The sequence below is a fragment of the Engystomops pustulosus genome, chromosome 1 (genome assembly GCF_040894005.1).
Source record: "Engystomops pustulosus chromosome 1, aEngPut4.maternal, whole genome shotgun sequence".
Taxonomy (NCBI): domain Eukaryota; kingdom Metazoa; phylum Chordata; class Amphibia; order Anura; family Leptodactylidae; genus Engystomops; species Engystomops pustulosus.
The window spans coordinates 59,576,109-59,720,287 of record NC_092411.1 but is presented as its reverse complement, the minus strand read 5'-3'; the positions used below and the strand labels follow the sequence as shown (position 1 = coordinate 59,720,287).

The window sequence follows — 144,179 nt, the reverse complement described above, 5'->3', positions numbered from 1 at the left end:
TAAAAGGTATAATTTATATAACAGACCAACGATCTTTGATTTTTAAAATGTTGGGGGAGTGTTGTCAACATTTTACTAATATATTTCATAAAAAAATTCTGCTTAGTTTTTAAAGAAACAGGCGATGCTGGGTAATCTATGCGGGCATCACTAACAGTCTACAAGCCAGCAGGGTGGACCACATGTATGCGTGTGACTGGCCCATTAAAATGTGCCCGTTAAGCACCAAGCATCCACCTTCATAAATAGTAGGAAAAGTTGTGAAATTTCTACAATGATTTTAAATCAACGAGATACTGTTTAAATTTTTATTACATGGTGATGAACTTAGGTCCTACCCTTGTTTTATTAATTTTTTTTTTTTAAAAAAAGATTATTTTTACTAAAATAACTAAAATGATAATAACAGACGTCTAATGGATATTGTGGCACAAATGGACAACAAGCAGACTTCGAAAAGGCCAATGAAATCATTTAAATGGATATGTCCAACAAATTCAAACATATTTGGATTCAATTTTATGCCTGAAAATTGACAGATTGATTGTCAGGATCAGGGGTAGTGGACCCACTGTACCACTGCGAGCGGTGACCCAAGCCGGCACCTGGGAGCGTAATCTAAGTGACACCCGGTTTTCACCAGAGCCCACCTCAAAGTGGGTTGGACTTGCTGCGGCAGGATACCACTAGGTCGCTCCAAAGGTGTGACTTGCTTGCGGTGGTGGCCAGGTGAAATACCAAGTCATTGAGCAGAATCGTGGTCGGGAACAGGTAGGAGGTCAAGACAGGCAGCATAAGATTGAGGTCAATGGCAGAGTAGAAGGTCAGGACTGGCAAAAGAGAGGCGAAGTCAGGACCAGAACCGAGGTCACAACAGGAATTCACAATAACAGCATATAGCAGAAGAAGCAAGCAAGCAGGGTATGAGAAGGAAGAAGCCAGATATTTATTCAAAATACAGGGATGGGTAGCGCTGGCCCATTAAGAGACAGGAAGCCAGCTCACATGCGCCGGACTGCCGGAGACATCGAGAATACGCGGATAGGTAAGGAGACCCGCTGCGGCCGCGCTGGAGGGGAGAGGGGTTCACGGGAATGCCTGCAAGCCGGAACCTGGATCAAAGGAGCACCCATGACATTGATGAATAGATTTGCTCACCTGTAATATATATATATATATATATTTATTTCAGTTTTGGTGGTTTTTTTGAGATACTTGTTCCACAAACAAAGAAATAAAAAACATATGCTAGGCTTTATTCCTGCCAAACTAAACATTTTGTAAATTTACAAAAAAAATGCTCTACAATTTGGATAGAACAATACAACAATTTTATTTTCTTTATCATTAGTGACACATTCTCTAAAATTGTTACAATGAAAAGAAAAACAATGTCGCTGTTGTAAGGAAAAGCAGCGTACTATCAGGAAGCTGTCATCTGGTTATTCATGCAGAAAAAGAACAAAACATTTCTGAAAAGTAAACGGTTTGTTTTTCTGTTGATATTTCCCCAAAGTTGTTCCAGCACAGCAGTGTCAAAGTAATTGAGAAAAGATTGATTTGGCTCGCGCACAATTATATTTACATGATGTTTCACATTTAATAAATAGATATGGAAGATGCTGGAAAATGTTATTTTCTTCTCTGCCTGTCAGCATATATGCTTAACAGCTACACGCACAGATCTGAACTGATGGAACATATCCATATATATGTATTTCAGTGCAGCATACTACAGAACTAATACATGGCATGATAACAGACCGTGTGAATACATTTTGCTGAGATTGTGGTATCATATTTCCTTTTATCATATTGCAAGTTCAAACAGAACCCATCTCCAACTAAAACACTAAACCATATTAGACTGAGACTCATACAATGTTGTCAGCACCAATAGCAGATTATGAGTAATCCTGCCTTGTCTTACATTTTTGTTGTATGTCTGACAGCACACAAAGTCATGCGGGAAGAAGTATTACTTCTGCAACAATGTCTATTGTTATTATGTACAACATGTGAAGACAAGCTTTTCTGGTATGAAAATATACATATTTTGCTAGAATTTTTGTTAAAATAGATTTAAAGGAAATCTACTATCAAAATCAAGCATGATATACCAGAGAAACTTATTCATGGATACAGACACTGTGACTGTGAGAATCTTGCGTTAATCATGTAATGCATTCTGGTAAAAGTTGATTTTAGAAGAAAGGAAGCCATGGAGAACTAATATAAGAAGATTAGCACAGTCACAGTGCCTGGATCTATGAGTAACTGTCCCTGGTTTATCATGATGGAATGTGATGGTAGATTTCCTTTTAAAATCACCAGGAACAGAGAGAAATATCTGAGAGAACTGAGAGAAGTAACCAGAGGGAGACACCAAGATGACTCTTTTCCCTGTTCCAGGCTTTAAGATCGCTACAGTAGGGAGACTTCCATGGTTGTCTACAACTCCTGATGGTTTGCCCTTTATTTTCTATTAAGTGGACAGTCCCAAAATATTGGGGTCTAAGTTATATTCCCTCCCCAAAAAAATTTGGAAAGTGGAGATATAATAATTTTCTCTTATGCCTTTATTAAACAAAAAGTAATCTATTTTCTTCTACAGAAGAGTAAAAGAAGAATAAGAAGAATGAAAGGTAGGATATTAGGAAATACTGTTATCAAAAGGTTCTAATAAGGTCACTCAAACGCGCCAATTTCTGTATTATCTTTCAACTTTATAATAGGTCTGACTCTCAAACCTCACAATTTGGTGGATGCCCAAAAGACTGCTATTGGTAAGTTGTATTTTTCCTGGCACCCAGTACTATCTACTAAAGGCTTCAGGCACATGAAAGTGTTTGTGTGCCATGAACCTGTACATGTGTAATAAAATATAATTTGCTATTAGTGTATGTGTTAGTTATGGCATTTGTTGTACTACTAATACATAAAGAAGTTAATCTACAAAATTCTAATGAACCTGTTACATACATGTTTATAATCATAAGTTACATGTACTTGAAAGTCCATAACCTGTGAGAACTGATAAGTGACATAGACAAGTGACTTATAACAAGTGCCATTACATTTGGCAACAGTGTTTACTGATGTATCTTGCCTTAGTCATATAAAATTAAAATAGGCACTTCCCATGGTTTCATTATTGATATGCAATTAAAAGCAAAGAAACGTGTCTGATTTTTCTGTAATAATCAGATATTAATGAATAGTAAAATCAGCCTACTTATAAATCTTGTGGACTGTATTCTCGTAAAACCAGAAGTAAAAATTCCAAACACATAAAGCTGGATTTATCATGTATGGAATGTAGGCTCTAGGCAATTAATGTCATAGGGTGTGATCATAAGGCTATCAGTCAGGCAACAAAGCCACAGCTTGACGTATTCTTACTGTACAGACACAAGGATTTAACAATCACTTAAACAATTTAAAAAAGAATTTGTTTGCAGTTTACACTTTTTCATTCAGTGCAGCTATTCTATTACCATTAAAGTTTCCATCTGTTTTATGTAATGAAATGGTTGTATAATGCCGTCCTTTGTAGTATTGTAATTCTGAGCTTTTACCTAAAGGTCTACAATCAATCCCCCGGTTAAAAACAAGATGACCGGATTACCCCTGCTATGTAACATGTATAAATAAATTTTTTGCTGCCTTTCTTTCTTCTGCTTCTCACCTTGATGGCTCATACCCCTCTGCCCCAGCCTGAAATTATTGCATTTCAGTTGGTAGTGCCTCTTTCTATTTCTTGACTTTGTAAGTGTAGTTCCAGACAAAGCGTTTTTTTTTTTCTCCTTGACAATTGGATTTTCCAAATTTGGTATTGGCATGGGAATAAGGATTAACAAGAAATTGTGACTACTTTGATAACTGTTGCAGTTGACCATTGCAGTCTGGGGGTTAAGTTCAGTAAATTACCAGCATCCAGAGAGCTCACCAGAGGTCAGAGGGCAACAGAGTTCCTTCTGTAAAGAGGAGTCCTTGGTTCTTCTTTAGTCACTTTTTATGAAGTGTATGGATCTTTACCAATTTTGGTGGCATCCTTACCAATATTGATGTAAGGCAACATAACTGTAAGGTTATAGCCACCTTCCCCTTGGTATAATTGCCAGGTTATTATTTCAAATAAATCAGAAGGTATCTGCTTTTGCAAAGATCAGACATCCATTTTCTCCAATGACCCACCATGGATGCAATCACTCACTGACAATATTGTGTGTAAAGGGTAGTCCAACCTCATTCCTGTCAGGAACTTGCCAATCTTTTGCTCTCCCCAGTGCTGCTTGGAAACAGCTTATTACCCTTTCAACTGCAAAACAGAGCAGTCTGAATGACAGCTATTAAAGTTCACTGAATACCTTTGTTTAGGGAAATAAGAAAAACTTATGTTCAGATTTGAGGTGAGACTTGTCTATTGACAAGAGGCTTTTGAGAATAGATTCATTTGTAATGAACCAAAACTGGAAACAGGGAATTACATTTGTTAATAGGCGACTATAAGTCATTGTATAGTCAAATGTAGTAAGCACTTTGTGCAATGTGGGAATATATCCCTTTGACAAGTTAAATGGTAACACCCAGCTGTCATTCATATAACTTAGCAGCACAAAAGACCTTTAAATTATATGGACTTTTTATTCCATAATGAATACAAGTGTCCTAAAATAAACATATCCGTACAGATGACAGGTCCTCTTTAACCTTCATGACATGTCACATTAAGATGATAACGCTTTGTTAAAGTTTGCTCTTTGGCAGTCTTTCTACTGCTTCAGAAAACTATAGATAATATAGTAATGGAACATTTAATTGTCAAACAACAAAAAGTTAAGTAGGTGGATTTGACAGCCAGCACCCCTTCAGATCCAGATGCTGCTGGTGCAGGACTTCATATTATAGCCCAGGAACTAGAGACTCTATCCAATGTGTCCGGATCAAACTACTGTAATTTAGTTCTCAATTCAAGCATCAGTGTAAATTTATCCTTAATATTTTTCTTAGATATTTGCTTTGCTGAAGCTTTTGCCAAATCTATTCGTTAAAAACTGATGTTGTTAAAAACTGTCAGTAAAGATTGAAAGTCATTAGACACTTTATCAGGCTTCTTTAGCACAAGCTGTAAGTGGTGTATTGAGAGAGAAAACTGATTTACATGAAACTGCTCAGATAAGGAAGAAAAGCAGGGGAAAAAAGAAGAACACAGGAACATATTTCTTTAATAAAGTATATTACAAAGTTCATTACTATTGTCTGCCCTATTGATTTACAAAATGTTGTCAAAATTGATTCATGGCTGCCACTTTGACTTTCTATTATGGTTCTCATGTGGATCAAGAGGGTGCTGTCACAAAATGTACCCCTGGTTAATGGCCATGAAAAATTTATATCATCAGATATCCTGTATTTCACAATGAATTCAGCTAAACAGCATTGTAATTCTTATATACTCTATGCTACTATATTCATGGAAAGTTGGTTGCATTTAGTAGATATGTATTTTCAAGGTCAGTACACTAGCTTTCATTTGTACTTGGCTTTGATATCTAACCATTATTACTGCATGAATGGAAACTGAATGGAGAACTCCCAAGTATATCAGTGTGCTAATGTACTTCTAGCTCATAGATCTGTTTGTAGTATTTGTTAAAAAAATTGTATCAACATAACTGATACTTACTGCTTGGAAAATATACAGTTCTGGTCTATATGAATGCTTATCTTGTTCCAGTCTAGTGACAGAGTAAGAGTTATTCAGATATGCCCATTGAATATTCTTTTAAGTCAAGTTCACAATGTTTTATAAATCCATTTCACCTTGCTTTTATGGAGAAAACATACAGTATTCTATAACTCTGTACACAGCAGCCCCAGTCTCCAATGATGCACATTATAAAGCTCTCCCAGACAATTTAGCTCTCAGCTGAATGTATGTTAAGCCAAGAGCTATTCATCTTGGCCTTCATATATAAGTGCCAGCTGAGCATGACTGTATTCTTAATAGCAAATGGGAGCTGAGGAAGCTTAATGTCACCTCGACAACAAAAGCACCCGGCATGTTAAAATCAAACAGCTGATACTTTCTTCTATCAACTCTGCTATAGGGTATCAATTCAATATACATTACACACACACATATATATTTATCTCAATACATTAAATGGACAGTCGTGTTTAAACATCTAATGTTAGGCCTCATGTGAGGATGCAAGCAACAGGACGCTCAACCTGCAGAAGTCTATAGGAATTGACTACCGGTACCTCCTAGACAGCAGTGTGTGGGTTTTTTTTTGTATAAACATCTTTATTTATAACACTATTTTACAAAAATTTCAAAGCAGAAAATATACATTCTCTTCGCAAAAAAAATATATGAACAAAAATACAACCTTCCAAGGACTGCTGTGTGTGTTAAGATTCTGTACAAATCTGCTGATGATTTTTCTGATTCTCTTCAAACAAATTGATGTTGTTCTATTTGGAATTGCTTATATGCCTTCTCCTATGCACCAAGAATGTGTCAGGAAACCAGAAGTACAAGAAAAGTGAAGGAATTCAAAAGCTGAAGTGAAAAAAGTGTTGGAAAAGAAGCTAAACTGTGGTGCCAACAAATAATAAATATGGCGCACAAGGGGCAGAAACACAAAAATAACCTCCACCATACAACAGACAGAAAGCAAATAACTGCCCCCTGAAAACTCAAATTTGGATGAGATCTAGTCAGGAAAACCCAAAAATATGGCCAAAAAGCATATCATTTTACAAACACCAGGCGCAGGCTATCCGGCAGAGCCCCATCCATTTTGCTTCCAAAGGCACAGCAAACTAAATGTGCAGATGCAGGCTCACCCCTAAACAATTCATAAAATCCATTTGGACGAGAGCCAATCAGGAACAATGTAGCATATGGCCAAATAATATACCATTTAAAGTTCAAAACTTTATTCTTCATTTTAAAAACATTGAGACCCCTCAAAAAACAAACAGATACAGAAAAAATCAAAGGAGAGAAGCCATTTTTTTTTAAATAGGTGTACAAAGCGAAGCTTAAGATACATGTGCCCCCCCAATGTGTTTGTTTCTGCATAATAAATTTGTTGCAGGCAATTACTGCTGCTTTACGTACTCTGACAAAATAAACATTGAAACATGATTGTGTTAGTACCAAATCCCTGAAGCATTGCTATGGTGCATTTTGATAGGGCATCACTTTAAGACTTGGGATTATTTTGACAAGTTTTCTGTTTGGGGTCCCCCAGCTTCATGGCATCTCATAATAAAAATGTAAATGCAGTGTATAGTTGTCACATACTTAGCCCCCAGGACTACAAACTGCAGTGTAAAGAGTGTTTGGGGGATATGTATCATACGCCGGCACTCACATTTTTGGGCAGGCTGCTGCGCTGCGTTTATTCTATGCCAGGCAGGTGTAGAATAGACAGGCTGGTGTAGAAATAAACACAGCCATAAACACATGTGAAAAGTCATTGGCAGCAGCGAGCAACTTCCCACCGCGGCCCACTTCCAGCCGGCCCCATCCTCTGCTGGGTGGCCACACCCCCTTCACGCCCCTTCACCCCCATTGGCATGAAGGTTACAAATTAGAGCAAATAATCGCAAATGATAGCAATAAGCTAGCATTCGCGATTATTTCGGTGCGTGGTGCAGAGGCCCTGATAAATATGCCCCTTTGTGTGCATTATTTACACTATGGGGGTCATTTATCTTATCTCTGTTTGTTTTAGCTAGTTTTTAACTGTATATTGGATACTTCTTTTTCCAACATCACCATATTAAGATATTGTTGGACTAAAGTGTGCTAGGATTTTTACTGAATATGGGTGTCAATTGTTTTTGTACTCTTTGCATTTGTTCATGCAATGTTTTAGTGTTATTCTATTACAGAGGAACACCAGTGTATTGGTACACATTTGAGTATCTGCAGACCCTGAGGAGCCGACTGACAAAAAATCAAAACTCCACTTGTGGAATAAGCAGTGTATCTGGCTTAAGAGGCTTCATGTAGTTACCAGGACACAGCATCTCATAGCACAGAGGAGTTATGCAGTCCCTGCTCACACTGTGGAAATTTACACTGAACAGGAGCTAAAACAGCAATAAAACTAGTAAAATTGTAAAGTAAGGCGTTAAAAATTATCTTTATTGTGTAAACATCACTAGTGGATAAAAACTTGAGAACTTCCTTTCATGGGCAAACCCCTTTAAGATAATTTTATCAATATTTTAATAAAATCTAGCAACATAGTAATACATATTATATATTATTGTAAAACAGACTTCTATTTAGCTTTTAGAATCTAAAGAATCCTTGTTTCCTAGATTCAGTTATTATAGTACAGTACGGAGAATCATACCTAGATTCTGAATATCAGATATCAGAAAGCTTTACATGCCAAATTAGACCTGAGGCTCTTTGAATGTGTCAGGATAAAGAAGAAGAAGGCCCAACTGGGAGGAGCACAAGATTAACAGAGTGCAGAGTACTTATACCAACAAGAGGAATTAAAATGCAAACTAGCTTGTGAAAGCAGCTGTTTGAATGGAGTTAATGTGGAATGAGTTGGGTCTGTGCCAGCTACACGGTTCCAGTTGAAAGAGGGTTGTGTCTGAATCAGAGGGAAGGGATACTGAGGTTTTGTGTGAAAGAATTGTATGGTTGTCAACGCTCAGAATATGCTGCTCTGAATAGGTGAATTTTTAGCAGGGTTGAGTGAACTGCTTGAATAGTTCGAAACCGAGCATTGAAAGGCAGACTTGGGTGTTTCCTACCTTGCAACACAGCAACTCGTTTTCTGGATGAAACCTTTGTAGTTGGACAGTATAAGAACACATCAAATGTGTGGAGCAAAAGAAATACACAAAATGTATAGTAGAAAGGGAATTTTAATAATGTTCAATTGGGAGGTACTGAACAAATTAGTCATGGAATACCAAAAGTATGAGAAAGGGATATGTAAAAATTATTAAGAAACTGCATACACTGCAGTTATTTCATGCACTTTTCTAATGATACTTAACCTGCAAAGAACTTGTGATCACTACTATGTATAAAAACATAGAGGGTCATTTATTATCGCCTTTCAAACTGAAAACTGGCAGTAGTTTTTTTTTTTTTATTTCTGAGCCTTAATTTATGAATTGTCGGCACCAAAATATTCATGTTGTCTGACACTCTCGACTTGTTCTATTTTTGGGCGCAAAATTGTGGCGCCACTTGTGAATCCAAGTTTTCTGGCGCTTCTATTTTTCCACTCGCTTTCTGGCAAAATATCTGGCGCAAAAAGACAGCAGCTAAAAGCAAGTCTTGGGAGTTCTAAACCTTTTAGTCCGTGTGCCAATTCACTAACCCCTTCCGCCACAAACTTACATCCCACTGAAAATTGTTCCGGGATTTTCCAGCTCTACCCTGCACATTAATAAATGTAACATACTCTCCAGTGAAAGTAATGTTTCATTCAAGTGTTTTGTATTCAATTAGTCAGACATAGTAGATATAATAATGTGAGTTTCACATTGAGTTTTTGGAGAAAAATTTCAAGGTCTGACCATCTCAAAATCTAGTTTAAAAATATCCGCTATCGCTGCAGATGAGCCATGGGGGATTTATCTGCATGCGGCCATTTCCTGCAGCAAAATAAAGCAACTACCAAGCAAGATAGGTTATGCTAATTTTTTTATGTCTCAGAAATTGAGTGGGATACAGGTTCTCTGTAGGTTTTGCTTTGGGAAGAAAAACCATTAAGGGCTTCATTTACAAATGGCCAACATGTAACAGAATTTAAGGGATTCATATACAATGGTAAATATGTTGCTGAACTATACAACACAGATCTGTTGGACCATTTTTATCAGGGTAGGTTTTTTTTTTTAATTTATTTTCTTTGTGTTCCATGAAGAATAACATTCCACAATTATAGTTGCAAAATCCAGGACCAATGAAGATTGAAATCCAAACATTATTTTAGTAAATTCAATCCGTAATGTGGGCAAATGCAGACTTCATTCAAGCTGGTTCAGTGTTTGGTCATAGCCATGCCCACATGGTAAATTTTGACTTGCTGAAATAAATTTTTAGGTCTTAATTGAAGCTGGTGCAGCCACATTTTCACCTACGTCTTTTGCCTGTGGTGCTACGGGTTTGTTTGGGAACCATTAGTGTTAACACAGATGTGATGCTGGACTAAAGTATTAAGGAGCTGGTAAACTGTGTTGAATTATGATCTACTATATATATAACAGGTTAAATTCATTTGTGTTAATTTATCTAACACCCGCATATTCAGTTGTACATTATGTTACAATGGTATTCATCCCTGATGAGTTCCACGTGCAAAAAGGTATCTTTATCCATGATTTGTCAGATTCTAGTGAATAGAAAATTTATAACCACTTTAGAACAAGTGTTTGTGAAGTTATGAGAAGCATTTTCCTGCTAACTATGCTACTCTACAACACCTCAACCTTTGAACTACGTTCTAAATTCTTCTAGTGTCTGGTAATGAAGTTTCCAGTACTCTGATTCACTAGACATACATATGCCTGCGTGAGAAACATATACTTGAAGAATTTGAAGTCAATTGCCAGCTAGAAACTAAAAACCAGATAACCCCCCTTCTGTGCATGCCTTCCACAGATCTGTTCCAAGAACAATAAAATACCCATGTTACATACAAACAAAAGAGAAGGAAGAAAATAATGAGTCATAAACTTGACATAAGATTCTTACAAAACCTATTTTTCTTTGTTTCTTTTGATCCCCTATGACTGGAGACATACTTTGCAAGTTCACAATGAAGAGTCTGCTGCAGCTTTCAGATTTTGCAAAGGTAAAATGCTCAAAATGTATTTTACGTTGCTGGTTGTTTATGCAGACTGTGGATGGAATTTAACATGCCTGGTCTGCCCTGTTTATGTCAGTTTTCTGGACCTAAAGCCACCTTGCACGTAATAATAATAATAATAATTCCTTTATTTATATAGTGCACACAGATGACGCAGTGCTGCACAGATCTTGTCAAATCAGTCCCTGTCCCCAATGGGGCTCACAGTCAACCTACCAGTATGTTTTTGGAGTGTGGGAGGAAAACGGTCATGCACGGCCGTCTGCTCCATTAATCTCCAGTAGCAACAAGGGGTCCGACTGAGGTATCCAGGACCCCATCAGACTCATTGTTCTCGTGATCTGTTATTGAGACCCCCACCGATTAGCTAGTTAGGCCCTATCCCGTGGAAAGGACCAAACTTGGTTCATGGGATAACCCCTTTAAGCTATGCATCTCATATTATTAAAAACTTGTATCATGAGCCATTTTTTAAAGTAAAATACTCAAATGAATACCTGTCACCTTCTATACTGGCCTCTTTCTATTGACTGAACAGATATGATGAGAGCCATTCCCTTCACATCTTTCTCATTAAATTGTGGGAAAGGAAGAATATGTGGGAAAAAAAAACCATTGGATTGGGTAATCAATGGGAGCCTTCATTAACCTGGATCCAATTGTAAGGGTTGGAAGTGTGTCATTTTCCCCACACTCAGTCTAATGTGTCTAATAATCTTTGAGATGCAGATTTGCAGACAAATTACATAGTAACAGCAATTACCAGATACATTACAAGAATGGTCAGCACTTCAGATGTAATTAGTCCTGGCAGCTGTAGGGTCAAGTAAAGGTAGTTTAGTAACAATAATACGCCGGCGCAAATTACTTACATCTAAACCTAAATTATATTTTACAAACCACCTGATTTGATGCAAAATAAATGCTAATATAAGCCTCATTAGGTTATCAAATAAACAGAACAATTACCTTTCATCCGGAAATGGAGAAATAAAAATTGCACTGTTTGATTGTGAGTATTTTTCATTTGTATTGCTTTATGTTATTGCTTTGTGTTATTTGCAGTTTTATGTCTTTTTTTTTAATGCTGAAGGTTTGTGATCTAATAAAGGAAACAACAATTTGATTCTTGTCACAGTGTTCTGGGATTTGCAGTGTTTAAAAAAATGAACAGATAGGAAATGAACAATAATGAATTTCAGCTTTTTTTTTCTCAGTTTCTCGGTTTGGTCTTCTAAGCCTTTCCTGGAGTCAATGTGAAATGTAATTGCTCTTTTGACCTCTATCTTCTCTCTCCCTGGGTCTAAAGAAGAGCTACATTGGTTGATTATTGCAGGAATGAAAGGCACTCTGACCTTGTCGACCAAATGACTTGGTGCTTTCAATGTTGCCCATTATGTTGAAGGCAAGCGGCTCCTAGAGAAACTGGAATCTACAGGAGCACTGCTGTCTGGGCAACCTGCCAGCAAAGGCTTCATCATCAGCAATTCAGACATAGCCAAACAGCTTGGGCAGTTAAGGAAACAGGGAAAAAAACATATCAAAACACTGTTAGCATAGAATACAAAAAGCTTTCAGATGTTGATCACAGATTGCTGCACAATTTAAGATTGCTGATATACCTGAATAGAATAACGCCTCGCAACCATAAAGAGTAGAAATAGAAATGGAACCAAAAGGGATAAATGACGCAGAAAGACATAAATTATACTAGTTTTCATTTTAATGAATATGCAAAAAATAACAGTAATAGAAATTCAGAACAACTTTTTGCTTGCAAATACAGGTATTTTAGTTTTGTCAAATGTTAGCTTTGTGCAATATTTTGGCTGATTTTTGGCTGATTTTTGGCTAATTTTTTTTTAAAGAATGTTCCTGATTATGGAGGTTTCTTATGGGTTTAAGAATATTCTTTACGTGAACAAAGGTTTCTTATGGGTTTAAGAATATTCTTTACTTGACCAAGGGCAGTTCTTTAGCTTGTTAATTAAGCCCTATATCTATATACTAAGACCAAGGCAGATTGGCTTATCGATACCCCCTTGGCATCCAGGGTCTCATCAGTTTATCTATATACGCGATTGCTAGTATCAATACTATGGCATGGTAAGCATATTGCGAAGGCACTGCACAATCGTCAATTACTAAGCTGTGGGAATTTACACTAACAGAATAATGGATGTTGTTTTACTTATCTCATTCATATGCGGTGAAAAAAAATTGTAGTGGTAAATAAGTTACACTGTGTTTAAATTTTGACACATTTTGCAACTATTGCTGTGGATTCGAATTCTGGAACTCAATCTTTGAAATGCAAAATGGCAGCTATCGAGAAAAGATGCCACTTTCTCCTATGGTCTAATGCTGTTTTGTGCATTCTTGTGAAGGTCTCTTTTGATATCTGGGGGTGACATTTGTAATAGTTACAAGCAAACCAGAAAACCTCTCTTAGATTAGTGTACTTATGAAGCCAACATGTTATGGAAAGTTTTGAGAAAGGAAACTGCCTTTTGTTAGTTTAACATCCTCTAAAAGGGCATATGGAAAAGGACTGTCTAAAACAGCTTTAAATAGTCTTCTATGTGAAACTGAGAAGGTCATTTTTTCAGCTGTGCTTTGCATGTATAGTGAGTTTTCACTTAAATGATTAGCATCTAAATGATGCTGCTCAGAAATCTCAATCCTCAGACAAGAGTAGCTCAACTGTGAGATAAACATTGGCATTAAAAGATTAAAATGTCTTTTCAAAGAATTGCTTATTGTGAATGGTGACAACTGCTGTTATACCAAAATAATTACAACTGAAACTGAATTCTGATAAACAAAATGTTCAGAATATCAGTTTTATTAACGTGTTGACTCCTTCAAAGGAAAACTGTTTGTTATCAACAAACAGTTGACAGTCGTCTGTTAAATGTGTTTTTAAAGAATTTGGTTAATTTTTTTTCTATTTGAGTATTTTATTTCATTCACGGTTTAAATAAAAAAGAGAGAGTAAATATAAAACCTCTATTTAACCCAGGACATTTAGCCTTGTAAAAGCTTGACACTTGTCATAAATTGTTCTAAGAACTTACCACATTATGATGTAGCCACACAAATTCGATATAAATTGATGGTAAATATTTTGGCCAACTGTTGTTGGCTGCAACTGTGATAGGTTCAGGTCAATCTCAGTCACAATTATGGATGTGTCCTATTGTATGTGTATGTTTTTAAAGCTAGAGTTGATAACCCATATTTCAATGTTAATGGTAAAAGTTGCCTACCTCAAAACAACCCCTAAAATAATTACTACAAATCGTACAAAAAGCTAATCTATGTTGTTTCTCATACATTCTCATTCTTCGATACAAATCTCACCTTTTTAAAGGCACTTAATCAAATTTGAATCTTGGATGAATCTGTTACTGCTGTCATTCATCCATTAGCTCATAGGGATGGGGCAAGAACAATCAGGGCAACATTGGTCCAGATCAAATAGATTTGGACCACAACCAAATCTTTTGAAAAAATTGGCAAAGCTTCCACAAAACAAATATTTGATGATTCACTGATCTCTAATAACCACCACACATAATACAGAACACGCCTTGAATATTGTCCCATTTCCAGGCTATGGATTATTGAGATCTTCAAATTGCCTTTTCAGACCAGAACAGTGGCTAAGGCAAGATTACTGAAAATACAGAGTTTTTAAATGTAAACACACACACACATATATATTTATATAGCACCTACAGATTACGCAGTGCTGCACAAAGCATAGCAAATTGCTCCCTTCCCCATTGGGCTCACAACCTAAACAACCTACCTGTATGTTTTGGAGTGTGGGAGGAAACCGGAGTACCCGGATGAAACCCACACAAACACAGAGAGAACAGACGAACTCTTTGTAAATGTTGACCTGGGTGGGACTTGAACCCAGGACTCCAGTGCTGCAAGGTAGAAGTGCTACCCACTCTCCATATATAATGTTAAGATTTAATAAGATTTAAAAAATATATATGAATAGAAAATGTTTGCATTTCTGTATTTGGTTTGGTGACCAGCCCCAGACTGATTACAGGCCGTCCCAGAAATAATAACACTCAGCTTACAGACAACCCCCAGTTACAGAGGGACCTCTCTGCCCATTGTGACCCCTGGGGAAGTTCTCTGAACTTAAGTACAAGATAGTTCTCTACTAGAGATGAGCGAGTATACTCGTCCGAGCTTGATGCTCGTTCGAGTATTAAGGTACTCGAAACGGCTCGTTGCTCGGACGAGTATTTCCCCTGCTCGAGATCGAGCATTTAATTAAACAAACACAGTGAAGAACAATGAAGAATAGAATAAAAACAGTGAACACAGTGAACACAGGATCATTTAAGGGAAAAAGACAGTAAAGAACACAGTGAAGAATAGATTACAGATGTTCTGCACATCTGCTTACTTGTCGGAAGATACGCGCGGAACGGCAGCAGGGAGACATCGCGCACCAGGGAGACATCTGGCGCAGCAGAGACACATCGGGCGCAGCAGAGACACATCGGGCGCAGCAGAGACACATCGTGCGCAGCAGAGACACATCGGGCGCAGCAGGGAGACATCGCGCGCAGCAGGAAGACATCGCGCGCAGCAGGGAGACCGCGTGCAGCAGGGAGACCGCGTGCAGCAGGGAGACATCGGGCAGCAGGGAGACATCATGCAGCAGGCAGACCTCGGGCACCAGAGAGACATCGGGCTGCAGGGAGACATCGGGGAGACTTCAGTGGAAGAAGAGGAGCGGATCCCGGGACAGTGTATCTCCTCTCCCGACAAGTAAGCAGATGTGCCGAACATCTGTAATCTATTCTTCACTGTGTTCTTCACTGTGTTTTTCACTTAAATGATCCTGTGGTCACTGTGTTCACTGTTTTTATTCTATTCTTCACTGTTCTTCACATCTGTAACTTGTCGGGAGATAATATACGTGCGGAACAGTGAAGAATAGATTGCAGATGTTTGCATACATCTGCTAACTTATCAGAAGACATTCTTTTTCAATTAATTAACACATTTTATTCCCGAACCATGGTCCCTTTGAAAAATGCTCGAGTCTCCCATTGACTTCAATGGGGCTCGTTATTCGAGACGAGCACTCGAGCATCGGGAAAAGTTCGTCTCGAATAACGAGCACCCGAGCATTTTAGTGCTCGCTCATCTCTATTCTCTACCTGTACTAATGTATTTCTTTGTTGTTTTTAACTCAACATTTGTCAACATTTCTTAGATATAACATTTGAAAATGTAACCCTTCTGCATTCTATCCTTGAATAAAATATTTCTGTTAACATAAAATTCACATTAAGAGTTGGATTCTATAGAATACAAAATTCACAACAATTTCAATTGGCATCAGTTAAACTTTTCCATTCTCTTTGAGCTCCATTGTGTTTTCTCCCCTTGCACTCATCTTGTTTTGAGTCTTTGATAACAGTTGTAACCTACAAAAAGGAAGTGATTGATGATCACTCTTCTGTTTACAGACTTAGATGAAAAGAGACTCTTTATTTAACCCACTTATTGCCGCTAGCAGTTCAGTGGCAAATGTTACTAGATAAAAGTCTGACACATTTATCACACAAACAGTTCATTTAAACTAGTGGACTATTTTTGAGACATTTACTCATAGCTAACACATGACTCATGTGAGCAAGTACAACAGAGATCACATTGTCTATGGCTATCACCACCCATCCCCCTTTCTCACTGACACATTCTTTTCTAAAGTTATCTTTTCTGCTATGAAGACAAAAACAATAAGCACAAAACCAAGTGCAACATGTCATTGTGTTCTTATGTGGTTAGGATTTCACATAGTACTAGATCCAATGAGAGTGTCATTAGTGTAAGATTTATGACACAATAAAAACAAGAAAATAAACACATACATACATGACAGATCTTCCTTGAGTTTTCTAAAAAAAAAATTTGGTGGGGAAGAATTAAAAAATCCAGTGCAATTCTAATGGCCTACTTTGGAATAAATGGAGGAAGGGAAATAGAAAATAAGCAAAATAAGTCAATATAGCTTTTAATGAAAAAAAGGAAATAGAATCAGCCACATACCCCAGTCATGTGGCTACCATCAGAAATTTTGGGGCCCCTTCCCGGAAGATTTTGTAGTTCCCTGATCCAGACTTACCTAACAATGTCCCATTCAACACCCTATTTTTAAATTGCCTACACATTAATGCATCCATTACATTTTCACACTTCACACTGTTCAAGAAAATACCATAGTATAATATCCTCTGGATAACAATTCTGCCCCCTATTATGTGTGTCTCACAACCTAACTCACTATGAGCCCACATATATAAAAAAATACACCATCATGGCATTTATAAAGTAGAGCACACTGCTGCATATTTCCAGTAATCAATAGTATGTCTTAAAGACGTCAATTACATTGATTACTTAGTCTTAATTACTATACATTGGTACTCCAGTGGCCTCTTTGGCCTGCATTGAGTACTTCTATAGGACTGAATCCCCCCCCCAAAACCGGGCCTGACCAACCATTTACTACCAATGTCATTTCTATGGTAAAAAAATATATAATAATATATCAAGAGTAGAAAATTGAATGAAAATTCATCTAAAAAAGAAAATTACTACTTGTTACTTGCTGATTTAATCATATGGGGATACTTTACCAAATGACACCAGCTAAGTACACAGGGGTAAATTAGGGATCTCTAAATTTAATAGAATTCAAAGAGAATGTACTAACCCTCTATTAATGTATCTGTAATAAACTAAACATGTAAATGAATCTTATATGGTTTAAGACATGGCAGGTAGAGATTTTGGCAATTCACTGCTGTCAAGTAGACACTGGAGATTTCCTGATTTTCTAAGGCTGTTGACAGCAGGTCTGCTTTGATTTTCAAGTACATTAAGGATCATAGTTTAATCAAAGGAGCAACAACGTCAAGGGGTCTTTTTACATTGGCAGATTTTCTGGTCCTAATAAGGGGTTGTGCTGCCAACAAATAATTTTATGCCATGTAAATGATATAATTATCCATATTTATAAAGGGCAAAGTTTGGGAATGAAATTAGTGAAAATGTTGGTCATCGACCCATATCAGCCACATATATTAAATAAATGTTGGCCAAAACTGCTTATTTTGGCTGTGCAGGGAGGGCTTAATTCTCCTTATGTAGATGTCCTCTATATTTCTGGTTAGATAATAGAATGAAAGAACCTTACATATGCCAAAAAGGTAACTTATGACTATCTAACTCATTAATGTTGCCTATTTTAAAGTTCAGATTGCAAAACATTCATACATAAAGGTTTGAAAAAAATCCCAAATTTTGCTAGTATTGCAATAGATAGAGAAGAGCGAAAGAGTGATACAAATCTGCTCTTGTTTTTGGAAAGTGTATTATGTTACCACATTAAATAACTCCTGATAATGAAGCCTCTATAGCCCTTGGTGGTCTCCCCATACATATCAGTAGATAGAGGCCAGACAGCTTTGTGAAGGACAGACAACTGCAGTAGCACGTTCCCCTCCCCCTTAAACCTGTTCAACCACTTTCTGCAAGACTAATAAATGCAGTTGTCAAATAATGACTAACTGTGATGTTCTCAGAGCCGACAACTAGTAATTCATGTTTATGACATATTAAGCAATTATCCAGGTTGTAAACCTAACAAATACAGGTAGAAAAGAAACTCTAGTTGAGATTTCTACTTAACGATGCTAATGGTTCATAAAATAGATAAGACATGATTGATGTAATATTGAATGCAAACTAGAGATGAATCAATCTATTTGTTGTTTTATATATTTGGTACGTATCTGCCATCATTTCGGCACCCAAATTAAATCCTCATCTTTTCTGATTCACTAGATAATACTGTCATTTATCTCAGAGCTCAAGGAGGAAGGAGGGGGGAGGGTTAGAGAAATTAAATTAGAGATATTAAAAATGTTCATAACCTTACATGAAAAATTTTATGAAAACTCTGTGGTTTGGGGGACTAGAAGCAGTTACATGCCTAAACCAAAACATTTAAACAATTCTACAAAGCTTCTATGAATCTAGTTTTGTATGAGTCGCTAATCTCTAATGCAAACTATAGCCCTTCTTAAAACAATGCTAAAGAAAACAACTTCATAAAGTTGTATTTGTATGAAAGCTAGATCTACACACCCTATTCTGGTATCACTCCTGCTATTGCCAGCTCAAAGTGACACCTTCTGCTTTGTCAAATAGGCAAATATTGGAAGATGAGGCACTGATAAACTGAGCTTAATGGCTCTCCAGACTTAAAGGAATATGTTAAAAGATGGGATTGTTCCAAAATTGAAGTTTGAACTTTATCTATGTAGTTCTAGCCATATTTAAGGCAGTGTAGCAGTGTTATAACAAGCACCTACTATGAGGTGGTTGATATCCCAGCAGCTTTAAAAATAGAACATAGATATAAAAGGAAGGATGACATAAAGTATTTATGGGATCAATGGCCCAATAATCTTAAGGGTGACCAATGCCTTTCTTTAAACAGAAACCACAAGCTGTTGGGAGTCCTACAGTTAATGCTCCATGGGAAAAATGAATGATCGTGATCTGGGCAAATTGAGATTTATTGCAACAATTGCAATAAAAGTGGAACAATGAGCTATAGTTGGTTTTAAGCTCTGGTCTTAAGCTCTGGTCCTAAGCAGCTGGTCTAATAACAGAAGAGGTGTTATGTGATTTGGTTTGTTTCACTACCTGCAAAGATTTGAGCCCTACCCCAAAAGTATTTGGGCCATGACCTGAAACAGTCTCTTGAAACAAGTTATAGTGCATCTGTCAGGCTGAAGCAACCCTTTCTCAGCCTACCTCAATCACCACTCCAGTCAGATGTTTCAAAAGTGGGAACAAACCGGGAACCGGTCACAATGGGTGGCAGTTATACCATACGCTTATACCTGCACGGTTTTAAAGGATACTTTGTAAAACTCAAAAGAACACATGAAACATGGTAGCTCTATTACAGATCTCTCTTGGTCGTCAAAGTTTTTTAACATGAACCATTGACCAGATGTCACCTACACTAAATAAAATAACAAAATATTTATTATATAATATATATATAACTGACATCATTCTAATACATTGTCTAGAACTCAGAAAGAGGGGAATACACTTTTATGTCTTGGAATTGTTTTACTATGTGTGTACATGGCATAAACCCAGATTCTGCAGATGTCTATCACTGTTTGTCTAACCACAAAGCTTTTGTCTTTTGTTCTAGGCAATGGCATTCACCACTGAAATCCGTCTTTGTTGCTGAAATAAGCAATCCTTTTTAATGAACAATACTTCATGGGCGCTGCAGGGGAGTTGTTATAAGAAGTTTCCATTTGACATCAGTGACTGTGGGTCGTATACCATTTCTCATCCAAGTTATGTCTGGGTCATGTCTTACTAGTTGGGCCTTGTATTTCTCATCTTGTCACCGAGTATTTTATAAGTGTTTCTAAGACAACATCTTGCACTTGATTTAAAAACTAATGGCTAAAGCAGATGTCAAGATGCATTATCTTTATTATCGGCCAGATTGTTATTGTTTTTTCCTTCCGGCTTCCTTCCTTAAATGCAAAGATCAAGAGTCACTAGCCTTCCTACAACGGATCGTTCTGTCATGTTTTGACTTTCTCCAAGATTGCTTGTTTCCAGAGCTGAACCATCATTCAATATAAATATGAACACAAGCACTCAGCATGTTACATTGTATCAGAGTTATAAGACAATGATTGGTCCCAGGGAATCATCACTGGTATCTATCATCTCTATCTATCATATATTTATCTATTCCTGCCCATATAACATGATTTGGCACATGATTGTTTTTATAGACTAGATTCCTATAGTAAGTCTTTTGGATATTTCTGATAATTGGTCACATTTGAGTGAAATTTGTTTGGGTTGCCCTTAGACAGAGCAAATATTCTGTATCATCCAATAGCAAGGGAACGTAAGTTACTCTACTGAATGGATTGTTGAAACACTCTCAACACCACTTAGAAATTTTTTTTACCGCATATAGCTGAAATCTATTTATAAACTGTTTCCACTCCATAAGAAAACTCACTCTTTAGATGCCACTCACCAAATATAGGGATTAAAAAAGCACATCGGTATATATTTTACTCTAAAACATATACAAAAGACAATACAGTTGCCTTGACTTCCAGACAGAGACAACCCATAAAAATGTATCCAGCATAGCATATGTTACAATGAATTTATATCTTTCAAATACTTTGTTATCATGTCATGATATGATGTTGAGTTGGTTTCATGAAAAACTGCACTTTCTAAACATACTGGATATCAGTTTTGACACATCTATGTGCTATTGTATGTCTATACAGCGACATATGTCTAAACCTTCTGTCAGAGATTTATATTAGGAAGTCCTCCTGCTGAATCCCTCTGATAAAAGGTCTAAACACAATAGGAAACAGTGCCTCCAAGGGAGAAGATTTTGGTTCCAAGCTAGTTCACCATAAGGTCATGTCCAAATGGGATTGTCTTTGACTTTTGAAAAGCATGATGTTAGAGCCCCTGGACTGGTCATCTGCTGGTCTAGTCAGAACTGGTCTTGATGAGTTATATTCTACACATTAGTGAATCATAGCAATCAAGAAATGCAATGCATTGTTATATAGATAACACATCAAGGGAGATTTATTAATGTTATTATGCCTGAAAACTGGAGCGCAGTTTTGACCACTGTGCACTAAAAATGCACCATTTTTTCTTTTTTATACCCTTCTCAACATTTTCAAAGAAAGTGGGAGGAGTGGGGTTGGGATCAAGGTTGCCAGAATGTGCATCAATCTCGAAGATTTAATATATCTTGCACCAGAAAACTGCAGGTTCAGACAATTTTAATCATTCTGATGCATTTCCCACTAGTGGGAATGTAATAAAATTATTATTGTGCCTTTATGGGGGCCATCCAGTAGGGCCACTTGTATTTCATTCTAAAAGCCTTACTATAAAATACCTTACTTGCTATTAAAATTACCAATATAGAATGAAATCATGTGAAATATAGTCCAACCTAAGAATTAATTAAATCCATTTAACCTTATAATAGATTAAATGGGAAGTAGGAAACGACAACGCATTTGTGTCTCTGAATGGATCAAGTTCTATCCACAGTTTATCCAGGCGGCCTCGGCATTTCATGTTCATCTAGTTTTATATAGCCGATCTGGCAGCCATAGACATAGCCTGGGTTTGACCTGGCTAAGTTCCCTAAGAACTTGTTCACATAATGACTCAGATAAGTATCTGCCAGTTTATCTCTAAACCTCACTAATCTGATCTTGTGGATGGTAGTAAACATTACTATATTGCCATGTGGGTAATTGAGGATTAGGTCACAATTACGGTGTCACTATGGAAACTAGTTTTATATACTCCTCGGTGTGTTTTTTTTTCTGGTATATGTGATGTATTGTTGTGTGTTTTTAAAATCTCTGTTTTCTTATATCCAAATGTATAACTAAAGAGAGACAGCAGTTAGGTTGGAAATTGACCTGCCTTGCTTCTGTTTCATTCTGTTTATTGCATCATCTATCTTTTATGATCACTGGGACTTTAGACTGAAACAGCATTTTCTTTAACGAGACAAACTGTGTTTCCACCAAGATTGTTTATTGCATTGGAAACATTACTCTTTGCAACCATGGTGCATTTTCAATCGAGCAAAGGTCTGAAACAGAACACTGCTTGTCTGTGTTTATTCAGGATCCAGGGTAAAAAGTATCCCAGTTCATGTAACATTAATCACTTTGCCAGTGTTCAGCTGAGGTCATTGCCACATTCCTAACAGTATTAAGTAAAGTCAAGATTAATCACGTACTTTAAACCCTGCAAAGAAAGCATGTGAGGCGGATCTGAAATTAGACATTTGCTAAAAGACAGCACTGTAACAAAATATGTTAACGTTGTTAAAGAAAGCTATCACTGAGGTATTGTTTCCTTTGTACCGAGCCCAGCTAAGCAACTGAATGCTACTGCTTGAGGCATATCAGTCAAGCATTTCTCAATGTGAGATTATTAAAAAGCATGTGCCTGGAAATGTGACTAAAGAGTATTACTATGTTAAGCCTCTCTACAGACAGCAATAGGCTGCCACAGATCCTATTATGAGAAAGAAAAATAGCTAATAAAATAACAATAAGGGCAAACAGCTAAGAAAAGTAAACTTTCCAGTTTAAGGCTTGCACAATAAAAAGTAATGGAGTGGTAACCGTGACAAATATCAATGAGTAAATAATAGAAATATAAATGTGACTTAAGTGTTTAGGTGAGTCAATATAAAACACTCAACAAGATAATAGCATGAGTGCTGAGTACAAGAAAGAAATATGGGGAAGGTAAAGACAATATTATAACCCACATGGACACAATCAACGAAGGTTGACTGGAGGTTGTTAGGTTCTTTTACCCATTTCAGTACTGACCGTTTCTTCATAACCATCTCCCGGAAGTCCCAACGTATTATTGGTCAACCTTCAGGTAAACACTGATACCAAACAACATATTGGGGCACATTTACTTACAAACGCAATAGAGTTAACTAAACATGCTATTTTAGTGTATAATGCTTACTAAGATCGTGCGCCAGAAATCATGAATGTGTCACTTCCCCGCACTGGTCCGTCAGAGTTCACCATCTTTTTCGTGGATTACCTTTAACATAGGGCGTGCAACTCAATTTGCAAGTTAAATATGGCGCTCAGTCCAAATAAGTTGGACCATCCAACAGCACGCTCCCTAATTTGTATCTCATGGAAGCCAGTGCAGCTGCACCACTAAAGGGTCGCGTGAGATACAATCCTGTGCAAGCCGTTTTAGCGATGAAGAACGTGCACGGTACGACAAAAGTGCAGTGCACAACCCTTAATAAATGAGCCCCATTGTTTACCACACCTCTAGAAACAAAACACACATATGTAGATATGACTTTTAGACTAAGCTGCAGACTCGCCAACATTATAAGATGATGCAGCCAAGAAACTGTTGAATTAGCTCTCGTTGCTAATATTTGGCAATTTTTTTTACATTTTCATCCTTGATTTATAAATAAACGTGTATTACGGATTAGGTAGACATAAACCATTTAACTCATTGGGATAAATTCATCAAGTGCTGATTCATTGCACCCCATAGGATGTGCTGAAAATGCTAAGGATCCATCTCAGCACAGCATCGTACAGCCAGAACGGTGTACGACAGGCCCTGCCTGGCATAGAATTATACTATAACTTGCATAAGGAACTGGGCTAGGTTATAGCTTATGCAACCTTCCCTGTTCTGCTTGGAGTGGAGTTGGTGTAAGGGGGAGAAAAGTAGAAATGCTTGGCTTTGGGCCAGAAATTGTGACTGTACACCAGCACAAGCCCTGATTAACCCCCCCCCCCTAATGAGATATTCAAATAAACTCGCTCACCCAAGGAATTTTGGTCAATCACTAAATGAAGTTCTGATTGGTTGCACAAGAGGACAAAAACCCTCCAACATTGACTACAACTATGTGAACTATAATTAAAGGATCGCCATCTAATACACTATGATTAGTACCTTTTGTCACCTGAAGCTGGGATCATACAGGTGATCATCTTGCTTCAGGCTTCTTCAGTCCTTTAAATGTACTGTCATGGACTGTAACAGACTCAGTGATGGCCCCTGATAACAGGCTGTGTATTTTTGTAGATAAAGGTGGACATACACATTAGATAAGACAAGTAGACAAGTAGATGAACAACTGTACTTCCAGTAAAAAATAGTTTTGCAGGTGCAGCCATTTTATTGGACAAATTAAAGACAAGTGGCTAATAACAAATAACTTTACTGTAAATATGGCACTCTGAGCAAATTGTTTCAACAAAGATTTTATAGATAAAATATCTTTCATCCCACCATTGTTCTTTTTGTAGAGCCTTAGTCTAATTTATACTGACCACCTTACATTTTTTACACAGTTTTTATAGGTCCCTTAGGGTATTTGAACCCTAGTGGGTATAATCATTCATAGCATGTACAGCATAACTACTGTATTGCAATTTCTGGTGAGTTTACTGCTTGGAGTCTCTGAGAGACAATCTGACCCAATATACTGAAACTCTTTGAATGGTGTGGACAGCTTTGTCTGCAGCATTTTAATGGTTGACACCATAGAATTGTGCCAGCATAATGAAGCAAACAACCACCATGTATGAAGAGAGCTCTGCCGGTGTGGCCTCTTCATACATGATTAACAACACCATAACGTATAGATCCGTCACATGTCTTTATGGTTTTTTAAACATTGCTTGAAGTTTCACTACGCTCTGTCTATATTTGGTGTCCTCAAAACCACACACATCATATAAACAACAGTGAAAATAAACAAAAGGCACATTAGGAGGAAACATTATCATCTTCTCTCCCAGGAGTAACGCTTTGTGTAGGAAATCTAAAAATCAATCTGATCAGTTACTAAAGCTACAATAACATAGCATAAAAGAGGACAAAGCACAAGTAAAGGGGGTCAAGTTTCCTATACTGTATGTGTGATCCAATTAAAAGCTAAACACATTATTTCTAAACCATGTGAGAAAATTTTTATTCCTGTGACAGCGTATAAAATTTTCTCAAAATTATTTTTTGTCTAAGGTTTGTGCTTTTACCAGATGTAACGTGTTATGTGCCACCATGCTCACATATCCTGCCTGTGGCTATAATATGCTCATATCAAGGTTGTCTGTTGTAATCTACACATGTACACTATCTAATATTTGTTCTTATATGATCCAGTTGAGTTATATATAGAATTATCTACTGGATATTATCATAGTCTAGGATCTTGAGAAAATTTGACAAGTTTGTGACATGGGAGCTTAGGCCAAGGATTCATACACTACCATAAAATGTGCCTATGTCTTTTAATGGAAAGGTTACCTAACCACATATTGGTTAGTTTATGTGTATTGATGGACATTCCCCAAATATATTTCATCTCCCCATCAGTATATGTATGGATTTTCCTACATGATATACAGTTCTACATGGATATAGCAAAGTATTTTCACTTTATTTGTAAAAGAAATAAGTCAAGAAGCAGCTATGTTTTCCTTGATAAGACTTTATCTCTGCACAATATAACAGCATGCTGCCCACCAGCATTGAAAGGGAAAAAATTACAGTTTATGAATAACTAGGAAAAATTCACAAAAAAAAACTCAGTTCTTCTCCGATGTTTCTGCAATACTCACAGATAATTAAAAACATGTGCACATCTGTATTTAATAGGTGTAGAAAAACATATAAGGTAGAAATGTTTTATATAATTGTTAAGACATTATGTGATTCATGAAGTGATAAGTGCTGTATCCAGAATGTGACATTCAATAAATACCAAAGGAGTCCTAGAAACTGGTTTGGTGATTAAGGTGTGTTTACACAGTGCTCTTTAGCTGACTTCAAGCAGATGCATTAGCAGAAATAACCTTTGACAGTAAACTAAAGTGGCACATTCATAATTCATTTAGTTACACGGTGCATGTGAGGCGGTATAAACTGCCAGGATTTCTCATCTCTGCCGCTTAGTTATATGGTGACTGCTTATTTTCTCTCTAACAGGACTGTATTTATGAATCCTAAAGGAAACATTTTCAGCCTTCTGGTAATATACTACATACTGGCAGAACTGAAGATATTTGATATAGACTTTACTGTACATGCTATTTCTATACTAACAGCATGGAACTGATCACTTGGGAGACTTACAAAAGGTAATTGTTAGCCCTGTATTCCATACAAAGGCTTAAGTTTCATTTTTTCTTCATAAGAAGGAATCACTTTCTCTACGAATTAAAGCCCATACACAGGTACTTAAATGTGAGAGTTGACATCTGGGACTTAACTATTAGAGAAGTAGGTATAGTGGTAGGTGGTGTGACCTATACTTTTGATGTAACCAATTACACTAATACTGGAAGTGACCCTTCAAAATTGGCTAAACTTAGGTGCAAAGTCTGAGGGACTCTCTGGTATTCACCCTTTAGCCCCATGTAAAGAGATCCAATTAGTTATCTATGGTTATAAATGATGGTCTTGGATAACTATAATCATATTGAGAGAACCAATGGTAGATCCAAGGAAACAAGATACCGTAAGCTAAATATAAATATAAGTTGAGGTCAAGACCTGGGGCTGAAACATAAAAGTTTCATAAATGAAACAAATGGGTGACAAGATCTGCAAGGAATTTCCGATTTGACCATATAATCCAAAATAGTTGAATCGGAGCATAGGGAATTCAAAAATATATGTAGCACTGGGAAAGGGGTGTATATTCCATACATTTTTATGTACATCATCAAAACATACAAGAAATGATGACAGAACAGATCACTTATAATAGTTGTTTTCTTTTTGAAGAAGCATTAGCTGCTTGTGATAGGTATGTATAAGGTGGCCTGCTTGTGATAGGTATGTATACCGTGGCCATGAAAGACAGATAGATTTCAGTTGAACAGGAATTAATGTAAGTGGCCTTCCAATGTTAAGCTGTTGCCAGATTTTGTGAAAAACAGGCATTAAGTCTTTTGACTATAGCACAAATTTGTGATGTATATGACAAGTGCATATGATACACTTGAAGACCCCATTGATCAGCTGATCTATACAGCCTTTTGGTGCCAGAGTCAACACAGAGAATATTGGGCTAAAAGCCTAGTGAACTACATATGTTTTTAAGTAAATTGGGGATCTTCAGTTCCTGGAGCCACCAACTACATAAAGATGGTTGCTAGCACCAAAGGGGGTGCCAAGTTTTGAAACCCCAACACATCGATCTCCATAATCATCACCTTTTCCATAAAGAGATCAAACTTGTCAATATCTTGGAAAACACCTTTAAATGAACCCTACCATCAGGAATCTACATATAGAAGCAGATCTGATGAGGATGTGCAAGAAGGTGGCACTGCATTGGCTAGTACACACCCCAGTATCCCCTCATTGTTATTTGCATAGCACAAAGTTTCTAATAAAATCAGCTACTTATAGGGACTAGCCAAATACAGTTTAAGAATGAGTCTGGCAGGAGAAATCTACCATACAATCTACTTCTATATGTAGATTCCTGATGGTAAGTTTCCATTAATTGTCTTATTTTTGTCATTTATGGAAAAGTTCTCAGTTGTGTTTCCCATTGGGCTCATACATTCCTGAGTAATAGTGCACATGTATTACTGTTTTTATTTGCTTCATTACTATACGTATTATTACATGACACATAACAGCCTACTGCACAAAAGCCATTAATATGTATTATTGACATTACTTAGATAATAGTAAGGATTCAGCCTATTGTATTGCACTTATGTTGTTTACCTTTTATACATCGATCCGGGCACCATATGATATCTAAGAAATCTATTGCTACATGTCATGTTGAGCTTTTACTGAACATACATTATCTCCAAGTTTTTACTATGCATGAAAACAACTTGCTTAATCTGATGAGGTTGAGTAATTCCCGGCATGAATTATTGGAGGAGGAAAAATCCTAAGTAGATGAAAAGCCATCATATTTATAAAGTCCAGAGATTACAAATAAAGATAAAACTAGATAAGCAGTAAACTCAGCATTGCAACATCTTTGTAGAATGAAACCTTACATATTTCATTATAAAGTAAAATTAAAGGAATGTGCCAATGGCTATGTCTACAATCTTTCAAATCTCATGCTGATTTTACTGCAATCCTATCTATGCCCAAGGATACATTTATATTAATGTACTGATTCACTTTAATGTATTCATTGAACTCTGTAATGTGTATGAATTTATGAAACACTACACTTATACACTCAGAGTAAGCACACCCTCAAATATTCAGAAATCTTCAGGCATTGCAAATATTTGAAGACTTCTAACCTAGCCAAAGTTTGATCACTTCATATGCTTCAACATGTCACACATCTATATCTGCATCATTATAAAATTGTTGGTAAAAATAAAAAGTATGGTTTGTAGTTCTACGCTGCCTTCTATCCTTGATAGAATTTGTTGACCAAATGCAAACATAGTGGTAAAGAAGGTTTTTTTCCTTTAAAATATAACATATTTAGCCCTGTGGGTTTTATCTCTGTATTTGTAACCACTTCCTCAACATTTTATAAGCATAGGGAACTCAAGTGAAGCACACAGTTCGGTGGAGAATGGGAAGGGAGGTGAATGTTGGACACTTCTTTGGCCACTCTGCAAATCTGGCCAAAAATAGGATTAAGATCTACAGTGGTGCGGCTGCCTGGCTCAATCATGGTTTGGTGAGACATGTTGTGCTGAGTGCACCATGACCAGATTTAATAAACCTCAATGGGGTCTGTGATTTTCCCACAATTTGTGCACCCAGATCCCAATACTGTGCATGGGGTCTAAGATGGTCAAATCTTTCTTAGCAGCTTATGCTCTTAGCCTTTTCAATGAGAGATAGCCACTTTTGAAGAAAGGCACCAATACACCTTCAATAGCTGTCAACATGGTTGCCTGACAGCTTTTCTTCCCAGCATCCTTGTACACATATACATTCAATTTGACTAATTTCCCCTTAACCACAATTGGCCGAATTGGCTGAACAGCAGGATATTTACAAAGGACATTAAATACTATGGCCTTAAAATGCCCTAATAATGGGTTTAGGCTGCTTACAAACACCTATGGTGGGAATGTAGCTCCTGGGTGACAATAATGGGAGTTGAAATTCAACATGAAATCTGACAGAGGACAACCAGGAGGCCACATACACATAATAATTATTTGGCCAGTCCCACCAGTATTGACAGGTTTGGATGCTTTCTCTTCAATGTTTATGATAGCATTCTTGTAAACCAACCCAAGACAAAATTGAAAATAACATTACATAATTGAAACCTATGAAAAAGAGGAAGATATTGGTTCAGTTGCTTAGACATACTGAATACGCAACACTTTGTACAAATTGCACACATAAATGTCAAACAAAGCAAAGAATGTTAAAGATTTGGCAATTTTCTTTAGTCAAACAAATCTCAAAGTAGTCATATACTGAACATTGCCAAACACTTATAACTTATGAAGTAACAACAGTATTTTCATGTCAAACATTTTAAAGCTTTAATTTTTAAAGTTTTATCAACACTGCAGCATAAAATGTACCTGGGTGCGTGTGTTACCTTTTTTAGCTTTCATAGCAGACATTGTTTTCTATTAGATTTAATTTGGTACCAAAAGTCAATGATTGTCACAAGAAAGATAAAATAAAAACATAAGTTACAGCATTCTCCATCATATTTAAAATTAAAAAGAAGCCAAAGATATTTTTGTGATTATTTTACTGTGTATATTCCTTTACAATGTTATGCCCCTTTCACATTAATGTATATGGCAACCATATGCTAGCCATATGGACGGCAGATAGTATATACAAGTTCATTGTGCATGGCACTGTACAGTGAGCAAACACATGTGCCATCATACCATGCTGCCGCCAAAAAGAGGAAATAAAATATACTTTATCTTTTGTCATACCTATAGCCCTTACCACACCTCCCTATGAAGAAGGGAGAGGTGAAGAATCCTCCACCTCTCCAGTTGAATGTATACAACACCCCGGTCCCAATCCAGGCATAGCATACTTTTGTGTGAAAGAAGCCAGCCATAGTTAAGATATCATAAACACAGATATTACAGTTACCAAATAGTGCAATATCTGAAACTGGCATCCCTAAAGATAAAAGAGGTCAGGTATTGGAGCAATCTAATGATGAATACCCTTGGGGTTTTTTTACATAACAAATACTGCTTATTTCCCCACTCTTGCTCTCTTGGTTCTATACTGATCAACAGTGGTATAACTTGAGGGGGTGCAGAGGGTGTGGTTGCAGACAGGCCGAAGAGGCCTAGGGGGCCCATATGGTGTACCTTTTTATAGATTTTATATGGTATTGGTGTAGACAATGAATAAGTCCAGCCATCCAGAAATAACGATCTTCTTACAATCAGCAACTTTAATTAAAGATGAGCAAATTTAATTGGACCAAATAGAAGTCAATGCTGGGAGGCTTTTAAAAGATAGCTGCTCTCTTGGTGCCCTGACTTGGTCTGGGAGGAGAGTCAGTCTCAAGGGAGTATCCACCAGGCTGCAACTTCCTATGCTACATAATAGGACCGGGCATCAAGCCCTACACCTTCTAAATACGGAACTACTCCTAAACATAATCTCGTTCCATAGAAGTCTCGCTGAGTTTGTTGTTTCAGATGGGTGCCTTTATTTTTTAGAGACACCTGATCTTGGCAGAAATTCTACAATGACCGTGATAAGGCATAGGCCGTGCCAGAAAGGCTTCCAGGAGGTTGGATAGGCCTTTCTCAATCTCCCAGTCTTGCTGAGGAGACCTATTATCAACCAATTTTCCTCCATGTTCAGGAGTTTATGGTCTAAGTGGAGAGACTGGGGGGGAGGAGGGCAAGATACCTCTATCCAACCTCTTGGAGCCTTTCCAGGCACAGTTTCCAGGACCTCCCAGTCTTGGAACTTTTATACCATAAAACACCAGGAAATTTGGATTTGTGCAGAATGAAAAATTTCATAAAAATTCCCTGACCTTCAATTTAAACTTCTGATTTTATAAAGATCCTTCCTCCCAGAATGCTGAACTCATTCCATGTCTAAGACAATACTATAAAAATGTATGGATCTGTGGGATACAGTTTCTTGAAGGAAGCAAACAATTTGTCTTTCTTTTTAATAATCCTTTATACCCCTTTTAAATGTAGCATATTATAATAATACATTGACTTTAACAACTCATGATGACCTGAAAATATTTTTTTCATCAATTCTTTTTCATTGTATTTTTTTTATGGGGAAATAATTTTATTCATAGGACAATAGGTTCTGAGTTTCAATAAGTTTCAAGATTTTTGCCAAATCTTTGTGTCTATGGGCACCGTAGCGAAAATTATTATAAGCACAAGCTTTTGAGCTTCCCTTGTCCAGTTCCCAATGTATAGGCATTCTTTTCTATCTACATGCTGTGCAAGGGCAGATTTACCATTAAGAAGACATTATAGTTAATAGAGATTGACAACCATTCATGTCAAACCCATTTAAATCATTGGTAATGAAACATATATATTATTAGGTCTGAATGAGGTGAGACATGCAATACAAGTATATTATGAATATACATTTTATAAATTGATTTCAGTTTTCTTTTAGTTATTATACTGCAAAGAACTCTGAGATGTAACAAATAACCTTGTCATATTAGATCTGCCAGTGTTTTCATTGCAGTGTCCATTCCAATTATGCTAATAGATTGTGGTCATGAACTCTCATTGGGGCAGTTTGCCATGGGATAGAGGAAAGGGTAAATGATTCTGTAATAGGTAAAAAAGAGAAAGGAAATAAGGCTGATCTACAATAGCTTTTCAATGAGCCCTGAGTCAAGGGAGAAGGTGCTTTATATGAGACACAATAAAAATATTAAGATTATCATAAGAAAATAATGTTCTACTCAGTGGTTTACATGCACACAAGACTTCTAAAGGCCAATGTCTATACTTAGTATACATTATTCATGTTTCTCAAATTCTTCAGTAAATTGTCTTGTCTCATAAACCAAAGGTCAGAAAACAAAATCTGGAAATGGAAACAAAATCTGTTAATATTTTTAAATGTGGATTATGCTTAGTCTGCTTCTATATAAAACAAACTGTGCAACATCATAGAGTGTGGTGAAACTTATTGTAAATGAATATCTGTATAGCCCTCATATGACATATTTTATAACCAATAGTCATTAAACCCTACAAAATTAGTAATATGAACAAAGGAATTTAAAGGAAAAGCGTCATCAGAAAATTATCAAGGCTTGTACATGATCAGTGTCGGACTGGCCCACCAGATTATCATCCCGTGGGCTCAGGCACTAACCTTATATTGGACCCCATAGATACATCAGTAGACAATCTAGTTTGAAGGGTAGTATGGTATTTTACTTAGGAAATGATGAGGAGCGGTTCCACAGAATAATTTTATCTGGTGAACCCCAGGAACCTCAGTGTGTGATTGATTACAATTATTTTCCCTTTATGCCACCTCCACGCCAAATGGGCATGGGGGGGCAAAATGGTGCTGTGTCCAGTGGCGGTGTGGGCCAGCACAGGGCAGGAAGGCTACCTGTTCTAGCAAGGGTTACAGTGCAATTCTATACCTGGCTTACCAGGCATATGCTTAAAAGATGACAAAGAACAGCAATAAAAAATATTATATTACTTAGCACCATGGTAAACAGCAGTAATGCAAATAACATTAACAATATATTGATGGTTGTTGAAAGAAAGAATATGATGTTGGAATACTATTGCTGTGTAATTGTTCAATGGCCAGTGGGGAGGGGGGTTTAACAAGTGCTGGCTATGGCCGAACAATCATATTGCTAGATCCAACCTGATGTAGAATTAAGCTGTAACATATGCCAGTAAATGGACCATGCCACAGCACGGTGTGGCCCATTGCCACATGCATGTTAAACAGAGGCTGGAATTATTATTTTGTACTTAAACTGACTGTACAACCCCTTCAAGCATATCCTATCAATGTACTGCATAAAAGAGGTATATCTTGGAAGAAGACAAAGTAGGCAAAACCTGAGGTTGGGCAATGTGTTTGGTGCTAATGGTGCTAATTTTATTATATAATAAATCAAACTAATAAAAACTGTTGATATTTGGTGATCTCCTTTATGTGTCAACTCATTTCCATCTAGTTTACACTTTGCATTCAACATGACAGATCTTGCTCACAATGCTAGAAACTTCTGATGTGAACCTTTATGAGATTCTGGAGATCTGATGTGGTGGTGTAGACTGACGTGAGATTCAGTCTATTGTTAACTACTAGGGTGGTGAGATTGACCTGGAACTGCATCCTTGCTGATTTTTAAGTAGGAGTTGAGCACTAAGGGCTGAGATATGAAAAACTGCTACTGAGAAGCTTTTTCCAGCAAAAAAACAAATCACGTTTGGCAACTTTTGGACTAGACGTGACCCATGTGGCCCTAGACTTGGTTCTTTATTTAGTACAACCTGATTGTTATTTTAGTACAGCCTTCGTTCTTTATTTAGTACAACCTCTTATGTTGTTTACATGAAATCATATGTCGTCCCATTATACTGTAATTATAATCATGAACTATGAACTAGCAATTGCTCCCGAATTACCTGATTTATGCTCAAAACATACTAAATAAAAAGTTGTCACGACAAAATCATGTTCTAAAACAGTTTGTTTAATCACAGTTTATATGCAAATCCTGACACAAAAGTGACTGGTGGATGAAGAGCTGAACATGTGGGAACAAAAGAGTGCATTCATGTGTTGTTAGGGTTTCGTCTGATCCCTGCATTAGGCCCTTAGACACCTCATAATTAACAATTTCACACAACCTTCATAGGTTTGCAAAACAGGTTAAATGGCCCTTACAATTAAGCTCTATTGTAATTGTGGGAATACTGCACAGAAGCTGGATCCCAAAAATGTGTTGATAGAATTTTATTCTTTGCAGTCTCTTTTCTCCACTTGCATATTCACTAAATCTCTTTGTATAGAGCTTAATGCTGATCTTCAGTTTAGACAAGTTTAGACATATGGATCTTCCAAGGCTATAAAATGTGGGAAAATGTATCATTTAAACAATAGAAACTAGATTTTATCAACAAGTCATGAACAACATTTAATGTAAGCTTATTCTTCATCAGAAAAATGTCTGATGCTATCTGTATATTTATTTTGGTGAAACTGTACAACCGTCTACGAGAACAGTGCAGTTGCATAGTTGGGAAAACACAGTGGATTATGTTTAATAGACTGGAAGAGTTTCTAAAGGTTCCTCCAAATATTTGTGTGGTTTGCTAGTCATAACATTTTAGACTATGCACAAAATGTTTCAGATTTTTTTGTAGATTAAGCATGTAATCACTCATACTCTCATAATAACAATGTTGACCTTCCACTGCTGCTTATCTGGTTTGTATATTTGAAAAATAAATACATGTTAAGTCTTGGGAAGAGTTTAAATGAATGTAATCAAATCCAGCTTGCTGTGTGTGCGCACATGTGCTTTTTTCGTATTATTATTACTACTACTACAACAATGGCATTAATCTTGTACTACGTGCCTGGAATCTGAAACAAGAGGAAATGTAGGTTTCGGAAACTGAAAACTATTGCGAGCCCTAAATTTCTTCTAAGTATAAAACATCAACTTTTTCTTTATTTTTTACTCTAACTTTTACCAAACTTTTACCATAAATTTGTAAAAGAAGAATATATTATTAATAGATTGCGCTTGATGGCTCCATAATAAGTGCCATTGGGAGAGCAAGGCGAAAGATATGTTGAATTTCAACCTTCAAAAGAGCCTTGAAGCCATCTATTATTCTGTCCCTGCTGGTTATCACACTCAGCTGAAACTGAAGAGTTTATGTGTCTGTGAGGGGTGGGGGAAGATGTCTGTTCAGCTGATTGTCTATAACCAGATTAAAGGAACACTAAACCTAGAAGTCACTGATTTGCAGTGCTGTGCATACGTCTTGTTAATAGAAGTGTTAATAGAAGTGTTCAAAATGTATATCTCAGAAGGGCAGAAACCTCAAGTTAATGTTGATGATATGGCATTATCATTGAGTCCAGGAGGCCCAGGAGGATGAGATCCACTTCCTGCTACACTGTCTCAGAATACTCAGCAGTGAGGGACACTCACTTCAGGAGACTCTCAGATCTCCTCCTGGGCTTCTGCTACATGGAGGGGGAAGAGAAGCTCTCCATCCTGCTGGGGGAAGAGGAGACCACAATGGCCATAGCAGAAAAATAAGTTGCTGCCTGCGGACTGAGAGACACATTACACCATGACCTATAATAACACCCCAAACCCCATGTCCCCATTCATCCTGTTCCCCATGACCATGTACCCCACAGTATTCCCCACAATCCAATATTTTATAATTTTTTTGGCAATGCTAACTTGTATTTGGACCTGCCAATAAAGCTTAAAGCTTTAAATTGAATTGAGTCTGTCTGGGACTACATAAAGAGACATAATTTATGCAAACAGAAGATGTGTGGTTAGATTTCCAAGATATTTGGACCAACTTCCCTGCTGAGTGCATTTGCCACTGTCTACAGGGGCCATTCAATAGAAAAAGGAATATAACAGCCTGGTCAAAATCACCAGAAGGTCACAAAGCATTGCCGGAGATAGACTGAGCCCAATTGACAGGTGAGGAGCTGTAGCACATTTTTTTTTCCATTTCTGAAAACAATTTACATTTGTTGGTTCAACAAGCACGAGAAGCAAACAGTACATGCAGATCTGCAGCCTGACAACAAGGTATTAGAATATTCAACAAGAATGGTCACCTCTGTCTGTAGAATTTTTAGCAAAATCATTAGACACAAACTTGTAGAAACCCTACAGAGCGCACAGGGGCTAGTATCCTGCTGATTAGTACCAGCTCAGCATTATGCATGAGTAGATGGACTTAAGCAAGTCACACTTAGAAACGGATGCTTTTGTCCGACTACAGACAGAGCACAGCAGGTAGGATCATGGTCTAGTCAGCTATTTTACAGTAAAGCAAAGGATGGGAGGAGGGGCTCAAAGAGAGGATTTCCTTAAATTTTTCTCAGGTTAATTGTAAAAGAGATTGTGAGACTAGATACAACCGAGTATATAGAAATAAAACATCCACAGGCAAATGTTTTCTCTGATTACTATCTTAATGTTGATAAAAATCCTATAACTAGCAATCCATTCTTCTAGTTCTTGTAGTAAAAATTATTTTGATAAAAATGTAAAACTGCACCTTCTTCAGTAATGTACAAACAAACAGGGTGGTACCAATGTGAATACCGATGAGATGCTGAGAACCTTCACCCCAGGTGTGAAAGGGAACATTATCAGAAGTCATTCCTCCACGTTGTGATCAGGCTGTTAAACAAACTAGGCCCAAACAGAAGTAAGTTGTGCCCCCCACCTAACAAGTCCCAGCAGATCCCATCCACAGACTGAATACCAAACTGCCGATCATTGCGTGTCTTTTTTTTTGTCTTTTTTAAAAAATTTTTCTTTGTGTTCATTTAATGCCAATCTTATTGTTCTGTAATTCTGTGAATTTCCCCACTGTGGGACTAATACTTGAATATCTTATCTCTGATCTTAATAACTGCTCTGACAATAAGATAATCAAGGGACAACAGAATATGTTTTTTGTCCCTTGTGGAAACAAAAATAGTGTCCGTATTCTACACTGAGCCTAATCCAACACCTCCTCCACTGAATTGTCAAGCAAAGCTTATCCCTATGAGCACATATGTACACCTATAAATGACAGACATGCCGATGATTCCTAGCCTTCACATGAGCCCAAAAATCTAGGCCAACCACGTATATAAATCAGAGGTAGTCATGAATGTAACCTTTTTTTTTCTTCTAAGCAGACTAGTCTAGAAATGTTAATGTTTCTCTGTGCTCACAGGCCCATAGAGATAATAAAGAGGAGCCAAGCAGGTCTTAAGGGTAAAGTCCTAATTATCCTAAACTTTTAACCCCTTCACTACCAGAGTAGTCCATAAGTGGATGAGGCTTGAATAATTAAAAAGCCTTCCTAGCATCAATGGCTCTGCTCGAATCCTCTGGCACACAATCAGAGCACCGCACGCCCGTCATATAATTTTTATAACCTTCACCTTCTTGCAACATTGTTCGTTTTATGTTATCCAGTTCAATATTACTATAAATAAAAGGAATGCATGTTCCCCACTGCCCCTCCCCCGCAGATTATATTTTCAGCTAATGCATCTATCAGTGAACTGTTTCAGATACTTTTCTGCTTACATAAAATCAATAGAGAGTTACATACATTCTTCTGGAAATGTTTTTCCTCATTCACTAAGAAAATGTTAACGCTTCTTCCTTGCAATTAGTGCATAATGATGGTAAACAGCACAATTTTCGTCCTGTGAACCAATCATCATGATGTTTAATGTATCTCTTCTTCCACTTTGCATTTGCATTCAGCTCTGAACACTGATGCAAATTAACTTTACCCACTGAGTCATTGTATTCCAGCTGATTAGAATTTTGCTGCTATGGATTCTAACATATTTTGCATTTTCTTTTATCTCCACCACAGCCTGATAATGTGTTGCTAGCTGAAAGCGCCTTTGGAACAGCAGTCTGAGTCCTAACACAGATTCTATCCTACAAGGGATAAATTAATGCAGATTTCAACAAATGCAAATGAGCTATCTCTTCTATAAAGAAAATTTGAAAAATTGAAAAGAGGGTAATTTTGCTCATTTTGAGTAGGAGGTATAATGTCTTTATAAAGTCATAATTAAAAGAAAAACAATTACACGGGTCTTATCTGGACCTTGCAGCTGTAGTTTTTTTTTCTTTCTCACCCTTTACAGGCTACATTCTAAGGTTATGACAAAACCATGGAAATAGCATCTTGAGAGGAGTTTTATTCCTTTTTCTATGATTTGTTTGTAATAGTCAGCTCTGTTTTGTGTATATATAATTAGACAGTAAACGAAGCTTTGAAGGCAGATTTCCATTTGGTATGTGAGTCACGCAAACAGCAGTCTTTCATTCAGCAGCCAAAGACTGATCTTTTAAATGCCTCAACTCGCTAAGCATGCTTTGTAAATGCTGCCTGCTTCAAAAGGGTAGGGATAATATTGGATCCATTGTTATTTTATGTTACTTTCCAAACGCCAAACAAACAGATAAAGGCGTTCTTTTTTAGAACTCAAGTAACAAAACTTTGTTTTTATTACTTTTCTTTTTTCACATTGGTATAGGCAGTTGAATACGGCACCAGCCGAAAAAACTGCTAATATGATAAGTGATACAGCAGCTAATAGCTTCTGTACGAATCACCACTCAATTGTCTTACTGCTGTAATATGCCTCTGCTTGTATTCCCTTTCAAATGCCTGTGTTCTCGTTTAAAAAAGGGAACAACGGAAGGAATTGAAGGAATGTGATCATATCCTCTGCCTTCCTTCCATTAGCTGCTTTGGCTTACAGGAGACATTAAAATAATACATTCATGTTTGCACATGCATTAGATCAGAATTTGCATGTTTCACAAAGTTGGTTTCCACCTATTGTTCTCAAAAAAATCTCTTGTCTTTGTTATTTTTAGTTTCCAGTTATACAATTTATATAAGGACTATTGCAATGACCTGTCAGTGACTCTCAAACCAGCCAAGAGTTTTCCAGAAGTCAATATTTTTAGTCTTTTCATTCATAGTAATGGCTCTACGTTAAAGCTCTACTTCACATAAACTCTAGGGAACGTCATGCAGATTTTATACTTTCTGTGGTTATAATAAGGAACAGTTTATAATCATAATAACAATAGTAGTAGTAGTAATAATAATAATAATAATAATAATAATAATAGATTTATATTCCACAACACTTTATAGACGATGGGGTATAGACACAAACAAAATAAGTCATTGCAAAGTAATAAAACCACCAGATGAAACAATAAGATAGACATAGATCTTACAATCTATGATGAATCTAAGGCCACATGCATACAAACATATGTGTTTTTCTGATTTGTATATACAGTACGTAAAGCTATAAATACAGCATGTTTTTCAACCCTTATGAGCATGTATGGCACCATACTGATTTGTTGGCGTAAAAAAAACGGTCCTCCCACAGCTCTAGGTCTCCTTGGCTACCCACTGTATATGAAGGACATATGTTGCACATTTTGTTTCTGTTCCTATAGACTTATATGGGGTGTATGGAATGCTTTATATTTTTTTACTCACGGTTTGGTACTGTGGGCAATACAGCCACGCATATACATGACCACATTGGCTATTGTAGTGAATATGGATGAGTGCTCTCTGTATGCACGGTACGGTACAGGTAGCACATGGTTGGAAGTTCTTGTACATGAGGCCTTAGAAGGATTGACCCAGTTGGCCAAATATATTGCACACCATTATTGCATTAAATTGATTTGAACATTTTGATGTGCATCAAGCATAAACGTTGAAGAACAATTAAGCGTCTACATAAAATAAGAAGATGCATGTAGTATAACTGTATGGATGAACCTCCTTTTTCCATGCTGTTAAATATATAACAGCACTCTCTCTTGACAGATTTTGTTGAGGAAAAGACAGATCAGGCATATTGTATTTTTCACGGCTGATCATTTTGTACCCAGGAGAAATAATACCCCACCAGACACGTCTGGCAGCAGCTTACTCCTCTTCCTCATCAGAACACATGTAGGCTTAGTCAAGCATGCATAAGTGTGGAGGGGGAGGGGAGCCACTAGAATAGCTGTCATCTGAACAAGCTTTCAGCCACCATGTATGGAAGGTGTATGGTCAGCTTACAGCAGAGCCTTGTGTCCACTCTACCAGTATAATCAATTTACAAAGGAATGCACCTAAGGGAAAGGCCTTTGTATATCCAGCATACAACATAGCATACATAGCACACATAGTTTATTTTCAGAGTTGCAGAATTGAATGTAAAAATAAAGAAAAACAATGTATCCCACAATTCAAAAATTCATAACTAAGGGTCATTTTAATACTCTCTAAAGAAGTTATGCATTTTACATGACTGGTATATAACATTAGTATAGAGGCATACTGTATGTATTGAATCCAGTACTTACCAAGTCCCCACCATAATTTCTGACGTCCATTACTGTTTTTTTATTTACCATATCATTATCTCAATCTATTAAGAAAATTTGTAAAGTAAAACAATTCTTATACAGGCAGTCCCCGGGTTACGTACTAGATTCTGTAGGTTTGTTCTTAAGTTGAATTTGTATGTAAGTCGGAACTGTATACTTTATAATTGTAACTCCAGACAAATTTTTGTTTGGTCTCTTTGACAATTGGATTTAAAAATGTTGGATTGTCATAAGAACCCGGGATTAACAATAAAGCTTAGTTGCAGACAACTTTGATAATTGCTAAAGCTGTAATTGTAGCCTGAGGCAAAAGTAAATTACATTGCCAACTTCCAGAGGTGTGTTTGTAACTAGGGGTTGTATGTAAGTCGGGTGTTCTTAAGTAGTGGACCGCCTATACTTCTTGTACCATATTATATTTACACAGTTAGATATTCAGTGCAATAGGTCAGTATTAGGAAATTTGCCCTATTATCTCCTTGCCAGGGTTAAGAAAATTGGCATAAAATTCCCCAGATTCATATTGTATTCCCTTGCCTCCAATGTTTCAACTGCTATCAGTTTATGACCAAGCCTTGTAACCTTTGTATTGCTTCCTTTGCAGAGAATCAGATTTCTGTCAGTTTTTCTCATTCTAGAAGATAAATCTAATACTTGCAGAGATTTTCAGACTCTGGTCATCCCTGATTTCTCAGAGGACCTATGCAGATTATTTGTACTGTACAGGTAATAGCTCGTTTTTAAAAATTTCAAAAGAGAAAAGTAATTCTACAAGAAACCACTACCTTTAAAATGATAGCTGGTGATTCTTTAATTATTTAGGAAATGGAAATGATTATGATTAAATTAACTGACTCCCATGAATCATTTTTCCTCTAACAAAACTCTAAAATCTGTATTGCATGCTACAGCTAAGTAACCCCTATATCTAGATACCAATTCAATTTACTATTAAATGTAAGTTTACCCACAAACTGCAATGAGAGGTAGGCCAAGATATGCAATCTGGCCCTCAGTAGTAATCAGTGTTTTGTGTGTCTTAAATACACCACTAGAGGAGAACCACAGGTTTGAGCAGGAATATGCAGGGAGCGTGTAGTAGGTGAGTAAACATTTTTAAGGGGGTGCTACATGTAAACTCCGGCTATGTGGTGAGCTATCTATATACTAGGAACATGTGCTGGGCTACCTATATACTGAGGGCATGTGGTATTCTGGGCTTTCTATATAATGGGGCATGTGCTGGGCTACTTATATACTGAGGTAATATGCTGGGTTACTTATATAACCCAGCATATGCTAGCCTGGGCTATCTATATACAGTAGGCATGTGCTTACCTGGGCATATATATATACTGGTAGCATTTGCTGGCCCTGGCTAATTATATATTGGGGACATTTCCTGAGCTACTTATATGGTGGAGGCATGTGCAGGCCTTGGCTACCAATTTATTGGGGATATGTGCTGGCTCACATATATACTGAGGGTATATGCTGGGCTAAATATATCCTGGGGGGCATGTGCTGGAATACCTATATACTGAGGGCATGTGGTATTCTGGGCTATCTATATAATGGGACATGTGCTGGGCTACTTATATACTGAGGTAATATGCTGCGTTACTTATATAATGAGGGCATGTGCTATCCTGGGTTGTCTATATACAGTGGGCATGTGCCTGCCTGGGCATATATATTCTAGGGACATGTGCTGGACTACTGATATATTGGAGTTCTGTGTTGGGCTACCAATATACAGAGGGGCATGTTCTGGCCTGGCCTACCAAATTACTGGTAGCATTTGCTGGCCCTGGCTAATTATATATTGGGGACATTTCCTGAGCTACTTATATGCTGGAGGCATGTGCAGGCCTTGGCTACCAATTTATTGGGGATATGTGCTGGCTCACATATATACTGAGGGCATATTCTGGGTTAAATATATACTGGGGAGGATGTGGTGGGCAACATTTATACTGGGGGGCATGTGCAATCCTACTTATAAACTGGGGGGATGTGCTATGCTACCTATTCACACATTTCAGTTATAAATTTATATGTTTATTATTTTGACTGGGGGGATATATATTTGTGCTACAGTTACTTCTTGTAGGCTTAATTGTAAATGATCTCATATCAGCTGTGACTTATTTCTTATGATTTTTAATTTAAAGAAGGAGGCATTTAATTTTTCCCATCAAGATCTTCCCGATTATGCCATATTTTTTCTTCAATTTTACAAGGAGGAAGATTTTGCTTATCTGCACCAAAATGTCTTGTCCTGGGCTTGCCCACAAAGTTCTGTATTTGTCTGTGTCTTGCTGCACAGTTCTATATTAATTAATATTCTATTAATTAATATTCTATATTCTATGTCCTCTACCTTTCCTGTCCTCAACATTCTGCCTATGAGCTAACATCACCATCCTCCACAACCCTAACCACCTCCAATCTTCCGGGCTTCTCTAGAACTTCATTTTTTATGTGGAATGCACATCCCCTAACAAATCCCAATGTCTATAGTTTTAGATATTCTCAAAAAACACATAATTTTAGGCATACCTGACATGATATTCCTAATGTTACACAGTACAATTTTTCTAAACAAGCACTTTTTCACTTTTAGCCCTAACATAGGTCTACCCCAAATCCCCAGGTTTGTAAATACTTTGTCTCAATTCATGATACGTGTAAGAGTCATTTATGTAGTACAAAGGGAATCACATCCTGGGAGTTCATAACACGATGAGCTGGCACATCACTATCTATTTTAGTCAGCAATAAAGGATTTATGTCATTGGATGAGCATGACAGACCATGACTGATGTTTTTCAGACTGTTGTCAGATACCTATCTTTGCCATGGGTAATCCCAAAAAAATATGTGCACCCCACAAATAGAAACCAAGAGTACATAGCAAATCAGAGATTGTTGTACAGACTGTGACTGGATTATTATTCTACCTTATGCAGTAATATCTTAATATCTTCACAGATTGGAAGTCTTGACCCATACGTACTATGTGTATTTGAATCTTTTTTGCACCATATAATACAGTTTTGAAAGGTATTTAGTAATAGCTAAGTTTTAGTTTATTCGCAAAATATTCGTCATAAGATAACCAGAAAAGAAACATCTAACGAGTCTATCGCTGTGCGTTTTCAAGGTGATGAATTGACTGTATCTTTAGCCTGCACTAGTTTTAACTAAATCTATCTAAATTTAAGAAACGATTCTTGTGATTATTTAAAATCCTAGTTTAGATAAAAACATTGGAAAATCTGGTAATTATATTGGAGGTCAGATCAAGATGGGGCTTTTATACTGTGTGAGGTTTATTATATACATGCTGACAATAACCTTCTTTTATCAATATGTTTATTGCTCCCTGTATTCATGTGTACGTTACACATCTGTGATTGTTCTCCATTGATATTAATTGGTGAGTGTTGTACTTAATGGAGATTTCCATTTATGGCTATGGTTTCCACGCTAATGTTCATTGCTGTGCCATAGTGTGTACATGCCCCAAAGGCCAAGCATTCCAACACACCCCTGTCAAATTGCTGATATTTGTCCTTTCAGCAGAGGAAAGCTTATATCACTGAATACACAAGTGTAAATTAAAATACATCTGAGTTACAATGAGTGTTCAATAGAAAAATGAAAAGGTGCCCTTGTTTCTGCTTTGTATTAACATTAGAAATCCTTAACCGATGAAATGCCTCCTATAATGAATGTGAATCGTACGGCTAATTAGTATTCTGTTTAAGTCAAACATTTTGGTTGCCAGTGGAAACTGGTCTCTGTAATATAGTGAATTTCAATGTGCTTTTGATCTAGGCAAATGAAAAAATATGTCATGCATTCATGTTCTATTGATGTATTTATTTAAGTAACCTTTTTAGATTTTCTCTAACGAAAAAGAAACATTGTTTACAAATGGATCTGATAACAAAGAGTATGTATTATTTTTAATGCAGGCATTTACATAATAATGCCGCAAATAACAACAACAAATTTTTCTGTGCTGAGAAAATGCATAGAAAAAATATCAAAGAATTTCTTCCAGATGAATATCTGAAATGTAAATGCACCGAGCTGTGAAGATGTCTTCCTGTATTGAAATAGACAAAGAGATCAGTGGAAACCAATCTATGGTATTCCAGTCTTCCTGGTTGTCATAAATACAGCTGACAGGTTTTGTCACGCAGGTCATTTGTGTGAAACACAGAATTCCTGCTACTTATCAGAAGCAGAGTGGATACTAGAATCTGATCACTCTGGTATTTAATCACAAGGCTGTTCAAAGTAGGACAAGACCTAAGTTCAACATTCAACATAATTCTTGTGAAGTGATCTGGTATAGTAATGCACAAACATGGATAGAAATATGAGAAAAATAAAAATAGAGTCAGCTTCAACCCACATACCTGGTAAACATGGGAAACCTAATAAAGATAACAAAAAAAAAAAGATAAAACCTAGCCCAGATACAACCTATTTAGCTTCTATGGGGTCCATGAGAAGAAGCCAAGCTAAGGATAGCAATAACCCTAAGCCTTCCTTCCATAGAGTTCTCTAGATAGAAAGGACTAGAGGCAACACACATTGAGGTATTTTATCAAATAGTTTGATCTTCCATAATTATGAAATCAGCAATAGATAAGTAGTGACCTTTACCTCACCCATGTCCTGGTTTCACATGTCTGTGCGTGCGCTGATAGGTATTTATGACCAATTATGTCTTATATAGTAGAAGAACAAAGCACAAGAATGTGTAATACCTACAGTACTTCAACACTATAGAAGTTAATGTATCCAATAATTGCCCATGTTATTATACTCTATTTACAATATTATTGCTTAGAAGTACTGCATATACAAGTTTCTCTCAAAATTTTATAAAACTAAAGCATTTTTATTGCTCTCTCTCTACATAAAAACAAATACCAATAAACCTACAGAAAAATGGCAGAGCTTACATATGTTTTATTACAAAAATGCATTATTAAATAGATATGGAACAAATGTAAAACTCAATAGTGGATACAGATTAAAAACGATGGAACAACATTAGATAATATGTATTGACATCCCCGGGATGCATAGATAAAGAATAACAAATTAGACAACCCTGTATATCATAGAACAAATATTGCATTAAGTTTGGTTTTTAAGGTCTGTAATTCCCAAAATGAGGAAATAAACCAGGTAAAAGATTCTTAGAGGGCAATGATGGAGAAGGTGATCCATAAAAACCTATCTAATGGCTCAACACCTGGGCATTACAACTTTGAACCTTTTACTAAAAGTGAATAAAAGTTCTGTGATCCCCACAAGCAGACCAAATATATTGGACTTTGATAGTCTTACAGAAAACATTAGTTAATTTAATGAATTCCATGTGAAGAACCTCAATGAACCCTTGCCCTCATATATCTGTGACATTGCTGATCTGTTATAAAATATTGATAGTATAAAAATTGACAATGACATGTTGAATTGTTATATACTTTTATTTACTTCTATATCGATTGTCTTGGAGCTCTTAAGATTCATCTATGAATGACATGGATTATGGCCTCATTCAGCTACATGTTACCTTGCTAGTTGGTCATCCGCCTACCACTAGGTTCCTTCTACCAGCAGCTCCAGGGCACTGCAATGGGGGCAGTGTGAGCCCTCATATGCCAAGTTTTTCTTGGTCTGTGGGAGAAAGACCTCCTGGCAGATGATTGGGCTGTCAAGATGTACCATGCCATTCTTTTGGACACTCTACGTTGACAACATGCTTATCATCTGAAATTGGATGGGAGAAGAACTGGAGGGATACATTCAAAAACTTAATCATTAAAAAATTCAAACATCAAGTTGACATTTAAATATAACAAAAATAAGGTAAACTTTCTGGAAGTATCCCTGAGTGGAGATGAACATGACCATCTCCAGACAATCACCACAAGGACACATCTGTGAATGCATTACTTCATGATTCCTTATTTGACCCTAGACAATTTCATTGCTATACCAGGAGAATTCCTATGCATTAGACATATATATGCTCTATAGACAAAGCTATGGGGGAATTAGGAACGAGAATTAAGAAAATCAATTTTAGACTGGAGGTACACCAATAACTCCCCAATAAAACATTTCTCAACACAAATTATGTGAAGTGCCTAAACATTTTTAAGCTGAGACTATACAAATTGATCAGACATGAAAGAGTTCACTGGTAACCCTACAAGGAGGAGACTTCTTTTTACCTGCTTGAAGAGTTTACACAGGGTATTTTGGATGCCCCGCAACACCATGACCTTTTACTGCCATGCAATGCTTTATGGTCTGTTCCAGTGGACACCCACTATTGGGGCTATCCAGAAATCCTGGCACATCATATATAGTTTTATGGGTGCCATCTGGTTTGCCCGGTATTGTCTCATCTTGAGGACAGAATGTTGCCTGTTCAGGACCCCAATAGGTCCATAGCTTACTCTTGGACTGTGACATCTAGGACATTCAGGATAATTACCCTACCCCTTGTTGTTTCTGTCTTTCAATAAAGCTTCAGGTCTATGATTATACCTCCACAGTCCCCTTTTTTCACACTCACCATCCAAAATTACTTTGTAATGGTCTGTCACATGGATGTCACAATTGCACTTACAGCCCCCAGCCACCATCTTGATCACAGAACCAACTATTACCGGGGCAGAGTGTTAGCCTGCACTAATTACATATTAATGACCTATACCGTGTATAGGTCAAGTAAATAAATTCCTGGCCAACCAACTTAGAGTTTGCCTTTGATTTGAAATGAATATAATACAAACAGGTTCCTTCTGAACATGATTCTAGTTTATCATCCATTACTTAGGATCATTCTCTGATGCCCATTGCTGATTATTAATGGATAACCTGTTAAATTTTAAGTGACTTTTCAGAATCTTCATGCAAAATGTTTTATATACTGTTATATACTCGTCACACCATTGATTTATCTGTATTGTGTTGTTTAGTTATTTTTATCATGGAAATGTACACACATCTGTTATAAATACAACATGCATTAATTATGTAAATGGCTTGTCTATATGTCAATGTCATTTAGAACTACAGTATACTTATGTACACTGTTCCCAGTATTTCTCACCTGACTTTGGTATCTGTCTCTGTATAAGTCTATGCTTATAAAATGTTAACAATTCCCTTCATTATATTCAAGGAGATGTTTATGATCGGACACCTAACCTTTCATCACATAGGTGAACCATTATAGCATTAGCCTTGCTATAAACATTCATATAGATAATTTTCTTGGATATAATGAGAGTGAAGACTTGGATAAACACTAGCTAACCCCTGATCTCCATCACCGATAACACATATCTCTCTGTATTATAATATTATAATGTACTGCCCTGCATCTGGGTCTGGACAATAAATCTTCTCATTGTAGGAGTATATGATGGAATATAGTTCTACCGCTGGTCTTGGAGTGAATATACATTCCGTAGCCTTTCCTTTCCCTTTAGCTATAGATATATGTGTTTGTAACATGTATTATATGCACAACCAAAACCAATATATCTTAGATATCCTGAATTAAATTGATTTTAATCCTGTTTAATCTTCACAACAGGTTTCAATAGTTGTGGCATATGGCCTATAACAAAGCACATTGGAAGGCATTTACCAATATTTGCGCTTGGATGGACTGTATATGTGCACATTATTTGTAGTGTTTGTGAAGCTCTGCACAACGTAAGGTCACTACCTTTGTAGTTTACTGCTATTTTAGCTTTTGTCTTTTACTTGCTCTATGTGTGACTTGAAAGTCACATGTGGTACAGGACTTTCTATGTATATTGTACAGTCTGCAAACTTTCCAAGAACAGAAAGTAGAAGCATCCATGGCACCCAAAAATATTTATTTACTCAAAACTTTTCTCAACTGTAGAAAGGCTGCATTGAGATGAAATGTTGCTTGTATTTAATGGGTTACTACTAAGGGCTAAGCAAACCCGCAAGAAGTTTGGTCTCATCCCCCTGTCGGCAACACCCCACAATCAATATTAGCACCAATTTGCGGTCTTGTGAACTGTTTAAATGCTGCCGTGTGCATCACAATTTTTCTTAGAATTGCTCTACAATTTCCTAGAAATGTCAATGCCCAATGATATCATGGGAGTAACGATCCTGAGGAAAATGGGTAACACTTGCAATCAGTGCTACCAGGTGGTACCAATGAGGGTGAGTACCCAAACCTGTACCCAAACCCAACTTCAGGATCTTAAAGGTTCCGCTGTTCCCGAGTAACTACATTTTTGGCAGGATTCTTCAGATGCAGCTTCTTTCTCTTCGTGGAATGTTGTTGGATGTTTGTGTCTGATTAACAGGAGCTCTGCAACCTCGTAGACAATATGCTGCTCACACTTTATGGAGAATGAACTGTGTGAATGCTTTTCTTAGGAACTATTCAGATCACATTTTTGCTTGTCCTTCATAAAAGCAACAGACATAAAAATATATTTGTTGGTGGACCTATAGGGGGTTATTTATCAAGAAGTGACTCCATGAGATTCATTACAGTGGCTTTGGCCCTTTAATAAATGTTCTTATGTTCTATTTTCTGTCTGGTCTACTTTTTTTTTTAAATAGTCCCAAAATGCATAAAAAGTCCCAGCACATACACCAGTAGGGGACTGGAGTAACTATGAGACCTTTTATGGGACTGCAAAGGTCCCAAATCATGAATCTGGCTTTTCATGGTGTTGCACTAGCAGTAGTTCTATGTTTATGTCAGATAAATGAAGTGGCAGAAATGGTCCTTTGAGACTTTTTAGACTTGTCAATGTGACTTTTTTATATGGTTTTACGCCAAAAAACGATGGTAAAAAAGCCCCATAGAATCTATCGTTTTGGCTCCTTCCAATCACTGCCTTATTTTATTATTATAAAAAAAAATCGAATCCACCACAGATCAGTTTTCTGAAATCATCAAAAAATTTTTGATCGCTTTAATGGCTTGCCCTGCCATCAACCTGGGACTGCATCTGCATGAATACTGGTAGGTTCTGACCACGTTACATACATATCTGTTCAGTACACGTTTCTTCATATACATAATAGATTGTCATATAAACCCTAATGAATATGATAGAGAGATTAGGGATTGGGATAATTGCAGTCTACGTAAAACACTCTGTAGTATAATTCCACATGTTTTATTCTTTTAACCCTAAATATCTCTCCAATTTAGAATAGTGCACATTTTCTGTTATTGTACAGCCGAAGAACCTCTGAAACACAGAAATTGATACGATCATTTTCTGAATTTATTGAATTTTATAATAATTAAAAGGTATCGTACAGTGAGCTTTTTTATGTTTGTTTGGCGAGTATACCCAGCAATCACATCTGTGTTTTTGGCATATTCCCTTTCCCCAGCCGGGGCTGTGCTCGGAGCTGTATTGTGACAGACAGTCCCTTTGTGCTGAGCAGGGTTGCATTTCACACTGCTCATAATTCAGTTAGGAACATGTGTTTATTGCTAGGGTAATTTTTTCTGCAGCCTGCCGTGTAACTGGCTTCTCCTCTTACATGAGTGTTTGTTAGAAGTGTATACACAGCACTATGCTCTCGCTTGCCTCCCCCACTGTGGCTAAAGAAAAACACAGCCAATCAGCAGGCTGAGTTCCACAAATGCTCGCCTCTGATTGGTCCTATGAAAAAGGGCATTAGGAACAAAGAAAAGTCCTTTCAGGTAGAGACACTGCTCAATTCTCTTCTTCTCTCTTTCCCAGTAGTGATTTTCCCCAGTTCTGCTGCTCGCCTAGTGATCATTAAGAAGAAATAGCTATCTGTAATGTACAAACAGGAGGGATCATGAACACATTGTAGGTGTAGAATAATCTCTCTGCGGCAGCAGCATAAAACATTGATGCAATTAGAAGCAAAGGTCATCTTGATCCTATTCAGATCGTAAGTACACATGTGTGAAACGCTGTGTCATACTGAACTGTTAACTTGTCCAGTAAAATAACTGGGAAGCTGTTTGTCTTAGATCAGAGGAATGAAAGGGCGAGTGTGCAGCTCCTCAGACATCTACAGTCAGGCGATTTCCTACACATTACCCTGGAAACCAACTCCACGCCACTAATATAGACCTAAACAGAATATTATTCTATCCACAAGACAGAAAGCCGACAGTGGATTTTTCTGCATCTCCCTGCTCCTTGCACTGACAGCGAGATTACAACTTTTCCTTCTCACTTGCCTTCTAAGGACTTAAACCCAAAACTAAACTCAGTGCAATCTATTTTCCTCCTAATAAGCTATTAGTGAATAAGATGACAGCTCATTCAGAAAACCATTCTTCTAGCCCCCTGACCACTACTTTAAGCACATCCACAAATGACAAGGTGCGTGAATTTTTTATTTTTTTTTTATAAAATTGGACCTTTAACTATTTTGCAATGTAATCCATATAGAGAGATATGTAGTTAATGATAATTCAAAGATTACTTGAAACACAGACCTGGCGCTTAACATTCAATGTTTGACTTATGATATTGAGCTCCATAGGTCAGCACTGATCTTAGTATATTCTTTCAGATTCTATTGGTTCTTTATAAATTGCAGATAATTGATACATTTATATGTTTATTTTTCTCCCAGACATATGTAACCTCTCCTCATTAAAAGGATAAAAAAAACCCTTTGCAAGCATGCATAGCACGTTGTCTGTTTCCCCCCCTGAGACACAGATGTACAGCTGCAGAGAGAACTGTTTCGCATTCATGAGTAATAGTTGTGGCAGGGGAGGAAGGGAAGAGCAGCAGAACCTAAAGAGGTTTGCGTGTGTTAAAACTGAGAAGAGCATTTTCCTGATATTGCCTGTCACCCATTTTGTGTTTTCACGTCACGACAAGCAATTGAGCTCTTGATCCTCACGTGATGTAAAAGCTTGAGCTGCAACAAAATAGCTGCTTTCAGATGGCTGCTTGTTGCTAACTGCCCTTCCCCCTCCCTCCCTCTCTCCTCTTCTAACAAACCACTCTAGACTTTCAATCTATCAACAATTCATTACAGCGTTTTAACTGGGAATGTCAGCTAATTAAAAATACTAAGCATGCACAGAGATCACTGCACCGGCACAGCACCAAACACCATATCAAGAGCATAAGAAATGAAATGCGTTGGAATAATATCACATCCTGATGTCTACACAGATTTAGCCAGCTTCAATGCTATAGATGTGGGGAGCATGGCCATTGGCCTTTACATATTGACCATAAACAGTTAAAACGCCACAATGACTTGCTGAAGCAGCACAAACAAATTACAGTGTGCAGAGGATAAGGTTCACATCTCTCTGAAGATTGAGCATCACACTTAAAAATGTTTTGATAATAGGTTTATCAGATCACAGATCCATCACTGTTCCAAGCAGCAGCCCCCAGCCCCCTCCCCTTCTCTTCATGTGTTTTTCAAGAAAGCAGATTTGTCAGAAAAACTAGTGGTTGGGGGAGGGTGTGGGAAATGCCACTTCCTGAGAAAGCACAGAGCTGAATCCAGACCAGAGTTTCAGTCCCTCTTTTTTTCTCTCCCTCTCTCTCTTTCTTCGACCCCCCCTCCTCTCCCTCTCTCTCTCTCCCTTTCACTAATTTATCTGGATGTTAGCACATTCTGTCTTGTTACAACCGGACGCCTGTAGGTTTGTTCATAAGGATCATTACTTAACTGATCAGGATGGCTGTGAAATCTATGTTTAAAGGAAAGACGTGATTCAAGTGGTGTCAATGAAATAAACCCCACAACTTTTCACCCCCTTTATCCATTTTTTGGGATTTAAAATTTTTTTTTTTTTGCTCTCATGGATGAAATGTGAAACAATTCCTCCTTGTGCTTTTCTCTTCAGAGTGAATCCCAGATGTGATACTGAAAGGAAGGAAGACTGCAGAAAGAGAGAGAGAGGGGAATAAAGTGGAAAGATTCTGATGTTTATGCCAACAAGGAATATTGTGAATTACATGGTTACCCTCTGCTCGGGATATATGACTTGTTTTCTTCCTGAGAACTCATGGTGCTTTAGGAAAATGAGGAATCAACCTGGTTCGATTTCTATGGTTTATAGGATTCTGTCTTGGTGGCCTTATTAACAAAATAAAATGACAAAAGGTAAGTTATTTGTCTTTTATTGTAACCACTTAAGCCTAGTGTTTAGCCTTGTAAAAAATACCTTTTACTCATCTTTGTCAAACAGAATCTCAGCAGCGGTCACTGAGGCCACCTTGGTGCAGAACACTTAAAGTGTATGTCTTAATCAGTTTCCTGTGCAGTCAGTAATACTATATTTAACACACCTAACCATTTTCTGCTGGCTGAGTGCAATGCAGTTAGATTTTTCTCCTCTTATAGCTCTTGTTACATTGTTTAATGAAAGAAATATGATCCTTTTGTTACAAGGTTATTATTATGTTTCTTTTATTACATTATGAAAAAAGTGAATATTGACATATTTATAAATAGAAATTACTCAATGATTCATGTTGTAGATTACAGGAAATATTTAGGTTCACTTGTATGGTTGTATAACCCTGACTATCTTTACCACCCCACAGGAGCTGTAAATCAACCCAAGTCACATTTGAACAGTTAATGGAATATATTGGACTAAAGACTTAACTTACTATTGGAATAACTTGGATCTTGTGATAGTTAATTTTTTTTGTTTGTTTTTTTATTCTTAATTAATTAAACATTTGGACAATATCACACAGAAATAGACGAATGTCTACTTTTCTCCAAAAACAAGTTCACGGGAATGTAATACCACCTGTCTCATCTTCAGGATGTCAGTGAGCACTTCTACTGTATCAAAAGGTGTGGATCCAACTGCAGTTGATGCCTATGACAGTGGTGATGACTGGGAAATTGGTGTGGGAAATTTGATCATTGATTTGGATGCAGATTTGGAAAAGGACAGACAGAAATTTGAGATGAGTAATTCAACAAATAATAGCTGCGCTTCCAAGGACAGTGGACATTGCTTGGCATCAAGTGGACCAGTTAACTCTACCTCCTCTACATTAGCTGACAGCCTCAAATTTGCTTCAGTTCAGCAAGCATCCAGCTCCCAAGGGAACAGCCACAAAGAGACTAGCAAATCAAAAGTGAAAAGGAGTAGAACTTCGAAGGATGTTAATAAGTCATTGCCTTCTGCATCTTTGTACGGGATTCCTGAGATCAGCAGTGGTACTGGCAAAAGACAGCAGGAGGCAGGACGCCTTGGAGAGGTGGCATCTTCAGCTGGCATGAACACAGCACTGGGCCATGGCACTAATGGAGTTGGCCTTACTGCAAATACTACTTGTGGGAAAAATGTTAAAGAGGAGAGAACTGGAAGTAAAAGCCAAAGCACCAGGGGCTCAAAAAGGGACAAGGATTCTGGAAAGTCTAGAAAAGACAGCAGTAATAAATTGTATGACCTTGGGCATTCCAACACTGGAGTGAATAACCAAGCAGTTGTGCATTTGTATGGTTTTGGAGGTGGAAAGGCCCCTGGGAATGGCAGCCCTTTTCATTGTGGCAATAGCCTTGCAGGGGAGTTGGCTAAGAGTACAGTTGATTCAGGGATAATGGGGAACTCTGTACTAGGCAAAAAAGAAGAGGAAGATGAAGAAAGCCACAGGCGAAATAAAAAGTTAAAAACAGAAAAGGTAAAGTACACTCATTTATTTTTCCCTTACCATCCTTCACAGTGTTTGACTCCAATGTATCATGATTCTCTTTGTTACATTTATCCTTTGATTGAATTATGGTTAATAGAAGCCACCCTTTACCTCTAGGAAGGTGAATGAGACAAAAAGATAGATATTTGGACAAACTTTTAGCTCTTTATTCCTTTTTTCTTTTTGTGGGGTTGTTGTCCTTTTATTTATAACGGGAGCAAATCTGAATGTTTCGTAAACAGATTCCCACCTTTTCATTGCGTCTACAAATGATCTCTAACTTATTTATATTCATTGGCTTTTATTTAGCAGGACAAGTTTCTCCATTGTTTTGTTTCCTGTGTTTATCTGGTGTTAATGCAGCTACTATTCCACCCCTCCCCCATAATTCTTATTGCCTGTAGCAGCCAGCTCTATTTGCACAACAGGCTAGAGTATAAACAACCAGTGAGAGATGACATGGTTACAATAATCTGCTCTGTTTGCCCATGGGGTGGGGGAGGTGTCTCGTGTATCCTCTTGCATTGGCAGAGCTGTACTAGATAGGATTGCACCGAGAAAAAATAAAGTCTTTTTTTTCTTCCTAAGGATGTAACAAGAGAGCTATTTCAAGAAATGCAAGACAGCACTGTTTCAGGCACTCCTTTGATTTCAACCAGTCTGTCTTGAACTGTGTGAATGCTAAGTAGCTTGAAAGCACATGAGCAAATCAAATGTTAGGACTGGTTATAGAGAATGGCTATTCTTGCTGCTCATTGAGGCAGGTTATTTACTAGCAGTTATCCAGAGGGCGTAAGGTTTCTCTGGGGAACTAGTGCTTTTGTTGATTGATAATTAAGGGTCAAATGCATTCTACAGGCTGTGAACCCTTGTGTGTGTGGTGTGCTTTTTTCCTTCATGAATTAAGTACTGTGGAGCTTATGTATTCTCTATCCCCTTTTTATATTTTTTAAATCTTGCATAAAACGTCCATCTCATAAAAAAAGCAAATTACTTACTAAAAAATGAATATAATATAAACATACAAAATATAAAAAAAAAAGTTCAAACTGGGGTTCTCATTTTTACACAATCTCTTGGTCATATTTATGATGTAATCTCTTATATATATCATTAAGATGTTTTTATAAGACTACATTAAAAGTCTGAAGAGGTAGAAAGATTAGCACATTTTTCCGACAGCCATGTATTGCCAAAAATTGTAGTCCCTTTGTTTATGCTTTAGCTCTTTTACTGTAGGTATTTTGCCTGTCAATAATCTGTAATGTGCAGTTTCTTAATCAGCCTTAACAGTCCAGATAAATTGCCCTAATCCAGTGATTATAATAGCACTGGTTAAGGAGTCAGGTCTTTTCGATTGGATTTAGTGGCTTCCTGGAATGTGGGAGGTACCGCCCTTTTATATCCCCTTTAGCCTTTTAATCTTCCAGCCAAATGTTCACAATCAACAATTTTGTTTAGCTGGCAATCTGTACATTTCAGAATCTCAAAGGCTGCTGTCATGGCAACAAAGATTAGCATGCTGTGGTTTCCCTGCTTCTCTTAATAATTCCTTTCACAGTGCTCCTTCAGAGATAAAATGTGTGTGAGAATTATATTTTATCCATTGTTGTGTTTTTATGGCTTCGGTTATTAACTCTGCAGTGAATTCAATTACCAGGCAATCTCAGAAGCTTTCTTTGGCATTGAAAGAGTAAAGTCATGTTTTACATCACAATGTTGTATTCTTTGTCACCTTCCCCTCCTAGGCTGCCTCAAGCAAATATTTCCTTTTAAACACATCAGATTCTTTTGATATCTTATTGTCGTTGCCTTGACTCTACAGAGTTATTAGGTATTGTCCGACCAATGAAGAAGAACATTTTGTTCTTTATCTGAATTTCTTCTTTAATGTTTATTTTTTCTTATGAATGAGCAAAACTGTAACATATGTTACATAAAAAGATCTTCATGATCTAAATGTTTTGCTTGCAATGATTGTATATAAGCCAAAGTACAGTTAATCTCTATAAAAAGGTCGGCAGACGCATTAAAATGGATGTTCTACCTTGAAAATGGCTGGATCATTGTAAGAAAAGAAGCCGCTCAAGCACAATGAATTATGTTCAACTGTGTAGGCAATAAAAAAAGACAAGCTACACATGCAGCTCTGACAAATGAAGATTCTTATTGGAGTTGGAATAATGGATTGGTTGGTAACCCAAAACTTACATCAGATGAAATTATTTTTGATAGTCTATCTTAATGGTTGTTTCCTAGTTTCTCTATAATCAGATGATCGGGATATGACCGATAAGAGACATTGACTTTGCCTTTAAAAATGTTTTCCATCAATGGAAACAATTTTCTCAGTCTTTTATTTGAGATAATGAGTGAACACAAATGACTCCTATGCATGTACGTGACTGTGTAGAGGAAGCGAGCCAAATGATCCATGTACTAAGGGTTTGAGACAATTTCCCAAATTTTATTTCTCATAGTTCAAAGATAACTTAAACCATGGGCTTAAAAAACCTTTTGTAATATTGATACTTTGATCTGGTGATCATAGATTTATGTCCTGGGAATTAATAATGGGGCTTAATAGGGTTTCCTGTTATTCTATAGATCAGATTGACCAAAGCAGAAAAAGGTTACAAAGTTCAGTCAGGAATACACTGTAACAGTCATATCGGATTTACCCTCCATAAAAAAAAATCATATGTTGCAATACTTTTGCAATGTGTCTTCGTTTATGTTCCTCCTTGTTGCCTTTTCACATAAATTGTTACTAGTATGTTTCTAAGGCCAATTATAAATTTCATCAGATGCAATGTGAGATAGTTTTATCCCAAGAATCACTTTATCCTTACATCACTAAAGTCCAACTCAATTAATGCCATGATGGCCTTGATTATGGTGTCTCTTCAATGCCTTGCATATAACATGGAGTTTTTTCAGACTAAAACTGAAACAGCAGGTCAAAAAGGTCACTGACTCTAATTGAAATACAAAGTCTATTGAGGCTTCACAGCAGCCACTTCTTGAATCTACATAAGCGATTTAGCAATTAAATGCACTGCTAAAAATGGGTGCCTGACAATAAGCCTGGTTCAAGATCTTACTGGGTTTTTACTTAATCATACTATTAAATAATGCAGCATCTCAGTGCTGGCAAATCAGCATAAGGCCAGTGCTGTTAAAATGCAATAATTAATTTGGATTTAAGTGTTGATTTGATATATTAGAAATTTTTATATGACTTCTTAATTAATGAGAAAAGAGTTGGGCTACTTGCCATACATTGTAGTACTACTGAGATGAGTGCAGTCAGGCAAAACAAATCTTTCATGAGGTTTGCCGCTGGTTATCTACCCTCGGACTACCAAACGCCCTGTGCAGTTGATAATTATTGTCCATTCATTTATACTCAACTGATTGCTTTTGGTAAAACTCAACTCCCTAATTGGACTGGGTTCTGCGCCTGCACTGATTGGTTGGTTTCCTTCAAATAGCTAACACAATGTTAAAAGAAGAGGCATAAAAGATTTCAATATGTCTTCCAAGCATTTCTTCCAAACCGATGCATGAGACGTAAGCAACATTTAAGAGGACCAGTAAGCTCTTTGATCGTATCTGTTTCAGTAAATACATAAAATGAATGTAATCTTTACTTACAATTTAAGAATTATAACACTATATTATTCCACTTAGAAATGTATGAGACAACTGGGTATCGCCATTTCTCTAGTCAAAGGTGCAAGTCTCTACACATTGAGTCTATCTATGTAAGGACCCACATCTAGTAACACCCTGTTGACAATCATTTCTAAATCTCTATGAAGAGTAACAACATAGCATTACAAGAGACAATGAACTAAAATAATTATTTTAAGGAGAATACAATTATTTGACACAATAGTCACATCAGCCCCTGACTTTCTATAATACTCATTTCATGTACATTATTAGGTAATATTGGGATGTATTCATGAGTTAAGTTCTTTGACACTATATTAGTATACAGAATAAAGTGGATCCATTAGTATAACAATATATCCAGCTTTAGTTACAGCTAATAGTATTCCCCAGCAGAAAGCAATAGAAGGAAAAGTCACATCTGCTCCTAATTTCCACCTCCCTGCATTGAACCACACAAGGGTTTTATTATATCCTAGGTTCTTTTGTGATGTTGCATACAGTTTTACTATTACAAAGTGTGTACCACATCAATGAGTGAATTTCATGGAATTGGACAACATCCCATTTCATTGATTTTGAAACAGTATCATCTGTTTGTGATTTTATTCCTTTCCAAATAACAGTCTATATGTGGTAGATATCACATCCATTTTTCAATGGGAAAATTAATGTTTTTAGCTTTGTGGTCTGGTAAGTGGCAAATCACCTAATAAAAATGTTATGTCTCCACACGTTTTTTTTCCCTGTTCAGGAGGTTTAGACTTAAATTTTAGCCATTCATCCATTACAACTGTGACCTGCCAGCATACAAGCATTGAAAAGGAAAACATCATCTGGCCTTTGTTTGAGGTCTTTTATTGAGGCTAATGACTGGTCTTGTGCCACCCTCAGATAAATGACATTATCTTTGAGTGGTCTGACAGGCAACAGACATGTTAATGGTGAAGCTGCAGGGAGGGTTTGTCATAGCTGTAACAAAAGGGAAAACACAGATCTTTTGACATTTGTATAATAGGAAAGCAGTGTCTTTAAAAATGTAAATCAGAGTATATAGGGCTGATACAAGGAGTAGATATGTTTATTCTAAGATTGTGCACATAAAGATGTCAAGATGGTCCCATAAAGTAACCGTGTTGTTGTATCATCTCATCCTTTCTATTAAAAGTTATTGGTTGTTCACAGCTTCTTTGAATAAGTATTGGTTATCATAGTTGTTGATATCTTAATTTCAAATGACTTTTACTTGCGCTTTGCTACTTGTAAGAACTTCCATGGACGCAGTCTTCATAGAATGAGCCAATTATTTAGAATTCTCTGGAGTTGCAAATTTCCTGTTTTGTATGCATGTAAGATATATATAAAATAAAGACAAATTAGTAAGCAGATTTACTATTTGCCAGAAATAATAATTTTATAGAGCTCTATTTCCATAAAGTAATCCATGGAGGCCAAATTGCTAAACATTGTGTTAACCTCCATTATCTAACATTACAGAATTACATTGAATCAATAGAAAATTTCCCAGTGGCAAAATTGGCACCGTCTTCTACATTTTGTTCATGGTAGTGATTGAACAAATCAAGAAAGTTCTACATTTTTCAAGTCGTAAACATAAAGAATCTTAGGTTATGACATGTCTGAGACTGAGGTTGGTCGAACACATAGATTTGTACAGAACTGGATGACCAACTAATCTGTATTACCCATTTGGCCAATCCACATTTGACAGATGTCTAATTGAAAACCAGTTTCCTTAAGATAAAAACCATCTGTCTGCACTTTTTATGATCTTACACAAAAATACCTGCAAACTTAGCCTAACTGAGTGTGCATGTGCATGGGGAGGTCTGGAGATTAGCTTTTGGCCAAAACAAGTTGATTGGTGTAAACCAGTGATTTTCAACCTGTGTGCCGTGGCACACTAGTGTGCCGCGACACATGGTCGGGTGTGCCGCGGGGAAATTTCCCCAAACTATGGTGCCCCCTGTGTTTTGTTTCCCGGCAATGCGCTGCGATGCGCAGTCACGGCTTCTTACAATGTAGGAGACGTGTACAATAACACATGTGCAAGCTTTGAACCTCGTGCGACAAAATGACGTCACTGAGGCCGGCGCATCATCCTGAGAGCGGAGAGACTCCCGCAATTGCCCACCACCAAGGTAATGCCCACCAATAATGCTGACTATATGAGCTTTTGCCTGAGTATATGAACTGTTGGCAAAATACTCAGCATATGAGCTGGTACTTGTAGTACTCCAGCAGTATACTGCATATAACAATGAGAAATACTATAGTCATGAGGCTGGAGTACTACAAGTACCAGCTGATATGCTGAGTATATGAGCTGGCACTTGTACTCTGACCTCATGGCCATAGTACTTCTCATTGTACTCCTTTATTTTGCAGTATATGAGCCACATAATAATCAGCACCATATACTAAAAACAGGGAGAAACTGAGAACTGTTGAGGAAGAGCTTTGTGTGTGTCTTTCCACCATTCCTGCCAGGATATCCCTTTTGTGTTTATCGAAACAGGCCCAGGTTTCCCAATGAGTGAGTAAAATAAATTTAGAATCTATATTATTAACTATATGTATAATATGACTGTTTTAGTGTCATTTTGGTTGGTGGTGTGCCCCAGGATTTTCTAAGTATAAAAAGTGTGCCGCGGCTCAAAAAAGGTTGAAAATCACTGGTGTAAACCCACCTATGCTATCTATAATGTCTACAGCATCAGATTAGTATTACTGAAGCTCAATGTAGATATATGTGTTACCAAATTCAGCAGCTTCTTTTCATTGAGAATAGGTTCTCATAGGGGCATATGTATCATATGTCCGGCTTTGTCCGTCTGTTTTTTTTTAGACTTTTCTTGTATTTTCTGCTGGTCAGATACGTGTGGCATTTGATCTATAGTGAATTTGCCACTTTTTGGAAGAAAACCTCAGGGAACACTGCAGAAAACAAGACATTTGCTAAGTTTGAAAGACGGCTTTAGGCACAAAAAAAGTCGCAAACAAGCACAAACACCCTGAAAAGGCTCAAAAATTAAAGAAAAAGTTTAATAGATGTGCCCCATAGAATACCAATCATCTCTTTTGGCAAACAATGAATAATCACTATTTTACATTAAAAAAAAAGAATTTCATCTCAATTTGTTGAGTTGTACAGCTTAAAATTGGTCTGTGAAGACTTTCAATGCACTTTAATATGAAAAATTGCTTCTTTCAGTAACAAAAAAGGAACTGTGAATGTGGGTGTATATTTGATCATTCATTGTTCAATGACTTGGTTTATGAACACATAGAATAGCTTCACATTCCTGTCTTGAGTAGAATATTTGTCTTGATGTGAAGGAACTTTTACCTCCAGCGGTGTTATATACATTCTTCTATTGTAAATGACTAGGAGGATAAAAAGGCTGATTACACCTTAGTTCTCACTGTAATTGGAATGGTATGTTTTGCATCTGAATACACGTTGTGCTTCTATTCAGGTATAAACACTCATGTTACACTGTGAAGACAACAGCATAGGGAAATGGTGAGAGTCTTATTTCTCACTGAACCCAGGTTTGAGATGTTGAATGAATGGTGTCAAAAGATTCTTTTATTTGGTTGCTTTTCTTCCAAGGCCCTTTTTCTCCCATGTATGCTGTAAGAGGTGACAGATGTTTGAAGTGACAGAACAGTATGATCTTATTGAGAACATACATGCAATTGTTTTAGCTTATTCTAGTACTTGACAATATAGACAAACATAAAAGTAGTGGTCTTTTTATGTTGGCCTACAGAAGCTCAGTTTATCTTCCCACCTGGCTTTCAATTGGGAACACAATTCCTTCATGGGATTTTTTGGATTGTTTTTTGGATCATTTACAAACATATACTGGTTCTTCTTTTGAACACTTCAAGTACCATCAATGATATGTCGTATGGTCACTAAATGTATGTCCATTGCCATCTATCCCATTATTTGCCATCGGAGGCTCAAACAGTCTCTAAGGTCCCCAAATAATTTTGAATTATCTGTCGGTTGTCGGTTGTGAAATATGCTGGTTAAAAATATTGCAGCACCAACTGGCTCTGTTTACTATGTATGGTCTACAATGAAAGATGTTTCTCATCTTTAACTACTTTAAGGTTAGGTTTATGGCTAATTGTTCCGTGCAGCAGCATGAATGGCTGCAAATCTCTGCTGTTGTTTGACCTTAAGATGTCAGAGGCCAAGGGTTGGAGATTAGAATGCGGTTATGTTTGCCCCTTGTCAGTCCATCAGACAAATAGATCACTTAATTATAAGTGCTATAAATTTTTGTTGGATTTATTAAAGCAGTGTAATAGTGTACATAAGGATTAAAGTAGAAAATGTTGACGTGCCTAGGTTTTCCATTATATCCTACGTTTAAGGAGATCGTAATTGAAACTAATAATGAACAGTGAATGGAAGGTCTTCTTTTCACCTTCCTTTGCCCATAGACTTTGTTGGAAACTTTATTAATACTGCAAAAAATACACTGGTTACTATGGTATTTTTTATGCTATTAATCATAGAACCCGCAGAACGCAGTGGTGAACTTACCACTAAAATCTAACCATAGGATCAACCATAGGATCACTGATAAGTTGTTATTAACACTTGTCAACTTGTCAACCATTTGGACAGTTTCCATAAAGGAGCTTATTGTAGGTGGGTCTTATAGCTTAGAGTCAACATAATTTTCTGGTCACTGCAGGTTAAATATAGCATGGAAGGTCTACCATTAAAATGATTTAAATCCAAATATTTTATTCTCATGGGATGCTGTTCACACATCTCTTCTAATGCAAAGCAGTCTACAGGTGGGACCCCAACCTCTCTTAGTCAGAAATGTCTTAATTGAGCATGTGACGGGGGTGATGGATGTGCTCAACCCCCTACAATGTTGTGACAACAATTTACTAATTTACCTATTAAGGAAACCATGTTTTCCTAGGTACAAATATTGGTAAAATAAACAGGAGGACACTAATTAGATAAACAATAAAAAAACATTGGAAAGTAACTCAGACATCCATTACTGAAGCTGAACCTTTTATTGAAGCATTGAAAAATGTTTTAATGAATATCATACAGTGTATGATTTCATCACACTAACCTTTCATAATGCTCTCCAGGTTTCTTTCTGAAAAATGTCCTTTCAACCATCAAATAGCTTTCCATCAAAGAAAATCATTCCGAAACCTTTTGAAACCACTTTCTCTTCAAGCCTTAACTTAGAATACAGATGTAATATTTATACTCTCAAAAAGGGATAGACGCGCAGGAAAATATCAGTCTTTGGTCTCTGAAAGCTGAGTTTCTGTAAACATTATGACATTTCCACAGGTTGTTAATGCTCCAGCCATGGAAACACATTTGTAGAAGGAATTATCAGTTTCTAAGCACCATGAACTTTTACCCCCGAGATGACTTTTATAGGAGACATTATAGAAAAGGGTTAACCTAGTAGTAAGTTGCATTTGACAACCTGTAGTCTTACTTTACAAAATATACAGACAGACCAGATTATTTTTGGATTTCCTCTTACCTCTTTTTGGCTGGGTAATTTGGATGGTTCATGTTAAAAAGCTATAATGATGTTTGATTTGGAAGGAATGGCCTTACGGTTTTCATTCTTCATACAGAGCTGTTTGTTTGTGTGTGGTTCACCGCTCTACATGGATAATGCTATCAAATCTGGCCTTTATTATAACCTTATAACTGCAATGTTGCACCAGTTTTTACAGTTGTGTGTTTAGTCTGGAATTCATTTTCCTGAATATACTATTTCTAATGGAAATTAAATTAACATGTTTTATACTTTTTAATAGATAGCTCCACTTTTCTAACGCTTTCAACAAACTCATGCATATTTTCTTGTAGATTCCTGCATATAATTTAGAGCCTAGATAGTGATGACATCACTAGATTGGACTTTACTAAAGAAACGTAATGCATGTAATAGTCCACTGTTTATCCTGAGAAAATGTTTGTTTTTTAAATGAATGCTTGTCATAGACAGCAGCAGTGGAAATCCCAAAATATTCATATTCAGCCAAATAATACATTTTTTAATGTTGCTCCCGATAGATTTTGCCAATATGTAAATATATTTATACACATGTAGATGTCTATAAAAAGCTATTCAAGCCAACATGGATGCATGGATTTTCAAGAGGGAAAAGAGAGTAAACCTATTTCATGTAAAAAAAAACATAGGATGAGGTGTGCTAAAGATCCTTCCCTTCCAACATCATCTGCCACAATGGAGTTCATAGTATCATAGTTTATACGGTTGAAAAAAGATACATATCCATCAAGTTCAACCAAGTTGGAGTTGGTACAACCGGCATCCATTCCTGCAATCAAGTGTGGGGGTATTTCTAACCAATTTTTGGTGTCTGGGTGTGAGAATCCTGAAATATAAAAAAATTTATGTTGTAGTCCATTGAATTCCAAAACAGTAGAACAAAAATATCTCAAATTGAATCAGATATTTTTATTAACAAATATACCCGGAAATACAATCTCTTTTAGATCTTGTAAAATGTGTATTTTTCCGTGTTTCTTTGTGTTTCTTAACATCTGTTTTTGACAGAAAAATCTGTTCTTGTTTAGTAGAGGCAATCCTGAGGATTTCAAAACTTTTGTATGTTTGTACTCATTAATTGAAATGTCCTGTGATCTTTTTGACTTGTGTTCTAAGCTGACAGTTTATTCTTCCAACTCCACTTTATAACTTAACCTCATTGGCCATAGTCAAACATACAAAGTGTGGGTTAGTTAGACTAATTTGTTGTAGTCATGGACCACCCAATGAGCTGCGATACTTCCTGCTTGGAAGCAATCACGTTGAAAGCAGGCAGGAACCTGAATGACAATTAGGTAATAGCATTTAGGGCATACATTGAGCCAGTTTTATTCAGTGTCTTTCCTACCCTGAACACAACTGAAACAATCAATTTCAAAGAAAAGGAAGGGAGGTCACTCTCAAATAGGGAACAGAACAGTACAGCTTGGAGACCATTAGAATGGGATCATTTGTCTCCCATATTCTAGAAGATCGTTCTCAACACAAATACCATGTTTGAGTTACTTTATTGTTGTTCATATTACACGGATTATATATTTAGCACAAATTGGACTTTATTTTATTAAGTTTTGGGCATTGCACACTTGTCTACACATTTCCATTGCACTTTGCACTAGAGATTTTGCCCATTTAACTCACATAATGTTCTACAATATTTTGTTTCTCTGGTTTGTCTAAACCCAGTATTACATTACCATTTATTTTACTTACAATGCAGGTCAGAGCCTTTTTAAAAAATGCTAAAAGTCATTGTTTCCTAGTTGTATGCTGTTACTGCTCAGATGTGACTGACAGAACTGCATGCATTACAGTAAAGCATATTCATTTTCATCTAGTACCCGTTTATTGCCTTGAGCACTGTAAATCTGTCAGCTCTTCACAATACTTTCACCTCTTTCTTCATTTGCTCCAGCTCCTAGTTTGACAACATTCCCCCTAGGCAGAATCCTAATCTGCTTCCAATTAGTTGCAAAATGTGACTGAAATTTCCACATTCTGACTGTAGTGTGCACACATCTAGGAAGAAATGAAATACTGTGGGCTTTTGGATTTTCATTTAAATCAGATGTATTTTCCATAGAAAACAATAGTTTCTATGCCATTTTCGTGGCCTCTGTCCCCGGTGTTACATCAGCTCGCATACACTGACAGGATTTTGTACTGATCCGGGCTTTTCGGATCTCCAACTTAATTAACTGTATCATTCATGTATAATTCAAGTACATATCATTGTACGGCATTACTGAATCTAAAGTATTCTTACAGAAGCTGAGATGATATTGTGTGAAATGAGTAGATCATTACAAGGCACCAAACATTTTAAGTGTTTTTTCCACATACAGTAGGTGACCTATTTTTTAAAATTTGATGCTTATACTAATATGCAATGATTATATTCTCTTTTTACCAGTTTATGTAAAATTCCTATGTTTTTTTTAAAAAATAACCTCAAAAACTTTTGTCAAATCTTATCTTGTTTCTAACTTAATGAAGAAACATACGCAAAGGCTTAACTAATTGATGTAGAGAATAAAACCCCAAACAAAGTAGATAATAAAATAATGAGATAAGAGTTTAATACTGTAGCAGTCTTGGGGAAGTTCACTACAATTTTACCATAACAATCATTTTTGCATAAACCTTAAGCTATTGGCCATTAGTATGCAAGTAGCAAACGATTTGTTTCTTTCTACAAAAGCCTGGACAAAGATATTCTAATTTGTTATTCCCTTGCCAACTGTGTGCAATGAAGCCTGCAGTATTGGAGGCCTCTTGATGTCCTTCTCTACATTCATGGGGCTTGCTACTAAAACCTTTTACACCATCCCCCACACAACCTATGTTTTTGAATAGCGTTTTCTATATAGAGCATTATAAATCCTTATAATATCAACAAGCAACATATAATATAAAAAGGTAGAATATACCACCAATGGCATTTCAATTCCAAATTGTCAAGAAGAGAAATGGATCTAAGAGATTTGAGGATAGTCAACCCTTTGATACTTGTTTGACTTGTTACTTAAGTCTCCATGTTTGATAAACCTTACATGTTTACCATCTAGAGACTGTTTGTGCTAACTGTGACAAGAAGTGTAAATCACCCTATGGTGTGTTCACTGTAGTTATCCCCATAGACCTCCTAAACAAATAAAGTCTGGAGATAACAGAGGTTATCAGTGTTAATGCACAAGTGTTATGCTCTTGCTTAAGGATAGTAGTGGAAGCAAAAAACAACAACAACAAGAGCATGAAGCCTCCAAAAACTTTACTCCTTCCTAATATGCTAACCATAAAATAGGGACTTAGTTTGCGTGTGATGCAAAGTCCACACATCCAAAAAATACATGAAATGAAGAAAAAAGAGACAGAGATGTGTATATGGCTCAAATAATAACTTTATTAAATAGTACAATTATAAAAAAAAAATCTAAAAAGCTTTGAAAAAGCTGAGCATATTACAAAAATCTAGCTCCCAGGGTATGGTACACGTGAACATGGATGGTAGTATGCTAATTGAGCTCCAAAAACAGTAGGTCAATATTAGTAAATATTATCCAAAACATAGTGGTGGAGCAAAAGAATCATTACTGCCAAATGTTTGGACAACAAATAAGATATAATGATTACATGATATTTAAAATTATATTACCGTCTAATGAGAGGTCTAAGTGGCCCATCTAAGAGGTAGGAGGAGGAACCCCACGCGTTCCGCCTGACAAACAGGCTTCCTTCCTAATATGCACCATAAAAATTTAGCCCACATTGTGGTTAGGGTCAAATGATGTATGTTCACAATCTTTATCCATAGAACAGAAATATTCTTATACTTGAGTTTCTTAAATTTAATGCTAATTTTGCTTACGGAGGTTCCTGCTTACACTGACATATACTTGCAAACTCAGGCATTTCTGGTGATGGCTTATGTCCAAAGATAACAACAAGACTGGGTGGACACTCATAGCTAACCAATGTAATTTATGGATACCTTAGCTTTGTTTTAGCCTGCAGATTTAGAGGACATTAATCTCATTAATTTACTGTAAGTATTATCGAGTTCACACTGCAAAAATATACCTCAGAATAATCTCAAATGCAATCACAGAGCCCATGGTAGAGCTCCAAGGCTGAAGCAATGATTTCAGGGCTATTCAGTGTGTGTTGTTCCCAGCACTAAAACTGCGGCCAGCATACTTATTTGTTAAGTCCATTTCTGGTATATTTATTCCAGAAGTGATCCTTATGCATTTTCCATCAGATGGAGACAGATTTAAGTACTTTTTCTCTGCTGATTCCAATGTTTTTCCCATCATTAGAATCAGCATGAAAAAATGACACAGTGTGAACAAACCCTTAGTGTCTAATCCATTCTTGCATATCCACCAATGATATATGGTGTTTTGTGACATGTCCAATTTACATGGATATGATAAAAAAAAATACTGTTCTAAATATGACTAATAACCAAGTTTATTCTCTTTTACATCTTCAGGACATGTGGAGGAGTCTTTCAGCTCACTGTAAATACATTGCACATTGGTTTATTGTGCTAATTCTTTGCATAGTAAAATGACTGTCATTCAAAACTATTCCACTTCCTCCTTGGCATTTCCCTACTTCCAAGGTGTCATTGCTTTCTGCCTGGGAACGATAACCAAAAGATGTTTTATAGTTCAAGTAGAATGTCTGTTTCACCATTTAGAATAATTGACAGAGCGACTCTCAGCACTTCAACAGTGCAAAGTACTTTTATTTTACATTATTAATTCTGCAGGCAAAAGCCCCGGTGCTTCTCAGAAGCATTAAATGCTTTTGTTGACGGCTTACAGTTTTATAAACTCCAAATGAGCTTATTGCCTTTTAACCATCATGAGTACTAAATAATAGAAAAACCTATGAGCCTTCAGATTGGAGAGCCGCCAACCACCTCCAAGAAGAGGTGAAAAAAAAAAGAAATGAATAGTTTAATTGTAGAGCAAATCATTTGTTTACAGATTAAACCTAGTTGGTAGCCAACTGCTATGGACAAAGACGTGAAGAATAAGTGCTGAGGTAGAGGAAATGAATGTCTGGCTATAGATTTTGTCACTGTTGTGGTACTGCTCCTTCTTTGCACAAGGGGGGTAGGGTAATGAATTGTGAGGACACTACTTCTAAGTCTTCTGTGTCTCTTAAAATAACAAAGAGGTTGAGGGCAGGGAAATGTGTTGGTTTGTTTATGCTGTCTGACTGGAACCAGATAAGCCTGGTTACTCCCAGCAATTGCACTTTAGTTATTGGCAGGGTGGCTCGCCTCTTTTGTTTGACTGTCTGTATTGAATTAAAGCAAAAAAATAAAGGGAGAAAAAGGAATGCTTGTGAATTTTAGCGAACACAATAGTCTCTCAACTATTGCAAACTTGGATGTTCCCAAAGGTTTTAGCAAAGATGGTAACATAAAGGGGTGATTTTCAACTTTGCATGCATTTTAAGGGAAAAAAAGACAATTGACAAGAACAAATTTGTGTCTTTTGTGAAAATTTTTTAAATAATTATTACTTTGTTCCAATATATTATTTTTTTAAACAATAAATACAATATTTATAAAGTGCCTTTTTACCAGGCAAATTTTGTAAATTTTGGCCTTTTAGTTATAAATCTTGCTCAACCTTTATGTCCCTTAATTGATATAGAAGCTAAAAATAAAAGCCAAAAGCAATTTCTTTTTTTCCTTATCCTTATTTTTGAAATTGACCACACATAGATTCCAATCCCACCAAATTAACATGATTTGCTATGCATCTAATGAGTGTGTGGTGTTCCCGCTCTCATCCAATAGCCATACGTACAATGTGAATGTGCTTTAGGGGTTTGTCACAATACAGGAATCGGTCAGTAGATATGTAAAGTCTATTGTCAGCTTAAGTAGATTCATTAGGTTGTTGTCACAATTCTGTAATCAATTATATATCATGTATAGGATGACTACATCCAATACCGAATTGGAAGCAGCCATCATATACACGACATAATTGGCTAAAACCTCATCATTCGGAAGGGCTAACTACATGTATAATAATATAATTGAAAATGTCCAATGTTTCCCCTTGACTCTTTAATACCTAATAGCAGATTTTTTTCGAGGCAATGGGGGTGGGTACCTTGTTTCAGTGACTAGAATACCAAGGAAAGACTTATTAATATTCTTTATGATGCAAGCTTGTATTGGAAGCTAATTTCCAACATCTCAAGGGCTTTTGGCTATGGTCCATAATTGATGTGTTCACATAGCTGTTGTCTGACTACTGATAATTAGACAGCAATATTATCCTGCAGCTAAATCTCTGCTGCTTATAAATCTTACTTGATAAACTGTAACATTGTGCATCCAGGATTATTTTTTTTTCGAGCTTCATTCTCTGTGCTCTTATTTTTTTCCATAAAAAAACAAAATAGTATATCTTAAGAAAGAAGAATAAAGCCAGAGGCGTTTCATGATTCTGTCATTGTGAATCAGCCACATTTTATCATCTGCTGGAGACCAATATGATTTGTTATACCTTTTCTCCTTGCAGCTTGTGTGATAAAATAATTAGCATATCCCCTGACAAATATGTGGCTTAGGAACAGTTTGTTCCACATGCCTTTTGAAACCGTAATTCCTTCAATGGCTTGTAATGTTTCTGCCATTTAATTACCTGATCTTTCATGTGTCATATATATTGGTTCTACAATAAAACCTTAATTGTTTTTCTGTTTTACCACATAAAAGCTATGTATCCTCTGTATCGGTCCTCTGCAATGCAGTGTATTAAACACTCCTTACTGCTCAGCATTCTCTTTCATGATGTTTTTTAATTTAATCTGGTTCAATAGAGAAGGAACAGCTGAACAGCTGAATCACATTGTATTTTTTCAAAAAATATGAGCTGGTATATGATTTTTTTTCTATACAACCTTTTGTCTCTCTGTTTAACACTTTCTATCTTTGATGCTCTGATACACTAGAGTCACTGACTTGCAAAAGATGTACATATAGTGTCTACATTTCATAAAATATTTACGCTATCCAAATCTTATTATACCTTATTGCATTGAATATTACAGTTTTGTATACAACATACCATATAGGAAATTTGTTATGAACCAAATTAGTTTTGTGTTCAATATAATGTGTAAATGGAGCGTACCAGCTTCTAAATCATCTCACTATTAACACCCGTATTGTGTAGGGTACTATATAAGCTTTCCAGGCATATATTTTCTTATTCTGAACAATCTGTCATTTCAATGGAATTCCATTTTTAACTTTATGTAAATGAAGTGTAAATGAGCTTTTCATGCATGGGGAGCGTGGCTGTTCCGGCAGGTGCACCTGTTTTCTTCTATGTTGGTGATCACTACATAATACCAACCTTTTACACAAAGGTTTATATCTTCTATAAAATATATGGTGTTGGCTGAAGAAAATGGGTTCAAAAGTCTCTAAAATTATAGATTGTTAGGAAATAGGACGGGCATATATGGAAACACCATAAAGTCTACCTACAAAGTGTAGTTTTTTTTAAGGATTTTGTGATATGGGAACTAATAGATCACCATTAAACAAAACATTAACATAAGACATTGTAATATGCATAGAAATGTGTGTAGACCTAAAGTGGCCTTTCACCATTGGGGACAGGGATGGATCTGTGTAGCGTTGCACAATCTGTGTGTGTTATATTAATAAAGGAATTATTATCCTTATTCACTTTAGATTATGGATGGTGGAATTCACCTATTTTTTGGTGGATCGGCAAATCATCAAATATGTTTTTGATTTTCATTTGACATTTGTATTGAGCATATGAATCAGGAAAGGAAAAAGAATTGGGCATGATCAATATTACCATGGTCAATCTTTGGTTTTCAATACAAATAAGTAACTACTTGTGGGAGTCTAGATACTTTCCCACTAAATAAATGCCTACATAAATAATAGTTAAAAGTATAAATTGTACCAAAAGCAAAAGAGTCACAATGGTCTTTTGTCCCATCTACACTAAGTTTTCCAAGTATGGAGATATATTTTTCATCCAGATGATGTCCAACCTCTCAAACTTCTCAAACCCCTTGACATCAGCTCGGATTTTTTAAATCTAACTCTGAATCTTCTCCAAAATGAAGGAGAATATGTTTACAGTGATAATAAACTGTAAAAGAGACACCACACTATCATCTTGCAGTTTTTATAGCTCAGTTTCATGGTCCCACCTCATAGTTCCATATCACTTCTGAAACATGTTTCCTATCTATTGGACCATATGTAGATTGTCGTAGGGTTCAGTTTAAGAATAATGTATATATGCAATTTGTTCTTAATGGTTAATTCATAGCATTTAACGTAGCATCAAAAGCTCACATTCTGATACAAATGTTTAAATGCTTAGACATTAGAAATAGGAAATTACTAAGTAATGTATCCTATCAGGATGGAACATTAAATCTAATTTACTGTTACTGAGCTCAGGCCGGGTACTTTTATGTTGGACAAGCTGATTCTAAATTGCATCCTCAATTTGCATTTTAGAGACAGTATTTTCCTTTAACCCCTTAACGCTCTGCGCCGTAGCTCTACGGCGCAGAGGTATAAGGGATGTATGAAGAGGGCTCACGGGCTGAGTCCTCTTCATACAGAGGTGGGGGTTTTTGCATTTTGCACAAAACCCCCACCGCTAATAACCGCGGTCGGTGCCTGCACCGATCGCGGCTATTAACCCCCTAAACGCCGCCGGCAAAGTCGCCGGCGGCGTTTAAAAGACGGCGGCGCGCGGGCGCCGCCATCTTTTTTTCGATCGCCACGCCCCCGAACGTCATCGGGGGGCGGCGATCGGTTGCCATGGTAGCCTCGTGTCTTCTTTTGACACGAGGCTATCTGGCAGCTGCATATTCGTTACAATGAGCCAGTGGCTCATTGTAATGAATGTGCTGCAAAAATGCCATATATTGCAATACTGTAGTATTGCAGTATATGGTAGCAGCGATCTGACTATCTAGGGTTAATGTACCCTAGATGGTCTAAAAGATAGTGAAAAAAAAAAGAAAAAAAAAAGTTTAAAAAATAAAAAAAATCAATAAAATATTAAAAGTTCAAATCACCCCCCTTTCCCTAGAACGGATATAAAACATAACAAACAGTAAAAATCACAAACATATTAGGTATCGCCGCGTCCCAAAATGCCCGATCTATCAAAATATAAAAACGGTTACGGCCGGCGGTGACCTCCGAGGCGGGAAATGGCGCCCAAATGTCCGAAATGCGACTTTTACACCTTTTTACATAACATAAAAAATGAAATAAAAAATGATCAAAATGTCGCACAGACCTCAAAATGGTAGCAATGAAAATGTCGCCTCATTTCGCAAAAAATGACCCCTCACACATCTCCGTGCGCCAAAGTATGAAAAAGTTATTAGCGTCAGAAGATGGCAAAAAAAAATTTTTCTTTTTTGTACACATTCGTTTAATTTTTGAAAATGTATTAAAACACAATAAAACCTGTATAAATTTGGTATCACCGCGATCGCACCGAACCAAAGAATAAAGTAGGCATGTTATTTGGAGCGAAGAGTGAAAGTCGTAAAAACTGAGCCCACAAGAACGTGACGCACGTGCGGTTTTTTTTCAATTTTTCCACATTTGGAATTTTTTTTCAGCTTCGCAGTACACGGCATGTTAAAATAAATAACATTGCGGGAAAGTAAAATTCGTTACGCACAAAATAAGCCCTCACACAGGTCTGTACACGGAAAAATGAAAAAGTTAGGGATTTTTGAAGTTGGAGAGCGAGAAATGAGGCGAAAAACCCTCCGTCCTTAAGGGGTTAAAAAGAAAGCCATTTGCAAGTCCATCGTGTAGTAAGTACTCAGTAAACATCTAGATGCATATGCAGCCTGTATGTTGACAATCCTCTGATTAATATCTCCTGCTACTCTGCTACTTTACAGCAAGCATGAACACCTGGCAGACATCAAGTAAAAATAACACTGCAAGACTGTAAAGAGTCTTTTTCTTACTTTGCTTGATTTGTCACATTGCCACTAGCAGCTGTTAGACCGGTGTATATTTTCCAGTGTAGATAATTGCTTTCCTTCGTCTATCCTCCCAGCATTGTTGCAGCTGGATAGATTTAGAAAAAAAAAAGAGTCAATGTCTTATGACCTTTGCAAGTCACATAATGGACTTATATTTCTCTTCATTAGTTGCAGTTATGTTAGAACACATTGTCTCCTCTTGTCTCTGTAAATTGATATTCTTTATTGTATGATGGGTAGGTATAAGAAATCGATAAAAACGTTTATTATTTTTTCTACATTGGTTCAGATTTCCATCAGAAATAATAATTGTTTCTGTATGTAAACAGATTATTGGTATAATAGCTAGGTGTCTTTTCTACTGGCCAATTTATCTACATTTCTACAGTATGTCCATCTTAAAGGGAATGATATCCATTAGGGGACATTATAATTATCTAGCACACAGATAAGAGCCTCCATTTTTCTCATTAGCATATTGCAGTTGTTCCATTTGCTCTATCAGAACTGTTGTCTGGACAGTTTCTTGTAAGAGGGATTACAGCCCTTGCTGTCAGGCTGATGCTTTCAACAGCAGGTTTTCCTGCCCTACTTCTCAGTAACTGCTCATTAAATTATTCTCTACAGGGAATGTTACTTCTCTGCACCTTTTTTGTTACTATCAAAGCTAAACCAAGGTCAAAATGGAAAGCATCCATATTTTTCAACAAAAGGTGGAAAATCTTTTAATAGACAACACAACAAAAGAGACAATGACTTAATCAAGGCTGATATTGTGGCAAACATTCGACTAAAACAGCAATACATTGACAGCGGCTTTAAAAATTTTAAATATTTATTATTATGGTTATTTTTATGATTATTGTGAGCAGTCAATAAAACAGATTTTTTTTTCCAAACCAGGTTGATCCCCTGTTTACAGTGCCTGCCCCTCCACCACCACCGGGTTCCAACAACATATCATCTCCAATTCTGCCATCATATTTTTCACCATCTTCAACTATTGCTGCACCTGTGGAGCAGCTTTTAGTAAGGACTCGGTCAGTTGGTGTAAACACATGTGAAGTTGGAGTAGTAACAGAACCAGAATGCCTTGGACCTTGTGAACCAGGCACCAGTGTCAATTTGGAGGGGATTGTCTGGCATGAAACTGAAGAAGGTAAGTCTCAAGTGGCAAAGTGAATGTATCATCGATGTTTTCTTGCATCTTTTTTTTATAATGGGGACAGCAGTCTTGGTTAGGATTTTATTCTGTTCTGTCAAAAGCATTTTGTGAATTTCTCCACATCAGCCTTGTGGCTATATAGCTAGTTTTATACTGGAGCAGACAGACTTATTGAGGTCTACAGTCTCATTGAAGTGTGTGCAGATCGGTCATGTAGATAAGCTGTGACATCATCTTTTGTCAGTAAGGTTTCCTATTGAGGTGTTGTTTTCTATGGTAATCCTGTTCATCTTGTCTGTGATGTAAACTAAGTCACTGCTGCAAAGAAACCCCTTTCATAATAAGCAACAGATATTTAATCCATTAAATGGGTTGCCTAGTCTTTAAAAAAATGATTTATCCATTACTCCCATTGTACCATGTCACCACTTGTCTTTGCCATGCCCCTGTTTGTTTACGGAAACAGGTATGCCCATTCGTCCACTACCACCCGCCTGACACAGTAATGAATCTAATGCTGTATCAGACGAATGCAAGAAGTCGGACGGGAGCACCTGCATCGGTAAACAAACAGCTAAGCATAATTTTTTTTTATTTACAGTCGCCACCCATCCCAGACAGATATATTGTTTTTTGAAGGCTGGACAAACCCTTTATGCCTAGTCGTCAATGTTAAGTTGTTGCATAGATGGACATGTTTGGACATGGACATTGACAGTGTAATTTAAACTATGTATTTTGTGATCCTATGGTTTTAATGTCACTTACTGCCTATTACATTGATTATTTTAATAAAAATGTTGACATTTGCATTTGTGCCTTTAAAGAGACTCTTCCTACCTTATGTTTGGCCTCTCCTGCTGAGGACCATGTTAAAATGATTTATGCGCAAATAGTTTGCTGACTGTACCTTTTCAGATGTGATTTGGCTTTTTATGGAATGAAGCAATCTCTGGAATATTGATTTTCGTCTCCGATTTAATATCTTTCTAGTGTTTAATTCACCAAGTGTTCAAGATGCCTGATTGTGTATTCAGTCAGCAATACCATGATAAAAGTTTGCATTTTAAGTATCTTGTGGTATAGAAAAGAGAGTTTACAAATTACTGTTTCCTTCCAAAATGTAATTCAGGTATTAAAATATATTCCATTTTGCAACTGCTTGTAGTGCACTTAATATTGAATTTTTAATTGTATGCGTGTAGGTATAGTGGATTTCTGCATGAAGCTTTGTTAAGACTTGATATACGAGTATAAGATTAATATTCCACTGTAAGTTGTATTTTTTTTACAGGTGACAGATGGAAGTTATTAAAATGCACCTGTCACCTATACAGCAGAAACATGTTTTTTATGGTTAGAAGCAATGTAACAAGACTGTAGCAATCAATTACCTGGAAACTAATGGCTAATAAATATTGATGTGCTACAGTTTTAATTCTAAATTGTTAGGAAGCATTCTCATCAATGTTGGCGGACACGACTATAAGTACCCATACACGTCAGAAGAAAGTTGATCAAAATGGACGATTTTGTGGTTTTTAAAGCAATTTTCATTAGGGTGAAATGTAGCTAAAATTAAGATGAAAGATCATCTTCATCTGGGAAGAAGTTGACACAGTTAAGTCACTAGTATGAATGTATGAACCTACGAACCTACATTTCAAAAAATGTTACCAGTGGACCTTAATAATCTTCTTTATATGTAGTTGGACATATAAAGTCAATAGGAGGTATTACTTGTGAAGCATTGCAAATGAAGATCCACTCTGGGTAGTTTAAGATTTGCAATTGTTTTTTTTATTAAAGTACAACACATTTCAGGAACAGATTGTCCCCAGATTGTCTTCGAGTCCAAAGATTAAATAACATAGCAAGTACAATAATGATAACATTGTTTCTTAAACTACCCAGAGTGGATCTTCTTTGCTGCACCTCAGAAGTTACCTTTATACCTTCTATTTACCATTGTGATTGCCGGTTACTGCAACTGGAAAACGGGATATGCAGCAGAAAAAAATCTCAATTTACAAGGTAGTATATAGTGCTGTGCCTACTGCACAACCAATACAGAGTAGTACCTCCATGTAGTTTACCTTAGGTAATGCCTTATACAAACGTTGTATAAACTATGATGCTGTGTATCCACAATTTCTTGTCAATGTGCGTACATGGATAACAATAAAGACTGTATTAGCCAATATGTTGCGGTGCTTAAGTGGAATGATTGTTCATCAAACATTCTTTTATTTAATGGTTGTCAACCATCAAACCATTTGTAACTAATATCTATGTCTTCACTAAGTGGTTCATGGCTTCACCTGAAGTGGTGGTGAAGGTCTTTAAACTGGGGTTTTTGGTGCCAACTCTTTGTATTATTCCAATTTTCTATAACCCATATAGGATGTTTAAAAGCAGATTATCAAGCATGAAATGGTATTTTGCCAAAAATTGTATAAATTGAAATAAAGTAGTAAAAACATTTTACATGATGCAAAACTGATGATGAGGGTAGAGGTACAACAATTTCAAAAGCCATCTCTTAGTAGCACTGAAACAATGGCTGCAGCATTGTCCACCTCCCTTCTCCTAGCTAATGTATTTTCAAGGCTGGGGCAGAGTCACAATACTTGCATGTTTTCTTTTTTGTTAGGGTAGAATTTATGGCACAGACGAAAGTTGTACATTCATCCATTCTTCATCATTTTCCAAATTAATTAAAAAGTGACAATTGCAGTCATGTTCTGTTGTCACTTTGATCTGCCCGACAGATTAGCTAATAATATAGGGATCTGACCTTTCTGCTTCTTCTGTTTTTCCATGCTTGCTAAGCAGGACTGTGATAAGATGTTGTTTACCATAGTGGAAAAATGTAGGTTAGCTTTTAGAGGAGTCGTTCTGCTTGAATAAACTAAACTTCTGACCTTTGTTGAATTAAAAAGTGCTTGTTGTTTGCTGGACCATTTCTATTTACAGATGTGCCAGAAGCAAATACTTATTGTGCTTTGTAGTCTGCTATTTAATAATAGTGAAATGTCTGAGGCAGCAGAAGAATTTCTCATGTTGCTGTAATAATAGCATTTCACTTACCAGTGGGAAGAGGACACAGTAATGTTTTGTGCTTTTAATAGGGTAGAACAGGAGCTCTTAACCTACGGGTCAGCCTGTAGATACCAGGCCATATACGGTATGAGCAAATGATCACTGTCTTTGATCTACCAATAGGTAAAATACAATAAGGGGAATTCATGAACAGATGTGTGCTAAACTCTTTAGTGTTTAATAGGAATGTTTTGTGAGTATTTAACTTTTTGAGAGTCATATGACTTTTTGGATTCTTAAAAGTAGGCTTATCTTGTGAAGGGTCCACTTTTTCTGCTGTTTTTTTGCTAGCTTTCTTGTCTGTGCTTTACTGGCTATATATCACTACTTTAATATTTGGCTTATGTTCTTGACTAGTCTTTTGTGTATATGATTTTGTATTTTATATGATACCTCTATTGTTACCCAAATTGTCGACCTCCCCTTTGTGTTATTTGTTTGTCTGTCTTGTTACATGTTCACACTTCAGCACAGGGAGTTGTCCCATATAACTTAAAATATGCAGAGGCAAGCAAGCAATTCTGTTGGGGGTTGGAGTTTCAGGGTTCAGTTTCATATTTGCTGTCCCTAAGTCCAGTGTCCCTATTACACAGGCCTTCACCACTCAAAATTTCTTGTGATATGCTATCACTATATACAATGGGAATGCATTGATACTATACTATCAGTAGTGGTGTGCATTTGCCAAGTTACAAAATATAAGTTCTTTTGGTAATTTTTAAACTTTTTGTAACATCTGGTGAAAAGCATATCTATTTGGCACAAAGATCAATGATGCCAATTTCTAACTCCATCTGTGCGGCACTTGCCAAATGGTGCAAAGCTACAATTACTTTCCATCCCACCACAATCTATTTTAAATGCTTATAGCTTTGTAGTGCATAGAATGATTATAGGATGGAAGTAAAACTGGTTGTTAAATGACAAATAACTTGTTTCACTCAGAAAATGTAACTAGTTGTTGCAGTCATCTCTGTAATTCATATGGCTTACTACTTCACATAAAGGCTTTGAAATGAAATACCCCTTTCACTCTAGAGGGTAAGAAAAAAAATAACATGGAAGAAAATGTAAATGTTTTCATCTCATATACATGAATTGTCTGAGGATGTTTTTGGTTTCCATCCTTTTTGATCTACCCTGTTTAAAAAGTTCATTGCCACGAGAAAATATTGTGTAAAATTGCTCACAGATGCATGGAAGAATTTCCATAACATTTGTGCTGTAACATTTGGGGCACACATGGCATTGTAGAAATGTGTGTAGTCAGATTTCCTGGGACTGGCTTACTCCCACCTGGCTTTTCATGTTATGCTCGTTATTCTCTAATACATTCTTATCCTGGTTCTTGTTGATAGTTTTTAGCTCATTGGTTTGCTATCCAATCTAAAATCAAACACAATGAAATTCAGAAATAGCCCAGTTATTAACAAACCCTTCTGTTTTATTTCTTCCTTCGACAAGCCTTTGAGCACTGAATTGGTTATATGAGCTCTGATCACCATAGATGTTAACTGCTGTTGTGCCTATTCCACTTCATCTGTGCAAAACCAATTGCACTGTTTGAAGTTATGTAAATGAGTTGTTTACTGCTAATTAAAATGCGTCTGTATTTGGGCCAAGGGGATCCTAAACCATATGATTGCTCTGAGCTGTGCTTCAATTGCCTGCTTACAGTTCCTGGGAACACAAAATTATTTTGCTTCAAAAACAGTGTACTAGAATAAAACACTACGTTTTGAGGTTTCGCTGACCTCTACTAAATCCAGAGCTTGCTTCTGTCAGAAACGTGAGCCTGGGAATCTAATACTCTGGAGGTACTTCCTATTAAATGAGACCTGTTACTCAACTTGTCACACACTGCTGTAGTTTCTCATTTCCCTTCAGGGAGATAAAGAAGCATATGTTTAGAGCTACATCAGTATATTTTTCAAGTAGAATGTCTACACAATAGCCAAGTGTTATAGATAGAGATCTACTATGGGTGGATTTTTTTGCATGTATAGAGAGTTATCTTAGAAAATTTATAAGATACGTAGGCTGTTTTGTAAAATCATTTACCACCGAGATAATCGCTTTTTGTAAAAGCTTGTATTTCTAACTACACTGAAATTGGCAGTTCTGCCGTTTTTTTTGGATGTGCCCAGTGTGCCAGTACTTCAGTGGTGGTGGACTCTGTTAGACACCCTTAGGCATTTGTTCTCATGGGTAAAATTAATTGATCCATTTTTATTTTTTTTCTTCACTGATTCTATTGTGCTCCCCAAGGTGTCTGGCACTGGAGGTGTCTGGCAGGTGTTCACCCCTCGCACCTCACCGGGAACAACACTCACATATGGCAAAGTTAAATGTGCATTTTTAGATTTGTTTTTAAATAAAAATGGGAATAAATCCCACAAGAAAGGAAGGTGCTCCAAACTTATCTTCATTCTGTAATATTTTTTGTCCTAATGTCATGTTTTACTATCTCTGTTTTCTCTGAGAAAAGCTGTGTCGAATGCTTAAACAATTTGTATTTTCAACTGTATTTTCATGTGGCTTTTACTTTAAGCCATGCTATTTATGGGGTTTAGACTATTCCTTCTGCTACGTTAATGATCCATCCTCATATGGCCATATGTTGCTGGGAAGTACATTTTTCATTGCTGCAGTCAGAGCTTTGTTACAACTGGTGGTTTAGATTTAATGCTTATGAAATTACATATGAAAACCATTAAGGGAGGCTTGAGTACTTAGAACACGAGTATATTATTTTGAAATATCATACAGCATATTATAAAATCAATATAAGTGAGCCAACTAAAACTTTGTTCTCTGTATTCTAGTTGCGGAAATTGCTTTTGAGATGTTGTTTATAGGTTATATCTCTAAGAGCTTTTATGTCATATTTAGTGAAAATATATGGAGCCGTTTCAAGATCTTATGTGAATAGATGGCAATTGTGAACAAAATCATTTCCAGAATGCTAAATAGAAGTACAACATTGCTTGTCTACCAAAGTCCTAGAGCTCTGGTGCATTGTGATCTGAGGTAGAAAATGTCTATTTATTTCAATTTACCTGATGTGTTTACATCCAAAGAAGGGAAATGAATCTCAGTGGATATGAAGCCAGTATCTAGGCACTCTAGATAAAGTTATCTGTTTTGGAAGTCATTTTTTGTGTAATAATATACAGACAGTCCCTGGGTAACATACAAGATAGTTTCTTTAGGTTTGTTCTTAAGTTGAATTTGTCGGAACAGGTATATTTTATAAGTGGAACTCCAGACAAAATGTTTTTTGCCCCAGTGACAAGTGGATTTTTAAAAATTTTCTATTGTCATAGGAACAAGTATTATGAATAAAACTTCATTACAGACATCTTACAGCTAATCATTCCAGCCTGGAAGTAAAGTAAAGCATCCAAAGATCTTCACTAGAGGTCACAGTCTGTAGGGGTCATTGTTAAGTCAGCAGTCCTTAAGTCGGGGACCGCCTGTACTGGTTAAAGGGAATTTCCAATCATTCTACAAAAATAACATAAATATGTAAATCTCACATTACCAATCCTCTGTTGCTCATGCTCAGATGTTGCCCAGCAGCCTTCATTCTCTGTACGTCCTAATCTATTCATGATGTCTTAGCACAGTCATGTGCCATAACTGTGAATAGATGTTTCCCTACAGGAAAAAGGAGAAGACTAAGAGACTAAACAAAATTGAAATGGAAATAAAGGGAAATGTTTTTTTTTTAAATTTTACAACATATAGAGCTGTTTAGAAAACAAAATATTTTATGTAAATCACATGATGTCCTGCTTTTAGGAGCCCCTGTAATTAGCCATAATTTGTGCGGAATAATTTGTGATTGAGCGATAGAAATCAATGAGCTTTGTAAGTAATGTATAGACACTCTAGGTCCACCAGAGACAGTGACAGACTGAAATGAGATACTCTATTAACTCAGAATTCTATAATTTTTTATTTAGTACTGAAAAATCCTTTATCTCTCATCTGTAGTCCATTGTACTCAGAAAATAGAGCTCTCTGTACATTTAATGCTTTTTCGGAGAACTCTCATAAAAGATTCAACTATGCTTTCTGCTAAAAGCCAAATAATACAACATAGAATGACTGCAGTTAGCCAAGCAACGGTTAGAGCTGTTCCCTGGCTCAGATTGAATTATAGTATGTCTGATAATTTGTGCGTTTGAAAACTGTTCAGCAGGCAGCCATTTTTCACTTTGCAGCCTTTGTGTGCTGAACAAGCTGTCAGCATGCCACACTCTTCTCACATCCCCAGATTGACAGTCCTCTTCTCTCAGCACACCCTGTTTCTGCTATTGGAGTTGCAGGAAGGAGAGCAAAGAAAAGTAAAGTGTCAACTTTGTTTTCATGTCAATTTTGCAACCAGCTGAGACAATGTTATATTATCTGGGGTCAAGGGGGCAAAATAACAGAACTTGTACCACTGGTTCTTAACGTATGTACATAGACGTTGTGTAGACATAAAACATTTGACATTATTGTTCAATAGGAGGTTAAACGGCAACTTATATTTTTTTATTTTCAACATCATGCAATGTTTTAAAATAATAATAATAATCCTTAACTTTACTGATCCCCCACTGCTTTTGTTCCGATGCTGCTTGGTTTTTGGAGAAATCCATGTGATTGCTGTGTGATTGCCATGTGATAGACTGAGGTGCATATTCCGTGAAATGTCAACTCACAATTCTATTTATGTGATATATAAAAATGTAACGGATCCTTGTATCTGTAACATGTACATAGGTTTGCACATTCTCTAGTCATTTGAGTATGATGATCTAATTAAATGAAACCCCTTTGATAGGATCCTTGGAATATTAAGTCATGGGGAATATTAAGTCATGAACACCCGATTTACAGATGACCCCTAGTTACAAACAGACTTCTGTGGCCACTTTGACCTCTGATGAAGCTCCCTGGATGCTGGCAATTTACTAAACTTTGGCCCTAGGTTGCAATCATCAACATAAGAGTTATCAAATGTGTCCGCAATTAGGCTCTATGGTAAATCCTAGTTGCCTTCACATCCCGAAATGATAAAAATACTATTCTCAGTTTGAAATAAATACTTTGTCTGGAGTTACACTTACAAAATATACCAGTTTAGACTTACAAATTCAAGTTAAGTACAAACCTACAGGACTGTCGGTAAAGGTATAAAGATAAGCATGTCCAAACCCATTGTACCCAGCATAGTTTATTCAGGATACTTAGTATTGTAGATATATTGCCTTTACATACAATTTCAGATATACACTTTGCTCCCTTGACATGTGAAACCAATTGACTTATCAATTTCTGGCAGTTCAGTTTACAAAACACAATAATGGAAATTGTTCCTTCACGGAACTTGCACTTATTTTGCAAATCACACAATATTGGTCTATGTGCTTTTCTGTTTGTCTACATTTTGGTATATTTATCGCTTAAACTATTTTCTAGCAGTTGCCGAAACCACAATTTTGAGATGACTGCTTTTACTGCTCCCTGTTGCAAAACTGTTGGAGCAGAAAGTCATTACTTTACACACTAGACTATGCTATAAATGTGTCATCTAGTTTTCATCATAGGTTCCTCAGTGCTTGGATCACTTTACCTCATTTGTATCCATATTGTAGACAAGACAATTTTAGCAGCAGCGTGGACCGTTGCACAACACTTGACTGCTTTTAGATTAGCATAATTTGTTTCCATAAAATGCCTTTCATTTCCAAAGAAACTACACTAGATATGTGAAAATAAGCACTTACACTGTGAAATTTTATCTTTAATTAGGTATAAAGGCATGGTATTAAAATGACATTTACATATAAGACTATATAGTGGTTACTATGCTTTATATTTAGAATATAACAATCTTGGATAACATGGGATTGACAATCAGTAGTGTACTCCTCCACATATTTGAAATCCAATAAAGAGGGCTATATTCTGCTCATTAAATAGTTTATAGTTCTGGAAAGGTTATTACTGTAAAGGGGCTATTTAAGTTACCCTCTATCTACAGAATGGGGTTTACAGGCTGATCAGTGAGAGTATGACTGCTGAACCCCACGATCATGAGAACGGGATCTCCAGTAGAGCAAGGCATCCTGTTATCACTAATGGGTGAAGCATAGTGCTTAGCAATTTCCGAAACTAACATGCAATTGAATCAGTCCAAAGGGCACATGCTCGTCCTACCATTTCACCCAATTGTGATGGAGCAGAACCCTAATTCTCTGAATTGCCTGGGGTCCTATTATCAAGATCATGATCATCACAGCTGTCCAACCCTTAACAATCAGCTTGTTATCTCCTGTCTTACCAATAGTAGATTACCAAAATATTTGGCACAAGACCTTTAAATAGGTTATATAACATGGTTCTCCATCTTTGCAATAAATGTGACTCTTCTGTATACTTGCTATGTGTGGTATTCTATTTAATTGAATGAGAGCCCATGGACAGGAGTTGAACTTTTAGTAGCACAATTTGTGAGGAAAAAACTGAATTCAAGGAAAGCTACCATCTGATTTATACCTCATAAAGCAGCGTCACTGATTGAATCCACTTTGCACCCTTATGTAGAATCTGACCTTATAAAAGGTCATATCCAAAAATTTGATTAAAAAATATGCTAATGAGCTGCAAGGGCTCATTCACTAGTTGAATACCTTGGCTTTCGGTTCTTGTGATGATTAATAAACGAAGGATCAACTAAATGCATTTTTATTGTGTATAATGTTGACATACATACCCTATACTTAACTCTGTTGGTGCTTGAGTACTTTTTGTTTCAACTAAGATTTGACTATAAAATAACACTAACCTACGATCCAGACTTCAAGCAAATATAATAGGCTTTTAAGCAGCTGTTGACTGTAGCATGGAAAGATTGCCAGAATTATGTTTGACTTGCATTCACTTATATTCATGAATATGACTGAACAGTCTGCACTCAATTACAATATACCAAGACCGTAGGATTTGAGAGCGATGTTTGCTTTGCTAACAGAATGTTGAAAATATAATACTTGTTGGTTGATGTATGAGAGCTTTTTGGCTAATGGCCATATGAATAGTCAAGGCATCTTTACTTGCTCTGTTGCTGAGGTGCTTTGGCTTACTCTTAGGATCCCTGCAAGTGCCGGAAGACTGTTCTCTATGGATCACAAGCTATGCAGTCATAATAAACAGCACACCAAGACTTTTATAAGTCCCATTGAGCATTTGTTTCTAAAGTAGATATTAGCATGTATATTCCAATGACTTACAAGCCAACCAGATGGGATAACAGATCAGAAATAGTTTTGCTGGCTGCCTGCCACCGTTCGGTGTGTTTTGATTTGTGCAGATAAGTAACCATTCTCCTTTTCCCTGTTTGCAAGAGTTTTCCTGTAAGGTTTGCAGGAAAGCTAATCCTTGGTTTCCTGTAAAATGTGTGCTTGTTAAATAGATGTTACTGCAATGTGCCATGCTGACCCTGAATTGTACAACTTTATGACATCAAGCAAGCTCAATGGCTTGTACAGATTGACATTTACTAGAATTACATAGAGTAAACTCCCACACAGAAAACAAGTCTACCTTATGTCACAGTAGGCTACTTTTTTACCAAAACTTTTTACAGAACTTGAACTCCTAATATTTTCATGACTTTTTAAAGAAACAATTGTTAGTAAAATGGGTTGATAAGCCAAATGTATATAAAAATATTATTCATTACCAGTTATTTCCAATAAATTTTTAAACAAGGAAAGATAACTGGGTAAAATAATGGCCCTTAAGACATTGTATTCTTTGCATGGTGACTCCTTTTTAGCTTTTAATTTCCGTTAAGTTCTGTAGGTGTGGCTGGATCTATGGATGACTGCCAAGATACCATCACAAGCCTCCCCTGATACCATCATACAAAAAACGCAAAAAAAACACAAAAAACTTCATAATGTCATTCAGCCACATTTAGAATAAATTTCTCTTGTTATATTCACTTAAATAGATTTTCTAACTCTATTTAAACATGCATTTTTTGCATTCTAAAGACTTTTGTTTTTACAATATCCAAATTATTTCCGCTTCTGTGTCCTTTTTGTATTTCAATACAATATTAACAGAATTCTTGCAGATTTAGGTTCAATTGCGATATATTATAAATTTATAATATCTTTATTAAAATAAGAATTTAGGGAAGGAACATTTATGTGGCAAGGGATGGAAAAAAACACACATGTTATGCTCAACTGAACCACAGGGGATCACTTTATATTGTGTTAATTTACCACAAAACTTCATTTGCTCGACAATTCACCACTAGTTGTACAATCAGCCACCAAACAATGGTAGGATGCTGCCTTTTCTAACCTACAGAGCTTGTGTATTCATGTTTTCCCTTTCCATTCACAGAACCCTCCAGCTGGGAAAATATAGTGTGTACAATTCTCTGTGCCTTCAACTGACATTTCTCATAAATTGCAACAGAAACACTGTTATCAGCAGCTTAATAACAGCTCTACAGATCAAGTCTCAGCATGACACAGAAACTATGGTAACCACATTTTCCAGGCAGATAAAGGAGGAGGAAGGTTTAAGTAGAAAAGTAGCTGAAGCGAAATTGTAAATAGAGACCAAATTACTTAAGAGTTGATAAGGATTTGATGGATTAATAGTATTGTTCTGAAAAGCCTTGGCTGTGCATCGGAACTATTACTTAAATATATTAGACATTAGTCTTCTCCACACAGATGTATTTCCTTGCTCCTTGCATTCTATTTCTTACTGCAAAATTGACATCTACTTCTATAGGATAAATATATATATAAACACAGGACATCTGAGAAATATGCTGCCCATATGCTTCTGATGTACAAACCAGCAATGATATAACTACTTGGTTTACAAAGACAGGCCTGATGCAAACTACTGTGTGCATGAGGACACAAAAAAACAGGTCATGTGCAGCGCCCACCCCACCCATGTCAATTGAAAGAGACTGGCCGGTCAGTTGGCACGGTGCATGCATCACACCATGAAAGTGCCTCGGAAAGTAGTTGATATACATTCATATCACTGTTGAGTTGTATATTTTGTCAAAATTGCTAAAATGTAGTTTCACCATTGATATATTTACAAATAGCCATTGGAAAGAGGAACATATATTTTACAAAAAGGGGAATCAAAAGAGTTTATGGAAAAAAGTTACAAATAAAAGTTAAACATAAAAAAAGACACTACTCATCTGTCATCTCTCCAGTCCACCACAAATTGGCACAAGGTCACTTAAGCTCAGTTAAATGCTAATTACAGTGGAAAGCTTTTCATTACAATAGACAATTTCAAGAATTAAGTAGACAAATAAAAAATTGAAATTTAAATGTTTGAATTTTTTTTAAAGCAATTTTTTGTTGAGAACAACAACCTCATAAAATGTCACTAAAAGAATCATAGATTTTTGTATACAATATTTGTGTTTTATATTGAATATACAGAGCCCGTCTGAGGTTTGAAAGTACAAAGAGATTTTCCAATGTGTCGGGAAATCTACTTGAAGGGATTTGATCCTTCCTTTCTTATTACTGGAAAGGTTCTTAAAACAGGAAGAGGTCTACCATCCATAGGTTTTACTTGTGAGATATCTAAACATTTATGGTCAATATACCCTTTAATGAGGTTAAATGAATACTTTTCATAATATTGACATACTTTTCTGCATCGATAGTTGGAAACCTAACCATCCGCCATTGGATGTGTCTGGACATCAAAGACTATCTTATATGGATAAAATATTTACCAAGTATTCTACATTTACCCACAAATCATAAAAAACTAATATATTATGAAATAATATAGAACTTAATGTTATATTACTCATAATTAAAACATCTACAGTTGTCATGTAATGTTGATAGATGTTATTAAAATCCATAAGAACATGTTATGATAAAAAGGACAGGTGTTTCTTGCCTGCCTTGAAAGGAAATAGAAGAATGTGTGGGGGAGGGATGGTTTCTGATGCTCTTATATTACAAAGAACATAATCAGAGCTGTAGTAAAAAATCCTGTAGAAGAAATGTGACTGATCTTGTTCGACAATAAAAATAACTGATTGGTGTTTGGTGCATTCAATATTTGCACAATAACATATGGTATATCTTATGTAAGCTATTCTATGAGAAAATAATTTATGAAAATAATATGTTTACAGAATCATAACTTATGTGAAAATGTATGGCGCTGTACAGTCTATAAATTACCGGTGAAATGCATTTATAAAATACTTTATTTTGATAGATTCTATACCTCAAGGAAACAACAGATAAGCCTCATTAGATGATAATGTGCCTTCTTGCATCATAGAAAGAATCACAGGAACTCCCCATGGAAAGGGAATAGAATCTAGTGTGAACAGAATTTATTTTCCTGTCTGGTCAATGTCAGATCATTTGGTGCCTGCAGTCAACCCTTTCAGGCTATGTAGGGACTGTCTGTTGTATTTCTTAATAGGATTACTTAAAGGAAGTCCAGAAAAAATCCCTGCCCCCACAATTACTGGTTTATCTCCCATACTCCAGTGCTGAGAACCTCAAACAACATGCATACATTCAGATGTGGAAATAATAGAAGCAGTTTTTTTTTTCATCATTTCATGAACTTCCTCTTCTAGTTTTACACAATTATTTCATGTTTTAATTACCTTGTTATCTTGAAGCTAAAGTATGCTCATAAATGGTTGGAAAATGCCAACTATTTCCTTATCAGTTGCTTTTTCAGTTAGCAAGGCTGGGTGTCAGTATGTTTATTGCATGTAAGAAATGATGTTGATATTTTTCCGTTACAGCTTTGTGGTTATATTTTAGCGCTGTCAGACATCCCTGATGAAGTGAACAGCAAACTGCTTTCCCTGGTAAACTGCCACTTCACTTCCTCATGTGAAGCATCGAGATTAAAATCTACAAACTGACAAAATTATAGTGTGCAATGAGATATATATTTCAGATATGTGCCTGTATTATGCCAGGTTTGTAGAACATATTGAAAGTCTACATAAGATGACACTGCGGGGAAGAGATACAACAAATTCTGAGAACCAATTCTCTTTGAAGCTTTTTGGAGTGTAATGGAGTGGAAGGGAAGCTTCTTTTTTCTAAGTCATTCAAGAATGATGCTAATACGATATCTCAAGGAAACTGGATTTCTTTACTTGTATTGCAGAAATACATTGCTTTCTATAATGAAGCAATCTCCCTTTGTACATGCACAAAACGCTTAGATATAAGATATAAGATATAAATATTGTTTGGTCTGTAATAGCCGACTAGTCTTCCAATAAATCCTGAAAAATCTTGACATGTAGACACCTGAATCAAATTGACTCCAAATAGATTAGAACATCTGTCTAACATTGTGTTTTTCACAAGTGACCCTCTGACCCATGTTGTGCTGTAGATAGTCAAGGGGATGAGGCAGTGTAAAGAAGGTATTTAATGGATGACCGAATGACAGTAGACTCCAGTTATATTTTTTATAAATTGAAAACTAATATCAGACATATGATTGTTTTGCTATGTCCTCCAAAATTAAATTCCATTAAAATTCCCTTTTATATAGTTTTGGCCATTTTAATTAAACTGTTGCATACACAATGCTGAGTATGTGATTAATGTCATCATCCATACCATTTATCCGAAATTAAATTAGAATCTTTTCTTGTTTTTACAACACAAATAATAGGTGATGGTTAGAGATCTGCAGCTTTACTGAAACGTTTGCAAGAATCGATTAGGGTTTCTACACTATTTCACTATTCACGAAAACAATATAACAGAAGCCTAATAAACCTGATGCAACCAGGCAACTGAAACCATTAAAAGTACATTGAAATCAATGGACATTTGAAATTATCAGATAGACTTCTGTTATTCTTGAATATACCAAAATCATCTTAGGAAAATCAGAAAATATTCAGATTTGATTCTGTGCCTGAAGATTACCCGATTCTAACTGAATATGAGATTCCATAAAACTGACTTTTACTCATCATTTACACAACTCAGATAACAAATTGGGCCCTTTTTATATTTATTAGCTCATTTTTATTTGAGAATTACTAAAGAATATCCCAATCTTCTAAACACTTGAGCTAGTCAAAGCCGTCGACAGCTCATTCTTCCACCCACTCTTTGTGATTGAATTCCCAGTAGAAAGTGCATTTGTTCACTATAGGAAAAAGGGAGAACCCCAAAGCTGGACACCCATTGCATTAACTATCTCCATTGATAACCAAAGAATAGGCATGCAGCAACTTCTATCCTCAGAAGATTCAGGAAGCCTCCATATACATAAGATGGTCAGCCAATCTATGACCTTGCACAAAAGTATTCTACAGTGTATGTTTGGGTTTAAGGTGATGTTAATATCCATTTATTGTGTTATTAGCTACATAAATCTCAAACAATAAGTATATATTTAAGTATATATTACCTTATGGAATATCTAAAAGTTTTAACTTCACAACTTACTTAACATGTTTTAATGAGGAAACCTTAAAATCTCAACAACATGTTGTCAGTGCATCTAGTTAACATGTATTTAGCTTGGAAAGCAACAGCTTTCTTATGTCTTAAGCTCTTTTGCCATTTGTTTTACAAAGAAACCATTTATATGAGAAGAATGCTGGCATGCATGCAGCTGCACTAATCCTCAGTTGATTGAATAAGGAAGGATATTGTTCTTATACTCACATCTTATTTTATTCATTTTGAAATGAAAGCATAGCAATGAAACAATATTTACCGTGGGAAGAATATTCAGAAGCTTCAATGCTGAAGGGTAACATCAATCTTATAGGCACAGCTTGTAGGTGTATAATCTTGAGTTAGTGTTTTCATGGAATATTTTAATTTTTACAATATATGCACTGCTCTAAGGCGCTGTTGGATCCATCTCTATAGGAATTACATGATAAATAGTGCCTGAAAGGAATAGTTTTGATTTCCAGGAACATTAAAGAAGACTTTATCTCTCTTGGCACTTTCCAATATGAAAAACCCTTTGAGATTCTGCCAATTTCTATACTAGAACGTATTCAGTCAATGTCATATCTGTAGGGTAGCGGAGAAGAAATGTGAAGTATAGATGCCTGTAATTACACATGCATTAAAAAGAGGTTTAATATACTTAATTCATGAAGCATGAGTATATTGCCATCCTTATGGATGGGCTCTATTTCTATTTCAGGTCATTGCCTAGATCTCATAATTGTATACTTGGTAAATGCCACACTTTCATCCAAAATTATAGATGTAGATGCTACATTTAACATACCTGTGTGTAGTATGCGTGACAGGTTTCAGCATCAGAATGCTACTGTATAACCTGTGTCAAGTTCTAACCCTGCACATCATACAGTCCCATATTACATGAACTATTTGAACTATTTGCCAGTTTAGATGTATTGTACCTTATATTGAATTACACAGAATTGTTCAAAGTATCTATGTAGTCATGTCCATGGGAGCATTAAAATAGTATTTATTTTCAATAAGTAATCCTATGGTTTGACTTTATCCAAGAACAGGGGAATGACTACTGAATAGTATCCTACAGTTTTAGTTAGGTCCTAATGGGTCAAGGCTGTAAAAACTGTCAAAGGGCTTGATTGATTGGCGTCTACACTTCAGTCCCCAGAGCAAAGCAATAATGCTCTTGTTTTCTTTCTGAGAGGATTTCGTGTGCCACTCAGGGTTACAGATTATCTGCTGGAAAAGCCGATATTGTAGATAACAGTGCATTATGGGTAGTAATTTAGACTGAAATAAGTGCTTGGAGTGCATCTGTTAGATGAGTTAGCATTACTTGCATACCTACTCAAAAAACCACAAAAATGACTTTTGCTCTCCGGTGCCCGAAACCTCTATTCTTCAGATAATGTGGTCTAATATATCTTCTAGCCACTTGCGTTTCATTTCTACCCTTTTACTCAATCACTCATTTTTTTCCATTTCAAAACAAGACATGCAATGATTTTAGGGTTTTATATTATTGCTCATGTCATATCCAGTACACACAGACATATGACCAGACTTGAAGTGAACAACTGTGCTGGTGAAGTGAAAGCTTCTTATAAGGAATAAGAAATACCCAGCTGAAACTCTTTTGGAAGATTTTGCTGATGTCCTATCTGCAGCCAACAGCTTTAAAATCCTTTTACCAACTCATTATGCACTACCAGCATCTATGCCATTAATAAACACCTTATAGTAGTAGAAATTAAGTAGAGGTCTATAGCCACACATCACATACATCCACTTAAACTATTCTGTGTTAAAAATATAATAAATTGTTGCCCATACTTTAAAAAATCTATCTTTAAAAAATTACTAAATCTCAAATTTAAGACCTTATTCTTATAATAGTAATAGAGATCCCAGCAATAAAAAGCTGCGTAGCCTTGGTAGAAATCAATTCATGTGATCTCTTTGGATATTGGCAGTCTTCCAAAACCAAGAGCTTCATCGGACTCTGTTCTTGGCTATTAATTAATGGGAGATACTTAGCAGCTTAACATGTCCTAATATATCCTGTGGAAAAGAATCATCAACAGTAGATGACTTCTTTTAGCATATCTCTGCAATATTTAAATTAACACTATAGTAAACAAACTACTAAACATGAACCTACATGTTGCCATAAAAAGATCTCTGTGTGACCTTTGCCATTATGTATTGAATGAAGTAGCAATAATGTATTGGAATAATGTGCAATAGAAAGCTGATTGCAAAAATAAAGGCAAAAAACAAATGGTCTTATTTTGATCTAATGTTGGGTTGAAATGTAAAGAAGACAGGGGTGTTATGAGTGGAGTGTTAATGGGATGCCCAAAGGGCTCTTGTTAGGATGCAAATCTTTGAATTATATATATTTATTTGTCACTGTTCTTCAACTCTCAGTGATTTCATATAACTGTAGTTGGAGAAAGGTTGGAGAAAGATGCCGGTCCATGAAGTCCAACCTATAAGATTTGCCAAATTATTTGTTCTCAAGAAAGGAATCCAGGCCTCTCTTTAACATGTATAAAGTATACACCATAACAACCTTCTGTGGCAGAGAGTTACACAGTTTCATTGCCCTTACACTAATAACTCCCTGTCTGTGGCCATGCTAGAAGCACTTCTCCTCTAGGCATAGAGGATGTCTCCTTGCCACATGCCTATGTTTAAAAATGTTCAATGTATTTGTACATTGTTGGAGCTCTCAGGACATATTACTAGGAGGAACTTCCTGTATTTTGTGATTTTATTATAAGTATATTATAAGGTTGGAGTAAAAGTGGAATAAGTGCAAATCAACATTATCAATTTTTAGTGTAAAGGCAAAACTCTCTTTTTTTTCTTCAAGGGCCCTCAATTAGTCACACTCCATTAGTATTGTTTGGAGAATGGAGCTAGTACCTAGGTATGGCAGTAAAGTATTTGCTTCTGCTTTTTTCTTTAAAGATAAGGAAGTCTGGAATGTAGAAAAAGGGTTTGTTGACAAGGCAGCTTTTACAGCAGTCTATTGTGAGAGAAAAAGCAAAGTGTAAAGAAAAAAGCTAGGAGATCAACCACGAAGATTACATATTTTATTCTATTTATTCTAAATAGATGGTATATGATAAGATGACACATCTGTAGAGAGACAAGCCAAGGTTTTTCCTTCACAACATTATTTTTCCCACAGCTTCATTCCTTCTCTATTTTATCTTGTGCTGCTTTGTTAGCCTTAAAACCTGCCACAAATCTGTTTCAACAGAGGAGCCCAGCTGCTTGCTGGGAGGAATTTAAGTACACAGGCCTGTAAAGGACATTCTCACGCAATTCCTGAGTGGTTTAGATTTCTCAGTAATGTGTTACATACAGAATTACCTTAAGTATGAAATTGAAGCAACATTGCTTAATGTGTTAATAGTAGGCTAAAAGCGTAGAACAAGAGAGGCAATGGAGGCTTAGCTTAAGGGCCTATGAATTGTGACAAATCAAAACAGTAAAGAGATAAATAATGGAGGTAGATTTTGCTGGCAGTGCTGCCTTTAGGAACCGGGTGAGGCAGTAATGATCAAGCCATAAATCACAGGGTTTGTTAGACAGAAACATTAAACCTCTTTGAACAAAGGGATCAATTGTCTCAACTGGCTTGTCCTTTAAATCCTTAGCTACCAAATTGAAAGACATCATGTACAATTTTTTTTCAAACAATCAAAAAAGATCAAGAACATTTTATATATATAATGCTTTTTGTTACACTGTTTTGTCTTGAGTGATAAAAATTCATGTATTTTCATGTTAACAAAAAGAAAATCTCATTCCCGGTCAACCGTGATATGCTGGACCTTGCTTGCTATCTCCGACCTAGTTGACATCCCAGCATCTATATATTTCTGTCAGCTTAACTGCTTTGTATTGTGATCAATATTATCTTTTGATTGAAAGCCTATTGTATAGCAACAAGGGTATATTAGGTTTCTGAGGGGAAAAAAAGTTGCATTTTATTATTACTTATTTTATACTGCTATTAGTAGAGCTTCTAAAACCAGACAACTTGGAATTTTTAATGGTTTTCGAATGTGTATAACTCTCTTGAGAGAACAAATGCTCTATCCCTTTGAGGATCCACAAGTAATGTTGACCTCTTCCCTTGACTAGTAGGACATCCATGTACAAAAGGTTTACATTCTGTCCTAGAGGGATTACAATCTGGAATACTCACTCAATTATTCCATCCAGCTTTCACTGAGAGAAGATACTACTGACTAGTTCCTAAAAACAAGTCCATCTTAATAAAGGGAAATAGGCATGTATATTGAATAATTTGGGTAAATTTGGTTAAAACATTTCCCAATGCATCTAGCATGATATTTATGGACCACTTCAAAATGTTAAATAAAAATATACATAGTCATCAATAACTTTTTTTTATTGCTGATGCACATTTTTTAAATCCATCCATCCATGGTAAACGCCAATGGAAACATATATGTCAATATACATTTCTATAATGTTTATGTATGTCTGTCTGGGAGGCATATTTTATTTACCAATAGACAGACTTTAAAAAAATATTTTAAAAAAGCAGCAATGAAATCAGATATTATTTAGCACATGGTGACAGATACTCTTTGAACTGCATGGAATGCTATGCATCTTCCTATAAACACAATGTTTTTTATTGTTTCATACTACATTTACTTTTCATCCAACAGACCAAAAAGTTGTTGCAGAAAAAGAAGTCAATGGCTAAAAGTTATCCAATTGCTTTTTCTATTACCAGGCCTTCTATGTTCTCTTCTTACTGCACAATGCTTTTGATCCTTTGTAAGGGACCAGGAAAGCTTTTGTTGCCACCCCCATGTTCTGTAGCCCTGAATTCCACTTAAATACCTAATGGGGAATGATCATTTTTAGTAAATGCAATTGAAGCTCTTTACAGAATTACTTATTAGAAGCCTTTATGATTTAGCAAGGTCTCAGCTGGCTGCCAGCAGAGGTTTAGGAATGTGTTCTCTAGGGCCTGGTAGCAAAAAGATGAAAAGGACCCAGAGCTGGCAAAAAAGCAAATAAATGCTTTGACTTTAACTAAAACATCATAATTTATGAGACTGCTTTCACACTCTCCAGCACAGCGTGAATAGATAACAGCTTTTGCTTTAGCACAGAATATTTGCTGCTTTTCAATGTGTCCCTTTTATGCTGAGCTCCAAATGTCTTTCTTTTCCAACATGAACATTTAATGTCTCATTGCTACAGTAATATCAGGATTCAGATTTTAACTCTGATCTTTTTTCACAGCAGAGTTGGGAGGTAGATAATTTAGCCCTTAATATAGAAAAGACTATTTCCACTTTGCTACAGATTTCAAAGTTCTTTGAAAATAATGGCTAGTCTGAGCACATGGAGTAGAGGTGAGGTGACCTGTAAACAATTACTTTACTGGCTTTTCATTTCCATCCAAGTCTTATATTGTGCTGGGCTAGATCTCTCAAATAAGACAATGGAAAAATGAGCTTCTTTTCATTTCTGTTTACTTTGTCACAGGATTACATCTGGAGAAACACACCCAAATGCACATTTACAGTTCATCCAACCAAATCATTTTTATGGCTGTCATAAAATATTTTACTCCGTTTAAACTAAATAGAACTATCCATGGCCCTTAAAAGGGCTATCCAGGATTGATTTAAATGTTTTTTATTAGGGTAAGACCTCATGCACACAAATGTGTGTCGACCATGATCTAGCCAAATAAACTGTGGCTAATTCATGGCTCCATAACCGTCTGTTGTACATGTTTATGGTGATGGTGTATGCACCATGAGGGACTGTACCTCATCCAGCTGGGAACATGACAACTGTCTGCACCCCAAAAGATACCGTAGGACCCATTTCTGCCCATCTTTTTCACCATGCAGTCACTACCTGTCTCGTTGCTTGCGGCCCGTAAAATGTACAACACCTTTGGAATCTGATTAGACAAATTGCCGTAATTGGCACATTAAATACTTTGTTTGTTCTAGTTCTATCACTCAGTCTTTGTTTATTTTTCTGTAGAAACCAGGTACCAATTTTTTGTGACTGCTGCTACCAATCACTGACCATAGTAAAGGTGTCTTCATTTATTGGTTGAGATCTACTATAGTCAATGGCTTTAGTGATAAAATTTCTGTATAGTATAAGAAACAAAGTGTAGAGAGGTATTTAAAAATGTTTCCCTTTTGATTATCCATCCTTAGGATGGTTTTCAAGAACTTCCTGCGAGCACAGAATCCACCTCACATGTTAATGGCATTGATAACCTCAATCAAATTAATGGAGTTGAGCTGCAATATCGAGCTCAGTTGCTGTAATATGAGGTGCTGTTGTGCCCTGAAAATGCAGATGACACTCCCTTCGTAGTTGAGTCTCTAGTCTATCACATTCTCTGCTCTTTTATTGTTCAAATAATTTTGTTTAATATCCCAGCCAACCCCTTTAAGCAGCATATTATGTGAAAGTAGATTGGAGTATTTTTCCATGGCTTTCAGGCTTTTAGGACTGAATAACAATGTGATGTGTATTTGATCAGTCCCTTTGTTGAAGAAGGAGAAGTGCACAGGAGTGGCTTTCAGCTATGAATACACATCAGATCTGTAAACTACTTTGCTCATGTTTCAAGTGGATCAGATTGTGAAAAGCAGTTTCTTGGCAGTAACTTTGTCTTCCAAACAATCCACATTTTGAAGTCCATTACATATGACTAAAAATAAACAGCGACTACATAATATCAGTGAATACACATGATCTGCTTCATAGGCATAAAAGTTACTTCCCTCCAGGGTCAATACTGCAAGACAAAAAGAGCCTTGTTTTAGCTCTTAAAATATTTATAGAAGAATCATGGCTAGAGAAAGCTGCTGCTTCTTCTTCTATTGGATAGTACATAAATGAACTTGTATAGAGGACAATATAAATATATGATATTACTTCAATATTATTTTAATTTAGTTTAAGTATTTCTTAAAGCATCCATACACATTTAATAAAAGTCCATGTATCCAATGGTTATTACTTCTGACATGTGTTTTTTCAATTAATAAACTGGAGTAACACTTATTTCCAAGACAAGGGCGTACATTGTCAAAAACAGTTTGGAAAACCTCTTATAAGGAAATATCAAAAATAAAAATTATTTACTTGATAAAGGGAGCAGTCTAACCTTGAAATGTGTTATAATTCTAAATAAAATGAAAAAAAGTAATTACTACTTAAGAAGTAACATTGTCAAAGGACTCTCTGTTCTCTTCTGTAATACTATTATCACCGCTCTCTTTATTACAGCCCAGATGCTGCAGATAAGGCTCTATTTGCACTAGAATCTTGGCTTCCATTTACAACAAAGGCACTAAATTGATTTTTTTTCCAATGGATCCCATAGAATGTCATTTTGCTGTTGAGTTTTTTTTTGTCCAGTGTTTTCCATGTAAGTTATTAAATGGAAAATCAGATTTCATGTTTGTAAAAAGAGTCTTATGTGATATATTAATGGAAACAGGTAAAAATCCAGTAATTACTGCACAAGTACAAGCAGCTAGTCTGACTGATAAGCTGAGGGCTTGGAAATATATTGCTTGTCTTAACGGATTTAAGGGACTGGGACTCAAGAGGAAACAGTGAGTGCTTTTTTTCATTCTCCTGCAGCAGAGCAGATGAAGCCATGTGTTGTTCCATACCACCGCAGAGCAGATACAAGGGTCCTGGTTTACTAAATAGGATATTTCTTTGCCTATGCTAGAAATCAGACTTGCGTCTTGGTGTAAATATTAAATAAATACTAAATATATAGTAAATATTATTGTAAAATACGCATTTTAACCATTGTAGTAAAAGAGGTGTTTCACACAACATGCCCCTCCAAACGCATATCTGCAATGCTGCCATAGTGCAGACTCTTTTCAGAACTGCAATAATCTGTTTTGACAGCGTGAAAGGCAGAAGTACATTATGTTCTGTTCAATGTTTCCATTAACAATATTATCTATGAGTGTAGAAACGCTGAGTTCTAGTTCCCTTAATATTGAGCTAAATGTATAGAGTTCTGTTCTTTAGCCACCAAGCCACAGTGCCTATTGACACAATGTAATTCATTACATCTATGGAAAGGGATACTGTTACTATGGAAGCAGGGAAAAGGAAAGCAGCGAGAGATGCTTTTAGCTGACCAGTCAACTGGATATTGACCAACTGTCTTTTCATGAGGAAGAAATAGATGGTAGTGAATAAGCTTGAGTCTAGTTTTCCAAGAAGCTGAACGATTTTCCCAAATCAATACAGCTCATCAGGCTTCAGAACAAAGGCTGCGGGGGATGCGACAGTGATTGAGGTGGTGATAGGTTCTTTTGTGTTTAAGAGCAGGCAGACCCAGGGGAAAGCTAAGTCTGTGTTATGCTTTTCATTGCCTTCTCTGTGTGTTTCTTTCAGAGGAGGTCTTCAAAGATCTTGTTTTTTTTGTGTGTAAAGAATGCATAAAGGCGAGGACGACCCCCACCCCCTTGTATAAAGCCCTGCAGTTCAGTATACTTTGATGGCTACATACAAGCTTAGCCATCTCCTTGTGCAAAGACTAAAATAATAAAGCACAATCATCTAGGCAATAGATATTCATAAACGCCCCATTGACTGCCTTCTTAGCCATGTTATAAATGGCTATTTACAAATAATATGGGGAATTATACTGTTTAGCCCCTTCACTGCTTAAGGAGATGTAATTAATAAATGTCGAATAAAGTCCTTCCTCTCCAGCCTCCTACAGTGCAAGCCTATCTAAACCAGTAATTTCTAGTTCTTTCAGTGATTTTAATCTGTGCTTAGTACATTAACACCAGAGCAATGTGTCTCAAAGGTTTATGACTGTAGTAGCAGCAGCTCACTAGGGCATAAAGTGTTTCATTATGTTTCTCTTTGTCAGCTCTGCCCTATCTCCTGAGCTCCATTGCAGTACATTATTTGTTCAGATAAAGCCCAATGTTCAGGGTGACTAATCGCAGCGCTGTGTTCCAGATGGTTTGATTACAGGATGTGGTTAAAATGACTCTTCAAACATTTGGCTCAGCAGTAGGGCTCTTAAAAATCTCCCAGAAACTGTTTCTAGTCACCTGACACATATGTGTATATTTCACTTTTTGTTACCTTATAACATTGGACAGTCCCATAAATGTAAAATTAAATAACTATATTCGGACATGTTAGAAAACATAATAGGTATCCCCTAAATTGTATCTGGTATTTGTTTTTTGCCCTATGAATGTATCGACACGTTTTTACAGTGTTTTTTATTTATATTCCAAGACCTTTCTACCATGTTTTGTTTTCTATAGGAATACTATTGGTATTTGACCCAGTTTAAAAGCATACAGTGGTAAAGCATTTGCTACAGCTTGTCTTGGTATGTGTGATCACTGCCGTTTTGATTTATTGTTCTACAAAGTGCCTTTGAGGGAAGAAAAGGTTAATTTGATGTATTTGCTTGCAAGGTTCACTATTGATTAAAACATTACCCTTCCTCCACTCTTAGTTTTCTATACTTTAAAAAAGATAGAGGTTTTATTTTTTGTTGTATGCTAAAAAAGATAAAAAATTACAATAAGTTATCAAATAGATGAAGCACATATCATATTTTTGTTTTGTATTGCTCAATTTTTTAACCTTGCAATTAATACTCACACACACAATCTGCTCTCAATATACTTGTCCGAGGAACAGTATATAACTAAGATATTTAAAGACCTCTAGGTTGTAATGGTTTACTGTAAGGAGTTGTATAGGTTTCAGGAGTTGTAGCTATGTTATTACTGGCTGCAGACACTTGACATGTTATGAGCATTGCTTCGATTGGACATCTGTGACATAGATATGCTTTACAGTGTTTCACACCTGGGTTCCTCTTGTTAAGCAATTATCACTCATGTCCAACAAGGTCATTAAAGGGTCAATGAGCTTACAATACAAGTTCACACAATTTGAGCACCACGACCTGCAGGACTTTTTTTTTTCAATTTTTTTAAGGGTACATGGTGATGTCAAATTGTAAGAAATAACTCGGCATAAAGCTCATATCCATTGGGAGAACTGTAGGACACCATAGGTCTAAAGATATTCCTTATCTAAGATTAATGGTTTTGAGTAGGCTTTCCATCATGTTCAATTTATTACATTACATTTTTTAAGGGTACATAGTAGTGTCAAAATGTAAGAGATAACTAGATGGCATGAAGCTTACATCCATTGAGAGAACTCTAGCTCTGGACACCACAAGTCTAAAGATTCTCTTTTTTGAGAATAAATGGTTTGGAGTTTTCCATCGTGTTGGTGAGAATAGATGTTCATAATCAATGTGTCTCTATCTATGACCTGATCTTTATTTCATTTAAATATTGAATATAAGTATTTTGCTAGACATAAACATACAAGATTTGCAATAATCCTATGTCTATGAGGGCCATCTCACGCTCCTCTCCAGTTTTAAGGAAAAACAACCATCATTTTGACCTCCTGTGTTCCCTTGCTGATCTGTCATATCCCCTGTAGTGTGCAGTTGCTTGTCTCGCACCTAATACCTCACGCCTCTCACACTTAATATTCATACTCAGCTGTGCATATATATACCTAACTTTGGTCTATCTTTTTTCAATTGTTGCTGGTAAATGTTCTTCACAGTTCTTGTTACTAAATCTTTCCTTGAAACTTTCCTGCATTAGAATAACTTTATCATTGGTATAATATAGAGTTTAGCAAATTATGATTGGGGTGCTTTATCTCTATTCCACATACTTCTATACTGTATTTTAGACTTCTTTATTTAGTCTTTTATAGATACACCTGGTATTTATTTTAGTCATTTACTATCCTTTCAGAAGGTCTTAATCTTCAGTTAAGGCAATCATTTTCACATAGTAAAGATTATAAACAATAAAATAAATGACAATGTTTTAGGTACAAAACCAATAACATAACATTTGTGTCTTTTGTACTGGGGCTTTAGCTACAGATCTCCATCCAACAAGTCACACGGAATAGTTTGCAGCAAGCTTTGGCCAATCTCTGGTTGGCTTATGCCGAGAATGTTGAAGCCCTCGGGGAAAAGGAAATAATAAAAGCCTTTTACTAAGGATTTATTTTAAGTATTTGTGCAAGTTTTCTGTTTTATATTAGGCTTTGAAAGCTGTGCTTGTTGTGTCTTTTATGTTTTCTTTCAAGCAATTTTCACTATACATATGTGCCAGATCAGAGACTTTGTAACACAGCTATCCGGTTTACTCTATGGAGTTTAAAATACATAAGGCATATTCCTGTGCTATAAATATAAAAGAGCTGTTGGTCGTTTTAAGACACTCTAGGTCCTGAAATATTCTTGTCTGGATAGCAGCTGAGCTCGATATTGCTAGAAAACAGAGGGCTAGCACAATATAAATGGATTTAGTTATATCTAAGCACATCCATATACATTAGAGCAAAATTTGTTGAGCCTGGTGATTTTGATGGGGCTGACTCACTTACATGGTACTATGATTATGCCTTACCGCAATAGGTTATAGGTCTGATACAAATGTTGAATTTAAACATGATGATCCATTGTTCTCTCTGGCCAGAGTTGCCAAGTTTGGCTCTGTTCTGGTAAAATGAACCCAAATCTGAACACCAAATGGTAATTACCACGACTGGTAATGGTTAGCTCTTTCACCGTAGTTGTCTTTACTAGGTTCTATATTGTATATTGTATGCTACATGGTGTATTTATTAGTATTAATTAGCAACTTCTCTAATACCATTTTAGATAATAGTTTGCATGAGTTACATTTATGCATTTTGTGCTCACAAATTGTTCAAATATCAGTATTTCATTGTTTTAATGAGTAGTTTGCCTACTTAGTTACATGGAGTTTCTTAGTCACTTAGAACTGGCAGGATTGTCCATGAAGAATTACGCTCTCTCAATTGCTTTAGAAAACGCCTTTTGTCTAGAGAAAGCTAGATGACTTTTTTCAAAAGAAAGCCTTTTTTCATGATTGGGGTTTTCAGCATATTAATACCATATAATATTTTCAGAACTGTAGGACAGTAAAGTTATTGTGTATAGTATTGTTATATATATGAGGTAATCGCTCTTTCTTTCTATAAGCATCCTGTAGGCCAATTGAGTTTTTGTGTGGGCTGAAATCCCTCCAGGAAATAAATGTTCCTCCTCTTTATGTGCTAAAAGCAGGAGATTATTTGTGTGTTTTTTCTTTTTAGCCAGTACTTAGATTGTGCTATTTTACTGTTAAGTGAAAGCAATTATGTGTAATAATAGTAACACTAAAAGGTAGTGTTTTACAGCAGGACATGGCAAAAATATTTCCTGCTGTCAGTTCTATCTTGATTGTGCATACATATATACAGTTTCCTGTGGGTTTTAAACTGAGGTTGTTAAAACCAAAAAAAGGAAGCAAGTCAACCACAGCTATTAAAAACATATTCAACGGCATCTCTCAATGTTCTTCTAAACTGACAAAATACACAAACTCAATAGAATTTTCTTTTCATGTGCAGGTGTATTGGTTGTGAATGTCACATGGCGGAATAAGACATACGTTGGTACTTTATTGGATTGCACAAAGCATGACTGGGCTCCTCCAAGGTAAGTTACTGTATCTGAATAAACCCCACTGTCCCATTTATTGTATTCAGATTTTCCTGAATAGTACATAGTTTTTTCATGTATACTGGATGGAGTTATAGTTTTCACTATTTCTTCCATTATTATGTTTAATCTGTTGAGCTTTCATGACTCCACTCTTTTCTGCTAAGCCCTGATTACTTTTTGCAATGCTGGAACTGGTAGCATGAAATAACAATTAAGTTTGAATAACCTTCTTAAAGCCAAAAAGCTGGCAAACTGGACTATCCGATAATGTTTTACACTATAAAAAAAAGTCTCATATAATAAAAGGGTAAAGTAACTAAATGTCCATTTATTTTGCAGGTTTTGTGATTCACCAACAAGTGACCTTGAAATGCGTGGAGGTCGGGGCAGAGGCAAAAGGGCAAGGTCTGCGGCAACAGCAACAGCATCTGCCCCAGGCAGTGATACAAATTTCCCAGAAGTAAGAGGACTTCAAAATAAAAGCAGAGGCGGGGCAACTGGTAAAGGAAGGCGTGGAAATATTAATACAAGTGGTCGTCGGACACCCCCAAATTGTGCCATTGAGGACATTAAAGCAAGTCCGTCACCTGTTGGTAAAAGAAAAAATAGGCCTTCAATGGAGTTAGATCTGAATTCCAGTTCAGAGGACAATAAATCAGGGAAAAGGGTCCGAACTAATTCTCGTAGCATGCCAACCACCCCACAAGGAAAAAATGATTCGTTTTTGGACCAAGGGTGCTCTTCTCCAGTTTTAATAGACTGTCCACATCCAAATTGCAACAAAAAGTACAAGCACATAAACGGACTTCGGTATCATCAGGCACATGCACACTTAGATTCAGACAAACTGGATTTTGAGCAAGACAGTGAGGATAAAGTTTCAGACTGTGAGGAAGCACTAAGCAATGTGGCACTTGAATGCAATGAATCAAGCACAAGTTTGGATCAGTTGAAAGCTCCTATGTCTCCGAGTTTACAAAGTGCTCCTGGGACACCAAAAGGCAAAAGAGATTTGGCAAATAATTGCAACAATCAAATTAGTAATTCAAAACCAGTCAAAAATTCTGGAAAGAGGAAAGGATTAAATGTGGAACTTAATAGCCTTCCTGTTATATCTAACATGTCAGTTACACTGGACAATTGTGCATTAGATGGCAGTCTAACTGTTGAAATGCCAAAGCTGGAAGCAGAAGGAATAATTGATAAGAAAAATGAAAAAAGTAAAAAATCAAACAACTGCAAGGTTGATAAAAACCTTTCAAAGTTAAAAACCACACGGCCAATTGCTCCAGCACCAGCTCCTACTCCTCCTCAATTAATAGCAATTCCTAGTGCTGCATTTACAAACACTACAACAGGCACAATACCCGGATTACCCTCTTTAACTACTGCTGTTGGCCAGGCAACACCAAAGAGCCCCCCATTAAAACCTATTCAACCAAAGCCGACAATTATGGGAGAGCCAAGCAGTGTAAATCCTTCTCTTACATCACTCAAGGAGAAAAAGAAAAAGGAAAAAAGAAAATTAAAGGAGAAGGAAAGCAAAGATGTGCTTAGTCCTGAAGAAGAATCTAAAGTTTGCAAAGTAGAGGATTTAAAAGGATCTCCCAAGGATTTATCTGGACAGTTTTTAAAAGAGAATTGTAATAAAAATGATTCTCTTACTAATGGACTGGCAGAAACTCAAGAAAGCCGAATGGCTAGTATTAAAGCCGAAGCAGATAAGGTGTATACTTTTACAGACAATGCACCAAGCCCATCTATTGGAAGTGCCTCTAGAGTTGAGTGTACCACTGTGATTAATGGACAACCTACTATTGCACCATTGCACGTCGTGACACAAAATGGTGGAGATAGTGCTACTACAAAGACAAACAGTCCAGCATACTCTGATATTTCAGATGCTGCTGATGATGGAGGTTCAGACAGTAGGTCCGAAGGTATTAGGTCAAAGACTAGTTCTCCCACAGATATTTTATGTAACAAGGACAATGTTGTTAAGGGGCACTCCACACCCATTTCTCAATCATCTCAAGTAAAAGAATCCCAATCACCATACTACCATGGTTATGACCCTTACTATTCACCATCTTATGTGCACCCTGCCCAAGCAAATACTGCAGTAAATGGGAATGGAAACACTACACAAGGAGGACAAAGTAAAAATGAGTCTGAGGAAGAAGAAGAAAAGATAGAAAAGCCTGATATTTTAGAGGCTAAAAAGGCAGAAGTAAACTCCAATAACTTGCCACCACAACATCAATCTGTTATTACACAACGACATCCTGCACTAGCCCAGTCACTTTATTATGGACAGTATGCATATGGTCTTTACATGGACCAAAAATCCCTAATTGCATCCAATCCTGCATACAGACAACAGTATGAAAAATACTATGAAGACCAGAGAATGGCTGAGCAAAAACTGACACAAACAGGAAGAGAATGCGAGAGGAAGCCTGAGAATTCACCTAAGGAGCTAGTGAAAGAGGATGTAAAGATAAAGAATCTACCATCAGCTACAATTTCAAAAGCTCCCTCAACTCCAGAACATGCAAAGGTCAGTACAAAAATGACCATACCCAATAAAACAGAAGAGCCTATGAAAACCCAAATCCAAAACCATCAACAAGTTCAGTGTGATAGCTTTAAGGCAAAACAAATGGAGAACCATCAGCTTATAAAGGAGGCAGTGGAGATGAAATCTGTTATGGATTCTATGAAACAAACTGGAGTTGATCCAACTGTAAGGTTTAAGCAGGTAAGATATAACATTTATGGCTATTGGCTATTTGATAGCAATAATGTAATTATCATCTTAATGTTTATTCTTATATATTGTAGCTGATTGATTACTGAAATAATGAAGATTCCTACACACAGTTCAATCAGGAGTGACCTAGATAATATAATTTAATATTTTATTGCTCATTTGGTAGCCATTTATTTCTAAGTTTCTGTTTATATCAACTGAAATGTCTCCATTGGACATTTAAGTTAATGTATCACCCATAGTCTCTGATGTGAATAGAAAGAACATGTACTGGAAACTGTTATGTGATATAGCATGGTCTTTTACATCATCCCTTTGTGTATTTGTAGCATAACAAATGATAATGTTCTGAAATTAAGTTGAAAGTCTACTCATTTGATCTCCACTGAGTTAATGAAGTAAGGTGGATATGCTTAGAGTGTATGGCAAGATTTTTTTTCAGATTTTCTATGCTAAGTAAACATCATTAACATGATGTCAGCATAGCCCAAATTCTTAATTGCAATTAATTTTGGCTGAAGAGTAAAGTGTCCTTTTTACATCAAGGTTAATCATATTTTGGCCTATCTTACACATACTTTCTGTTTTTCAAGGAGTCTGATTCCCGATCCTGGCATCATTATATTTACCAGTCAAAATATCTTGAGCAGCAAAAAGCTGAGGAAATAGACAGAGAGAAAAAGATCAAAGAGGAAAACTCAAAAACTCCTATTAAAGAAACTGTATTACCAGTTCCCTTACAAATCACAAAGGAGGAGGTCAAAGAGGTCAAGCGCCAAGAAACTCAGTTGGTGGAAGATAACAAGAATAAAAATGATGATCGGAAAACTCCTGTAAATTGGAAGGATTCAAGAAATGCGAGAGTTGCTGTTTCATCGCCCATGAGTCAGCAGCATCAATCATATATTCAATATTTGCATGCCTACCCATATACACAGATGTATGATCCGAATCATCCCGCATATCGGGCAGTGTCTCCAGTCTTAATGCATAGTTATCCAGGTGAGTCTTTTATATGCTTTTAATAAATATGATGCTTAAGTTATATTGTGATCATTATTGCTTTCTTACCTACAACACCTGTATCATTGCATCATAATATTGGTTTCAAAGGAAATGTACCATCTCAAATCTACTTGTCTTAGTAGATCCAGAGGTAGATTTAAGATGTCTGCCTCATTCCTATACAGTTTTTATTTTTTTCTGTAATGCAGACTAAATGTTTTAATACTTTATATGATATATGTGCAAATTACCTGCAGAGGGAACTCAGAGCATGCAGAAACCTCTGAGAGTCTAAGGTTACTCCATGCGCTGAGTAGCCCTGCAGATCCTGCATGTCAATGCTGCTTGTGGATGTGGTGGCTCGGCCTGTACTGGCAAAGTGGTTCCTAGTGCGTCTTCTACACAAAGTTCATAATTTGTATATATATCAAATAAAGTATTAAAACTTTTAGGCTTCAATACAGAAAATAGTACCACCTGTATAGGGATGAGGCAGTCATCGTGAATCTACCTGTGGGTCTGCTAAGATCTACTAAGTAGTTTCCAGATTGTAGATTTCCTTTAAGCCTAAGAGGAGGATGGTATAATCTAAAAAGAAAATGATACTGACCACGTGTAATATTGTAATTTCCTTCCATTAACAATTATTCATTTTGTGATACACAGGAGCATACCTTTCACCAGGCTTTCCTCACTACAATGTTTATGGGAAGGTGTCAGGAAGAGATGAATCAGAGAAAGCGAGCACCAGCCCTAATATTAACTCCAAAACATCTTCTGAATCGAAAGCACTAGATTTACTGCAGCAACACGCAAATCAGTATCGCACCAAATCCCCCGCTGTAAGTTTTTTTTTATCTCTGTTATATTCTATTGTTGACAATATTTATGTGGTCTTCACATCACTGAAATTCTATATATTTTGGTAATACTGCAATTGACAAATATAGATCTCTGTATTTAGTGGCTTTACAAAAATGAAGTCCCTGTTGTTGCTGAGAAAGTATGCACCAAAAGATATTTCATTTATTTAATGATTTATCAATATTTCTTAGGAAGTGATTATCCTTAGATATCTAAACAGGTTATTGAAGGATTTCAAGACTGTATATTGTATCTTAAATGGCAACACTTCTGAATTTGTCCTTCACAAGAAGTCAACTTTTGTAAATAAAAAAGGCTAGTTTACTTAATGTTACATTCAATGAGCTATAGCTATACAGTCGGCATCTGTATGGTGCTGAATATGAATGGACAGTGGCTGACATTGTGGCCAGAGCATTTCCCTCTGACATATATTTGAAGAAGTCTAAACAGTGGTGAAAGGCCACATTGATTTATTCAGGAGACAAAATATTATGATTTTATGTTGGTTACTCTTAATGTCCAGATAATTTTAAAGGTTTACCAATATTTCAAATTACTTTCTAAATAATGTATTTTTATCATTATAGTATACTTTTCTTAGTACACTATAAAAACTGTTCTAATTCCTTGGTCTTTTGGTCATACAGCTTGCAGAAAAAGCTTCAACTGAACGTGAACGAGAGAGCGAGAGAGAAAGGGATCGACATTCACCTTTTAGCCAACGGCATCTACATACACATCACCACACACATGTTGGTATGGGATATCCCCTGATACCTGGGCAGTATGACCCATTTCAAGGTTAGTACTATTTCAGTTTCTTATATTTGTCATAGTTTTCCAAATATGTCTGGTTGCATGTAACCAGTGTCCAAATAATCCTTTTATGACAAAATCATATTCTTGTTTTTTTTATCCTAAATCACCAATGAAAATCCTTGTAAATATTTCCATGCCTGTCACTAATATTGTACAAAGCAGAGTGAATTGTCGTTCACCTCTAAGGCAGCTGTATTACAATGCTCATGGTTATTTTGTATGTTTTCAAAAAAATATACAATTTTTTGTACTATTCAAAAGAGAAAGTACACATTGTAGTAGATGCTACATAAGACGTTAGACATCTCTGCTTGTAGTAAAGTGGGGTAAATAATGAGAGTTAAAATGTCTGCCAGATTAATTTTGTTATCTCCAGTAGCTCCATTAAAATAGTTGCAATTGGATTTTTTAAATCCTTATTTACAATATAAAAAGCCTATTCCCACATTTTTCAACCTTGATTGTCACAACTCAGAACTCATTTGAAGAGTGGTTGAGTGTGTATTTTTGTCACAGCCCACCAGCCCCTGTAAACATGACTCTTTATTTTGTTCCTGTTGATGGTGTTACTATTATATATGTAAAAAGGGGACAGAGTTTGTGATGCATGTGCACTGCATTCAAGTGAATGTTCTCACATGGGGCTTTTCCTCTAGGGTTGACCTCTGCTACCCTTGTTGCCACTCAGCAGGTGGCTGCTCAGGCATCTGCATCCGGTATGTTTCCTACACAAAGAAGGTAAATAGAGCGTATCCTAGTAATCGACATTGGGTGTGTAAAATATATATATATGTCCAACATATATATAATATATGTACGCACTTGCCTTTCATACTTATGCACTTACAGACTTATGAGTGATGGAACTTTTCAGTATTGGGTATTTGGTAGGTAAATTAATAGAATCCTATTTCATTGTGTCTGCTTATTTAATTTTTTTTTTTCAAATGCCAAATTTAGACATTCAGACACTGATAAAATGGTAATGAGCACATTTTAATTTGATTTAACTTTATGTAAGATAATTTTTTTCCTTTTTAGGAATGTCATTGTAAGCTTTATTCAATCGTAGTGTGCTATGACAAATAATACATAACCAGTGATCCCTGTCAACGACATTATATTATCCCTAGTCCACAGTTCGCCTTATAATAAATTAAGGCCCTTTTTAACAGCCCAACCTTACATAATTTGCGTTTCCCTGGAAACAGAGGAATTTCTGTAGATGTAAATTGAGCCATTGTAAAGAAATGCTTAAAAGTTCCCTATATGTAGTTTGTACTCATTTGATGTAACACATATGTGCAAGATGTTGTTGATATGTTCATTACAGTGTAAATTAGTAACTGTAATGTATGATCATTGTTTATTCATATATGTGATTGGGTCATATTACGCCCTAAATGAAGTAGACTAAACTGCATTTCAAAAATTCAGTGAAGTGTTCTTAAGTCTTGGATTAGCTCACCTTTTTATTTAATAAAGTAAACTTAAGAGGCTCTAAAAGAGAAAAACAGTCTAAGGACTGTTTCTTGGGCCAACCTGATAAATTTATTTGGGGCCCTTTGCTCAATTTATTAGGGAATAATAATAATCCAATTATTAGAAAATGATGTTAATATATTCTAAAAATGTTACCAGGAATATAAAGGATACCATTGAAGTCTTCAAGCCATCAGTTCCAATATTCAACCTTCTTAACCATGAAACGTTTCCACTTCATACCATTTTACTTAAATGTCAAGATGAAACTCTTCTCTACTGTTTGATCTTGTACAGTCTTAGATTTTTGTCACATGGATTTACTGTGGCCAGTAGTTTACATTACACAGATTTGAATCTAAGATGAGAACTATTTCAACAATGAAACTTTATACATCTGAGTAAAGGGCACCCAAGAGATGGCAGTAAATGTATTTTCTAACCTTTTGGTATCTTAAGTCCGATTAGATGTAAGACAAAAATAATGTTGTTAAAGTGATCTACTGTATTCAACGCTATACATGTAAACTAAATGTATCTTTTCTTTCTCTTTTTCTTCCAGGGAATGAATACATTGAAAATGTACATTAAATCATGTGACTGGATCACATGGAAGAGCAATTTATTACAGACATCAGTTCCATGGTGTTAATATAAGATTGCCTAAGTGGCAGGCAAAAAAAAAATCATTTCATTGTTTTGTTCTTTTCTTCTTTTTGTAAATTTCAGATTTTTCTTTTTATAACAGAGTAACATGTTTCTGTAATTAGGTGTTTGTAGGTCGGAACTATATATATATATATATATATATATATATATATATATATAATCCTGACCACAAATTTGTTTTGTATATTAACATGCACACAAATATATAAATATATATAAATATATATTCTTTACTTTCTTTTGTATCGGTAACCAGGCTCGCACATATGTAGGGTCTGCTGCTAAACTGCACACCAACCAGTAAAATGTATTTGTCATGTTGAATAGTGTTTACTACAAATGGCTGTTGATTATTTTTTTTCCTTAAATTGTAAATAATGTTATGTATCCATGTGCCTGAAATTTGCAGAAACTAATCATATTGGCCGTAGGCTGTAAGAAGCAGGCTGTAATGACGATACTTTGGTACAATGTAGATGTCTATTTGGTGGCTCCCTTTAAGATGCATCCGTGTAAAATGTTACTGTAATAATTGTTTTATTGTAATTGTGTATTGTGAAAATATACATATGGAAGGCATGGGGTTGCCAGTACCACAGTTAAAGTAAATAAAAGGGTTGTAAATAATGTATAAATTACAATAAGTAAATAATGAACATCTGTGAATAATAAAATGTCTCTTTTAATCTTGAATGACAAATAACCTGAAAACCTGCATACCACAAGACATCTGTGATTGTTCTATTACTTGAATAGTCCTGCAGTCTTTTTTAATGTTTACAATTATCCAGTTTTAGAAAAAGAGAATATAATGCCATTGCCTGGTTACTTGTTTTATGCTGTAATCTAGTTTATTTTATGTAAAATGTATATTGAATGCTTTCTTTTTATACCTGCCTTAAATAATTTGGCAATCAGAATAAAAGAAGTTGTTTTTGTATGGTCTTGTCTATTGTGGTTGTGTTACTTTGTTTTTTTCCAAACATGAAAGAAATTGCTTTGTAATGAATGGTGTAAAATGGTATATGAGGCTAGCTTTAACTGTCTCTGGGGGTTCTCCATAGGAAAACACCTTACTATTAGGTAGTATGCAGATTTTTCTTCATAAGTGTATTTTAGAAATATCTCAAAGAATTCCAGGGTTAATATCCTGTTAAACTGTCTGCCCAGTCATGGGGTGGAGCTTTAAAATATTTTGTCCTAGTTAAAGAGGTTTTCCCACAGACAAAAGTTAGACACTTTCAATGGAATCACGGAAACTAGGGGTTTGATGGGGTACCTCCATTGGAGTCCTCATTGATCCGTCAGACTAATGTAGCAGGTGGCCGCACATGACCATTCTACTTCATTAATTTCTGTGGAGTTGACAGAGATCTAGGCACAGAGATCAATGGAGCAGAATGGTCATGCGCTGCCGTGTGCTCCATTAGTCTGACAGAGCAACGAGGGGTCCAACAAAGGTACGTGGGAACCCATCGGACCCCTGGTTTAAATGATCTGTGGGGTTCTCTGACTGAAACCCTGACTGATGAGCAAGTTAGGTCCTAGCCCGTAAATAGGGACTAACTTTTGTTTGTGGGAAAACCCCTTTAAGACAGGAAATAGAAGGGAGGTTAGCTCTACATCCAGTTCTCTCACAGTCAAAGCAAAATGAGGAGAAGGAAGGGATATAAAATCTATCCCCACATCGGATAACAAAGTAAGTCAACAAACAAAAAAGGTTGTTGTGTAATTAATGGGCATAGAACATCATAAGAAACAATAATAGTATTTCATTGGGTATGCACTAAAAACCGATAAAATCACTGGTAAGTTAGCGGGAGAATGTAAAAACTAGCAGACATTGACAAACACAATTATCTTCACTGCATTCCTACGTGAAAATACATGTTAGACTGGTACCAGGTATCCAAATAGTGTACAAAAAAATTCCTGCTCTTCCTAAACATGCAGGCAAATGACTACAATAGTGAGTGTAAAATGTAACAAAGTATAAAATGTTCACACAAAAGAGCCACATCAAAGAAAATAAACCAAAAAATCGCCAAAGAATACACTAGAGAATAAGCTCCTTTCAGAGTTTAGTTTCAGACACAATTTCTGCGCTTTTTTTATGTGCAGAACTTGCATTGCACTCTGATGCATTGTATTCAATAGATTTTTTAGACTTTTTTTTACCGCATACACACATATTTTTATTATGCATGCTCTACTTTTGCAAGTCACACGTGGAAAAATGCCACATACCAGTCTATGGAGACACATAAAAACTCATTGCACTCTCAGACACATACAAGTGCAATGATTTTTACACTGATCAATTGCCATAAAAATGATAGACCACAAGTCTTTTTAACATTCGATTTAGGTGTGTTGTGAAAAACCCTGTATAAACTGTTTAAAAATGCGCCTACAAACCCGAACTCTGATTGAAAACTGATTGTCCATTTTTCACTAACCAAACCTTACCTTACTTTACCAAACCAAAACTAACCAGACTCTCCAACGCTAGTGTGAAAGGGGGCCAAGCCTAAAAGGCAGTGGTAGCTTGAATAAAAATAAATTATATCACCAGCATCTAGTGTAGGAATCCATATTGGCTCACTTCATCCTAAGATTTTTTTGTTTGTTTCTTTGTTGGGTTTGCAGTAGACACAAGAGGAAGGATATGATAAACTGTAAAAGTTCCTATAAGATGATCATAGATCAAGATAATTTTTTTGAAGTGATGCATTTCCAATAACTTGTTGATCATGGTTTATCTTTGAAGGTTGGTATTGACATGAATACTTTGTGTTACTATGGCAAGAACCTTTTTTAATGAGATGAGTAAGGTGTCTGTATGTCCACCCCTTCTTTCATGATGCGAATCTTTGGTTTGTCATAAACAATAAAAGTAAGCCAATGTTTTTAGTGAACAAAAAAATGATCTGGAATATCTAGGTTTTGTAATTATTATAATTAATATTGTTATTATTTTATAGGAATTAGTCATGCATTAGAGCATAACTACGCAGTTTCTCTGAAAATTAGACACCCCCGAAAATCAGACCTGGTGCAATTTTTTTTCAAGCTTGGAAATATAAGACCTCCCCTGAAAATAATACCTAGCAGCTGTAATTGTAACATCTCCTCCCATCCCATACGTTAGTAATAGTAGATCTTTTAGATGCTGCAAAAGGCTGTGACATCAGAGAAGAATTCATAGGATAAAATCACTGACTGTTGAAAATGCTACATGCAGCTACCTGGACAAGAAGGGCACATTGTAGGAAAGTGCTAAACATGAGAGATTGGGGCCAATAATTCAAATAGAGATGAGTCACAGAAATTCGGCATGAAATTCAGAGTTCGGAGAGTTATATGGAGGTTAGAGAAGTTTTTAACATAATGGTCCTTAAATTCTTAAAAAAAAAAATCTTGCTTTTTGGCATAAATACCTCAATTAAAAAAGTTCAATAGATTGTTATACACACACAGAGAGTAACAAGACTTTCCTGATGGAATTCAGAATTAAATGCTGATGCATGTGACCACAGGATTACAGGATATTAATAAATGTTGATTTTTTTGTTCAACAAGTATTGTGAATTTTTGTTCATGAAAAATAAGACTTCCCCTGAAAATAAGACCCAGTGCCTCCTTAGGAGCAAAATTTAAGATAAAACACTCTCTTATATCCGGGGAAACAGTGTATTATACATTTCTCATTGGAAGGGTCACAACTCTATAGGAGGAGAATATATTGTAAATAGAGATGGGATTTGTTAAAATTCGTTTCGCCCCGATTCGCCGAGTTTTCGAAAAAATTTGATTCGACCCGAATCGAATCAAAATGAATCACGTTAAAAAACAGGCATTTCCTGGCTGCAGAGTGCCTTTAGGGTGTTGTAGAATGTTGTGCCATGCTTAAATATGCATAGGGAGCGTGGTTTGGTCTTCAAACAATGCTGTGTTTTAGTATGACACGCACATGACAGCCGCGGCTCTTAGAATCGCTTCACTCTTTACTTCCATGGGCACTTACATAGGCCAACTTCCCCAAATAAGCGAAGCGGGAACGCAATCTGACAAGGTAACGTCTGTGCTAGATTGAAAGGACCGAGCTGAGGGCCAAGATCCCACTATAACATCAAAGAGTGCACTCTTTTTACACTGACATCAGATGATTCCATAGATTACGACAAAACCTGTTCTGTTAAATGCGGATACATGTGGAAAGCCCCCCAAAAGAGTGCAGAGGATGTCGGCAGTAATTTTGCATCGACGTCACTAATCATTTTGCCCTTCTTTGCACGCGTCAGTGTCCTCTTTCAATCGGTCAATAATCCATCAGTATTGCTAAAGCCAAAAACAAACAGGAGTTGATCCAGAATAGAGATGAGCAGCAAATGGGATACTTGCATGTCCTCTGTGTTCTGTATCCACTCCTGCTTTAGGCTATCAATCCTGAAGCTTCTCATCCTTCTGACAGATGAAATGAAAGGGGAAAACCAAACATAGTGGCCACGTCATAGAGTGATGGAGGGTGAAAACAGCATTATAGAAATCACAGGGTGTTCCAGGGAGACAGCGGTCTGTTGGCAGCAGCATGAATAGGCTGCAGAGTGGCACAATGACAAATTATGGAGGTGGCGGAAACATGGTAGGCCACAAAGTGGCACAATGATAAGAGTGTGGAGGTGGCGGCAGCAGAAGCAGCAGCAGGAGCCCACAGGTGGCAGCAACATGGTGGCACCAACAGGGATAGCCACAGAGTGGCACAATGATTTAGTGTGGAGGTGGCATCAGCAGCAGGATCCCACAGGTGGCAGCAACATGGTGGCAGTAACAGGGAAAGCCACAGAGTGGCACAATGATTTAGTGTGAAGGTGGCATCAGTAGCAGGAGCAGGAGTGGCACAATGATATAGTGTGAAGGTGGCATCAGAAGCAGTAGCAGCAGGAGCTCACAGAGTGGCACAATGATATAGTGTGAAGGTGGCATCAGAAGCAGCAGGAGCCTGCAGAGTGGCACAATGATATAGTGTGAAGGTGGCATCAGAAGCAGCAGAAGCCTGCAGAGTGGCACAATGATATAGTGTGAAGGTGGCATCAGTAGCAGCAGGAGCCTGCAGAGTGACAAAATGATATAGTGCGTTGATGGCATCAGTAGCAGCAGCAGGAGCCCGCAGAGTGGCACAATGATATAGTATGAAGGTGACAACAGTAGCAGCAGCAGCAGGAGGAGCCCACAGACTGTCACAATGATCTAGTGTGAAGGTGGCATCAGAAGCAGCAGGAGCACGCAGAGTGGCACAATGATATAGTGTGGAGGTGGCATCAGTAGCAGCAGAAGCCTGTAGAGTGGCACAATGATATAGTGTGAAGGTGGTATCAGAAGCAGCAGGTGCCTGCAGAGTGGCACAATGATATAGTGTGAAGGTGGCATCAGAAGCAGCAGGAGCCTGCAGAGTGGCACAATGATATAGTGCGTTAGTGGCATCAGTAGCAGCAGCAGGAGCCCGCAGAGTGGCACAATGATATAGTGTTAAGGTGGCATTAGTAGCAGCAGCAGCAGGAGGAGCCCACAGAGTGGCACAATGATATAGTGTGTTGGTGGCATCAGAAGCAGCAGGAGCTCGCAAAGTGGCACATTGATATAGTGTGAAGGTGGCATCAGAAGCAGCAAGAGCAGCAGAGTGGCACAATGATATAGTGTGTTGGTGGCACCAGAAGAAGCAGCAGCAGGAGCCCACAGAGTGGCACAATGATATAGTGTGAAGGTGGCATCAGAAGCAGCAGCAGCAGCAGGAGCCCGCAGAGTGGCACAATCATATAGAGTGAAGGTGGCATCAGAAGCAGCAGCAGGAGCCCACAGAGTGGCACAATGATATAGTGTTATGGCGACATCAGAAGCAGCAGGAGCCCGCAGAGTGGCACAATGATATAGTGTGAAGGTGGCATCAGAAGCAGCAGCAGGAGCCCGCAGAGTGGCACAATCATATAGTGTGTTGGTGGCATCAGTAGCAGCAGCAGCAGGAGCCCGCAGAGTGGCACAATGATATAGTGTGTTGGTGGCATCAGAAGCAGCAGCAGCAGGAGCCCGCAGAGTGGCACAATAATATAGTGTGAAGGAGGCATCAGTAGCATCAGCAGGAGTAGCACAATGATATAGTGTGAAGGTGGCATCAGAAGCAGTAGCAGCAGGAGCCCGCAGAGTGGCACAATGATATAGTGTGAAGGTGGCATCAGAAGCAGCAGAGTGGCACAATGATATAGTGTGTTGGTGGCATCAGAAGCAGCAGCAGCAGGAGCCCGCAGAATGGCACAATGATATAGTGTGAAGGTGGCATCAGAAGCAGCAGCAGCAGGAGCCCGCAGAGTGGCACAATCATATAGAGTGAAGGTGGCATCAGAAGCAGCAGCAGGAGGCTGCAGAGTGGCACAATGATATAGTGTGAAGGCGACATCAGAAGCAGCATGAGCCCGCAGAGTGGCACAATGATATAGTGTGAAGGTGGCATCAGAAGCAGCAGCAGGAGCCCGCAGAGTGGTACAATCATATAGTGTGTTGGTGGCATCAGTAGCAGCAGCAGCAGGAGCCCGCAGAGTGGCACAATGATATAGTGTGTTGGTGGCATCAGGAGCCCGCAGAGTGGCACAATCATATAGTGTGAAGGAGGCATCAGTAGCATCAGCAGGAGTAGCACAATGATATAGTTTGAAGGTGGCATCAGAAGCAGTAGCAGCAGGAGCCCGCAGAGTGGCACAATGATATAGTGTGAAGGTGGCATCAGAAGCAGCAGGAGCCTGCAGAATGGCACAATGATATAGTTTGAAGGTGGCATCAGAAGCAGCAGAAGCCTGTAGAGTGGCACAATGATATAGTGTGAAGGTGGCATCAGAAGCAGCGGGAGCCCACAGAGTGGCACAATGATATAGTTTGAAGGTGGCATAAGTAACAGCAGCAGCAGCAGGAGCCCACAGAGTAGCACAATGATATAGTGTAAAGGTGGCATCACGAGCAGCAAGAGCGGCAGAGTGTCACGATGATTTAAAGTGTTGGTGGCATCAAAAGCAGCAGCAGGAGCCCGCAGAGTGGCACAATGATATAGTGTTAAGGTGGCATCAGCAGCAGCAGGAGGAGCCCACAGAGTGGCACGATGATATAGTGTGAAGGTGGCATCAGAAGCAGCAGGAGCCTGCAGAGTGACACAATGATATAGTGTGAAGGTGGCATCAGAAGCAGCAGGAGCCTGCAGAGTGGCACAATGATTTAGTGCATTGGTGGCATTACTAGCAGCAGCAGGAGCCCACAGAGTGGCACAATGATATAGTGTGAAGGTGGCATAAGTAACAGCAGCAGCAGGAGCCCACAGAGTAGCACAATGATATAGTGTGAAGGTGGTATCACGAGCAGCAAGAGCGGCATATTGGCACAATGATATAAAGTGTTGGTGGCATCAAAAGCAGCAGCAGGAGCCTGCAGAGTGGCACAATGATATAGTATGAAGGTGACAACAGTAGCAGCAGCAGCAGGAGGAGCCCACAGACTGTCACAATGATCTAGTGTGAAGGTGGCATCAGAAGCAGCAGGAGCACGCAGAGTGGCACAATGATATAGTGTGGAGGTGGCATCAGTAGCAGCAGAAGCCTGTAGAGTGGCACAATGATATAGTGTGAAGGTGGTATCAGAAGCAGCAGGTGCCTGCAGAGTGGCACAATGATATAGTGTGAAGGTGGCATCAGAAGCAGCAGGAGCCTGCAGAGTGGCACAATGATATAGTGCGTTAGTGGCATCAGTAGCAGCAGCAGGAGCCCGCAGAGTGGCACAATGATATAGTGTTAAGGTGGCATTAGTAGCAGCAGCAGCAGGAGGAGCCCACAGAGTGGCACAATGATATAGTGTGTTGGTGGCATCAGAAGCAGCAGGAGCTCGCAAAGTGGCACAATGATATAGTGTGAAGGTGGCATCAGAAGCAGCAAGAGCAGCAGAGTGGCTCAATGATATAGTGTGTTGGTGGCACCAGAAGAAGCAGCAGCAGGAGCCCACAGAGTGGCACAATGATATAGTGTGAAGGTGGCATCAGAAGCAGCAGCAGCAGGAGCCTGCAGAGTGGCACAATCATATAGAGTGAAGGTGGCATCAGAAGCAGCAGCAGGAGCCCGCAGAGTGGCACAATGATATAGTGTGTTGGTGGCACCAGAAGAAGCAGCAGCAGGAGCCCACAGAGTGGCACAATGATATAGTGTGAAGGTGGCATCAGAAGCAGCAGCAGCAGGAGCCCGCAGAGTGGCACAATCATATAATGTGTAGGTGGCATCAGAAGCAGCAGAAGCATGCAGAGTGGCACAATGATATAGTGTGAAGGCGCCATCAGAAGCAGCAGCAGCAGGAGCCTGCCGAGTGGCACAATGATATAGTGTAAAGGTGGCATCAGAAGCAGCAGGAGCCTGCAGAGTGGCACCATGATATAGTGTGGAGGTGGCGGACAATTCCAGTCCCAGGTTAAGATGGTAGGAGGCAGACGGTGCAACTAGCAGCAGACGTGTGGCATTAGGCGGGTGGCAGCATCAGAATAGTAGCTGAGGCAGGTAGTTAGAGCCCCGACTCATTTCTCAATGTTTGGAGGAAGCGTCATGGCTGATTTAATCTGATGCATTAGGCATTGTTGAGTTGAAATCCTGGCCGATCCAAGCCTGATTCATCTTGACAAAGGTCAGTCTCTCCACATTATGGGTGGACAAGCGGGTTCTCCTGGGGGTAACGATGGCCCCCGCCGCACTGAACACCCGTTCTGATGCCACACTACTGGCCGGGCAGGACAGCTTTTCTACTGCAAAGTCCGCAAGTTGCGGCCATGCATCAAGTTTGGCTACCTCAGGTGGTAAAGTGCTGTCCAAGTAGGCCACCACCTGCTGGTGCAGGTTCTGCTTCTTGTCCTGCTGCTACTGCTGGTGGCGGCTACCCTCCTCACTAGGCGGGTGAAGGTAATTGCTCATTAAGGAATCCAGACTTAAGCGACTGTTGATGGAACTGCTACTGCTCCTACCCCCCCAGCTCCCCACAGCAGCCGTGGTAGTAGTACGTGAGCCAGGACTGACAGGAATCCCCCGGTCAGACCTGACAGAGGATGGACAATGGCGCACATAGTCAGCGGCCAACTGTGTTCTCAGTATTTCTCTATAGTATGCCAGTTGTTCCTTCCTCTCAGCAGTAGGAAAAAAGTCACCCATTTTGGACCGGTAGCGAGGGTCCAAGAGGGTGGAGAGCCAAAAGTCATCCCTATGTCGGATGTTGACTATTCAGCTGTCACTAGTTAGGCAAAGCAGCATGCTGTGGGCCATCTGCACAAGTGACTCTGAGGGACTCCCGGCCTCCATATCCACAGTATACTGCCATGGTGCTTCTGGGTCATCTGCCTCGTCTTCTACCTTCTCCAGATGCTCCTGCTCCTCCTCTCCTGTCACCTGAGTAGAAAAACCAGACTCTGCTTGTGCTCCAAAGTAGTCTCCACTTCTCCAGTGCCCTGACCAGACAGATTTTGCAGCATGAGTTCCAGGACATGAAGCAGTGGAATGACGTTATTTATCCCGCAGTCCTGGCAACTGACAAATAATGTTGCCTCTACAAAAGGCCTGAGCAAACAGCAGGTGTCACGCATGAGCTGCCAGTGGCTGACATCAAAGTTACACAGGGGAGTACTACGGTCTGCTTGCATCATCAAAAAATCATTAATGGCTTTTCTCTGTTTATACAGGCGGTCTAACATATGGAGGCTGGAATTCCAACGGGTGGAAACATCACATATCAGACTATGTTGGGGTAGGCCGTTCTGGCGCTGCAACTCGAGGAGGGTGTGCTTGGATTTGTAAGAATGGCTGAAGTGCGTTCACAGTGTCCTGGCCATTTTTAGAATGTGTTCTAGATGGGTGTAAGACTTCAGGAACTTGTTGACTACCAGATTGAACATGTGCGCCATGCACCATCCCTCCTTGGTGCAGCACGGACACCATGTTCCTCCCATTGTCTGTCACCGTGGTTCCGATTTTTAGTTGTCGCGGAGAAAGACGCACATTGATTTCTACTTGCATGACGCAGAGCAGATCCTCCCCTGTGTGACTTCGTTCGCCCAGGCAAACCAGGTGTAGAACTGCGTGACACCGCTGTGCCCTGCGTGTGTGGTATGATGGAGCAGCACTTGTGGAGGTTGAGGTGGTGGTGGAGAAGGAGGAGGCGGACACTGGCACAGGAGCAGCAGTTTGACAACGTGGAGGAGAAAGCGCCGTCTCTTGTGGAAGTTGTTGGTGTGGCTGGGCGGGAAACACATTCACCCAGTGGGCCGTAAAGGACATATACTGGCCCTGACCATAATTACAGCTCCACACGTCCGCGCTGCCGTGCACCTAGGAAGAAACTGATAAGCTCAAGGACTGGCCCACCATCTGTTGTACATATTGGTGAAGGGCTGGCACAGCCTTTTTGGAAAAAAAATTGCAGCTTGGAACTCTCCACCTCAGTTCTGCACAAGCCATTAGTTCTCTGAAGGGTGCAGAGTCCACGACTTGGAAAGGGAGAGACTGCAGTACCAACAACTTCGACAAGAGCATGGTCAGCTTCTGCACCTAAGGATGGCAGGACGCATAGAGTTGTCTTTTTGTAATCGCCTCGCTCAACGACTGCTGGCGCCATGCGTAGCGGGGAGCAGGAGCATCTGGACTGGGAGATGATGTCAAAGACAAACAGCTCCCTTCGGCAGAGGTGCTGGAGCCTTGACTTGCTAAAACAGCATGTATGCCACTAGGTGCTGCTGCTGTTGCTGCGCCTGCAGGATGGACCGCATCTGACACCCATTTCTCTCAGGCCATTGGATGGTGACGCAGCTTGTGTTGGCGCAGGGCCATGGTGCCAAGGTTAGCTCCCTGGCACGCTTCACTTTCTGCCCGCAGATACGACACGCTCGGCTCCTCTGGTGTCTTTACAAAAAACTGCCACACCGCTGAGGTGCTAATTTTACCGCCAACATCTGCACTGAGTGACTACTACCGCCGCTGCCTCGCTGAGCCACTGTGCCACTGCTGATTTTGGCCTGCGAATCGGGATTTGTACCCCGAGGACGTTTGGCTCCCGTCCTCGCACTGCTGCCAGCCTGCTGACTCACAGCCACAGTAGCGACTTACTGCCTGCTCCGCAAGCTGACACTCTCTTCGTCTGACGATGATGAATCCCCTGCTACACCCGGCTCCCAAGTGCGATCGGCTACATCATTGTCAATTTACGTTTCTCGGTCACTGCTACTCTCCTCACCGGTCTCAGTATGCACAGCTTGCCTACTTCAGGAAGCAGCGGAAGTCTGCCCTACCTCTTCACTGCAAAGCAGCTGCTGACTGTCATCAAACACTTTGTCCGCGCTGAATAGTGGCGCTGAGCCCAGACCACCTAGTAGCTTTCTGGCTGCGGAAAAGGAACAGGACAGAGCCTGGTTGAGGACAGGTGAGGGCCGCTGACCTGCTCCTGGTCCATGCCAACTAATTGTTTTATCAGAGGAACCCACGGACTCTTGGCTGGGGTTGTCAAATGTTATATTTGAGGAATTGGATGACCTAGTCAACCATTCAACAACCTTTGGGTTGTTGAATAACACACTGCTACTAGATGACAACGACAGTTCTGGCCTCACAGAGTCACCCCTGCTGCGACATCCCCTTACTGTGCTGCCACCTCTGCCTGCTCCACCTGCCACCTTTCTGTCTGACATAGTGGTTTATAAACTACGTGGATTTGACACATAAATCTGACTGTAAACTAGAGCCCCCAAAAGGTATTGCAATGTGCGTTATACAGATACCCCACAACTGACAGTGTAATTTCAGCGAAAATCAGTGTATAAACTACATGGATTTGACACATAAATCTGGCTGTTAACTAGAGTCCCCAAAAGGTATTGCAATGTGCGTTATACAGATAACCCACAACTGACAGTGTAATTTCAGCGAAAATCACTGTAAAAACTACTTGGATTTCACACGTGAATCTGGCTGTAAACTAGAGCCCCCAAAAGGTATTGCAATGTGCGTTATACAGATACCCCACAACTGACAGTGTAATTTCAGCGAAAATCACTGTATAAACTATGTGGATTTCACAAGTAAATCTTGCTGTAATCTAGAGACACAATAAGGTATGGCAATGTGCATTATACAGATACCCCACAACTTACAGTGTAATTTCAGCTAAAATCACTGTATAAACTATGTGGATTTCACACGTATATCTGGCTGTAAACTAGAGCCCCCAAAAGGTATTGCAATGTGCGTTATACAGATAACCCACAACTGACAGCTCACTACTGCAAATGCATGAATGTCAAACAGATTTCTTCCTATCCGATTTTGTCACTAAATAGAACTGCTATTTGGGGTATACAGATCCCCCTTAAAGAACAACCAGGGATTGGTCCACCAATCGCTAATGCAGATGCATGAAAGTCAAACAGATTTCTTCCTATTCGATTTTGGCACTAAATAGAACTGCTATTTGGGGTATATAGAACAGTGAGGGATTGCAGCAAGAATCGCACAGTACAATAGCAGCAGCTGGACGCTACAACATGAAGTGTGAAGTGCTGAGATAGAAAATGTAACAAATGTAACTAATTTTACATAATACATAAAAATAAATCATATATAAATTAATAAATTAAGACCAAAAGTTTCAAGTGTATAAACAATAAGAAACGTGAGGAATAACCTTCTAGAAATGGTTTAGGAGGATGAAGAAAGGGACAGACTATTAAATGCTTTCTTATGAACTTTCTTTACACTGGAAAACTCTTTGGCAGAAGACAGGACTAAATATATTATAAATTCTCCATTAAATGTTACCTGTATGACCCAACAGGAAGTGCAATGGCACCTTAAAACCAAAAATTGGGACAAATAGCATTAGCTGTTGGAATCTGTCACCAGCTAAAGATCACATGCCTGGTGACAGGTTCAATTCAACACAACAAAGAATAACTTGGATTTGTGGAAGCTGGAGGCTCAGGAGGCAAAATGGCTAATGACATTTAATGTAGACAAATGCAAGGTTATGCGTTTGAAACAAGAAAGTAAAACATACAATCGTGTATTAAACTATAAAGCACTGGGAAAAACTGCAATGGTAAAGGACTTGATATTGGTGGACAGTAAACTTTATCAAGAAAAGCTAGCTGCTTACAAGGCAGATAAAGAGTGGAATATGTAAAAAGAGGCATGATATAGACATGGTCTTACACAAATCAATAATCAGATAACACGCTTACTATTATGTACCACATTGAGCCATTTGACTCATTGAACTAAAACAGGTACTGAGAAAAACAACCGATGTTATTAGGGGAATTGGTGAATTAGAATACAAAGGCAGCGTAATAAACTTGGAGTTATTCAATTCAAACAATTTAATTACAATGCACAAATACTTGAATTGACAATCCAGAGATCATTATAATGGTAGGTCTGAACTGCAAACCAAGGGACACATTTTATCAGAAGAGGAAAAAGTGTTTCACCATCAACAGGAATTTTCACTTTATAAGCTATGAGATAATGCAAATCATACAGAATGCTGTGAAGATTGATATAACAGACAAGTTTAAGAGGAACCTAGATGTCCTTATAGAAAATAATAATGCAAGTTAAAGGAACTAGATTTGTAGAGTGGGACATTGATCTATGGATTTATTCTAACTGCAATATTTGGAGTTGGGAACGACTTGTTTGCCAATTGACATCAGTCGTATGTTTATGTTTGCCTTCCATTTGATTGTAATATCATACATTGGATGTGATTGATGTGCATCAATGAGGCATCAATAATGCGTATGAATAATGATGTTTGAATATTGATCCTGTGTCTGGATTAACATTTAAGTATATAATGGTTAGATTGGTCGATGATGTCAATCTAAGTATAGAGGTAGCTGTGTATATAAAATCTAGCCCAGGTCAGAAATCAGAAGTTAGCTCTACATCCAGTTGTCTTACAGCCAAAGCAAAATGAGCATAAAGAAGATAACAAAGCAAGTAAACAATTAAAAAAGTTGTTGAGTAATTAATGGGCATAGAACGGCATAAAAAATTATAAAAGTATATTATTGGGTGCACTCTGTTATGGGTGTCCCCGTGACACACAACTCGAGTCACATGTACCCCCATGCTTCACTCCAGTCCCTAGCTCCCCCCCCCCCCCACTTCTTTACCTCTCCTTGCTCCTTCTCCAGATCCGGAAGCACGGCGCGTGCATGCCGGTGGTCGAAGAATCAAATGGCCAGCACACCGCTAATTGGTGCTGCATACTCCACTGGATCTTTGTGCTTCATGCCTCAGAGAAAGCTTGTTTTGCTGCCTTGTGCCTGTCTGCTGATTTCCCATTGTGACCCCGGTTCTGTTCTAGACTTTGATTCCTTGCTGCCTGCCTTGAGCTCCTTCTTTGTTCCTGGCGTTTATCCCACGCCTGTGAAGCGACCTGGTGGTACCCTGCCGCAGCAAGTCCATTCTGCTTTGTGGCGGGCTCTGGTGAAAACCAGGTGCCACTTAGACTCCACTCCAAGGTGTCATCTTGCACCATCACCTTCTGATCCTGACACATTCCTAAGTGAAAATACATGTTAGACTGGTACCAGGTATCCAAATAGTGTACTTCGGCTATATCTAAATATGCTGGTGAGTGTAAAATGTTTTAAAATGTTGACACAAAAGAGCCATATCAAGGAAAATAAGCCTAAAAAATTGCCAGAGAATACACTAAAGAATAAGCCCCTTACACACTATCGAGCGCAAGTTCTGCGGGGGTTTGTTAGTAGATTTCCTTTAAAAGTGGGATAGGGAAGAAATCAAACCCCTTATAGAGAGAGGCCATGCTTGTTTAAAGGGGTTGGCCACTTTACCTCAATTTTATTTAAATTTACCAAAAGACATGTAATAAAAGTTGATATGTAAAGTGAAGCCTCCTCTCTTTCACCTCATCAGCCAGACATTCCTGTCCATAAACATGGCTGCAGATGGATGGTCATGTGATCTCTGTCTGTCCATGAACAATCGCCAGATCACATGATGCTTCATCTGCAGCCATTTTATGGACAGGAATGTCTGGTTGATGAGGTAAAAGGCAGGAGACTTTGTTTACATATTGAGAAAGCAGGGCAGAACTTTTAATACATGTACATTGGTAAATTACATAATAGCCCCCATACTTACACACACATTACAAAAACATGAGGTAAAGTGGCCAACTGTGGCATCATTTTATATTTGCTGCATTTTTATTTCCCAGAATCCTCAGTAGAGCATGCATAACCTGTAAAAATCTCATGGCTGTAAAGGTAGCCTGCAAAAGGCAAATCTGCATAAAAAAACTTAGTTTTTTTCCCTTCCCCCAATCAACAGATCATGGAGATTCCAGGTAGACCATCAATATGAAATCCCCAGGATACTTAAAACATTTTAACTAAAAAACTAAATGAACGAAGTTGATTTTTGTTCCAATTAGACATCTAAATGAATAATTCTCTCCCAATTTTGCATTTCTATGCAGGAATGTTTTGCTATGATGTAAAAAAAGAATTTTTTTACCATAATGGGGTTCCACAGTGTCTTATACAACTGCTTACACGCTACAATCCCTTTTCATGTAGCAATCTTTGCTTTTCACTGACATTCTTGTTAATGAAAAACTCCACATATGTAAAACTGGCATCATAATATAAAAAGGTGAAGGCCATTGTTAAAGTAAAACAAGATTTTTTTATTCTGTTGTCAATGTTCTTCCCTTGGCTGGAATCCAATAACAAAATACATTTAGATCCATGTTAGAGAAGTGTTATATTCCTGTAGGTTTATTTCATGTTCAGCTTAGTAATTATGCACAGTATTTCTAAGCAGATCATCATCTACCAATACTTTCCAGTTTGTTCAAAATAGCATTTACAAAGCTTGCTTCCCAAAAAGCAAGGGATTTCATCTTATTTAAAGTTATATTTGAAATATAAAATGAAGCTTCACTGCAATAAATGTTAACTCAAAATTTCCAATTCTTTTCCTTATATAGATTCAATGCAGACAAGGGGGAATTTACCTGCAGGAGAACACTACAAAGTTTGTTTGGCTTCTGTTACTTGATACATGTGTAGGGGGAGATTTATCAGAAGTGTCTGAGGGTAAAACCATTCGAGTTGTCCATGGAAACCAATCAGAGCTCAGCTTTTATAAACAGCTATGGGAAAATGAAAGCTGAGCTCTAATTGGTGGCCATGGGTAACTAGAAGAGTTTTTCCTCAGACACTTCTGATAAATCTCCCCCATAATCTATATGCAAACCCAAACAGTAGAATGTTTTAAAAGAAATGCTTTAACTAAACCGACATTCAGGTAATTTGAAGATATCTCTTATCCACTGGAAAGCAAATACCTGTGGGGTCTTAATGATAGAACCTCAACTAATCCAGATATAGGTGTCCCCTGTAGCCATTAATAAAAGGCTGATCATGTATACGTGGCTGCTCCAGTTATTTCTAGGACTGCTGGAGAATGACGAGTGCTAGTAGCAAAGTTTATGCTCTCCCTAAGGGAATGAAAGTGGAAGCAAAAGGTTTATGTTTGTTTTAATGACTATGCTCATTTTAGCTTAAGAAATGGATGAATCCTTGACAGAAGTAAAATTTATGTAGAGAAAGCAAACAAAATTCACCACTGCAAGACACAACAATGCCTTCTTAATATGCATATCACGTATCTAGAAATGAATCAGTCAAGATTAATTCCAGGATACTAGACTGGAAGTATTTTCATTTTCCTTTACCCCTGTGGCCAATTATGCACTAAGAATTGGGCTATGATAATCATGAACACCTTAAGGCCAGTTTCCCACAGGTTTAAATTACTTTATTTTGATACCACAACTTCTTCAGTTGGCTAGAACCGACGGTGATCCAGCTGGTATACTAATGGTCCTTCCATCTCTTATGGAACTATAAAGCTTTCCACAGTAAAGGAAGTTTTTTCCAATTTATCCTACCTACTAAAATGGAATACAAAAGACATTAAAATCCTATACAGCAAATTGATCCCAGATTTTAGATTGAAATTATTTTTAGATTTAAACAATGTTGGGAAAAAGGGACTGTATATGTACGCCCAATTAATTACAGAAATGTTAATGAAACAGGACACAATTTTTATTGCACAGACTAAAGAAAGAATCTAAGAAACTAAAGAAACTAAAAACACCTTTCGGAGAGAAGCTACAAAAAGATCTTAGGTACCCACAAGAAAGAAATACTGGCCGATTAAAAACATGAATTCGATAGAGATACCGTATATATACTGGAGTATAAGGTAAGTTTTTCAGTACAATCTTTCTGATGAAAATTCCCCACTTGTCTTATGCCGGAGTACAGGCGGTCCCCTACTTAAGAACACTCGACTTACATACGATCCCTAGTTACAAACAGACCACTGGATATTGGTAATTTATTGTATTTTAGTCCTAGGCTACAATAAACAACAATAACAGTTATCACAGGTGTCTGTAATGAAGCTTTATTGTTAATCCTGATTCTTATGACAACCCAACATTTTTAAAATCCAATTGTCAAAAGACCAAAAAAGTACTGGCTAGGGTTACAATGATAAAATATAGTTCCGACTTACATACAAATTCAACTTAAAAACAAACCTAAAGACCCTATCTTGTATGTAACCCGGGGACTGCCTGTATATGAAAAAAAAAAATTAACTGAGTACTCATCTTTCCGATGCCCCAGACAGGTTCTCTTCTTACTCCATGTGCACTGGCGCCATCTCCAGATCAGCCCCAACTGATATAATATGCTGACATCATAGTTTGTGCTCGGACCTGTCATTGACCTGGAGCAGGCGCACACGAAGTAAGAAGAGGACCTATCTGGGGCGTCGGAATTGTGAGTTATGTGCTAGGCACACTGGGGACTGGCAGGCTATATACTACATGGTGCTGGTTTGTTCTATACGACAGGGGGCTGGCTATATATTATAGAGGGCTAGCTATGTACTACAGTGGGGTAACTATAAACTACTGGGGCCTGGCTGGCTATATAATACTTGGGGCTACTGCCTATATACTGTTGGGGGCTGGCTGGCTATAAACTACTGGGGGCTGTCTGGCGGTCTATATACCACTGTGGGCGGGCTGGCTATGTATTGGGGAGGCTGTGACCAATGCATTTCTCACCCTAGGCTTATACTCAAGTCAATAGGTATTCCAGTTTTTGGTGGTAAAATTAGGTGCCTTGGCTTATACTCAGGTGGGCTTATACTTGAGTACATACAATGAGCTTCATTTTGAGAATAACAAAACCTATTGGTGGCAACATAGGGGCAACCTCAGAGGAACTTGTAAAATTTGTACTATTCAGAAAACCCATTCATATCTTGCCACTTAAACCCAGATGATGAAACCTACAGTGATATTTTTAGAATCCAGAAGAAAAGTGGAAAAAAAGTTCCTAAGCATTGAACTCCAACACCTACAAAAAGTCGCTGGAAGAGACACAAATAGCATCAGCATCATCATCTAACACCAGGAGAAGGTCTTAAAATCATAAATTTTACTAAATAAAGACTGTCAATTGATGAACAACATGTCCTCAAAAAAGGACTGATCTTCGTCCCAATGCGGATGATGGACTAATTTGAAGTTACCAAAGATATTTTTTCTACAGGAAATTGATTTTAACATTGAAGTACAAGAGACCTTATAAAATCCTTGAAATGCCTGAGAATAAGTGTCAAACATTCTGGAACCTCCTCAAGCTCCTACAGGAGAATAAAAAAATCAGAAATCTTCTGTAATCCCTAAAAGAACTTAAGATCCCAGAGCTTAAGGCCTTAAAGAACCTCAGGGAAAATAATTAATTTACAATAAAAGAGGCAGACAAAAGTGGTAATATAGTTCTGTGGCCTATTCGGATGTATGTCCAAGAAGCCAGAAAACGATTAGACAGTTTTAAATACTGCCAAAAATTTCTCTCCAACGCTAATATGGTCTTCCAAAACAAATTGAGGAGACTTCTGGATAGAGCTTTGAGTTATGGCCTTTTGAGTGCGAAAGAGAGGGATTGCATATTTGTTGACAAACCAATAACACCCACTTTTTATCTATAACCAAAAAGGTAAGGTACCACTTGGACTTTCAATAATAGTCTCAGGATAGGGGAACTATGTGAGAATATTGGTATATAAGTGGACCATTTTCTACAGCCAATGGTGGTCTAGCTGCCTCTATTGGTGACTCCATGCACCTTTTGCAGGATTTACGGGATATAATTGTTCCAGAAGAGAGTACTGTTGGTAACATTGGATGTTTAGTCGTTCTACTTTAATATAGGACACACAGATGGAGTGAGAGCAGTCTCCTTTTTCCTGGAGCATATAGAACATAGGGATCATCTACAGAACTCTAGACCTTCTAGATTTTGCTTTAAAAGACAATTTTTATGACCAACATTATTGACAGGCCTGTGATGAGGGCACGGTGTGTGTCCATGTAAGTCAATTTATCTTAGCCTGGTGAGAGCACACATGTTTACTAAATCAAAGGAGCTTATAGAGCACATCATTTTTGCAGCTGCTTGTGATGATCTGGAGAGGGACGGTAGAGTAATGTTGTCTCTTATTCAGGCTCTGAATCAGAACAACATCAATGTACTTCTGACACATCTTATTTAATCATATTCTGAGGAATTTCTGGGTCTGAATTTAAAATGACTAAATAACCAAATGCAGACTAATGTCCACAGAAAGACTGCAACATATAGTCTATTACTTCTTCTCTGCTGGAGGATATGCTGTTCATGATGGCCATAATCCATCCACCAGAATGGGACACTTGTGCATGGGCCACAAGCAGTGGGGATGTGTGTGGTAGCCTGACATGATATTAGCTTCTTTGAAGCTTTTTAACACTTAGGGGCATAGGATAAGGGCCACATCCATCCATCGCAGCGGATGCAGCAAGAGGTGTAGGCCTCTTGATCTATACATCAGGCAGCAGCCCCCTGGCCAAAGCTATGACAGCTCTGATATGGGATAGCTTTTTGTAAAAATCTTATGAACGAACGAACGTTCACAGGTTTTTGAAAAGTACACAGACACGGGGCAGAAACGCTTGTGTCGGCCCAGTTCCTCAGCAGCAACACCCCTCCATAGCCCACATAGTATGAAGGGGGCGTAGCAGCAAAAATAATCACAATTTCGTGCAGTGCAGAATTTCTTGCAGAAAACTGGTATAGAATCACTGATAAATCTTCTGTCCCTATTGTTTGACTTTTTCCCTTTTTCCCTTTCCCTGTGTCCTTTTTTCTCTTTGGCACTTCTGTAAATTTAGGCCTCATGCATAAAAACAGCCGTACATACGGCTCCATGCATTTCAGTGCACAATACGGCCATCCATGTACATGGGGCCGTATTGTCCACTGTACCATACTGTACCTTGAAAGGGACCTATAGAAATATGGAGCATGTCCTATTTTCAACCGTATTTCCGTTCTGTGCGGCCCATAGAAGTCAATGGGAAAGTATAAAATATGGGCTAAATACGTGCTGCATACAGCTGTGCACTGAATGCTTCTGTACATACGTACAGTATCAAGAGCTAGTGGGTGGTGCATTCTGTCAGCCAATCAATAGTCAGCCATCCAACATATGCCAGTCCACCGTCTTTTATAAAGATACAGTATGGATACAGTGCCATACCGTGCAATACATTGCCATACTGTTGCAAAATGTCACGTATTTATGGACAGAATACAGCCGTTCATACAGAACAGAAAAGACCATAGGGAGTGTGCATGAGGCATTACTGTGTATCATTATTTGCATACTGTGTATGCATTGTTCTTTTTGTTTGTTTGCCCAGTGCAAATTAATAGATATCCTGCAAAATACAAGCCCTCATTCTGCCAAATAGCAAAAATATTGTGGGGTTTCGAATGCAGCTAGACAAAAAAAAAATTGTTCTGAAAAGAGTTTTTTATTATTACTTTATTATAAAAAAGTAAACGTTTACAAAAGCAACATAAATTTTGTCAATGCTTATAGCAAAGTATTGGAACCATACAGGCAGTGGTCATCTATACTCTCACTTCCCACACTTTTTTCCAAATTGACATGACTTCCAAATGATTTAGAAATCTGTTGTAAAATTGACTCAAGTTTAAATAAACATTTCTGCTCCATTTTTCATAATGTAGAAAAACTGCAGCCACCCCCATTTAAATAATATATTACAAAAAACACCTATCATTAGAAAGAGCACTTAATTTCACAAAAATAGATACACAAAAGAAGCCCTAGCACAGGTATATAGACTATAAAGCTATATAGGGGCTGCTTCATGTTGTGTTATTATTATCTGTGACCATTTATGGCTGTTTTTTATTTGTTCCCTATGAAATGCAGTACTGGACAGCTGCCAACTGCATCGAAATGCTTCCCAGCTATTTTCACAAGTGCTAATGTGTCCCTTTATGTTACTCTGCAGCCTTCCACTGCTCTATATTTGCTTTATTTTTGACACCAGTATGAAATATTCATGGTGTAAACCTACAGGGTTAATTTTTTGGTATTTCAGTCAAGATGGCACTGAAGTTAAGAAAAGCAAATATCAATAAATAATAAAGGCCACACCTATTCTATCTCTCTGTTTATAGAAAAGGTTTTATAGCATTTTATTGCATTGCTTTTTGAATTTAGGACATCGATGCCCATAAATCAATCATTTATGATTTGCTTTATAGGTTTTGCTTGCTATGCCTTGATCTGAGCATATGAATCAAAGACGTCTTATGAAAAATAGTCTTTTTCTGTCATCTCTAAGTGCAAGTTATATATTTCTTTTAAAATCATTTCATCATACGGCTGGAAATAGGGGCCTTCAATGTTATGATTGCAACTTTAGTGATAGGGTTGTTACCTATAGTAACCAGTATTTCCTTAGCTCATGTATTGTGAATATTATTGCATCGTGACGCATTATGTATAAAGCACAATGTTGTTTTATATGCAAGATACTGTTATCCTTGTTTGCCGACGTCATATGCCAACAGCGCATAGGAAGCTAGAAGAGGACATGTGGGGATGTCAGAAAGGTAAGTAGAGTTTATTCTTTTAATATACCTGAATAGAAGCTCAGTGTGGATTTTCAAGCACAGCAATGGTGCTGAAAAACTTGACTTATATATCAGTATATACGGTTTTATTTATTAAATGCCAGACCTCTGAACATGAGACAAAAATACTAATGCAAACTGTATGTAGGCTTTTCGTTGGCACACTCTGCTATAAAGGGTTGCATTGATAGCCACAGTGATCTTGGGGTTCTTCTTTACCTTGAGGAAGAGTTTTGGTCATCCCAAACATCCCAAACCACTGTGCTCTTAGGAAAATTGAGTACTGCAGAAATATTTTTGTAGCATTGTCTAGATCTTTACCTTGCCACAATTCTGTGTCTGAGCTCCTTTGGTAGTTCCTTAGACCTCATGATTTTCATGTGCTCTGACATGCACTGTGAGCTGTAAGGTCTTATATAGACAGGGGTGTGCCTATCCTAATCAAGTCTAATCAGTTTAATTAAACATAGCTAGAATCCAGTGAAGGAGTAGAACCATCTCAAGGAGAATAAGAAGGAAATTAATAGCATATGAGTGTCACAGAAAAGGGTCTGAATACTTATGACCATGTGATATTTCAGTTTTTCTTGTTGAATAATTAGCAAAAATATATAACAAGATAGGGTTCAGCATGTACATAAATGAGGAAAAGTAAAGAACAGTTTTTGATCTTACCAATTGGCTGCAATGAAACAAAGTGTAAAAAAATGTAAAGGGGTATGAATACAATCTGTACCCACGTTAAATGACTTGTTTTGTAGATGCTAAATTAATTTTAATCATCAATGGAAGATAAATGATAGGTTTGTTGCTATAGATGTTCTGCTTGACAACCATATTAAAAACACTGGAGTTACTGTAGTGACCAAATTGGCAGCTGCTGAAACCATACCACACATACAAATTTTTGCTAATAAGTTATTCCTTATCTGAGACTAGCATGAGCTATTGATATGGTTTATCAATATCTTAACATATTAGATAATCTATTACATATGTGTAAATGAAAATCAGGTCCATGCATTCCCAGCATTGACATTTATTACATGGATTATCATTTGGCTAGCAGGTATAAATGAAAAAAAATAACACGATTGCTAAGTAGACAGCATCAACAAGGACCTTGCAGCTGCTGACCAGTATCAGTCAACTGCAGCAATCTGTACATCTGCAGTCAGTGGCCATTAGTAATCATGAATGACTGCATACTCCTGACTACAACATGTGCCAATAGAGCACTGAAAGAATAACTCACCCTAGTTCTTCCTCTGGCATCTTTCTGTTAAGACTATTACCAAAATATATTAGTGATCTACGTAGATAAATTTACTGGCAGGCACTGTAATTAAAAAAAAATAGATTCCACCTTCACAATTATTTCATAGATTGCTTAGTTTTACATCCTATCATCTACGTATACAATATTCCTGTTTTTATGCTTTTGTAGAAAACTGTTTCAGTAAAAATAATTAAAGATTATTAACTAAACAGCATACATTATTACAGTTTCAGTAGCCAATGTGGAATGACAGGAAAAACTTCCTATTAAGACCAGTGGCATAACTTGAAGCTGATGGGTCCCAGTGCAAAGTCTGTGCCAGGGCCCCAAATATAATGTATAGGCTATAAAATAGTGACAACTTATGGGCTCCATAAGCATCTTGGACCCAGTTGCAACCGTTACGCCTCTGGTTAAGACCTGTATACATGATCCATAGAGGGTCCAAACCATGTTGAATAAACAACAACATACAACAATTCCACCATATAATCATTTATTTAATGAAACTTGGCATGTGAATCACCCGTGCACACCTCTCCTTCTGCCATATGGAAGTTAAGTAGCATCCATGTGCTGCTGATGAAGGGTCTCCCATCCAATGCAATGTGTGCAGTCCAGGGGATCAGGCCAGGATTTGGTCATATTCCAAGGGGTTTACATGTTCTCCCTGTGCAGCATCAGTAGAGTCAGATGACATCATAGTGTGTGCGCAGGTAGAGCGCAAGGATGCGTCTCTGCCACGCTGTCACACAGGAAGACAAGACAAGATGTGGAAAGTATAAAAGTTTATTTTTTTATTGAGCGGCTGCTGCATGGAGCAGTTTATTAGTAAGGGAAGGGCTGCATGGAGCATTTCATTAGTGAGGGGAGGGCTGCATATAGCATTTTATTAGTTGGGGAGGCTGCTGGGCATTGTAATTACTGGGGGAAGACTGCATGGGGCATTTCATTACTGAGGAGAGAGCTGCCTGGAGCATTTCATTAGATGGGGCAGGCTGCTCTACATTACATTTCTGGGGGTTGCTGCCAGGCATTACATTACTGGGGGAGGTTGATGGGCATTTCATTAGTGGGGGGGGGGGCTGTGACCAATACATTTTCCACCCCAGGTTAATACTGGAGTCAGTTTATTGGGGTAAAATTAGGTGCCTCGGCTTATACACGGGTCAGCTTATACTCGAATACATACAGCATACCATATATTCTGCTTATAATGACTATTGCAAAGAGTATTCGTCCATATCATGAATGTTTTTCACTTGATCCTTACAAAAACAGATGAAGGACAAATGTTAATTTAAAATAAGACAAAATCTTTATGTGTTGAGAAAGCAGAAGATGAACTAAAATTTCTAGTCTGTTGTAATTGGTATTAATATATAACTGTGGCATATCCATCATTAATAAACCCAAATTGAAATTCATTATTAGACATTAAATCTATCTTCACTGTGACTAATAATCTGGCCTATTGATTTTCAGTGTGCTTTATTAATCTGTACTTTGTTCTATTTCCTTTTGACCTAAAATAGTGGATACAATGAAAGGCATACATGTATGTAATTTAAACTTTACAATCTTTGTAGTAGAGATTTTATTCTGTTTTAACATGTAGAAACTGTTTTTTAAAGGACATCTACTGTCAGATTCCCTGATTGTAGATGATTACTACTTACCTCTCCGTCCCATCCCTCTTTGCAGGAATCTGCTCTCAGTATAGAAGGAAATGTCTGTCTGTCTTTTAATTTATTCCCTGCTCTCATCCTGCCTCTCTGCACTAGTGTGGGAGGGACTAGGTGGAACAAGGCGGAAGGCAAGTTGAGAGCAGTGAATAAATAAGCTCGGCTCATTTGAATATTTTTTTTAAAAACCTATTATTCTTCTAAAAGCGGCCATTTCTGTCTATACTGAAATTAGATTACTGCAAAGGGGGATGGGATGGGGAGGTGAGTAGTAATTATCTAACATTAGGGAATCTGATGGTAGATGTCCTTTAATGTATAACATTACACATTTCATTGATTACAACAATTGTAAAATACAATTATTATTAAAGTTCCTTGGTTGGAATCACACACATGTAGTTTTAGAGTCTTTTACTTTAGATTTCACATTCTGGTACAATCTTACTACAGTGAACTAGATGTATACCAGTACATGAAGGGCATTTTTTAAAACATGGGGCTGCACATACATAGAAACATTTGGGGAGATTTATCATACGCTGGAGCTCATGCGCCAGCATATGATAAAGTCATGTTCCCTCACCGCCACGGCAAATACGAAGAAGCTTAGAGCTAATGATGTACAGGCAGTCCCCGGGTTACACACAAAATAGGTTCTGCAGGTATATTGTTAAGTTGAATTTGTATGTAAGTCGGAACTGTATTATTTTAATCCCAGTCAAATTTTTTATGGTCTCTTTGACAATTGGATTTAAAAAATGTTCGGTCGTCCAAAAAAACAGGATTAACAATAAATCTTAATTACAGACACCTTTGATAACTGTTATAGCTGTTTATTGTAGCCTAAGGCTAAAGTACAGTAAATTACCAAAATCAAGAGGTCCGTTTGTAACTAGCGGTCATCTGTAAGTCAGGTGTTCTTAAGTAGGGGACTGCCTGTATACGCCAGCCGTTCTGGGTGGTGGGCAAAACTGCTGGTCCGACCTGGTGTAGTTTTCAGTAAAAATTCAGCAAACATTTATTGGTGACAAATAGCACAGACACAGAGCAGGTATGCCCCGTGCCTTCCTATTCCACTGATGGCTTCACCCCTCCATGCCCACACAGTGTGCACTGGCTTAGAATACTTTTTTCCCATCTTTTTCTCTATGGTAAGCAGGGCACTCCAGTAAAGGGTGTTCTTAAAAGCAGCCATCCAGTGTGTTTAACTCCTGTCCTCAGAAGCCTTTACTAGCCATTGCTGCGTAGTAGGACATGCCATGTTATTTGTAAGCAACACAAAATGCTTCTAAATGACCAATTCTTAAACCACAAAAGAAAAGTAATATTCGGTGAATAGAATACAATAAAATACAATACAATGTATCAAATAACTGAAAAACACTGACATAACATATGTGGTATATCACAAATAAGGGAACGTGAAAGCCTGGAAAGATGGCTTTCCTGCTTGTTCAGATGACCAGTGAGTAAAAGTGAGTAAAGCAGCTCATAAAGAGATAAAGTAGAAGCATAAAAGAAGCATAAAAGAAAATAAAATCCTAGGGTACTTCTTGGAAGGAAAAGACTTACACTTACCATTGGGCATGGTGGCTACAAGATATAAGGATATATACTGGCTGTGTTTTGGGAGGTATCCTGACAGTAGCACCCTGATGTGCATTTCACAAAGAAAGCCTCACACTTTTATTTGTGCACATGTGGAATTTCCATACCTTAATACCATTAATTGCTTGCCAGAGAAAATATTTGAGACCAGATCCAGCTTATTCTAGTCGTCATTGTGTGTAAAATAAAAATGTAAGATCATCCTCATTTACTCATAGGATAGATGCAAAATTGATCTTTGGAAGCAATTCTAGGTTTCTCTTTAGACTTTGGTTACCGTTCATGGTCTCCAGGAAGTACTAGACCATAGTCACTACACAAAAACTCTGTTCTATTCTTACTGCTACACTGACTGTGCCAGTCACTTCACTTGTCATGAATCCACTTCAGTATAGCACTTAAACTTATCATGGTGACCCATTTAGTGCAGCACCTTCTCTTTGTCCATTACCCTACCCATTCTGCTAAAGTTTTAAGACTAACCACTTCCCTTATACAAACTCCCTAATGTCATCATCATGATGGTTTACAAGCGGCAGAAATTATGGTACTTCCATAGACAATCAGGTAAATTCCCAATAACTATTCCCAAACATTTCACATGACCAAGTAAGTGGAACATTTAAAAATTGTAATTATTGCAATGTAGACAGTCATAAAAATAAATATTTATGTAAGAAACATATTTGGAAAAATATAATTTCTTTAAATTATATTTATATTTTAATGACAATTTTTGCTGTTTAGAAAAAGTTTATATTAAAAGGAAGTTAAAATAACAAAATAAAATATACTAACAATTATACAGTCTACTCAGTATGCAATGAATGTGCGGTTCTCAATTAATCTAGTGCACCTCTAGGCAAGGACTGATTCAGCTGGCTACTGCTAAAGCAATTTGCACACAGCAAAAAACAAATTGGAAAATAAGTGTCCTACACTGTGACTGCTGATCTCTCCAAGCCAAATATACAATCAGTATTCTGGCAGTAGCCTTCTGCCACGTTATTGCAACTATCAATTTTAATTATAACAATTATCGATTACTGGAGAAAGTAAATAATCTAATGTTCACACATGGATTCAATGCTCTATAATGTACAATATATACAACCAGATAAACTGTACAATTGTTGTTACAAAACAAACTGATAGCTAAGTTACATATTTGACGTTGAATTTATTTACTTATTGGAAACAAATTTAACCTATTGCACAGCCTACTTTGTGACTTGAGTATGTGGGAGGTCAGTGATTCTGCCATTGGGACAGTTTCAATCTTTTTTTCAATCTTTTTTCTTTGCACCAAACAACCAAAACACCTTGACCACATGCACCAAAGATTTTCGATAGTTTTTAGACACTTGTCATTGGTAAAAAGGTTGTATAATAGGCAAAATGTGTCATGGCCTACAAGCAAGACGTAGAAGAAAGTAACAGCACTCCCACTTAGATAGAAAAGTGTAATGTCCTTTATTCAGGTGAAGAAGCATAAAATCACATGCAAGGAGAAGTAAACCTTGGCAATGGGGCCGTTTCACGCTCATAGGCGCTTTCTCAAGCCAAACCAAATATATTTGATTGATTTTAGACACTTGTCACTGGTAAAAAGGTTGTAGAACAGGCAAAATGTGGCATGGCCTACGGTACACCAAACTTTCGTCAAAGCTTAATTCTGGTGGTGCAGTCTGCTCATCACACCCTAACACACATGACTGTTTCTAGAACTGATTGCACGTGTATCCATTTAAATGCTGTTGGTTGTATTCAGAGGATTTAGGGCAGCAAGGTGGCTTAGTGGTTATCATTACAGCCTTGCAGAGCTGGAGATCTGGGTTCATACCTCAGGGTCAACATCTGCAAAGAGTTTGTACGTTCTCTCCGTGTTTACGTGGGTTTCCTGCATTTTATCTACCACACTCCAAAACATACTGGACTGGTAGGTTGATTAGATTGTGAGCCCTATCGGGGACAGGGACTGATTTGGCAAGCTCTTTGCATCGCTGAGTAATCTGTGTGCCATATATAAATAAATGAATTATTATTATTACTAACACCTTCAAACCGTGCCAGCACCAATCACGGGTATTACCAGCAGGGGGTGAGAGACTGAATGCCTGAAATCCGAGTTCAGGGACCCAAAATCAATGTTTGCCAAAGACCGGAACATTGCGGTTCGAGTCCAATCATCCCTACTCATGAAAGGTTTCAAACAAGTTTCCTGTTGCTTGACATCATAATAGAGCATGAATAGATGTTATTCAGGAAACACAAAATTACTTTTGATGCCACAAAATGTCATATAACCAAAATTTTTACTTTTTATATTTCTTCTCCCACATATATTTCTTTATTACATTTTGTGTCATACATCAATTAATCATACCAAAAATCAAAAAGCAGTCCAAGCAGTTCTTCTATTCTTTTTTGTAGCTAAAGAAAAATGTGTCAAAATATTTGGGCATAAAAAAAAAGCTCAGCCTATGTCTAACCACAAAAATAAACTACAATCTGCATAATGAATTACAAGGTAACATCCAGCTCAATCAATAAATAAATGCCATCTGTCTGTGTCATCGATATCATCAATGGGTTTGCATCATCACTAACATAATAATTGCAGAAAAAAGGTTAATATAAACATACGTATATCTCCCAAATACAAGCTCACCCCATTTTCTGTGAAATGGAAACATCTACTTCATAGTGATTTCATTTTTAAATTGTCTTCCTGCATGGATTTGATTTATTAATGGCATTACAGTGTCCCATAATCCCATTTCACAAAGCAATATCTATGAAGAAGGATTATACTATTCACAAATATCACCAGAAAGAGCTAAAACCAATTGATGTTGAATAAATATGAACTAAAACAATTACAGACCTGCTTACAATCTTGGTTTTCACATTGGAGATTTCTCCAGAAGTATTTTAGTTAGTCTTAAAAAATAGGGACAAGCAGAGGCGTAACTACATGGGTAGCGGTCATAGCAGCTGTTATTTGGCAGGGGGCCCCGGATCCGGGTTATTAGGTGTGTATATGCTCTTTGTGTGTTTGTGGTATGTACATACTGTATGTGTGTATAGATTGTATGTCTGTATATGTGATGTGTATATGCATCATGTGTGTGTGTATATGTGATGTGTGTATGCTCTATATGTGTGCATTTGTGATAACTATATGCTGTATGTCTGTGTATAAGCTGCATGGGTATATATGGTTCTGTATGTATGAGTGTGTATATATTCTGTATGTATGTATGGTGAATATATACTGTATGTATGCCTGTTGCAGTATGTGTATCTAGATTAAGAAGTATTTGCATGTGTATATATTAGACACACTCTCTGTGTCTGTAACTGTACAAATATGTAGATATTTTTTAAAGGACATGTACCGCCAAGATGAAGGATTGTAAAACAAGCACACTGACATACTGATGTGTGCCCCATATGGCAGGATCCACTCTTCTTGTATATTGTCGTCTATGCCCTTGTTTGTAAGAAAGAAGAGCTTTAAAAATGATGTAAATGAGCTTGAGAGACGGGAAACACTGGATAAGGTAAGTACAAGTTTATTTTTTTGTGCCGTCCCACCCCATTCCCCAGCCAACTCGCAATTTTTCGTATGTAATTGTTTAACCCTTTTCAGGGATGTGAGGTCTTCTTGCAGGTGACCATTAATCACCTTATTGTCTACGGATTTTATAAGAAAAACCTTGAAAAAGAACAAACAATGAAAATGTTTATGGGAAAAATACTATTTTCTTTATTTTCTTAAATGCCTCTAATAAAACACATGACCTGTAATTAATATACAGTGTTATTTACTGGAGGCATTGGTCTTCTATTTAGGGCTACACAAGATATGTATATTATGTTTCTTATGCTAGAACATGTTGCATTCTTTCGTAAATCCACTGTCCTATCAGTTTGTGGAGATATGCATTGTGACCTTTATTGAGAAGAGACATATAACAGATCAACATGTTCTTTAGCTAACACTCCAGTCTCCAAATAATTTAGCAACTACAAAATAATGCACACTGAAAGCAAACTAATCCTTGGATTTATTAAAAGTATTTGCAGTAAAGCTCTTTATCTTTGTCAGCACATCTGTTATAAGATTGGTGCCGTTAAATAGTGATTTATGTAGCCTACCAATTCATTTGTAAAACTAAAAAGAATAAAACTCCGAATTTCTAGTGAATTTTATCAGGGGAATCGTAACATTAAAAAAAACCACCACATGAAATTGCCAGTTTTTCATAAGGGATCCAAAATTACAAGCAAAACATGAAAGTCTTTTGGTTAATCTATGCTATATGAAATAAGGCTTTCCAGTATTATCACCAGATGCCACTAAATTGCTTGAACAACAGTAAGAACATACTAGAAAAGTAAAGTACAAACATATAAAACGGTGGAAAGTTGGACTGGACAATAATAAACCAGATATATATTTTAGCATCATTTCAGCAACAAAACTCAACTCCTAATGAAGAATATGCCGATGAAGGCCACATACATGTGCTTCTGTGGCTTCTGGGAAGGAAATATGTAAATACATTTTCCATAATTGGATAAGGAAAACTTTGCCTCCTCATGACCTTGTGAGGCAACCCCCTTTATACCAAACATGACTTACAAGAAGCCTGATATCATTACGTGGCATAACAGCCAAACCAATACATCTATTCCATAAGAACAAAACTCCCAACTATGGACAGTAATGTTTCAAATATTTTGTATCTAATCAGCACAGTACAGGGAAGAAAACTGGATAGGCTAGGCGAGAGGCCATAGATACAGGTCACTGAACTTCTAATGGAGAATTTGCCTGTTATGGTCACACACGTGTCACTTAGAATTCTGATAAAGAAATATGAAAAATACATTTTCTAGAATCAGATAAGAAAAACTTTGCATCCTATCTACCTTGTAGATACCTTTACATCAAATATGATGAATAAACCTAATGTCATTATGTGGGATAACAGCCAAACCAATATTTCTATTTCATGATAAATAGACTCCCAGCTGTAGACAGCGCTGATTCAATGTTTTTGCATCTTATCGGCACAGTGTAGGAAACTGCCATGGCTAATTGAGAGGCCATAGACACAGGTCATGGAAGAAACTCAACTCCTAATGGTTTTCAGAGACGTAAAACCATGCATGATCCCCTGGGGATTTTGAGAAGGATCCTTCACAGAATCCTGAGTGGAGCATGCATTGCCTTTAAGTCTCCATATGACTGCTAAGGTGCTCAACAGTTAAGAGATTGTTACTTTTAGGAAACACATATTGATTAGGTTCCTATCAGACATTGGTGCAGATTTATCAAGCTGTCTGAAAGTCAGAATATTTCTAGTTGTCCATGGCAACCAATTACAGCTCCCCTTTAAAATATTCATGAGCATTGGTAAAATGAAAGCTGAGCTGTGATTGGTTGCCATGGGCAACTAGAAGTATTCTGACTTTCAGACAGCTTGATAAATCTGCCTCATTGTGTCATTAAGCTTCATGTTAGTCATATATGATGCAAAGGGGGCTGCCTTTCAAGATAGCCCTGAGGTAAAGTTTTCCTTATGTCATCCTGGAAAAAGAATTTCCTTCCTATTCAGCATTGGACACTTTAATAATTTTGATAACTCGGTTGCCCTTTCAGACCATCTATTCCATTTTTCTATAATCAGTGCATTGATCCCTACATCAATGGTTTAAGTTTATTCTAATCCAAATACCTGATGCTTTTTCCCTGTTATCTGCTATTGGAGGACATGTGTACATATGTAGTTGACTTTGATACAAACTTGGCTTGGCCTAGTATACATATGTTTTCAATGAGAAGAAATGAGTTAGCCATTGCTAAACACCTCTGGCAGCAACTTACCTCCCCTGAGAGCTAAAATACCAGACATGCTGAAATCCAAAAGGCTGAACCCTTCATCCCATGACATCTACTGTTGAAGGAGATTAGGGAGGCCCCATTCGGTTATTGTCGGTTACATCATAATAAGGAAAATCTGACATAAATGTAATTTGTATGGGCACTTTTGGTCATGTATTGTATCGGTAGAGCAACACAGCTCCAAGGTAAACAATGCCAATTATGACTATTATGATTATAGGTCCCTTGAACATGTAACATGTTCATCATTAAAAAATATAAGGCCTAATGCACAAAACCGTTTTTGGGGGCCTTCATCCTAACTGCAAAAAGGGCAGCAAGCTCACGGCCACCATTGAGAACTATTGTGTATGTTCACAGTGTGGAGAAGTACAGTGCATGCACCAAGCCGAGCAACCATGTAACAGTTTATAGAGCAGGCCCTATTACTGCCAGGATTTGCGGTGTGGATGCTTATTTCCTATAGACATGGTAGGGGTGAGAGGTGCTCACCCGGTTGAAACAGGGGATCACCTGTTTTTGGCCTGTAATGCTATATTTAAAAAAATATATGCCTAAAATAAAATGGCAAGTTACTATTAAAGTTATTTTCCGTCAACTTTAAATGCTGTCTGGTATATCCTCTTTTTGTATGATGCC

General features: G+C 37.3%; 1 protein-coding gene across 5 annotated transcripts; it reads left to right on the top strand.

Annotated features, from left to right (window-relative positions):
- Window positions 1-50,513: 50,513 nt before the first annotated feature.
- On the top strand, window positions 50,514-111,817 carry ZNF608 (zinc finger protein 608). 5 transcript variants are annotated; one of them, XM_072141415.1, is made up of 11 exons: window positions 50,514-50,694; window positions 52,634-52,893; window positions 53,337-54,434; window positions 74,702-74,957; window positions 103,169-103,256; window positions 103,602-106,023; window positions 106,629-107,037; window positions 107,707-107,882; window positions 108,555-108,708; window positions 109,383-109,464; window positions 110,771-111,817. In XM_072141415.1, the coding sequence occupies exons 3-11, from the start codon at window positions 53,568-53,570 to the stop codon at window positions 110,775-110,777; spliced, it is 4,461 nt and encodes a 1,486-aa protein (XP_071997516.1). In that variant the 5' UTR covers window positions 50,514-50,694; window positions 52,634-52,893; window positions 53,337-53,567; the 3' UTR covers window positions 110,778-111,817. The 5 variants fall into 5 exon arrangements, with proteins under 5 accessions (XP_071997516.1, XP_071997527.1, XP_071997544.1 ...); XM_072141426.1 differs by lacking the exon at window positions 50,514-50,694 and adding an exon at window positions 50,831-51,134; XM_072141405.1 differs by lacking the exon at window positions 50,514-50,694 and having other exon boundaries at window positions 52,263-52,893.
- Window positions 111,818-144,179: the final 32,362 nt, after the last annotated feature.

Bases quoted from the DNA above. Each gene is read 5' to 3' on its own strand.
- ZNF608 (XM_072141415.1), top strand. From the start codon at position 53,568: ATGTCAGTGAGCACTTCTACTGTATCAAAAGGTGTGGATCCAACTGCA. The intron at 54,435-74,701 runs GTAAAGTACACT...TTTCCAAACCAG, and splicing joins AAAAGTTAAAAACAGAAAAG to GTTGATCCCCTGTTTACAGT. The intron at 107,038-107,706 runs GTGAGTCTTTTA...TGTGATACACAG, and splicing joins CTTAATGCATAGTTATCCAG to GAGCATACCTTTCACCAGGC.